General features: G+C 34.0%; 1 protein-coding gene across 1 annotated transcript; it reads right to left on the minus strand.

The window, feature by feature from the left end:
* Positions 1 to 34,080: 34,080 nt before the first annotated feature.
* LOC149910958 (uncharacterized) lies at positions 34,081 to 103,809 on the minus strand. The gene is made up of 10 exons (XM_090101447.1): positions 103,533 to 103,809; positions 73,626 to 73,798; positions 60,765 to 60,928; positions 58,908 to 59,095; positions 56,945 to 57,116; positions 51,561 to 51,792; positions 49,321 to 49,574; positions 42,160 to 42,370; positions 38,576 to 39,190; positions 34,081 to 36,871 (listed from the first exon to the last, which is right to left on the minus strand). The coding sequence occupies exons 1-10, from the start codon at positions 103,742 to 103,744 to the stop codon at positions 36,792 to 36,794; spliced, it is 2,301 nt and encodes a 766-aa protein (XP_089957573.1). The 5' UTR covers positions 103,745 to 103,809; the 3' UTR covers positions 34,081 to 36,791.
* Positions 103,810 to 144,179: the final 40,370 nt, after the last annotated feature.

The following is a 144,179-nucleotide window of genomic DNA, read 5'->3' on the forward strand; positions in this document are numbered from 1 at the left end:
AATAGTCAAGGGGGATATAAGAATACTTGATAGAGTAAAGAGGTAGTTGATCAGAATGATTGGATTAGTTAGTACTTTAATATAGTTATGTTAATTTTTATATGTTATCAGATTTGGTAGGTAATTTATTTATTTCGCTTCAAATGCATCTTTCTCTTCTTCAATATATAGATATATTGGTGTATTACATAGTCAGTGTTCTTAGAGATGTCAATATGTGTATTCTTAAACTTAGAGTCAATCTTGAAATTATTGTCGTCGCATTTCTTTCATTAGATAAGGTACATTCTTTATGTAGGTATGTTTCACTTATGTGGATGGGACAAGTATTTTCTAAGTAAATAATATTACCTATGTCGTATTCTCTATAATAAGCAATAATGCTAAATTTAAGTAAGTCATCTTCAGTTTTCATTAGTTGTATGTTGAATATAGGTATCATATCAATGTAACTTGGATAGGTCTTATCCCGGAAATCCCACGGGAACGGGAACTATGCATGCATTTCTTTAAAGACGCGGGCGAAGCCGCATGCGGAAAGCTAGTAGGTATATTAAAAAGTCATCGTTTTTAGGGATTGGTAGGTATTAAACAGTATTATTTATATTCAGTTACAATCTTTGATATTATGTTGTTCTTTTAATCTTATTTAAGTAGGTAGGTACATTCCTTATTTATCTCTCACTTATATCGAAGAAGAGCTAGGTAATAACTCTTCAGCGAATACATGTTTTATAAGAATTGTGGGGCGAGTAGAGCCATCACGATAGTGTAGAGTCATCGCCATGATGGCGGCGAACATCGACCATCATTTGTTGGGCCAACGCTGCCCATTGTGAAAAGGGCCCATAAAGTTTTGAATTTGAATATTTTCTACGATGCATTCTCTATAATAAGCAATAACATTAAAAATAAGTAAGTCTAATTCAAATAGATTTAGAAACTTTAAATAGTCATTATTAAAATATTAAACATTTAGTTAGTAGTAAATTCTTAAACACTTAGTTTCAATCTTTTCCAAAATTTGTTGATTTTTTTTCCAATTAAAGTACATTTTTTATTAATTTCTCACTTATATCATTTAAGGAACATAATTTTTTGGCGCATAAACAAAACGTTTCGAGTTTTGAGTTTGAATTTCAATATTCTCTATGACGTATTCTCTTTAATAAGCAATACATAATGTTAAATTTGTATAAGTAAGTCTAAGTCACACATCGTTTTTCATTAGGGATAGATGTTACACCAATGATATTATAAGTAAAAAGGTGTAGATAGGGTACCAACACAACATTCGATCTTCAAAATCGGCACACTAATATACACACGATATTTGGACGTCAGAGTAAGATGACATGATTCAATTATCGCAAGCGAAACAGAGACAACTGAAGCGAACTGTGGCTAATTAGCACATTGTGTACACACGTGCCACTCCCGGAGCGTTTAATCTACACATTTTTACTTAAAATATCATTGCCGAATATTGATAAACATATTTATCTCTCATTTATACATAGGAAGGGGGTCGTAACTCGAAAACATCAATAAAACGTATTGAGTTCGAGTTTGAATACTATGTTGTATTCTCTATAACAAGCAATATCGTTAGACATAAGTACGTCTCATTTAGTTTATACCATAGAATTACAGATATATTAGGTAAATAGTCAGTATTATTAGAGGTAGGTAGGTCTAACCGTACAGCCCCCCTAGTCAAGTGGCTTTCTGTTAGCGTAGCGTTCAATAGAATAGACTACGAATGTAACGTATCTACAGGTTACGTCGATCTCATACATTCGTAGTCTATTCTATTGAACGCTACGCTAACAGAAAGCCACTTGACTAGGGGGGCAGGTATGTCTGCGCAGGTCGCTTGACGTGTGTGGACGTTAAGGTACATACCGTATAGTGACACTTGAAAGAATTGCTCTCGATCTTGCTCTGCTCACCTGTACAGGTTCAAAAAACTGCACAGGTTTACTCCCACACACATTACGGTGTACCTGCGCAGGTATGGATTAGCGTATGTGGCAGACATAAATATCTAACGATAACGTAGGTAAATTCTTAAACCATCAGTTTCAATATTATTGAAACATTTAACATCATCAAATGTCCACTAACACCTTGGACGGAAGAGCATCCTCCTTTAATATTCTTCACCGAATATTAACTATGTTGTATTCTCTACGACAAGCAATAATAGATATATTTAAGTATAATAAAACAATATAACATAGTACTCTCGAACGAAATTCGACTACAATGGCCAATCTCGATTGAGACTACGAATAAAGCATGATTCACACTATACCGGATCGACCGGGCCGTGTCAAATGAAATCCATCGACATTTCACCGCCGTGCTCCGTCCGGGCCCCGTCCATGCATGGCCGAACCACGCTCAGGCTTGAATCACTACATTAAAAAAGTGTACAATAATATTTGAACGTGCCACGACCGGGAACTGACGGGGCACGGCCCGGTTGCGACACGGTGTAGCATAAATCAGCCTTTATTAAGCAGATGATATATTATAGTTAAGGATAAGGATATATTAAGGAGTATACGTAATTATTCATTAATAGAGTATTTATAGTCTCGCTCTCATACTTCGATGAAACGGCCACCGACCACTCTGGAGGTCTGAATCCTTTTCCTTACCCTTCCCAGTCCTTTCCTTTTATCCAGTCATCAATCCGTTCCTTATCCCTTATCTTTATATTCTTAACATAAGCGGGCATTTGAAGACGGGCAGTGGTGATCGCTTTCCACCAGGCAAATAATAAAATTGGATGCCCGCTCTAGCATTTAAATAAATAAAAATAGGTTTTAGAAGGTTAATAGCCATAATAAATAAGAATCTGTAAATGTTTGAAGCGTGTTGCGGATAATATCTAAATCGAGTAAAAAAATCGAATTAGTTATAAGACATTTATTATTTATATTCTATTTTTAGTATTCGTTGTTACAGCGGCAACAGAAACGTCATCTCTGAAAATTCCAAATATCTTACTATCACGGTTCAAAAGATACAGACAGACGGACGGACAGACAGACAGACAGACGGACAGCGAAGTCTTAGTAATAGGGTCCCGTTTTGTCCGTGACCCTAAAAACTAGAGGCTCTCATCTAAAAATGGCATTTTTAAAATCTACTAAAATCTCTACATAATATTATCTCTTCCGCCTAGTAGTATAAATGTTAGTCACAATCATAAATCAGTATTTTAATTGATATAAGTAATATAGTTTAATATGTATAGGGAATAATGTATACTAAACTTTGATTTGTTTATAAATTATACATCTTACATACTAGATAGATACATTACTTTAAGAGTCATATACTTATACAATATGCATTACCTATTTAGGAGACGATCTTCGTATATAGGTTTCATTAATTGATAAATATTTATTATGTTGTTACGTATTTCATTCAGTATAAAATAAGGTTTATTATTATTGCCAAAAAAAAAAAAACAAAAAAAAATAATCATTAAGTATCATTAATGTATTTTTATTAGATATAAGTAAGTACCTATATGCTTCGTTTGTTAATAAAATAATTTTATTTTGTGAAAAAAAGTATGTAAACGCGCGTGAGCAAAAAAAATATCATGATGTCATGTTATTTTAAGTTGCAAATGTATAAAATATATCTACAACATGTAATAAGATTCTTTGTCCCATCCATTCAATGGGCCCTCTTCACAATGGACAGCGTTGGGCGAGTAGAGCCAATCACGATATTGTAGAGGGCCTATGTCTATGATCGGCAGTCCGCGTCAATCTAGATGTTCATTCATAATCGCTGTAATGGCGGCAAATATCGACAATCATTTGTTGGGCCAACGCTGCCCATTGTGAGGAGGCCCATTAGTAGTACGTATTAATTCTAGTCATATAATAATATAGATAGGTAAGTTATTTAGCTAAGTACTTGAGTTTAAGGATTATTTTGTTATTAGCTGATAAGGCTTAATAAATTATCATGTCATTCCATTGATTTTGCTGTAAAACATATTGTGTAGTGTGTACTCTTCTTATGTATTAAAGATTAATGTTGTAAATTGTGTTTTATTTCCCTAATCATGTTCCCTCGTATCACATAGACGTATTTCTTATAAAATATTTTGTATAAATTAGCATATTTTTCTTAAAGAAGCTAGGTGTTTACCAAAAAAACTAGTTTTCAGATACATAATAGATAAAGGCGTGAGTTTAATCACATTTTTCATTAAAATAAGATTACATTTTACAGGCAAAAATTTAATATACTTATAAGTTATCTATCTATTGTATTTATCGAAAAAAAAAATAAGTTAACCATTAAAAGAAACATAAATCCCACCAAAAACATTTTCATGTAAAATGTTGCCAAAACGAGCCCATATGACTCGCACTGTCAAAAAGTTATCAGGGGCCCTAGTCTGTACAAATTAGTCGGTAATCACCGATAACTAATCTTTATCATAATATGTTGTAGTTCTCGTGCGGCTATAAAAACTCTACAATTTATGTTTCTTTCAATATAGATATGGATGAATCCAGTACTTCCTACTTTTACGTCGTCACTGGAATCGCTCAACATAGCGTCCGTCTACAAAAACGAGGCACAATAATGATGAATTTAGTCATTTTTCAGTCGCTTAATATGCGAGCATCGGGCAGCGAGCAAATATCTAACTAGTATTCTACTCGAGTATCGTATTCTAGAAGTATCGAAATGGGAGAAGGGCCTTACGGTTTGTGTGGGTTTGTAGATACAGTTCATAATATCGGAAACATCTGTGGGAAACATTATAGATTATTATCTTCTTCTTATATATAAAATTCTCGTGTCACAATGTTAGTCTGCATACTCCTCCGAAACGGGTGGACCGATTCTCATGAAATTTTCTGTGCAAATCGGGTAAGTCTGAGAATTGGCCAACATCTATTTTTCATATGTACCACGGGCGAAGCCGGGGCGGACCACTAGTCTTATATATAAAATTCTCGTGTCACAATGTTAGTCTGCATACTCCTCCGAAACGGGTGGACCGATTCTCATGAAATTTTCTGTGCATATCGGGTAAGTCTGAGAATCGGCCAACATCTATTTTTCATATGTACCACGGGCGAAGCCGGGGCGGACCGCTAGTCTTATATATAAAATTCTCGTGTCACAATGTTAGTCTGCATACTCCTCCGAAACGGGTGGACCGATTCTCATGAAATTTTCTGTGCATATCGGGTAAGTCTGAGAATCGGCCAACATCTATTTTTCAAATGTACCACGGGCGAAGCCGGGGCGGACCGCTAGTAATTTTATAATAGATAGAAGATATTTCAGACTTCCGATGCTATATGATTTAACGCAATATTGTTTTCTCTTATTTAATGTTATTGCAATTAAAATAAAATAAACAAATAATGTTTTATTTTTAAGATGGTTTCAATCCTCTTATATTAAATAAATATTAAAATAGTGTACTGCTGTCTGCATTTATTCAGCTAAATTATTGCATTCATATTCGATTAATTTCTTTCTGAACTTCTAGGATAATAAAATTATACAGATGAATACAAATAAAATAAAAACGATCCAATTACGAAAAAAAATTAAGAGAAAAATTTAATTTAACAGTTTATAATAGCGTAGTTGAAAATTTGGCTCAAAACCATCATCTCTCACCAACATAATTCTAGTGACTTGTTCATCTGTAAAATATAAAATTTATAGATAAATATTTATATTTGTTACATAAATAATTACCCGTGAACCGCTAAATCAATTGCATATATATTCATCCTTTGCTTATTAACTGTAATAAAATATACAATGATGCACATAATATAATATGATGCATATAATTCTTATATATAAAAATGAATCGCAAAATGTATTGGTAAGCGCATAACTCGAGAACGGCTGAACCGATTTCGATAATTCTTTTTTTATTATATTCCTTGAAGTACGAGGATGGTTCTTATGTAGAGAAAACGTAAATATGTACCACGGGCGAAGCCGGGGCGGACCGCTAGTATAATATAATAATATATACAAGCTAAAAATACAAGTGATAGATACAAATTATCCGTTCCGTCCTAAAACTTCCGTCCGTTTCTATGATGTCTTAAAGATTTCTCGAAAGGCTTCGAATTGAGCAGAATTATCTTGTAGATCTTTTAGAGTCTTTTGGTTAGATTTTTTTAGATTCACATTCACATTCACATTCACATTGTTCGTTGTTCGTTGTTCGTTGGTCGTTGTTCGATGTTCGTTGTTCGATGTTCGTTGTTCGTTGTTCGTTGTTCGTTGCTCGTTGTTCGTTGTTCGTTGTTCGCTGTTCGCTGTTCGCTGTTCGCTGTTCGTTGTTCGTTGTTCGCTGTTCGCTGTTCGCTGTTCGCTGTTCGCTGTTCGCTGTTCGCTGTTCGCTGTTCGCTGTTCGCTGTTCGCTCTTCGTTGTTCGTTGTTCGTTGTTCGTTGTTCATTGTTCGTTGTTCATTGTTCGTTGTTCGTTGTTCGTTGTTCGTTGTTCGTTGTTCGTTGTTCGTTGTTTGTTGTTCGTGTTTGTGTTTGTGTTTGTGTCTGAATTTAAATTCAAGTTCGCTGTTCGCTGTTCGTTGTTCGTTTTCGTGTTCGTGGTTATGTTTGTGTTTGTGTATGTTCACATTCACATTCACATTCACATTGTTCGTTGTTCGTTGTTCGTTGTTCGCTGTTCGCTGTTCGCTGTTCGCTATTCACTGTTCGCTGTTCGCTGTTCGCTGTTCGCTGTTCGCTGTTCGCTGTTCGCTCTTCGTTGTTTGCTGTTCGCTCTTCGTTGTTCGTTGTTCGTTGTTCGTTGTTCGTTGTTCGTTGTTCGTTGTTCGTTGTTCGCTGTTCACTGTTCGCTGTTCGCTGTTCGCTGTTCGCTGTTCGCTGTTCGCTGTTCGCTGTTCGCTCTTCGTTGTTTGCTGTTCGCTCTTCGTTGTTCGTTGTTCGTTGTTCGTTGTTCGTTGTTCGTTGTTCGTTGTTCGTTGTTCGTTGTTCGTTGTTCGCTGTTCGCTGTTCGCTGTCCGCTGTCCGCTGTTTGCTGTTCGCTGTTCGCTGTTCGCTGTTCGCTCTTCGTTGTTCGTTGTTCGTTGTTCGTTGTTCGTTGTTCGTTGTTCGTTGTTCGTTGTTCGTTGTTCGTTGTTCGTTGTTCGTTGTTCGTTGTTCGTTGTTCGCTGTTCGCTGTTCGCTGTCCGCTGTTCGCTGTTCGTTGTTCGTTGTTCGCTGTTCGTTGTTCGCTGTTCGCTGTTCGCTGTTCGCTGTTCGCTGTTCGCTCTTCGTTGTTCGTTGTTCGTTGTTCATTGTTTGTTGTTCGTTGTTCGTTGTTCGTTGTTCGTTGTTCGTTGTTCGTTGTTTGTTGTTCGTGTTTGTGTTTGTGTTTGTGTCTGAATTTCGTTGTTCGTTGGTCGTTGTTCGTTGTTCGTTGTTCGTTGTTCACATTCACATTCACATTCACATTGTTCGTTGTTCGCTGTTCGCTGTTCGCTGTTCGCTGTTCGCTGTTCGCTGTTCGCTGTTCGCTGTTCGCTGTTCGCTGTTCGTTGTTCGTTGTTCGTTGTTCGTTGTTCGTTGTTCGTTGTTCGTTGTTCGTTGTTCGTTGTTCGTTGTTCGTTGTTCGCTGTTCGCTGTTCGCTGTTCGCTGTTTGTTTTCGTGTTCGTGTTCGTGTTTGTGTTTGTGTATGTTCACATTCACATTCACATTCACATTCATATTCATATTCACATTCACATTCACATTCACATTCACATTCACATTCATATTCACGTTCACGTTCACGTTCACGTTCACGTTCACGTTCACGTTCACGTTCACGTTCACATTCACATTGTTCGTTGTTCGCTGTTCGCTGTTCGCTGTCCGCTGTTCGCTGTTCGCTGTTCGCTGTCCGCTGTTCGCTGTTCGCTATTCGCTGTTCGCTGTTCGCTGTTCGCTGTTCGCTGTTCGCTGTTCGCTGTTCGCTGTTCGCTGTTCGCTGTTCGCTGTTCGCTGTTTGTTTTCGTGTTCGTGTTCGTGTTTGTGTTTGTGTATGTTCACATTCACATTCACATTCACATTCATATTCATATTCACATTCACATTCACATTCACATTCACATTCACATTCACATTCACATTCACATTCACATTCACATTCACATTCACATTCACATTCACATTCACATTCACATTCACATTCACATTCACATTCACATTCACATTCATATTCACGTTAACGTTCACGTTCACGTTCACGTTCACGTTCACGTTCACGTTCACGTTCACGTTCACATTCACATTGTTCGTTGTTCGCTGTTCGCTGTTCGCTGTCCGCTGTTCGCTGTTCGCTGTTCGCTGTTCGCTGTCCGCTGTTCGCTGTTCGCTGTTCGCTGTTCGCTGTTCGCTGTTCGCTGTTCGCTGTTCGCTGTTCGCTGTTCGCTGTTCGTTGTTCGTAGTTCGTTGTTCGTTGTTCGTTGTTCGTTGTTCGTTGTTCGTTGTTCGCTGTTCGCTGTTCGCTGTTCGTTGTTCGTTGTTCGTTGTTCGTTGTTCGTTGTTTGTTGTTTGTTGTTCGTGTTTGTGTTTGTGTTTGTGTCTGAATTTAAATTCAAGTTCGCTGTTCGCTGTTCGTTGTTCGTTTTCGTGTTCGTGGTTATGTTTGTGTTTGTGTATGTTCACATTCACATTCACATTCACATTGTTCGTTGTTCGTTGTTCGTTGTTCGCTGTTCGCTGTTACCTGTTCGCTGTTCACTGTTCGCTGTTCGCTGTTCGCTGTTCGCTGTTCGCTCTTCGTTGTTCGCTGTTCGCTCTTCGTTGTTCGTTGTTCGTTGTTCGTTGTTCGTTGTTCGTTGTTCGTTGTTCGTTGTTCGCTGTTCGCTGTTCGCTGTCCGCTGTTCGCTGTTCGCTGTTCGCTGTTCGCTGTTCGCTGTTCGCTGTTCGCTCTTCGCTGTTCGTTGTTCGTTGTTCGTTGTTCGTTGTTCGTTGTTCGTTGTTCGTTGTTCGTTGTTCGTTGTTCGTTGTTCATTGTTCGTTGTTCGTTGTTCGTTGTTCGTTGTTCGTTGTTCGCTGTTCGCTGTTCGCTGTCCGCTGTTCGCTGTTCGTTGTTCGTTGTTCGCTGTTCGTTGTTCGCTGTTCGCTGTTCGCTGTTCGCTGTTCGCTGTTCGCTGTTCGCTCTTCGTTGTTCGTTGTTCGTTGTTCATTGTTTGTTGTTCGTTGTTCGTTGTTCGTTGTTCGTTGTTCGTTGTTCGTTGTTCGTTGTTTGTTGTTCGTGTTTGTGTTTGTGTTTGTGTCTGAATTTCGTTGTTCGTTGTTCGTTGTTCGTTGTTCGTTGTTCGTTGTTCGTTGTTCACATTCACATTCACATTCACATTGTTCGTTGTTCGCTGTTCGCTGTTCGCTGTTCGCTGTTCGCTGTTCGCTGTTCGCTGTTCGCTGTTCGCTGTTCGTTGTTCGTTGTTCGTTGTTCGTTGTTCGTTGTTCGTTGTTCGTTGTTCGTTGTTCGCTGTTCGCTGTTCGCTGTTCGCTGTTTGTTTTCGTGTTCGTGTTCGTGTTTGTGTTTGTGTATGTTCACATTCACATTCACATTCACATTCACATTCACATTCACATTCATATTCACGTTCACGTTCACGTTCACGTTCACGTTCACGTTCACGTTCACGTTCACGTTCACATTCACATTGTTCGTTGTTCGCTGTTCGCTGTTCGCTGTTCGCTGTTCGCTGTCCGCTGTCCGCTGTTCGCTGTTCGCTGTTCGCTGTCCGCTGTTCGCTGTTCGCTATTCGCTGTTCGCTGTTCGCTGTTTGCTGTTCGCTGTTCGCTGTTCGCTGTTCGCTGTTCGCTGTTCGCTGTTCGCTGTTCGCTGTTCGCTGTTCGTTGTTCGTAGTTCGTTGTTCGTTGTTCGTTGTTCGTTGTTCGTTGTTCGCTTTTCGCTGTTCGCTGTTCGCTGTTCGCTGTTCGCTGTTCGCTGTTCGCTGTTTGCTGTTCGCTGTTCGCTGTTCGCTGTTCGCTGTTCGTTGTTCGCTGTTCTCTGTTCGCTGTTTGTTTTCGTGTTCGTGTTCGTGTTTGTGTTTGTGTATGTTCACATTCACATTCACATTCACATTCACATTCATATTCACATTCACATTCACATTCACATTCACATTCACATTCACATTCACATTCACATTCACATTCACATTCACATTCACATTCACATTCACATTCACATTCACATTCACATTCACATTCATATTCACATTCACATTCACATTCATATTCACATTCACATTCACATTCACATTCACATTCACATTCACATTCACATTGTTCGTTGTTCGCTGTTCGCTGTTCGCTGTTCGCTGTTCGCTGTTCGCTGTTCGCTGTTCGCTGTTCGCTGTTCGCTGTTCGTTGTTCGTTGTTCGTTGTTCGTTGTTCGTTGTTCGCTGTTCGCTGTTCGCTGTTCGCTGTTTGTTTTCGTGTTCGTGTTCGTGTTTGTGTTTGTGTATGTTCACATTCACATTCACATTCACATTCATATTCATATTCACATTCACATTCACATTCACATTCACATTCACATTCACATTCATATTCACGTTCACGTTCACGTTCACGTTCACGTTCACGTTCACGTTCACGTTCACGTTCACGTTCACATTCACATTGTTCGTTGTTCGCTGTTCGCTGTTCGCTGTTCGCTGTCCGCTGTCCGCTGTTCGCTGTTCGCTGTTCGCTGTTCGCTGTTCGCTGTTCGCTGTTCGCTGTTCGCTGTTCGCTGTTCGCTGTTCGCTGTTCGCTGTTCGCTGTTCGCTGTTCGCTGTTCGCTGTTCGCTGTTCGCTGTTCGCTGTTCGCTGTTCGCTGTTCGTTGTTCGTTGTTCGTTGTTCGTTGTTCGTTGTTCGTTGTTCGTTGTTCGTTGTTCGTTGTTCGTTGTTCGCTGTTCTCTGTTCGCTGTTTGTTTTCGTGTTCGTGTTCGTGTTTGTGTTTGTGTATGTTCACATTCACATTCACATTCACATTCACATTCATATTCACATTCACATTCACATTCACATTCACATTCACATTCACATTCACATTCATATTCACATTCACATTCACATTCATATTCACATTCACATTCACATTCACATTCACATTCACATTCACATTCACATTCACGTTCATGTTCACGTTCACGTTCACGTTCACGTTCACGTTCACGTTCACGTTCACGTTCACGTTCACGTTCACGTTCACATTCACATTCACATTCACATTGTTCGCTGTTCGCTGTTTGCTGTTCGCTGTTCGCTGTTCGCTGTTCGCTGTTCGCTGTTCGCTGTTCGTAGTTCATTGTTCGTTGTTCGTTGTTCGTTGTTCGTTGTTCGTTGTTCGCTGTTCGCTGTTCGCTGTTTGTTTTCGTGTTCGTGTTCGTGTTTGTGTTTGTGTATGTTCACATTCACATTCACATTCACATTCATATTCACATTCACATTCACATTCACATTCACATTCACGTTCACGTTCACGTTCACGTTCACGTTCACGTTCACGTTCACGTTCACGTTCACGTTCACGTTCACGTTCACGTTCACGTTCACATTCACATTCACATTCACATTGTTCGCTGTTCGCTGTTTGCTGTTCGCTGTTCGCTGTTCGCTGTTCGCTGTTCGCTGTTCGCTGTTCGCTGTTCGCTGTTCGTTGTTCGTTGTTCGTTGTTCGTTGTTCGTTGTTCGTTGTTCGTTGTTCGCTGTTCGCTGTTCGCTGTTCACTGTTTGTTTTCGTGTTCGTGTTCGTGTTTGTGTTTGTGTATGTTCACATTCACATTCACATTCACATTCATATTCATATTCACATTCACATTCACATTCACATTCACATTCACATTCATATTCACGTTCACGTTCACGTTCACGTTCACGTTCACGTTCACGTTCACGTTCACGTTCACATTCACATTGTTCGTTGTTCGCTGTTCGCTGTTCGCTGTTCGCTGTTCGCTGTCCGCTGTCCGCTGTTCGCTGTTCGCTGTTCGCTGTCCGCTGTTCGCTGTTCGCTATTCGCTGTTCGCTGTTCGCTGTTCGCTGTTCGCTGTTCGCTGTTCGCTGTTCGCTGTTCGCTGTTCGCTGTTCGCTGTTCGCTGTTCGTTGTTCGTAGTTCGTTGTTCGTTGTTCGTTGTTCGTTGTTCGCTGTTCGCTGTTCGCTGTTCGCTGTTCGCTGTTCGCTGTTCGCTGTTCGCTGTTCGCTGTTCGTTGTTCGCTGTTCTCTGTTCGCTGTTTGTTTTCGTGTTCGTGTTCGTGTTTGTGTTTGTGTATGTTCACATTCACATTCACATTCACATTCACATTCATATTCACATTCACATTCACATTCACATTCACATTCACATTCACATTCACATTCACATTCACATTCACATTCACATTCACATTCATATTCACATTCACATTCACATTCACATTCACATTCACATTCACATTCACATTCACATTCACATTCACATTCACATTCACATTCATATTCACATTCACATTCACATTCATATTCACATTCACATTCACATTCACATTCACATTCACATTCACATTCACATTCACATTCACATTCACATTCACATTGTTCGTTGTTCGCTGTTCGCTGTTCGCTGTTCGCTGTTCGCTGTTCGCTGTTCGCTGTTCGCTGTTCGCTGTTCGCTGTTCGCTGTTCGTTGTTCGTTGTTCGTTGTTCGTTGTTCGTTGTTCGCTGTTCGCTGTTCGCTGTTCGCTGTTTGTTTTCGTGTTCGTGTTCGTGTTTGTGTTTGTGTATGTTCACATTCACATTCACATTCACATTCATATTCATATTCACATTCACATTCACATTCACATTCACATTCACATTCACATTCACATTCACATTCATATTCACGTTCACGTTCACGTTCACGTTCACGTTCACGTTCACGTTCACGTTCACATTCACATTGTTCGTTGTTCGCTGTTCGCTGTTCGCTGTTCGCTGTCCGCTGTCCGCTGTTCGCTGTTCGCTGTTCGCTGTTCGCTGTTCGCTGTTCGCTGTTCGCTGTTCGCTGTTCGCTGTTCGCTGTTCGCTGTTCGCTGTTCGCTGTTCGCTGTTCGCTGTTCGCTGTTCGCTGTTCGCTGTTCGCTGTTCGCTGTTCGCTGTTCGCTGTTCGCTGTTCGCTGTTCGCTGTTCGCTGTTCGTTGTTCGTTGTTCGTTGTTCGTTGTTCGTTGTTCGTTGTTCGTTGTTCGTTGTTCGTTGTTCGTTGTTCGTTGTTCGCTGTTCTCTGTTCGCTGTTTGTTTTCGTGTTCGTGTTCGTGTTTGTGTTTGTGTATGTTCACATTCACATTCACATTCACATTCACATTCATATTCACATTCACATTCACATTCACATTCACATTCACATTCACATTCACATTCATATTCACATTCACATTCACATTCACATTCATATTCACATTCACATTCACATTCACATTCACATTCACATTCACATTCACATTCACATTCACATTCACGTTCATGTTCACGTTCACGTTCACGTTCACGTTCACGTTCACGTTCACGTTCACGTTCACGTTCACGTTCACGTTCACGTTCACGTTCACATTCACATTCACATTCACATTGTTCGCTGTTCGCTGTTTTCTGTTCGCTGTTCGCTGTTCGCTGTTCGCTGTTCGCTGTTCGCTGTTCGCTGTTCGTAGTTCATTGTTTGTTGTTCGTTGTTCGTTGTTCGTTGTTCGCTGTTCGCTGTTCGCTGTTTGTTTTCGTGTTCGTGTTCGTGTTTGTGTTTGTGTATGTTCACATTCACATTCACATTCACATTCACATTCACATTCACATTCACATTCACATTCACATTCACATTCACATTCACATTCACATTCACATTCACATTCATATTCACATTCACATTCACATTCATATTCACATTCACATTCACATTCACGTTCACGTTCATGTTCACGTTCACGTTCACGTTCACGTTCACGTTCACGTTCACATTCACATTCACATTTTTCGCTGTTCGCTGTTTGCTGTTCGCTGTTCGCTGTTCGCTGTTCGCTGTTCGCTGTTCGCTGTTCGCTGTTCGTAGTTCATTGTTCGTTGTTCGTTGTTCGTTGTTCGTTGTTCGTTGTTCGCTGTTCGCTGTTCGCTGTTTGTTTTCGTGTTCGTGTTCGTGTTTGTGTTTGTGTATGTTCACATTCACATTCACATTCACATTCACATTCACATTCACATTCACATTCACATTCACATTCACATTCACATTCACATTCACATTCACATTCACATTCACATTCACATTCACATTCACATTCACATTCACATTCACATTCACATTCACATTCACATTCACATTCACATTCACATTCACATTCACATTCACATTCACATTCACATTCACATTCACATTCACATTCACATTCACATTCACATTCACATTCACGTTCACGTTCACGTTCACGTTCACGTTCACGTTCACGTTCACGTTCACGTTCACGTTCACGTTCACGTTCACATTCACATTCACATTCACATTGTTCGCTGTTCGCTGTTCGCTGTTCGCTGTTCGCTGTTCGCTGTTCGCTGTTCGTAGTTCGTTGTTCGCTGTTCGCTGTTCGCTGTTCGCTGTTCGCTGTTCGCTGTTCGCTGTTCGCTGTTCGCTGTTCGCTGTTCGCTGTTCGCTGTTCGCAGTTCGCTGTTCGCTGTTCGCTGTTCGCTGTTCGCTGTTCGCTGTTCGCTGTTCGCTGTTCGCTGTTCGCTGTTCGCTGTTCGCTGTTCGCTGTTCGCTGTTCGCTGTTCGCTGTTCGCTGTTCGCTGTTCGCTGTTCGCTGTCCGCTGTCCGCTGTTCGCTGTTCGCTGTTTGTTTTCGTGTTCGTGTTCGTGTTTGTGTTTGTGTATGTTCACATTCACATTCACATTCACATTCATATTCACATTCACATTCACATTCACATTCACATTCACATTCACATTCACATTCACATTCACATTCACATTCACATTCACATTCATATTCACATTCACATTCACATTCATATTCACATTCACATTCACATTCACGTTCACGTTCATGTTCACGTTCACGTTCACGTTCACGTTCACGTTCACGTTCACGTTCACGTTCACGTTCACGTTCACATTCACATTCACATTTTTCGCTGTTCGCTGTTTGCTGTTCGCTGTTCGCTGTTCGCTGTTCGCTGTTCGCTGTTCGCTGTTCGTAGTTCATTGTTCGTTGTTCGTTGTTCGTTGTTCGTTGTTCGTTGTTCGCTGTTCGCTGTTCGCTGTTTGTTTTCGTGTTCGTGTTCGTGTTTGTGTTTGTGTATGTTCACATTCACATTCACATTCACATTCATATTCACATTCACATTCACATTCACATTCACATTCACATTCACATTCACATTCACATTCACATTCACATTCACATTCACATTCACATTCACATTCACATTCACATTCATATTCACATTCACATTCACATTCACATTCACATTCACATTCACATTCACATTCACATTCACATTCACATTCACATTCACATTCACATTCACATTCATATTCACGTTCACGTTCACGTTCACGTTCACGTTCACGTTCACGTTCACGTTCACGTTCACGTTCACGTTCACATTCACATTCACATTCACATTGTTCGCTGTTCGCTGTTCGCTGTTCGCTGTTCGCTGTTCGCTGTTCGCTGTTCGCTGTCCGCTGTACGCTGTTCGCTGTTCGCTGTTTGTTTTCGTGTTCGTGTTCGTGTTTGTGTTTGTGTATGTTCACATTCACATTCACATTCACATTCATATTCACATTCACATTCACATTCACATTCACATTCACATTCACATTCACATTCACATTCACATTCACATTCACATTCATATTCTCATTCACATTCACATTCATATTCACATTCACATTCACATTCACATTCACGTTCATGTTCACGTTCACGTTCACGTTCACGTTCACGTTCACGTTCACATTCACATTCACATTCACATTGTTCGCTGTTCGCTGTTTGCTGTTCGCTGTTCGCTGTTCGCTGTTCGCTGTTCGCTGTTCGCTGTTCGTAGTTCATTGTTCGTTGTTCGTTGTTCGTTGTTCGTTGTTCGTTGTTCGCTGTTCGCTGTTCGCTGTTTGTTTTCGTGTTCGTGTTCGTGTTTGTGTTTGTGTATGTTCACATTCACATTCACATTCACATTCATATTCACATTCACATTCACATTCACATTCACATTCACATTCACATTCACATTCACATTCACATTCACATTCACATTCACATTCACATTCACATTCACATTCACATTCACATTCACATTCACATTCACATTCACATTCACATTCACATTCACATTCACATTCACATTCACATTCACATTCACATTCACATTCATATTCACATTCACATTCACATTCACATTCACATTCACATTCACATTCACATTCACATTCACATTCACATTCACATTCACATTCACATTCACATTCACATTCACATTCACATTCACATTCACATTCACATTCATATTCACGTTCACGTTCACGTTCACGTTCACGTTCACGTTCACGTTCACGTTCACGTTCACGTTCACATTCACATTCACATTCACATTGTTCGCTGTTCGCTGTTCGCTGTTCGCTGTTCGCTGTTCGCTGTTCGCTGTTCGTTGTTCGCTGTTCGCTGTTCGCTGTTCGCTGTTCGCTGTTCGCTGTTCGCTGTTCGCTGTTCGCTGTTCGCTGTTCGCTGTTCGCAGTTCGCTGTTCGCTGTTCGCTGTTCGCTGTTCGCTGTTCGCTGTTCGCTGTTCGCTGTTCGCTGTTCGCTGTTCGCTGTTCGCTGTTCGCTGTTCGCTGTTCGCTGTTCGCTGTTCGCTGTTCGCTGTTCGCTGTTCGCTGTTCGCTGTTCGCTGTTCGCTGTTCGCTGTTCGCTGTTCGCTGTTCGCTGTTCGCTGTTCGCTGTTCGCTGTTCGCTGTTCGCTGTTCGCTGTTCGCTGTTCGCTGTTCGCTGTTCGCTGTTCGCTGTTCGCTGTTCGCTGTTCGCTGTTCGCTGTTCGCTGTTCGCTGTTCGCTGTTCGCTGTTCGCTGTTCGCTGTTCGCTGTTCGCTATTTGTTTTCGTGTTCGTGTTCGTGTTCGTGTTTGTGTTTGTGTTTGTGTATGTTCACATTCACATTCACATTCACATTCATATTCACATTCACATTCACATTCACATTCACATTCACATTCACATTCACATTCACATTCACATTCACATTCACATTCACATTCACATTCACATTCACATTCACATTCACATTCACATTCACATTCACATTCATATTCACGTTCACGTTCACGTTCACGTTCACGTTCACGTTCACGTTCACGTTCACATTCACATTCACATTCACATTGTTCGCTGTTCGCTGTTCGCTGTTCGCTGTTCGCTGTTCGCTGTTCGCTGTTCGTAGTTCGTTGTTCGCTGTTCGCTGTTCGCTGTTCGCTGTTCGCTGTTCGCTGTTCGCTGTTCGCTGTTCGCTGTTCGCTGTTCGCTGTTCGCTGTTCGCAGTTCGCTGTTCGCTGTTCGCTGTTCGCTGTTCGCTGTTCGCTGTTCGCTGTTCGCTGTTCGCTGTTCGCTGTTCGCTGTTCGCTGTTCGCTGTTCGCTGTTCGCTGTTCGCTGTTCGCTGTTCGCTGTTCGCTGTCCGCTGTCCGCTGTTCGCTGTTCGCTGTTTGTTTTCGTGTTCGTGTTCGTGTTTGTGTTTGTGTATGTTCACATTCACATTCACATTCACATTCATATTCACATTCACATTCACATTCACATTCACATTCACATTCACATTCACATTCACATTCACATTCACATTCACATTCACATTCATATTCACATTCACATTCACATTCATATTCACATTCACATTCACATTCACGTTCACGTTCATGTTCACGTTCACGTTCACGTTCACGTTCACGTTCACGTTCACGTTCACGTTCACGTTCACGTTCACGTTCACATTCACATTCACATTTTTCGCTGTTCGCTGTTTGCTGTTCGCTGTTCGCTGTTCGCTGTTCGCTGTTCGCTGTTCGCTGTTCGTAGTTCATTGTTCGTTGTTCGTTGTTCGTTGTTCGTTGTTCGTTGTTCGCTGTTCGCTGTTCGCTGTTTGTTTTCGTGTTCGTGTTCGTGTTTGTGTTTGTGTATGTTCACATTCACATTCACATTCACATTCATATTCACATTCACATTCACATTCACATTCACATTCACATTCACATTCACATTCACATTCACATTCACATTCACATTCACATTCACATTCACATTCACATTCATATTCACATTCACATTCACATTCACATTCACATTCACATTCACATTCACATTCACATTCACATTCACATTCACATTCACATTCACATTCACATTCATATTCACGTTCACGTTCACGTTCACGTTCACGTTCACGTTCACGTTCACGTTCACGTTCACGTTCACGTTCACATTCACATTCACATTCACATTGTTCGCTGTTCGCTGTTCGCTGTTCGCTGTTCGCTGTTCGCTGTTCGCTGTTCGCTGTCCGCTGTACGCTGTTCGCTGTTCGCTGTTTGTTTTCGTGTTCGTGTTCGTGTTTGTGTTTGTGTATGTTCACATTCACATTCACATTCACATTCATATTCACATTCACATTCACATTCACATTCACATTCACATTCACATTCACATTCACATTCACATTCACATTCACATTCATATTCTCATTCACATTCACATTCATATTCACATTCACATTCACATTCACATTCACGTTCATGTTCACGTTCACGTTCACGTTCACGTTCACGTTCACGTTCACGTTCACGTTCACATTCACATTCACATTCACATTGTTCGCTGTTCGCTGTTTGCTGTTCGCTGTTCGCTGTTCGCTGTTCGCTGTTCGCTGTTCGCTGTTCGTAGTTCATTGTTCGTTGTTCGTTGTTCGTTGTTCGTTGTTCGTTGTTCGCTGTTCGCTGTTCGCTGTTTGTTTTCGTGTTCGTGTTCGTGTTTGTGTTTGTGTATGTTCACATTCACATTCACATTCACATTCATATTCACATTCACATTCACATTCACATTCACATTCACATTCACATTCACATTCACATTCACATTCACATTCACATTCACATTCACATTCACATTCACATTCACATTCACATTCACATTCACATTCACATTCACATTCACATTCACATTCACATTCACATTCATATTCACATTCACATTCACATTCATATTCACATTCACATTCACATTCACATTCACATTCACATTCACATTCACATTCACATTCACATTCACATTCACATTCACATTCACATTCACATTCACATTCACATTCACATTCACATTCACATTCACATTCACATTCATATTCACGTTCACGTTCACGTTCACGTTCACGTTCACGTTCACGTTCACGTTCACGTTCACGTTCACGTTCACGTTCACATTCACATTCACATTCACATTGTTCGCTGTTCGCTGTTCGCTGTTCGCTGTTCGCTGTTCGCTGTTCGCTGTTCGTTGTTCGCTGTTCGCTGTTCGCTGTTCGCTGTTCGCTGTTCGCTGTTCGCTGTTCGCTGTTCGCTGTTCGCTGTTCGCTGTTCGCTGTTCGCAGTTCGCTGTTCGCTGTTCGCTGTTCGCTGTTCGCTGTTCGCTGTTCGCTGTTCGCTGTTCGCTGTTCGCTGTTCGCTGTTCGCTGTTCGCTGTTCGCTGTTCGCTGTTCGCTGTTCGCTGTTCGCTGTTCGCTGTTCGCTGTTCGCTGTTCGCTGTTCGCTGTTCGCTGTTCGCTGTTCGCTGTTCGCTGTTCGCTGTTCGCTGTTCGCTGTTCGCTGTTCGCTGTTCGCTGTTCGCTGTTCGCTGTTCGCTGTTCGCTGTTCGCTGTTCGCTGTTCGCTGTTCGCTGTTCGCTGTTCGCTGTTCGCTGTTCGCTGTTCGCTGTTCGCTGTTTGCTGTTCGCTGTTCGTTGTTCGTTGTTCGTTGTTCGTTGTTCGTTGTTCGTTGTTCGTTGTTCGTTGTTCGTTGTTCGCTGTTCGCTATTTGTTTTCGTGTTCGTGTTCGTGTTCGTGTTTGTGTTTGTGTTTGTGTATGTTCACATTCACATTCACATTCACATTCATATTCACATTCACATTCACATTCACATTCACATTCACATTCACATTCACATTCACATTCACATTCATATTCACATTCACATTCACATTCACATTCACATTCACATTCACATTCACATTCACATTCACATTCACATTCACATTCACATTCACATTCACGTTCACGTTCACGTTCACGTTCACGTTCACGTTCACGTTCACGTTCACGTTCACATTCACATTCACATTGTTCGCTGTTCGCTGTTCGCTGTTCTATATATATATATGTTTATATATATATGTATATATATATGTATATATATATACAGGGTGTAATCGTTAAGTGTGCACAGGCGATTTTTCCGTAAGTATTACAGATAACAAAAAACTTTAAACTGATATCGAAAGTACTTAACCTAATGAGTAAAATGGCGGTAAAAAATTTTTAAAAATAAATCGAGAAATATCAAAAAAATTATCTTTAAACCCTCCCATACATTAAGTATGAAATATGAATATCCCATATACCTACATTTAATATGAAAGATTTTAGCTTTCTTTTTCTTTTTTTGGTTTTCTGCTTTAATTACTTCGCAAATTTGAAGTGAAATTTTCCACGTTTTTCCGGAAATTTTCACGCATTTTCCGGATATTTTCCGGGAATTTTCCAGGCATTTTCCGGACATTTCCCTGACATAGCCTGTAAATTTCTGGAAAATCCCCGGAAAATGCTCGGAAAATCCCCGGAAAATGTCTGGAAAATCTCCGGAAAATGCCAGGGAAATGTCCGGAAAATGTCTGGAAAACATCCGGAAAATCCCCGGGAAATGCTCGGAAAATCCCCGGAAAAAGCCTGGGAAATTCCCGGAAAATAACCGGAAAATGCCTGCAATATGCTCGGAAAATGCGTGGAAATTTCCGGAAAAACCGTGGAAAATCCCTGGAAAATATCCGGAAAATGTGTGAAAATGTCCGGAAAATATCCGGAAAGTTTCTGGAAAATCCCCGGAAAATGCCTGAGAAATGACCGGAAAATGTCTGTCTGTTCACATTCACATTCACATTCATATTCACATTCACATTCACATTCACATTCACGTTCATGTTCACGTTCACGTTCACGTTCACATTCACATTCACATTGTTCGCTGTTCGCTGTTTGCTGTTCGCTGTTCGCTGTTCGCTGTTCGCTGTTCGCTGTTCGCTGTTCGTAGTTCATTGTTCGTTGTTCGTTGTTCGTTGTTCGTTGTTCGTTGTTCGCTGTTCGCTGTTCGCTGTTTGTTTTCGTGTTCGTGTTCGTGTTTGTGTTTGTGTATGTTCACATTCACATTCACATTCACATTCATATTCACATTCACATTCACATTCACATTCACATTCACATTCACATTCACATTCACATTCACATTCACATTCACATTCACATTCACATTCACATTCACATTCACATTCACATTCACATTCACATTCACATTCACATTCACATTCACATTCACATTCACATTCACATTCACATTCACATTCACATTCACATTCACATTCACATTCACATTCACATTCACATTCACATTCACATTCACATTCACATTCACATTCACATTCACATTCACATTCACATTCACATTCACATTCACATTCACATTCACATTCACATTCACATTCACATTCACATTCATATTCACGTTCACGTTCACGTTCACGTTCACGTTCACGTTCACGTTCACGTTCACGTTCACATTCACATTCACATTCACATTGTTCGCTGTTCGCTGTTCGCTGTTCGCTGTTCGCTGTTCGCTGTTCGCTGTTCGTTGTTCGCTGTTCGCTGTTCGCTGTTCGCTGTTCGCTGTTCGCTGTTCGCTGTTCGCTGTTCGCTGTTCGCTGTTCGCTGTTCGCTGTTCGCTGTTCGCTGTTCGCAGTTCGCTGTTCGCTGTTCGCTGTTCGCTGTTCGCTGTTCGCTGTTCGCTGTTCGCTGTTCGCTGTTCGCTGTTCGCTGTTCGCTGTTCGCTGTTCGCTGTTCGCTGTTCGCTGTTCGCTGTTCGCTGTTCGCTGTTCGCTGTTCGCTGTTCGCTGTTCGCTGTTCGCTGTTCGCTGTTCGCTGTTCGCTGTTCGCTGTTCGCTGTTCGCTGTTCGCTGTTCGCTGTTCGCTGTTCGCTGTTCGCTGTTCGCTGTTCGCTGTTCGCTGTTCGCTGTTCGCTGTTCGCTGTTCGCTGTTCGCTGTTCGCTGTTCGCTGTTTGCTGTTCGCTGTTCGTTGTTCGTTGTTCGTTGTTCGTTGTTCGTTGTTCGTTGTTCGTTGTTCGTTGTTCGTTGTTCGCTGTTCGCTTTTTGTTTTCGTGTTCGTGTTCGTGTTCGTGTTTGTGTTTGTGTTTGTGTATGTTCACATTCACATTCACATTCACATTCATATTCACATTCACATTCACATTCACATTCACATTCACATTCACATTCACATTCACATTCACATTCATATTCACATTCACATTCACATTCACATTCACATTCACATTCACATTCACATTCACATTCACATTCACATTCACATTCACATTCACATTCACGTTCACGTTCACGTTCACGTTCACGTTCACGTTCACGTTCACGTTCACGTTCACATTCACATTCACATTGTTCGCTGTTCGCTGTTCGCTGTTCGCTGTTCGCTGTTCTATATATATATATGTTTATATATATATGTATATATATATGTATATATATATACAGGGTGTAATCGTTAAGTGTGCACAGGCGATTTTTCCGTAAGTATTACAGATAACAAAAAACTTTAAACTGATATCGAAAGTACTTAACCTAATGAGTAAAATGGCGGTAAAAAATTTTTAAAAATAAATCGAGAAATATCAAAAAAATTATCTTTAAACCCTCCCATACATTAAGTATGAAATATGAATATCCCATATACCTACATTTAATATGAAAGATTTTAGCTTTCTTTTTCTTTTTTTGGTTTTCTGCTTTAATTACTTCGCAAATTTGAAGTGAAATTTTCCACGTTTTTCCGGAAATTTTCACGCATTTTCCGGATATTTTCCGGGAATTTTCCAGGCATTTTCCGGACATTTCCCTGACATAGCCTGTAAATGTCTGGAAAATCCCCGGAAAATGCTCGGAAAATCCCCGGAAAATGTCTGGAAAATCTCCGGAAAATGCCAGGGAAATGTCCGGAAAATGTCTGGAAAACATCCGGAAAATCCCCGGGAAATGCTCGGAAAATCCCCGGAAAAAGCCTGGGAAATTCCCGGAAAATAACCGGAAAATGCCTGCGATATGCTCGGAAAATGCGTGGAAATTTCCGGAAAAACCGTGGAAAATCCCTGGAAAATATCCGGAAAATGTGTGAAAATGTCCGGAAAATATCCGGAAAATTTCTGGAAAATCCCCGGAAAATGCCTGAGAAATGACCGGAAAATGTCTGTCTGTTCACATTCACATTCACATTCATATTCACATTCACATTCACATTCACATTCACGTTCATGTTCACGTTCACGTTCACGTTCACGTTCACGTTCACGTTCACGTTCACGTTCACGTTCACATTCACATTCACATTTTTCGCTGTTCGCTGTTTGCTGTTCGCTGTTCGCTGTTCGCTGTTCGCTGTTCGCTGTTCGCTGTTCGTAGTTCATTGTTCGTTGTTCGTTGTTCGTTGTTCGTTGTTCGTTGTTCGCTGTTTGCTGTTCGCTGTTTGTTTTCGTGTTCGTGTTCGTGTTTGTGTTTGTGTATGTTCACATTCACATTCACATTCACATTCATATTCACATTCACATTCACATTCACATTCACATTCACATTCACATTCACATTCACATTCACATTCACATTCACATTCACATTCACATTCACATTCACATTCACATTCACATTCACATTCACATTCATATTCACATTCACATTCACATTCATATTCACATTCACATTCACATTCACATTCACATTCACATTCACATTCACATTCACATTCACATTCATATTCACGTTCACGTTCACGTTCACGTTCACGTTCACGTTCACGTTCACGTTCACGTTCACGTTCACGTTCACGTTCACGTTCACGTTCACGTTCACGTTCACGTTCACGTTCACATTCACATTCACATTCACATTGTTCGCTGTTCGCTGTTCGCTGTTCGCTGTTCGCTGTTCGCTGTTCGCTGTTCGCTGTCCGCTGTCCGCTGTTCGCTGTTCGCTGTTTGTTTTCGTGTTCGTGTTCGTGTTTGTGTTTGTGTATGTTCACATTCACATTCACATTCACATTCATATTCACATTCACATTCACATTCACATTCACATTCACATTCACATTCACATTCACATTCACATTCACATTCACATTCATATTCACATTCACATTCACATTCATATTCACATTCACATTCACATTCACATTCACGTTCATGTTCACGTTCACGTTCACGTTCACGTTCACGTTCACGTTCACGTTCACGTTCACATTCACATTCACATTCACATTGTTCGCTGTTCGCTGTTTGCTGTTCGCTGTTCGCTGTTCGCTGTTCGCTGTTCGCTGTTCGCTGTTCGCTGTTCGTAGTTCATTGTTCGTTGTTCGTTGTTCGTTGTTCGTTGTTCGTTGTTCGTTGTTCGCTGTTCGCTGTTCGCTGTTTGTTTTCGTGTTCGTGTTCGTGTTTGTGTTTGTGTATGTTCACATTCACATTCACATTCACATTCATATTCACATTCACATTCACATTCACATTCACATTCACATTCACATTCACATTCACATTCACATTCACATTCACATTCACATTCACATTCACATTCACATTCACATTCACATTCACATTCACATTCACATTCACATTCACATTCACATTCACATTCACATTCACATTCACATTCACATTCACATTCACATTCATATTCACATTCACATTCACATTCATATTCACATTCACATTCACATTCACATTCATATTCACATTCACATTCACATTCACATTCACATTCACATTCATATTCACGTTCACGTTCACGTTCACGTTCACGTTCACGTTCACGTTCACGTTCACGTTCACGTTCACGTTCACATTCACATTCACATTCACATTGTTCGCTGTTCGCTGTTCGCTGTTCGCTGTTCGCTGTTCGTAGTTCGTTGTTCGCTGTTCGCTGTTCGCTGTTCGCTGTTCGCTGTTCGCTGTTCGCTGTTCGCTGTTCGCTGTTCGCAGTTCGCTGTTCGCTGTTCGCTGTTCGCTGTTCGCTGTTCGCTGTTCGCTGTTCGCTGTTCGCTGTTCGCTGTTCGCTGTTCGCTGTTCGCTGTTCGCTGTTCGCTGTTCGCTGTTCGCTGTTCGCTGTTCGCTGTTCGCTGTTCGCTGTTCGCTGTTCGCTGTTCGCTGTTCGCTGTTCGCTGTTCGCTGTTCGCTGTTCGCTGTTCGCTGTTCGCTGTTCGCTGTTCGCTGTTCGCTGTTCGCTGTTCGCTGTTCGCTGTTCGCTGTTCGTTGTTCGTTGTTCGTTGTTCGTTGTTCGTTGTTCGTTGTTCGTTGTTCGTTGTTCGTTGTTCGCTGTTCGCTGTTTGTTTTCGTGTTCGTGTTCGTGTTCGTGTTTGTGTTTGTGTTTGTGTATGTTCACATTCACATTCACATTCACATTCATATTCACATTCACATTCACATTCACATTCACATTCACATTCACATTCACATTCATATTCACATTCACATTCACATTCATATTCACATTCACATTCACATTCACATTCACATTCACATTCACATTCACATTCACATTCACATTCACATTCACATTCACATTCACGTTCACGTTCACGTTCACGTTCACGTTCACGTTCACGTTCACGTTCACATTCACATTCACATTGTTCGCTGTTCGCTGTTCGCTGTTCGCTGTTCGCTGTTCTATATATATATATATGTTTATATATATATGTATATATATATGTATATATATATACAGGGTGTAATCGTTAAGTGTGCACAGGCGATTTTTCCGTAAGTATTACAGATAACAAAAAACTTTAAACTGATATCGAAAGTACTTAACCTAATGAGTAAAATGGCGGTAAAAAATTTTTAAAAATAAATCGAGAAATATCAAAAAAATTATCTTTAAACCCTCCCATACATTAAGTATGAAATATGAATATCCCATATACCTACATTTAATATGAAAGATTTTAGCTTTCTTTTTCTTTTTTTGGTTTTCTGCTTTAATTACTTCGCAAATTTGAAGTGAAATTTTCCACGTTTTTCCGGAAATTTTCACGCATTTTCCGGATATTTTCCGGGAATTTTCCAGGCATTTTCCGGACATTTCCCTGACATAGCCTGTAAATGTCTGGAAAATCCCCGGAAAATGCTCGGAAAATCCCCGGAAAATGTCTGGAAAATCTCCGGAAAATGCCAGGGAAATGTCCGGAAAATGTCTGGAAAACATCCGGAAAATCCCCGGGAAATGCTCGGAAAATCCCCGGAAAAAGCCTGGGAAATTCCCGGAAAATAACCGGAAAATGCCTGCGAAATGCTCGGAAAATGCGTGGAAATTTCCGGAAAAACCGTGGAAAATCCCTGGAAAATATCCGGAAAATGTGTGAAAATGTCCGGAAAATATCCGGAAAATTTCTGGAAAATCCCCGGAAAATGCCTGAGAAATGACCGGAAAATGTCTGGGAAAGGCGTGGAAAATCCCCGGAAAATGCCAGGGAAATATCCGGAAAATGTCTGGGAAACATCCGGAAAAACCCCGGGAAATGCTCGGAAAATGCCCGGAAAATTCCTGGAAAATCCCGGAAAATAACCGGAAATGCCCGGGAAATGCCCGGAAAATGTCTGGAAAATGTCTGGAAAATATCCGGAAAATGCGTGGCAATGTCCGGAAAAAGCGTGGAAAATGCCCAGAAAATGCTCGGAAAATCCCCGGAAAATATCCGGAAAATGCGTGAAAATGTCCGGAAAAAGCGTGGAAAATGCCACTTCAAAGGAGACGATTTTTTTTGTTTGGAGAATAGGCCCACCTCAATTTCTTAGCGTATATTAATGAAATGTGTGTTAATTTGTTCCTTGAAGTCCCCAGATTACAGTGGTGACATTACTTTTACAATATGTTTTAACCGGAATCTTTAGAAAAACGTGTGCAAACTTTCACCTCATTACTACATAAAAACTAACTGATAATTAGCGATTTGTCTTGTGTGACCCATCCGAATCATTGGGTACAATATATTTTAATAAATGAATAAATAAATATTAGAAAACATCATATACATTGTCACGATTTAAAGCTCGGAAATCAGACACAACGAAGGTAGCACAAACACAGAGACCTGATTTGGTTATAAATAGATATAAGTGGGTGTACCTCAAGTTTCTGGACCTTGATGCGATTTTAGCGATTGGGAAAACTGATTCAATAAGAAATTATTTCAATAAGAAAGTATTAAATTATTTCAATAAATTATTTCAATAAGAAAGTATTCAATAAGAAAGTATTTACGTAGATGATATTTTATGACTAGGAGTAGGTACATAATATTAGGATAGGTATCCATTTGCACAGCTATTTTATTATTCATGTTCAATTGTAATATTAAACGCTCTTATGTTGTAGCAATATCATTTTTAAATAGGTAAAAAAAACATTGTTTACATTCATTGCAAACATTGACGCAGGGGGCTACCGGCTACGACAGGAGGAATCTGACATATTCCGTCAAAGCAGCCAATAGATATAACATTTCGTTACACGGATTTTTTTAGCTGAGTAGAAACAAATTGTTTTATTTGATAAATGACAGGAAATCGCTATCAATCATATTCTTACATATAAATAACAATAAAAACAGTTTCTAAAGTGGTTTATTGAAGGCAATTTTTTTCGCTTTTTGGTTTTATTTTCATTCTATCGATAAAAACGTTTCGTTCCAGTTTTTTTTAATGTTGGCCATTGTTCTTGGTTTGTAGACAGCACACTACAGCAGGGATGATATCAAAATAAGGCTTTTTAATTCGATTTCATGATTCCGGTTTCGTTTGTAAAACAACGAAGTTACAAAATTCATAATATAATTTTATACTTTTACACGTTTTTTTTTATGACTATACGTTACCGAGTCTTGGTGGGCCCACAAAAAATAGTCTCCTTTACGAAGTAATTAAAGCAGAAAACCAAAAAAGAAAAAGAAAGCTAAAATCTTTCATATTAAATGTATATGGAATATTCATATTTCATACTAATGTATGGGAGGGTTTAAAGATAATTTTTTTGATATTTCTCTTCATGTGTAAATACATTTCAATTTACAAACAAATTTTTTCTTTATTTTATGAGATAACAGCAATTTGCAAAATGCAGGTGGGTCGATTTTTTTGATGACCACTGTAGTTGTGCATTTCCAATATGTATTACATCAATCCTTTACTAAAAATTAAAAACGAAGTTAAAATGCTTTTAGCGTTTTGGCGAACATCAATTTTATTTTGAGGTGTTTTGAATGATTAGTTCAATCCAATTTATTTCCACTTCAATCCAATAAACGAAAATAAATAAAAATGTTTGGTGCTTTAACATAGTGTGACAGTAATAAAAATGATCAGGAATGAAATAATACTACAACACACTTAAAATATAAGAAACTAGTGGTCCGCCCCGGCTTCGCCCGTGGTACATGTTTATGTTTTCTTTCCATAAGAACCATCCTCGTACTTCAAGGAATATTATAAAAAAAGAATTATCGAAATCGGTCCACCCGTTCACGCGTGATGCCGAGACCGAGGAAAACGGGTTTCATTTTTATATATATAGATAATGAAGAATTAATTAAAACTAAGAACGTTTATACTTTACTTACATAAACAATTAACAATTATTCCACTACGTCGCACACTGAACTTAAGTTCAGAGAAAGAGATATCTTCGTTAATTCTTCAAATAAATGACAAGGAGATATTATTCGTAGGTTATGTAATATAAAATACAAACAATCAGTAGGTCTATATGCAAATATAATAGTGTATGCTTCTTGCAATATGTATTTTGGTCCACAAAAGCTTCTCAGCTTCCACGTGGGCGCTCTAAAGTGTTATCTTGCTTTCAATAGAATAAAATCGCTCTGCTCGAACCAATTTCTAGGAACTTTCTTCGGTAGCCTACAGTATTGTGCTAACAACATAAAGCTTCCACGGAAAGCTATTATTTTAAGCTTACATCTAACTTCTAATAGTCTAAGATCCTACAGCAGGATTAGTGCGTTCACAGTTTTTTTGCTAAAACCAAACTTTTATGTATATTTATGTAATGGTGAATTATAGAAACAAAAAACCAAAGTTGTTGATCTGTAACAAGAGATTTATTTTTATTTTCACAAAACACAATTATTTTACAATTAATTACTAAATACAAGTTATACTTAATTACTAACCTGTAACAAGAGAAAAACATTAAAAGCTATTGCTTCAAATAATGTTAATTGCTCTTAAATATTTCTTTATAAAATAAAACCACGTTGCTCCCTTTACTAAACCAGAGAGTATAAATTTTAAGGAATGAACCATAACGAGCAGAGCTGTCACCACAGATTAAATACTTTAAAATTAATAAATGTAAAAGACAATGATATTCAAAATGCAATGAAGTAGGGAAAGAGCTTCATTTCATTTTACATTTATAAATAGGAGAATATATTATATCGACTAGGTTGCCAGTCAAAATTTGGCCGCAAGAATTTGGCTGCAAATTGTACTAAGCTTCTTTATCTTTGAAAAGTAGGATATAAGAGAAATAGAGTGTAAATAGTTGAGGTGTTATTTGCAGAGTACCATATCTTTTCTTTCTTCTACAGTGATATAAATTGCATACATCCTTTTCCTTGGGATGCGCTATTCTAGGCAGTCCTATAATTAAGATCTTAACTAGATAGTTTCTGATTCTTTATGTAAACTGGTATCTTTTCTTTATATTGCCTCACTAAGTCAACCTCAACAGAACAAGAATATGGCATTATTTTTAAATTCTTTGTAAATAAAAATACATTAGCATTGCACCGCATCGCAACTCGTAAGGCCTTGACAAACAATAATTGTAAAATAGGAATCTAAAGTGTTGGGAACAGTAAAAAATATTGCAGGATTGTAAGGTCAGGAAGAAGGAAGGTCAAAGGTCTTTTAGGGTGTAATAAAATGTAATATAATTGTTGAAGTATGTAAATATTATAATGTTTTACCTGTTATTAGTGAGAGGACGAGTCACATGTTCTGCTGCTCCATTCATCTTCAGTCTTTATTTGTTGCCAAACCGTCATAGCAGGCTTGTCTGGCACAAGCCAGTCTGTCTGGTTCAGACCACCACGCTATCCAAGTGTGGGGTCGCAGTTTAATAATTTCTGTTAGTGTGAAAAGTCATACAAATATGAAAATCGATACAATGCCGTATAGTTCGGATTTATTATTCAAGAATAAGATTACGGCTATTCTTGTGAAGGCCGATACATATCATATTTGCAAAGGGATAATTGTCAGAATTTGTCATATATTTAATATTCGGCTAGGCATTTTGTGTTAAAAATTTAATCAGTTGGTAGAGACGAATGCATGACACAAAAACCATTAGAATCCGTTCAGCCATTTTTGGGTTATGAGTGGTATACTAATAGGGCTATCTACTTTTTGTCTTATATTTTTTAAGGATGAAGAGTATTCTATATATAGTCTTCTGGTAAGCGACATCCCAACCAATTTTCAGTCAAATTGGTTCAACCGATCTTGAGTTATGATTGTAATAACTGACAAGACCTTTTACAATTATATATTCCTTTATAGATTCTAATAGATGTGAAAATAATGTATGCAAACCGGTCACCGTCCACAGCTTGTCATACACGCGGGGAGTTAAGTGAACTAGACACATGAGTTAAGTGAACTAGTAACCGTTCGTATCAAGACTTCCTTAGAAACTTAGGTTGTAGCTGAAATTAATTAAGTCACTGATAAATCAGTTTGCTGTAAGGATGTGTATTCTTAAGTGGGTTAAGGTGTTCTGAATGTTCCCAGAATACTAGCTTAATAGAGATGGTTCGTGGTAATGTGGAATGATTGGCATTTAAGGTCAAGGTTTAGTTTAATTGGGTTAAGTTCATAGTGTTATATTATCTGTGTCATGCTTAAGCTTTAGTACGGTTAGGATTAACTAAGTAGGATAAGTTTTTGTGACCGACGCGCAGAACCGCGTCCTGGGTTCGATTCCCGGTGGATACGAAAAATTGTCTCGGTCTGTCAGGAGTCAGGACACAGAAGTCCCTAAAGAACATCGATCAGTGAAACAGATGTATGAAAAATACATCTGCCCCTTACCTCACAAGGGGACACTGGACTTCACTTTTTAGATTGGTAGCTTCATTTACTCTATGTTTTTAGACTTACTAAAAACTTAACCGAAATCGTGTAATATAAGCTGTTGGTGATTACAATAATTATTAAAGCTTTAACTAAAACATATTTATTTTTATTGAGATGATTTAGTAAAACAGCAAGTCTGACGTAAGATGAAACAAAATAAATATACAAACTCAAACTCAAACTCATCTATTTGGCACCAATTTTTACAAAAATAATGCAATTAAATAAAAAAATGAACAAAAAGAAGAAACACAAAATAAAATTAAAATTAAAAAAATACCCCTAATAAAACACATTAATATATTACTAGCTTTTTCCGAGGCTCCGCCTTCGTTATTTTTCACATAACGAATTATATTACATCATAAAATATAGCTCCGCCCCGGCTTCGCCCTTCTACACATATTTCGCAATAAAAGGTAGCCTATGTCCTTTCTCGGGTATCAAAATATCTCCAAATCAAATTTCATTTCATGGTTCAGTAGTTTAGGCGTGATTGAGTAACAGACAGACAGACAGAGTTACTTTCGCTTTTATAATATTAGTATGGATTTTCATCAGGGATAATGTAGGATTCTACTGGTAAAATATTTTTTTTAAATCGGTCCAGTAATTTCGGAGCCTTTTATATTCATTATTCAGACATACATTCAAGTCTTTTATGATAAAAAATGATATATTATAGCCTTCCTCGATATATGGGCTATGTAACACCGAAATAATTTTTCAAATCGGACCAGTACATAGTTCCTCAGATTAGCGCGTTCAAACAAACAAACAAACTCTTTAGCTTTATAATATTAGTATAGATTAGAAGCCATAATTATTAATTCTCAGTTGTGTATTAATAGACATCAGTTCGCAAAATTAGGAACTTCGCATAAGCATACCAAGTATTACGATATAATTTCACATTCTATATCTTTTTAACTAAGATTAAAATATATTATGTAGTATCGAAAATGCCAACATTTCCACTATTTTATTTGTTCTATACTCCAATCAATGGGCAATTAATTTAATAGCAGGTTGTGGGAATAAAACAGCATTTTTTTTCTTTTTTATTCTACACATCAATTTTCACATATATTTTTATATGTATACAATTTGTAGCAGATAACAATAAGACGAAAGCCAGCGATAATTACAATAAAAATATCAAAATATAAACAATATTATAACAATAAAATTGGTTTGCATATTACACCATGGCATGATCTAATATTTAAATTAAATAAAAAGAAATATTCTTAATTCACAATAAAAAAAACTTACAATTATAGTAACAGTCTCAACGTATTACAATCAATGAGTAAAATTATATAAGATTCATGTGGCATAATTCAATCAAATTCTTTGTAATTTATACAAATTAAAGTACGAATAGAGGGATTCAGAAAAAAAAGAGGTGCGATCAAATCGCGGTCCTTATACCAATCAACCCCTTTACGAAATATACATTCTACACCTTTTCGTCTCTGTCTCTGTCTTGCTTTGAGCCAAACCAAATTTTTATTCACCATCAAATTACTATTCTTACCTAATCTATACCTTTCAATCATCAAAACATCGCGGACCACACCTTGTACAAGTTAGGTATCATGATCGATAACTAGATTTAGCGCTGTGTTTGCGGATCCAAATTCGCCAGTTAGTTGTTCTAACAGTGTTCAATTTGTTACAAATCGCTACCATCTGGCAAGGGTAGAGCCTAACACGGAAATACGTTCCTAGCAACATTTCCTTAGGTAAGAATCTATGAATGTATGTCATAGCGCCAGGTATAATAGACCGCGATCTGAGCACTATACATAAAGTTTCAAGTCAGAAAATAGTTCACAATATCTATTATTATTATCGATTAAATATGGTGGACGTAACACTATATTTTGTATGCACTACATTTTAAGATACATATAATTACGTCCATGTCTAATATAATTAACCTGAAAATTCCCCAATAAGACATAAATCCATTGTAATTTCTACAAATGAAACACTGAATAGATCTAAATCTTTATTATTAAGAATAATGAGTAAGAATTACAGTTAATCTAGACATTAACTGGCCAACTATATAAGTAGTCCTCATAGCCTTTTAAAATTCAAATCCTTTATGTGCATTACATCGTTACTTCCCCGCTTATGTAATTGACCACGAAACGTTTTTCCTATAGAGATACATATTATTATATAGTATCCAAAAGACAAATACATAATATTACCTCCATACATATATTATGTAGAGTTACTACCATTGATTGATTACATCAAAAGCTAAATTGAAAGTCGCTTTACGCGAAACACTACTTTCTTACGTACTACGTATACGGTTATATGATCGTAGGCCATATAAGTACGGCCGATAGACACTAATTATGATAAACAGTAGTATGTTTACCAATCTTTTGGGCGAATCGCAAAGATCCATAAGGAGGAGTATTCGTAAATGTCACATTATGTGTAATTTAATGAGCGTAAAAGATATCTCGAATGAGTTGAATGACTAATTATTTTAATTTATAACAAGAAAATCGCGGCTGGTTTTATCATAGTACGTAATATCTAGAATATTGTATGAGTATGTACTCAGAATATAGCCAACTGAGATTTTACAGTGAGCAGACAAATCCCGACAAAGGTAAGCTTAGAATAACTTCCTGCTCAAAGGATTGTCATACTTTGTATCGTTATTTCATACAACAATTTAGAGTTTAGATTAATAAACTCCGTGCACTACACTGGTAGCACAATTATTATTATTTTTTAATAAATACTAAAGTTACCACCGGTTTTGGTGTGTTCCACAGTGTGTTATTGTATTTATTAAAAAAAATAGTACAAGTAAAGTACTTTAACATCTAAGGATGTTTTTCTCGTAATTGTCAAATCCGTGATTTTTAAACTCTCTGAGAAAGTTTCATTTATTTAAGACTAAGATGTGCAAGCGCATGTGTATGCATCATCGAAGTTCTAAAATATGTCATGTCCGTGATCTACTTAACTTAAACATTAATTACATCAAAAACATCAAAAAATTATAATTTAAATTTACTTTTAATAATTAATTTAATGATATTCGATACCAAACGTATTACGATGTTTTGGTTGATTTTTGGTAACAGTTATATAAAATATAGAAACGTAAGCAAATATGTTTTTCAACAAAGTATAACGTTTCACGATCCAAGTAAGTACTTAAAAATGTAACGAATAACAACAAAAACTAAACTAATACAAAATAATTAACATACACTAAACCATAAAAGAATTTACTCAGTCTTAAAAATTTTCAGTATTTTTTTAAACAATTAATGTTTTGACTTTTCGCGCAACAGTTGACTAGCGTGTTTTTCAAAAGATTATATTTTAATCTTACGATGTTAATTATTCGAATTTTAAGCCTATGTATCATTTGAAAAGCTTCATTATTAATTTCTTTGGTGTATAAGTCTCCTTAAGGGACTCCCGAATAAAATTACGTGGGTTATTATTAGAGCCAATATTTCAAACTCTCGTCATATTTACGCTCCAGGATCATTTTCGAAGTATCCTTAAATTCTATTAAAAAGTATAAATTCATCAAACATATTATATTTTGACTATGTTTAATTTGCGACACTCATAATAATTAAGCACATGGATTTACTCTATACTGAAGTTATAACTGTCTATAATCAAATGTATTTATATCTACTTTTATATCTATGTGATTGATATCGATTATATGAATTCTCGGTACGATTCGCCTAATGCGATAAAAATATGAAATAAAAAACAAAATATAAATACGTTTACTGTAAGTAAATATAAGATAACAAAATAAATAATTTAAAAAAGATAACTTTTAATCAATTTTATTCTTATTTTGCAATTTAATTTAAAAACTACTCAACCCGTTTATTTCCCGTTCCGTTTTGGAACTTTTTGTAAGTTCCGTTGACTACTGAAAATCTAACAAACTTAAAATCAAAGAGATCAGCCAAACAAAACGGCACAGATATCCTTAACTTTAGATTTAAATAATATATTATGTATCTTATACATACAAGCATATTTACAGCAAATATAATTTTACGATTTTTTTTGATTTTGTTTTTTTTTTGCTACGTTTACATTTCCATTAACTTCATAGCATAAATATAATTATTATTATAAAGATAAAGTCTTAGATAGATAAATATTTGGACAACTTTCGAGGACAAAAGTTTGGAAAATTCGATCATGTAAGTTCGTTACTATGGATTGGTCAAATTTTTTCAAAGTACAAATTTACATTTCCTACGATATCAACGTTAAATTTCTTTTTTGAAGTAAAAATACCGAAAAATACACAAACTAATATCACCGGGATGAGTAACTATGATTACAGTTTAGCAACTATTGTTCCAGGATAATACGATACAAAAAATATTGTTTCTCTTTGCGTAAAATAATGTAGTTTCGTGTGCACTTAGCCGTTTTAACAGCCAATGTGTTTCAGAGGATGATAAAAGCGCATCAAAATTAAATAAACGTAGTCTGTATATCGTAAAATATTGTCAATTTTTTTCATAATTCAATTGTTACAAAAAGAGTAGTGTATAGAAATTCGAAAATTTAAGAGCCTGAAGTTCTGTCAAAGATTACATAGAAAATAGATAGATCAGTTAATAATTCCCCGAAAGCATCTAGATGCGTTCTTTATCTGTATAAAGAACATGCAATCACGTTGTAGCTTTTAAAGTTTTAACCACCATCATCACATCTAAGAGAACGCAAGGGAATTCGCGAACTTTGCAACATATTGATGATGATTAGATGAGAAAGAGTCAAAATCTGAAAACAATTGTATACGATTTCATGAGACGCGTAGTCCCGAACCAAGTGCGTACGAACCAATCCACGGTAGCGTTTTGGCTCAAGAAGAAAATCAACAGACACATTAACAAACACATAAATGTTAGCTTAATATTCATCTTGAAAGTGTGAATCAAGGACGAAATTCAGATGGTCTTAAATCTTCAAATGTTCAATTTTAAAGCCAACGCAATAGTGCAAAATAATCAAACTTATCTTTCGTATTTTATAAATATAGACAACAATTTTAATTTAGCAGATAATTTTACCGTAAAATAACAACAGCCAATGTTGTTGGCACAATTATTAAGTAGCTATATAACTTATCAATTAAATGGTTTTAACAACACACAATGATTACTTCAATATTCATATTTATGGGAAATATTTAAATACGATAAAATTCACTTTGAAACATTAAAATGTCCACACTCCACACTGCAATCAGTTTAGTCGATATTTTCAAAATAGGCGTCCTTATTCCGGTAAGCCTCTTCTAGAATTAATGTGTAGTCAATGCCATTTGCGTCTGAAAAGAAACGATGAGTGAATATGCCAAATTGATTTGAAACAACATTGAAAATACACAATTCGCAGTTAAATTGCTATGCGCTGCAGCTGTTTACATGAAATACAAAATATTTGCGATGGAAATGACAATAAAAAAAAAAACAGAAACAGCACAATCTAACTAAAATAATGATAGAAAAAATAGTTTGCTTCATTAACACGTTCACTGCGGCACCTAAAATGCCAAACTTACCGTTGTTGCGGCATGTCTTCAATACTTCACATCGGCAAGTTCACCACTGTGCGTCATGAGCCATTTTTATCACATCGCACCTACTGACTTTGAAGATTAATAATTTCATGAAATTTCAAGATATTTCAAAAATTTTTTTTTCGGATAATAGTATATATAGTCTTGTATATACCGCATAAATAGCTTTTAGTTTGACTCAATAGTTTAAAAGATATGAGGGAAAATGTAAACCCCTGATTTTGTGAAAAATTATTTGCCATCCCGCACTGCGTTGATACGGCATGTTTACAGTAATAGCGATGGGAAACACTGTAAAATAAAACATCGATATCGATATAAATCAATTTTGTATATTTCAGTCTGTTTGTTAACAGATAACGAGATCGTCGATACAAAAAAAAACACTTATAAAACAAGGTACTTGATGGAGTACTATCAGGAAATTGTTCAGTAACTTTTGTTTTAATTTGTTCAGTAACTTTTGTTTTAATGTTTTATATTATTTTCACAACTGTCATCACATTTTTGCATTTATGCTACGAAATAAAAGAAAGTAAAAAAACTAAAGCCTCTAAGGTATCATTGTCATTTAAAAATTTGATAACGACGCGTGCGGTCCTGGTACATCACTATGCGAGATTGACACGCGGCGCGCTCGCAGTACAGTGCGGCATGAGGTGCTTGTCCATGGCAAAATATTTGACATGCCGCACACAAAAGAAACGGTTTCTTTTCTATGCGTGTGTCCAATATTTTGCCATACGATTTTTAAACGAAATTGAGTCCTACTTCAAACTGTGATCACAAAAATATATTTGTCTCTTTTCTAGTCATTGATTAACATATAAAAAACCTCGCCGCACCACGGTGAAAACTGCGATTTTGGGCGCCGCACTGTGGTGTAGTCGCTGATGGCCCGATACTGGACATGCCGCAGTGAACGTGTTAAAACAATAATAAAACAACCTTTAAATATTTTAGTATCTTATTCAGACTTTTGCTGATTTATGAACGTGATTAAAGCAGATGGTCATAGTGATTGCTTTTGTTTCAGAACAAATAATTTTAAATTAAAAGACAAAGAAAAGCAAAGGCCGACAACCATATAGGTATGAATACAATCTGACCTGCCATTCTTTATTAGGCAGGTTGTATATAAAGTCAATAATTACTACAAAGTCCCTATCGCGGGCTAAAACAGAAAACAAAAAGTTAATTAGGATCTGTTCATTTTTAATTGATTTGTAAATGTGTGAATTTGTGTGAATTGACAGTAAAGATAATTAAGTCAATGTATAAGTGAACCTTCAAATTAAAGTTAAATTATGCTATCTCAAAAAAAAAAATTGCGATGCATATCAAATTTAAACTTTCGCGTTTTAGCACAACGTTGAATAAAGCAAGTTAAGATAAAATATGGAAACTTATAAAAAAATGTTAAATATCGATGTCGGACATAGGCCATCTTACCCAATTCAGCAATTTTCAACTGATCGTCTTGATTTAGGCGTAGTATTTCATTGATGTTAGTTTCTTCGGAATCGTCTTCTATTTTTACAATTTTCGGGGCTGGTTCCTCATCAGAGTCTTCGCGGTGTCGTCTGACCCCACAAATGCCACTTGGCCCTGGTTCTGGTTCAACCGGACTCTCTACAGAAATGGGAGACCCTACAGGGTCTGCTTGACCCACGGATTGGAAAACAGGGTCTGCTTGACCAACGGTTTGGAAAACAGGGTCTGCTTTACACAGAGATTTGAAAACTGAGTTTTCTTGGGTCACGGATTGGAAAACAGGGTCTGCTTGACCAACGGTTTGGAAAACAGGGTCTGCTTGACCAACGGTTTGGAAAACAGGGTCTGCTTGACCAACGGTTTGGAAAACAGGGTCTGCTTGACCAACGGTTTGGAAAACAGGGACTGCTTGACCAACGGTTTGGTAAACAGGTTCTTCTTGGACCACTGATTGTAAAACAGAGTCTGATTGGCCCACGGTTTGGAAAGGCCTTTCGCTCTTTAGGGCCTTTTCTGCCGATAACCTATTCTTCCTCGCTTTTACACCCTCATACGGTTGAGGTGATTTGTTGCCTGAAACATGTAAACCATTAAAACATTTCACTTGTAGAAGTCGAAAAGGACTTTGTATTTAATAAATGATTACTGATTCGAAACAATTTATTCATTAGGTGAGAGATTTTTTTTAATTATAAAGAGAATATAGAGTGATAGAATGTTACTTTAATTTGACCATCTCCTTGGTCCTGGGTTTGATTCCCGGTGGAGACGAAGAAAAAAATGCCCCGGTCTGTCAGGACACAGAAGGCTAATCAACTACTTGTCCCTAAATAATATCGATCAGTAAAACAGATGTATGCATAATGTTTACTGTTCATAGTTCTGAGTATCTTATTAATAAACTATTAACTATCTTTAAAATGAAGTTCATGGCTCATGCTGCCTTCTTTCCTTGAATTGATTTATGGAAAACATTTATATGAGTAGGTAATTTGGTGTAAACAGAACATTGTCATAATACTTCAAAAGCGTATACTTAAATGACAAAATCACTCGACGCAATAGGCACATAGGATCAACATACTTTATGACAATATTCCTCCACAGGCAACATTGATTGATGATAAAAAATAAAGAAAAGAAAATAAAAACACTAAACATTTAACATTTAACTACATAAACATCAAAATTGATACCGTTATTTATGTAAACTTAGACAAAATATTGTCGTATCGACCATAATCCGTATTTACTATCATTAAATATTCACGTTAATTCACGTTAGCTATTGTTAAAAATTGTAGCTGACTTTACTGTTTCCAATTTAAGAATGTAACCTGAAACAACTTTTGAAATAATTACATGAATATTAACAATAACTATAATCCTTGGCTAAATTATTTTGCGGATTGGTCGTGTTCGGTACATATTTTGGTGTGTTCACTTCACGTGTCGCTTTGATACATATTTTCATGCAGATTTTATGTTTCATAGCGAAACGTGCAGTGAAACGGGGGTGAGATACAATGGATGAAATGGTTGATATGAAAATAATCTTAAAAGTTGAATGATGATGTGAAAATGATAACACGTTGACAATGATTAAGCCAGACAAAGAGAAAAATGCGCAAGCGAAGACAAACGAAAGTGAAAGGTGGGACATATTGCGATTATTACATTCAATTCTAACATTTATCCAAGTAATACTCTAGTAACTCGTTACAAGCGAAGAAAGACATTGACAAATATTGCGTACGGCAGTTTCCATTGCAATAAACTGACTTACGTTAGTTTGATAGAATTAACATGCTTATAAATATTTCCAAATTTTAAATAACAGAAAAATTTCGATCATCATTTATTTATCACTGCCGTACTTTGATGCAGTTCAGGAATTTGTCAGGTGCTCAATTTTATTTCATATCATTTTTATTTTTATATGAATGACTTTTATAATGAGTATAATTAATTGAAGTTTACAAATTCAAATACAGCTACGCGATTTAAAACTGAATTCATCTCCAAAATATTCTGATAATTTACACAACTGATTAGTTGAGCAAATTATTTAAATTAAAATATTTACTAACTGGGATACGGCCGAAAATATTGACAATTATTGATAATTAATAATATTCAATAAAGCAATTGAAAAATGCAATAACAACATTTACTAATTTACAACGGATATGGCACGCAGAATGGAATTTTACCATAATTAGAAGAATCTTCTGTATATTCATATACACGTAAGGACTCTTGTTTTGCAGCAGGCCGTTCGGCAGAAGCTTTATTTCTGAATTTGCATTTTTTTACAATTGGGGAAACTGTAGGATCATGATTTCTCAAAGCAGTAAATATGAGATAGTTGTTAGCATTTTCAGAAATATCAGGATTGTCTATCGCTGTCATCGATGTCGACCACGCCACGCGACGGCAGTCGATTTCTTTCAAAATATATTCTGGAGCAAATCCAGTGGGTGCCAGGCTGATTGGATTTGCGGCGGGTCTATGAGTTGGATTTGAATGTGTCTCGTGTAACGAAGGAAAAATATATTCATTCAATGAGGTTAGCGAACTAGTAGCGAAGGATGTCGATTGCGTGTGATCTGTAGTAGTAAATGTTAATGGATGAGTGGTTGTGCGGGTTACGGTTGATGTCGTGTGCACTGTAGCAGTAGTTGTTTGATCCACACAGGGGAATGGCTGCCACATCCTGGCAAACGGCTGAATTATATCTTCTGTGGAATCTGAAGAATTATAATATTCTGTATCAATAGGGGTTATTGGAGATATAGAGCTCGATGAAGATTGAGCCATGAGCAGCGTTTCGGTCGTAGCAGTCGTGCGATTCACTTCTAAAATCGATTCTGAATCAATTATAGATGACCCAGAATCTGAACTTGTAACAAGGGGAGAGGTCGGCGGAATTATCGAGGTCGTTGGCCATTTTAGCCAAGAATTACTAGTAAGTGACGCAGTAGCGCTTTCGGTTTCAATTGATACGTTTGATCTAATTCCATCAAAGTTTGTTTCAGATGCGCTAGATGTTGTCTGATTTGTATTCGATACAGTTATAGTCGATTTAAGAAAGTTAGATTGATTTGCAGTTGACGCTGCATCGTCTACTATCAGTTGACTCACAGAAGACGTATCGATGTGTACAGACGAAGAAGACGTAGCAGTTGAAGTAGTCGTAGTTTTTATTTTTGCAGAACGTGCGACTGATGCTTTTACTCGAGTTCTTGTCGCTCTAGTTACAGTCGAAGTACTTTTAATTTCTGAATTACTAGATTGTGAAGATGTCTGAGCATTATCATGTACAGTGACAATAGCTGTTACATTTGTTTGCGGCGTGCTCCATGAATACTGTTCGCTTGTTGAAGGCAAATGAGCGGATAAAGTTTCGTTTAAGTTATTGATTGATTGCGCGTAATATCTGGTAATAGGTCTATTAACAATTAATTGATTGTTGTCTTCGGGCACTGGTCTGTTTGCATCTCTACGTCTTCTGTGAGCCATGTTCTAAAATGACAAATTACCTATAACAAAAGTACTCTTCAAAATAGCATTGACAATTCTATCTTTCTTTGGGGGAATAATAGAGAGTCGGGGAGAAGCGAATTCGCTACTCGAGGGGGAGGTTATATCGCTATCTAGGTCATCTTGGGATGGTAGGTTGGTAACCAAATGCAAAATGACTTCTTGAAGTTGTGCTGGATCTTCAACCGATTTATTTTTTTCGCTTATCCCCTGCAAACAAAAGAAAAAAATTGGTCAAAAAAGAAAGAAAAATTAGATTTTGACTATGTACTATGTACCTAGTTATGTTAAAAAAATTGTAGATTTATAATAATTTTTGGATTTATACCGTAGGCAATACATGCATCACAGCTTACTAGCTTAATCATTTAACCCCTTGACCATTGAGCGGCCCGATCGGGCCAAGACAAAATAGATTTTTTTATTTTTATTTTTTGATCAAATGAAACGATCATTAGTCGACACTTAAAATTTCCCTTTATCCAGTACCAGTATCTAAATCATGTACTAATTCAGCGTTAAAATACTGGATATAAAAGGCAATTTTATGTGTCAATTAATGATAATTTAATTTGCTAAAACGCGATTACTTTCGAACAAAAAAAAATGTGAAATCATTAAAAAAATATCTATTATAAAACATAGGCCATGCACGAAAATTTGTAGGGTGATGTCTATTATTTAGTAGAATAGTTATGTAAATTCAAAATTCCTTTTACAAGTTTACTTTTTTTAACATTATTTTAAGAATTTCGGCGCCCGGATATAGGCAAACTTTAGAATTAAATATATAAAAAAGACGTGTGGCACTCGTGGACTGCCACGGTAAAGCTATTGCATAGCATGCCTTCAAGCCACACCTCCGAGCCCGTCGGAGTGGGGAGCGTGAGGTATTTTCGTTACGGAACTTCTCGATTCGGTCCCCGCGCTCAAGGCCCGCGATAGAAGCTATGCAATAGCTTAAAAAACTGGAAATTGTATCAACGTAGGACTTTCACTCTGGTGTTTGTGATGATAACAATCATAAGATTTTTGAAAAGAAGTATAGTGACACAAAATCAGAGTTTCAAACACAATGCGTCTACACATCCAAAATATCTTAATATGTTCAGCTTTAAGCGCGTCACACACGGTGAAGATACTATAATATTTTATCTTAAGATACTGTTATATTTTATATTACAGTATCTTAACGCATCCGGTATCAGCGTTCGGACCATCATTTTTCTTTTTGTCATTACGTACTAAGACCCCTGTAGAACCGCCATCCTGTTACAAATGACGCGAAATTTTGTGGGTCATTAGTAACAGGATGGCGGTTCTACAGGAGTCTTAGTACGCAATGACAAAAAGAAAAATGATGGTCCGAACGCTGATACCGGATGCGTTAAGATATTGTAATATAAAATATAACAGTACCTTAAGATAAAATATTATAGTATCTTCGCCGTGTGTGACGCGCTTTAGTCTCTATAATTTTGTCGCAAAAAACTTTCTTGAGAATCTAGGTTGGAACATATTTAAATTTCGAAATCCTAAAGCGAGTAAGTATTTTTTTTTAATGAATAAAAAAAAAGAAAAACAAAAATGAGTATCATTGTCAAACCGCATTCGTGCCGGTGCCGTTTCATTTTAGTTAGATGCTGTCATTGAATGAATGACTTTTTTGATTTATGAGAGCATTTTCGACTATATTGTTAACGCTGCTGTAAACGCTACGTATAAACGCCGCGTGTAAGCGCCACTTGTAAACGTTGCTTGTAAACGCCGTGTGTAGACGCTGCTTGTAATCGCAGTGTGTAAACGTCACTTGTACAGGTAGCACGTAAAGGCCGAGTGTAAACGCCGCGTGTAAATGCCACTTGTAAACGTTGCTTATAAACGCCGTGTGTAGACGCTGATTGTAAATGCCGGGTGTTAAAGACGCGTGTCAAAGTAGCGTGTGAACGCTGCGTGTGAATACCACGTGCGAACGCCGCAAGCGAACTTCCCGTGCAATCGGCGCTTTTTCAATGAAAAGTGATGGGGTTACTCTTTTGAATTGTCTAGGCAGACAGTTTAATATTGTAGAATCAAATAGGTCATTAATTAAACGGCGTCAAACTGGTTCGGCTCTTGATTGATCGGCTGATTTAGCTAGTTCGCTGTGACAAATGCAAAAATACTTATGTTATATCAAAGTTAACTTATACTTCATCACAATTATATCTGGTCATCAGATGGATACTCTGCCAGGCAATTTGAAGGTTTATATTTATATCTGTAGGCCTAACATCTGTAACACCAGTGAACGAAAGATAGCCTCGTGTTAAGCAAGCGAATATTTTATTCACATAAATTTAACTAATCACAAGATATGCAAGCTATAGCACAAGGTGTATACTATGAATAATTCAACACGCCTTCTAACATTTTAACTAAAAGAAGAATTTAAAATTAAACGTGCAACGTCAATTATTAGAAAATAATACCTATCATTATCACAAACAATACTTTATACCGAAATTGTCCGTTATACGAGCGAAACACGGTCGCGTCCGCGTCGCTATCGCGCACTAAACTTGTCTTAAATGTTTCAATAACAGTCGGCCTGAAGGCGGGAAACTCGCACGTCTTTATACAGAGAAAGCAAGCACGTGTTTGGATAGTTCACGTGTCCGAGATTTGGAGAAAAAAAGAGTTTCAAAACTTTTATAAAACTTCGCTTACAATCTTAATATCACATTTTCTATACATTGTTACTCATTCAACATAATTTAAAAATATCGCATTTATACAATAAAATACATATTTTAAGTTAAATCGCCTTGCAAAAAAGTTACATCACTTTCGCTAAATCGCTGACAAGTTTAAGGGCGAAATTAAAAAGCTCACACTTTCCCTCTTATTTAACTTTAGTTGAATACCTCTTGTTTAACTTTAGTTTTCTAAAAAATATTGCAAAACCCTAACTGAAATAATTTCCGCAAATAGAAACAGTTATTTTATTTTACGATTAAATTTCTATAAAAATTATGTTTAAATACTTACACAGTTTCACCCAAAAGTTCAACTGACGGCCGCACGATTAGGAAACCGAATTTAATTGTTTGCAATAGTTATTAGGCACAGTACCACCGGTTCTACACAGAGCATTCACTCAACGAACGACAGATAACTAAGTCCCAGGCTGAAGAGCCGGACTGTCAGCGCGCGTATATTAGAGGACGCAGTAGTGAAAAGTAACCTGATGCACTGAAAAGTTTAGTCAGAATGTACGTTATATTTTAAGTCTAGAAGTAGAGCTACGCTTGCGCGCGGTGGAGTCTGGGCGGAGATGCACTCCGGTGGGATGGGCTCATAGGGTGGCTGGGCGGTTTAAAATAAATTCAATCATTCCATCGATAACAAAATTGCCCTCATATGCATATTTTAAGATTACAGGTCAGATGTAATTTTCCGTGAAAGGAATGCGGAGGATGGTCTTCCAAGAAGCAGTATTATTGGATGAAAATATCCACTTCTGGCTACTTCATTCATTCCGAATAAAAATTTTTGTATTTATGAACATGAAGAGAATTTATTAAATTTATGTTTATTTTGGTTAATCAAAATAATTGTTAATAGTGTTATACATATTATCTTCACTTATATTGAACTTTTGGGAAATTCTTATATATAAAAATGAATCGCAAAATGTGTTGGTAAGCGCATAACTCGAGAACGGCTGAACCGATTTCGATAATTCTTTTTTTATTATATTCCTTGAAGTACGAGGATGGTTTTTATGTAGAGAAAACGTAAATATGTACCACGGGCGAAGCCGGGGCGGACCGCTAGTCTTATATATAAAAATGAATCGCAAAATGTGTTGGTAAGCGCATAACTCGAGAACGGCTGAACCGATTTCGATAATTCTTTTTTTATTATATTCCTTGAAGTACGAGGATGGTTCTTATGTAGAGAAAACGTAAACATGTACCACGGGCGAAGCCGGGGCGGACCGCTGGTCTATAATATAAAAATGAATCCCAAAATGTGTTGGTAAGCGCATAACTTGAGAACGGCTGAACCGATTTCGTTAATTCTTTTTTTATTATATTCCTTGAAGTACGAGGATGGTTTTTACGTAGAGAAAACGTAAATATGTACCACGCGCGAAGCCGGGGCGTACTGCTAGTATTTAATAAATTTATAATGTGTTTCATTGCTTATTAACTGCTTGTTCGGACATCGCAAGGATCTACCCAGGATTAAAGAAAATGTTACTCTGTAAAGAGGTAACTTTCAAATAATAAATAAACAATCTAATTTAAGTTGTAACGAACAATAATCAAATCTATCTCCGTTTGATTTTCCTTCTAATTATTCTCTATTTATTTTTATATATTTACTTTAAATAGCAACATAAAAATGTTATATATAAATATTTTCCCAATTAATTAAACTATACATAAATAAACAAGATTAATAAAGCAAAAAATCTTAGACGGCACATTCCTTTCGATAAGTATCTTTTACAAGATAATTAGGTGACCATGTCGATATTGTTTACGGTTAGGTAACTTTTTATCGATTTCGATGTAAGGTCACGTGTCAACGTCGGTTTTGTTGTCGACCATCGGACGTCCTATCACGTGAAGGGCTTTGAATGGAACTTCTACTGAATTTCACATTTTGAACTGTCAGCGATGTAGTGAACTTCCGTGAATAGACCGTATTCGTAACTCATCTGCATGATCATTAGTTGCATTTATGACGTGAATTTGCTTGTTTAGTTTGCCCGTATTGAATATATTTTGATTAATTGGCAATAGCTTTTTTTTCTACAATCACGTTACTTCTGTATTTTTCTAGAATCATTAGGTTCGATAATAATCATGCCATCTTCGTGAAAGCGTCGATCGCCTATAGCACAGGTCTAGTACCTAGTTTAGGCGATCGTCGTGTCTCATGTATGTAAACTTTTTTATAATGTGGGTCCAAATAAATATTTTTCATTTCATTTCATTTCATCTTCGAAAGCGCTGTCAGCCGAAAACGTCAGTCCATGCTGTTAATTAAAAGGCTTTCTATACACGGAAATTAGTGTCCACTGTCTAGTGCTCACAATGTAATTGTTTGTGTTCAAAATGTTGTGTTAATTGGAAATTTAATTTAAAAACACACTCGTGAAGGCTTTAGGCCCCCGTACGTGCTCTCCAATCTAATCTAAGCTACTCGTAGTTTGCGCACTCAAACTTTTGCATCTCGCCTAAACATACGGATAAAATACTAAGCGAAAACACATGGTCTTAAAATATTTTTTTCATTATAGCACATCTGATAAATGCCTTGATAATTTAAAAATTAGGAATATCGGGATTTACGACCCAAATTATAATTTTATTTGCCCAGATACTGTTAGTTAATTATTTATCGACATTATGAGGAATGATTTGATTGTGTTTATTTCAAATGAGTAGGCTCCCGAAACTACTGAACTGATTATCAAAATTATTATACCAATAGGAAACTGCATTACTTTTGAGTTGAAAATGCTAATTTAGTTGTTTCTATTCCGGGTCAACATGTGCGGAGTCAGGACGAACGGCTAGTAAGTTTTATGTGTTATTAGGTTAATATTCAACAAGTGATTCCTACTTCTGAAGCTGAACAACGAGCTTTATAGTTTATGGAACAAATGCAATTATCACTTTTTGGGAACTGCATTGAAATTTAAATTGGATCCGCTCAATTTTGACGGTGAAGTTCTGAACATAATAGACTTACTACCGGCTAATACTTGTTTCACAGGCGATCACTCAAATTACGTATAATTTTTAACCTGTTCGATATTTTTTGTCGTAACTTTAAAGAAAAGACGTATATAACTAAAATAGAAACATCAAACAGTGCTGTATCGATTGGTGACTAGTTATGTTTAAATATTGTATTATGTATTGGCTTTTCTTTAGAAGTTACTATGAAAACCTAGTTGAGTCATACAAGAAAGTCGTAATGACATCTTATAAAATATTGGTAATCCTGAAATGTGCAGTAATTACCTACTAAAAAAATTATACGCGAGTTTTACAACCTAATATTTTTCATTGTTATCCTAGTATTAGGACCAGGGGATTTAATTGAAAATGTTAACTTAGAATATTTTTCAAATTACGGATTCGTAATCGCGGGCCTTGAGCACGGGGACCAAATCGAGAAATTCCGTAACGAAAAACCCTCACGCTCCCCACTCCGACGGGCGCGGAGGTGTGGCTTGAAGGCATAGCATGCAATAGCTTTACCGCGGCAGTCCCCGAGTGCCACACGTCTTTTTTATTTTCTTTTTAACGAGTTAGTTTCCTTGTATAAAGGACATGACTAGCTCATTTTCAGCAAAACCCAATTTCTAAGAATTTAAAAGTCTAAACCCACATTTTCCCGATACTAGCTGAGAAGCTTTCACAAGATTAACACCGTAATTAAGTCTTCGTGTGAAACTAAAAGCAGATATCCACTTAAGCTTTGCGATGTGTACGGACTTTACTGTACCGTCAATCAAATCTAGTGGATAGTTGCTGGATCGAATCGTGCCATCTAATGGAGTTCATTCAATTAATAGTTACAATGCATACAATGCTTCTAATCCTGGATTTGCCTTAATAATAACTAGACTGGTGTTCTAAGGCACCCTAGACCAAATGAAAAGAAGAAAAAATCGTGAAACGAGCACACGTGCCAGAAGTGAAACTTCTTTGGCAAGATTCAGAATACCAAAATCGTCGTCTTACTCAATGACGTGACGGTATTGCTATAACGCGATCTTTGAATTTTACTCTCAACGCGCCTAAAGAAGTTTCACTTCAAATAGATTTTTGAGGTTTCACGACTGACCTATAGGTTAGGGGTTGTCATGGTACTGGGAACAACGTCAGTTCAAATACCTCCTAGTGATCTATTTTTTCCATTATTTAAAACTAGCTGCTCCGCGCGGTTTCACCCCCGTGGCTCCACTCCTGTTGGTCGTAGCGTGATGATATATACCCTATAGCCTTCCTCGATAAATGAGTTATCTAACACCGAAAGAATTTTTCCAATCGGACCAGCAGTTCCCGAGATTAGCGCGTTCAAACAAACAAACTCTTCAGCTTTATAATATTAGTATAGATTTGATAGTTGATAAATACTAGTAAACATACCTGGGAAGGTTCATCTTCATCAGTGTCTCTATCTTCTCCGTTGTTTACGAGCAGTTTGAATCTCTTTTTCATTAGGCGTATAAGCTGTTTACCCTCTTCTTCGTTAACAAGAGTGTTCGTGCAAACAAAACTTGTGACTGCGTTTGTGCTTTTATCCACATCTAATCTTCCTCTAGTCCTCATGTATATAAAACGACCATTCTTCGTCATCAGACGGTAACAAGATTCACCGAAGAGACGGTTTTGATCGTACACTGCGGATTTAAATGGCACCTTTGAGATACTTTCGTGGAATGTATGAAAGCTTGGTTGATTCTAAAGTTTGCACACATATATGTGTGAGTGATTCTATGAATCCAGGTAAACTGGGTTCATTTAGATATATTATTCGCTCTTAAAACTATGAATGTTTACAGAAAGGAAGCAGAAAGGTTGTATTAAGAGTTAAGACCGATTAGTACATTACAATAATGCTTCTGTAAGGATTTTCGTTTTATAAAGAACCTAATTGAAGGATTGTTCACAACTTCCTAGTAATACCTGAGAGAAGATATTCTAGTTATTAAATATTCCTATTTTAGGAGCCTTTGATACTTTATATTCTACGTCCAGCGTTCTATGTTGAACAACATTATTAATTTCAAAACGCATAATTTTAATTATCTTTCACAAGTAAAATCTATTTGCAAGGAACTTTGTCTTCAATCTCAGTTTATGAGAAAATATTAATTTATAAAATGCAATAATATAAATATTTTTCATAACAAGAATTTAATCGGATTTAATAATTCTATTGAAACGGATAATTATTATAACACCTCTGCATTTTATTGAAAAAGGCTAGTTCTTATTAATTTGTTTCAAGAAAATACCAAATAAAGTCGAGATAAACATGCCCACGTGTAAAAATACCAATTAACAGCGATCTGAAGCAAAAAAGGCAACTAATTAATTAATAAGAACTATATTGCCAATTATCAATCCATTATATTTTCTTGTAATAAAAACAAAGGGATGTTTGTTACAAACAAACTTGTTTTTACAAAAGCCGCGTGGGCTGTATGAAATCCAACTTAAATATATCAAAATCACTGCGATATTGTAAAAATTTGTGTATCGAAATTTTTACAATTATAATTGTAAATTGAAAGATTCCTTGAATAGAGTCATGACTTTATTGACGAATTGCAGCAAATCAATTACGCTGGACACAATCTATTACGCCCGAAATAGTTAATTAAAGCTTTGATACGTTGGAAAATCGAAATCCGATAGTGTTTTGTCTGTTGTGTTGATGGTGTTAGTCACTTTAGTTACTGAGTTTCAGTGTAAATACACAATAACATAGATTATAAACTGTAAGCTAAATTGTAAAACAATACGTAAGTGGTGGTTATGTTATCGATCTTATTAATGTCACATTAATCACATCGTGGAAATAAACACATAACTGACACGCTAAAAAACAATTAGCCCAAGAATTAGAAAAATATGACTAGACACGACATTATAAAAGGTTGATAAATAAATATTTCAGGACATCTTTCACACACTTGTGTTATGGAAACATACATATTATATAATTCATAAAACATCAATATTCATCACAAATATTTGACCTGTGTGGGAATCGAACCCAACGATTTCTGGCTACACACCAAGGTTGGTCAACACTTGGTTGGTCAAGTCACCAACCAAGTCAAACAGTCAAATACGTTTATGTCATCAAAACCCGTGCAATGTCAAGGGGGTGTGGATTATCGAATGTCAAAGATAACAATTTATCGCCTTATGTATTTGAACATCTGTCTAGGTGATAATTGTCTCACGAGAGCGGCAAACAAGCGAATCGGCAAATAGTGAGTAATATCATGTAGACTGATGTATAGGTGTAAAATTATGTATTTAAGGCTGGATATACACGAAACAACTTAATTTATATTTTTACTAGTGTTACTGTTGCTGTTTTACTATGATTTTTCGTATCTGGAAATAGTCAGGGGTAACACGGGTTACTTTTTACCTGTACATCTTATAATCATTAGTATTTTCTCGACTAAAAAAAAGTCACGTAAAAAACAGATTAAATAAGATAAATTATAATATTTTGTACATTAATCGATCCTCAAAGTGTAGAAAGTTTGAATTAAATGTGTTCTGTCTGTTTAAAGTAGTTCAAAATAGAGTCTAAAACAATCTGTTACATTCAAACATAACGAAAGATGAAGAATAGTACTCACTCTCACGCAAAGCGATGATCACCCATCTGACGTCATCGCGGTGCATAAAGTTCATTGCGTTCACGCCGCTCACTTCGTGCGTCATGTACCCTGTTACGAGCGCAATGCGTTGCTCGCATTGTATAATTTCCCCGTCGATAGAGTGTCGCGTGCGGTATTCCAGCTTGTACGACTCGAGCACGCCTTCGGTCATGAACGTCTCGGTTGTTGGTCGAGCCATACCGATGAATACCTGTGTGTATGAGATATTAGAGAAATTTAATGTGGAATATTATGATTGTACAAGTTCGTTATTTATCAATCAGACACTTATCATTAATTCTAAAGAACGTATCTCATAATTATCTTTAACAAAAATCTATCAAAAATCGATCTCATAATAAACGGGAACCGGAAGACCATATCTTTCAAAAAAAAAGATCATCATCATATATGTTCACCCAGCCGAAAGAAATGAAATAATAAACAAAAAAAAATACGCTTGAATTGAGAACAGTAGGGAGCAGCGATTGCTAAATAAGATCGTACGAGAACAGCCTAACATACACCATATACATGTGTACATGTATTGTTTGAAAATGACCTAATCATATCTAAATTTGCATATAGTATAATAAATAATTCCAGTTTGTATCACAAATAAACACCAACATTTAATTACTATTTTATCCCTTTATCATTTCGTATTATATAATAATTCAATTTCAGTATTATTCAATTAATTTATTATAGCTATTTAAATCACCATAATGTATTTTGCAATCAGGAAATCTAAATGGAATTTTTGGTCATTGTATATTTTAATAACAATGCTTGCAAAATTGGGTCTATATGCAAAATGAGTAGTGTTTATAATCAACCCGATTTAATGAAAAAAATTATGAATAATATGATTTAAATTCATCATTCATTCATGCGTTTTTTTATTAAAATATAATCATTCATCATTATATTTTAATAAAAAAACGCATGTTAACGACGAAACTAATTCCACAAAAGAAACTACATGTGAAGTTAAAAATGCAGCGCCTTTTCAAAGAAGGGCGCTGAATAAAAAATAAAATAAACGTCGCATTGACACACGTAATTGATTTCCGATACATGGCTGTTAAATTAAACAGCACATTCAGGAAACGTGGAAAAGGCACAGACATAGGTCCGGTATTTACAGGAATCGGTAACAATAAGCCGATAGAAGAGCTTTGACTAAAATAATGTACATAATTCCATGACTTATTAGGCATAACTATTGAGCAAATTTGTTGCAGGCTTTGCTAATGACCTTGGTAAATGCAACTAGTTTTGGGAAGTAATCATTATAACTTTTTGGATATGAAATTTTTGTTCTCTTGAAGGTCCAGCGTGGCCGGACCATTAATCGCATAGAAAACGAATAGATGACAAGCGTTTTACCATTTGTCTATAAATTGGTTCTTAATAAGATGTTATTAAGAAACCCATTAGAAAAACAACGTTGAGGGTGTTAGATGAAAAGCTTTTGTATCTAAGTAAGAACTAAAATATTACCAAGTTAAAGGTAAACGAAAAATCAATTTCAATAAGATTAGAAGAATGTTATTCTCGGTCATAACATCTCTTTCCAATCAGCCCACATTGAGGCGTAATTTGATTGAGGTTACATCGATTCATCCCATTTCATAATTCTAGATGATTCAATTTTATTATGTAAGTTTCAAGGAAAATAAATTTGCAATTGGGTTCATCGAAGGAACATTATTATTTAGAATTTCTATTTTAAACAAGATTTCTTGGATCTCTTATGAATATAGTTCATTCCTCTTTGATATTGTGAAGTACCCACTTTTCAAGGAAAACCTATCGATATACCTATCAACTGGAAGCAGCAGAATCTCATGGGCTATTATCGTAATACTGCATTGACATTTATTAACTACGTATCTACATTCTAGCATTGCAAGTACGCTCGACGTTAGAGAGGAAAATTATTGGAATTCGTTTTTGAATCTCAAGATTGGACGCGGCTTTATTTTATATGAAATAAAATACTGTAACTGCAGTTTAGGTTTTTGATTTTGTAATATAAATGAATATATATTTAATTAGTATCCATTAAAACATCCTAACATCATCATAATGTGGGAGATATATGCCTACTTTGCAGCATAAAGCTAATGCATACTAAGCTTGGCCTTGGCCGATTCAATGCACTTTAGTGTGACATTGTGAACTTAAATCAAAATGTTAATGCAGACTGGCGTTCGTTACTCATTATAGGATATACGCAATATAAAATTGTTATCTTAATAATATTATATGTATATGCGAAAGATTTTTTTTGATGTATGTATGTTGGGTACTCTTTCACGAAAAAAACTACTGGATTGATTTGGATGCAACCATTATTTTGGGTTATTCATAAGAATAACATATTATGAGCTACAGAAATGAAAGACTTTGCCTGCGGGTGAAACCGCGCAACACAGCCAGCACCTACTTACATTGTTACACAAAAAATAACAACTCACAAAAATACTCCTCAAAAACAAACGCCTTAAATAAAAAAAACTTCGTATCAAATTTAGTTAACGAACAAATGAAGGCTTTTATTATGCTTAACACAAAAGCTTCCAGGCTTCACGTGCACCTGACGTTACATAACATCCTCATGCAACTTGCCGGCCCCATCTCACCCCATTCTCGTTGTTTTCGATAACAAGGGACGTGCTATACCTACTATTTGTGTATGAAATTCAAATCAGTTCAGGTGTGCGTAACAGACAGGTGGTTTTGCTTGTATAGGTGTGAATTTGAAGGGGAACTCTGTTTTAATAGTTTTCTTCCGAACAACTCCAAACTATCTCAAATGAGAAGCCATTACGTTGAGATACAAATAAAATTGCCACCACTAAAAGAAACTTGTTGCGCAAAAACATATAACGAAAATACAGTGCTTAACGATATTTTCATGTCCCCTTAAAAACTGACGTCATTCCTAAAACCAGGTTGATCGTAACACGTCAATAATTACTGAAAAAGCTCCAAGTTCTATTTTAGTTCACCTACGGAATAGGATTAAAAAATATTGGATCACGGAACATGATTGAAAGCCGAGTTTCCCTCCAGCGACGCAAACGGCTAGAACAATTAGATCAGCCACGATCCTGGGTGACATATCGAATTTCACCTGTCCTTTACATTTCAAGCGTTATGGACTGCCCGGTGACACTAACATTTTCAAGCATTGTTTTAAATGTTAGGAGCTCAGCGTGTTATAATTTGTATAAGTAACGTTAATACTGCTAGTATGGTAATGACGTAATTAGGAACAACAATTATTAAGTAGGCTTTCACTACTTTGATAATGTCTCTGAGAGTATAAATTATATTGGGAATCGTAGATCATGTATATAAACATTAATCCATTCATTTGAATAAGGTAGTATATATAAATGAAAAAAGTATTTTCTCTGGAAAACAAGTACCATAGAAATGATATTTCAAGTAAAATGAGTAATTTGCCGATTGATTTCATAGGCATCCCTCACAAAATAAGTAATTAAGTGAAGTCAAAGCTCTTTATTGGCTAATAATAATTATTAAAGTAATAGAAAAATTAAATAAAGGAGAAAAATATTGCTGCTTCCATGAACTGACATTAATGTTAACGGGAATTATAGAAAATCGATACACCCAATTAGACATAACTACTACGTGGAAAAGCTGGGTATTGACATTATAGAGATTTAAAAGTACATATCTATACTAATATTATAAAGCTAGAGAGTTTGTTTGTTTGTTTGAACGCGCTAATGTCAGGAACTACAGGTTCGATTTGAAAAATTGTGTCGGTGTTAGATAGCCTATTTATCGAGGAAGGCTATATAACATCATGCTAAAACCAACAGGATCGGAGCCACGCGGGTCAAACCGCGGGGCGCAGCTAACATTCTATAAAATTCTGTAGTCAAACAGAATTCTGGAAAGCATAAATCCTATTTACATACATGGATGTACAAAGAGAGATAACATATATTCCGAACGTTGAAACGTGATCTCTTCTCGATAGTAACGGAGAAATGTTCTCGGTCTATTTTCCATGAAATAACCCGTGAAATTGATTATATTCCATATACATTCTGAGCGATTTCACTAGAAGTAGTCTGAAATGACCTTTTAGCCCATTTTTCAATTTAACATGGATTACGATTTCCGCGTATCCGTGCAGGTAAAAGGTTTTATGTGTATTATTCATTTTGTTTAGGTATTTAGGTAGTTCTAGAAGGATTGATAGAAAAATGTTCACTAGAATTAGCCATGTTTTTATCCATTTTTTCAATTTAATATCTTATTGTTTCCGTGTTATGCCATGTACCTATTTATTTACCTATTATTTTTACCTATGTACCTATTTATTATTAGGTGTGTCACTTAGGTATAGGTAAACCAGAATCTGATGGCAATTAGGGAAATAAAAATTTTGAGTGTGCAACCCTAGGGAAAATGGACTGAACGATCTTGATACTGCGTATTTTTTATTTTGTCCTCAATATCATTAGTTATGTTACACAAGTGGATAATACTGTATTTAATAATGAGATATCCACGTAATAATATTATGTAGGTACTTATTACATGTATAATATACATATTACTTTTCTAAAGGTTATACATAATATTATGTATTACATACCTATTAATTTGAATATAATATATCATTATGGCATGTGAAAATATGGATGTAATGATAATGCAGATCAAAACTTATTTACTATATTTAACGATTGTTTATAATTTTTTATAAAATAAAACAATAATAAAATAAAATCATGTTTATTTTCGTAAGATTTAACACATTATAAAATTGACTTGTACAGTGTACACCTTGGACTTGAGAAATAGCCGAATTGGAAACTCCTGTTATAAGTTTTAATAAAATTATATTTTAATCAACAAACAATATACATTTTTAATTTAAAGTATCAAAACGGGTAAGTCCAACTTAGCAATAAAATCTTTCACGCGCTATAAAATTGAAAATTGTGATGAGTTTGACCCTTCTTCATCGAATATTTTTCTATACACATTGTAAACAACACCTCTTGCTTGTGATCGCAGCGGTTTTACCGACATTTAGAAGATTTTGAAGACAAAATCCTAAAAATTTATCATCAAAACAAATAATTTGACAACCAATTTGATAGTTGTCAAATTAAGTTGCCACATGAAAATCTTTAATTTTTTAAATATAAATATGCCATCAGATTCTGGTAGACCTATAATATTTAATTTAGATGGTCAAAAAAAACCCTGCCGGATTTATAAAAAAAAATCTTATTGACTTATGTATTCAATTATCATAAAATTTAAATCCATCATAAAAATAAAAAAAAATCCATACTCACAACATCATTGCCGCTCGAAATGGGGTTTTCCCCCCTGAACCTGGCGCGTCTGACAATCTGGCAGAACCGGTTATACTTCGGGCTGGCTTTGTCCGCCTTCCGGAGCGTTCCTTCCACATGACATGTCACGTAGTGCACTGGCCCAGAACGCTGGCCGTTTAGTTTCTTAAACCTTGAATTAAAATATTAATATACCAGGTGAAAGGTAAGACGTCAGACGAATTTAGACAGGAGCTTCTACTCATGAAACTGAACAACTTTTGTTCTACAACTTTGCTGAATTCGTAAAAAAAAATTGGACTTTGTAAGGAAACTTCGCTAATCAGCTGACCGATTTCCATACAAAGTCCAATATTTTTTTCTACGAATTCAGCAAAGTTGTAGAACAAAAGTTGTTCAGTTTCATGAGAAGAAGCTCCTGTCAAAATGCGTCTGACGTCTTACCAGTCACCCTGTATAAATACGATATAATATTAGTATGCTAAAAAATATCAAACACCCAGGAAAATTAAAGATAAATTATTTATTGAGGATTGGTAAATGCAATAAAACTGTATGTTGAATTATTATGGGTATACGCTTTTGCAATTGAATTACTTCTAATAATTATTAGAGCTTAGTAGCCCTAAATTTGTAAATACGATAAAATGTTAGTATGCTAAAAAATATCAAACACCCGGGAAAATAAAAGATAAATTATTTATTGAGGATTGGTAAATGCAATAAAACTGTATGTTGAATAATAATTCAGTATACGCTAATGGGTATACGCTTTTGCAATTGAATTACTCCTAATAATTATTTGAGTTTAGTAGCCCTAAATTTTAACCCTATTTAAACATGTATTAGTTTAGTGTAGAGATCCTATTATACTTAGCATTCATAATATATGTAAAATGAAAATCCCTGGAAATGTAGTCACTTTTGAACCACAAGATTATTACTATGCTATACATATTATGAAAAAGGAAAATATAACATCGTCATTCGTCATAGTTATAAAAAGAGCAACTAGAGTTTGGCCACTCTATTCTGTAGACTGATAAATGATAAAAATAGGTATGTTACGATTCAATAGTGCTTCTAGAAGATATCTCAATAAATAAATAAGTTTATATAAAAATACATAAATTACAAAGTAATGTATTAGCACCTTATTCAATAGAAGATATAGTAGATTTAATTATGTGACGTGAATGTGTAATATGTTTACGATATGTAGTCGACTAGCGGAGTACTAATGAGGCTTAATTAATTATTGTTTTGTTTTCATACTTATGTTTTAGTGAAATTTGATGTGCTGAAATTTGATAAGTATTATGTATATGTATGGAATTATTATACACATACTTTTCCATATTTTGTATTTTGTAGAATGTGTTAACGTTATTTACTATGTATAGGTATTGAGATTTATAATATTTCTCTTTATAAAAGATATGGCAAATGGCAAAAGCCAGCTTTGCGTATTTTTAGATTCCACGTATTACTCACGTGGGATGACACATATTGCATTTAGTAATGTACTTTCATTGAAAGGCCTTATATTTTTAAAGAAAAGCTGTATTGTAGGAATTGGCTTCTAATCAAAATACGCTGTATTAATATCGAAACATGAATACAATATGTAATGTCATTCGTTGAAATATAAATATAAGCTCAATTAATGAATCCGTGCAAAAAATTTAACTTTATATTTTCAACATGCACACATTTTTACACAGGCTCAATATACGGTACAAATTGCAATTTCGGTGAAATTTGCAAAATACCGATATCATACCTTTGGCCTTTTGTAAAATTGTCAGATGTAAGATCAAAGGAGCTTTTGACATTTCATTTGCAAAAGCGTATTGCACCAATTTGGAGTTTCAATTATCCGTAGTTTGTTTTGACATCGCAATTATTGAGGATTGGTAAAGGGAAATTAATGAAGCAAGGAAATAAATTCGTATCGGTTTACCGAATGATAAAGCTTCGTCTCTCATTTCGTAGTTCGTCTGCTATTCTTTTCTTGCCTTCCGGGTCTTCTGGTATAAGTAATTCTCCGTTAGTTCCCAACATAGAGTTGGGAGGCATCAGTTGATCTCTTAGTAAGGCATGGTCGTGTTCGTGTACGTAGCTATACACGCTTTGCCCGAGTAACTCCAACTATGCGGAAGGAACCATTTTTGTTAATAGGTTAGCCAACAAAATATATAGACTTTGTAAACTGATATTTTTTAAATATATACTTAATAGTACGTATGTCGGTTTATCAAAGCCGTGAAGCTGCATTAAAATAGAACTTCGCATAGCAACATATTACATAGAATACATAGATACATAATAATATATAAATACATTGCTAATAATAATAATATATAATACATTGCTTTAAGCCGCTGCAATAAGATCGGTGTCCATATTATTTACTGCATTTGTCAAGATACCTACTGCATAGAGTTATAAAATTGCATTAAAAAGTCCATTAAAACAGTCATACAAAAACGTATTCCAATCACTAGTTTTCTAATTACGGATTGCATCGAGAAACTTAAGCCAAAATCGATGACAGAGCAACAAGTATTGCATTTCAACTCCATATTCTCGTCTAAACATTATGAAAGCGAATAATGCTCTCAAAGTCCAATACATAGAAATGATAATAATTGATTTATTAGTACTGTTGCCATAATACGAAAATTTTTAATAGAAAATCTCGATACATTTTCTGGCTTCCAAGTAATGGATGCTAAATAAATGAACGTGCAGAATATTGGATTTGACAGTTAACTGAATTTCGATACCCAACATCATGCATGTTTCCAAGAATTTTAATACAACGTTATGCAAATATAAAAACTATGCGTATATTTATTTTGCAGGAGCGCAGTGATTCATAGAATTTTGGAACCAAATGTATTTGATATTTTGCCAGGAAATGAATTAATTGAAACTTTCATTTTGTGTAATTATTATATGAATTTGATGTACATTCGTAGTGGCTAGATGAATTTTCATTTTACTGAAATTTCATAATAATTCCTCAAAATATAGGTATGCATGCGTAACCAGATGAGACGCAATTAATTACAGGTCTACCGAAAAAGGGAAAGATAAACTCAAACTCAAAACTCAAAGTATAAGTAGTAATTTGCTCGATTTCAAGTAAATATACTGAAGTAAATTCTGATAGCTACTTCAGAACTAGAGGTGACTGTTTTTATAATGTATCTTCAAAGAAGAAACGTTCATTATAAGGCCTGATCATTGTTCAGAGTTTTACAATATTTCTAACGTGAATATTACCAATGGAAAAGCTACTCGATTTAAAATTACCGTCCTATAACGTCATGTACGTATACATGTGTAACACATAATTTTGTAAGGTTTAATCATTGTTCAGAATTTCACAATATTCCTATTGACGTATTAACACTGAAATACTAGATGCGATCGAAACTCGATTTCAAATTACCGTCCTATCGAGGTTATCATAGTCACACAATAGAGTGTTACAGCGACATGAAGCCTTTTAAAGACTTCTAGTTTCATTTAAAAACTGTAACATTTCTTATTCTCTACTTAAAAACTACAAGCGCGAACTTTACTAAGTTTCCTTTGCTGAAAGCGGTGTTCCCGTAAATTCTTTACACCTGCGTACTAGAAGTTAATAAGTAGGGCTTTTCAATAACACTGTATACAGTTGCAGAACAGTTAATAATATGGACATGGAAATTGAGAACATATTACTTATATAAATATAAGAAAATAATAATATAATTATATTTCGCAAAGCAAGTAATTATATAAAGTCTTCCCTTTGACAGACTGTTACCTCCGTGTAGCCCAGGTATTCCTGTATGTTTGGAGATACGACCACAACGAGCCCTTTATATGTTAGAGCAATGAGGAAACCCTTTAAGGTCCTCAAAAGTGTCTTCGTGAACTCTGAACTGAATTTGTTGCATTTCGTCTTTGTGTCGATAGTGTCCCCGAAAACTGTAACAAAAAAAAAACGTATTATAATTCCGGATCGACAAGATTCTAAGTCAAATCAATTTATTTGTATGAAGTTTGAAGTTGCACAGGAAAATATCAAATTAAATTCATTCAAAATATTGTGAAATTAGAGTATCGGAAAACGCTCGCAACAGTTTAGCGAAAAAAGATAAAAAGCAAGTACCTGAGGGAAATTGCAGGAGATTCTTCAAAATTAGTTCGATTGCTCGAACGGAATAAACCGTGGGATGTTTAGTTTGAAACGAGATGATTGTGAAGGCGGAGAATATTATTATTTCCAAGAAATATCTTTAAGAAAATCAATTGATTAAATATTACTATTCACAAACCAAATTAAATGAAATCATATTTTCTACTCGCATAAAGCATCAAAGGTAAAAATATATCAAAGTACTAATAGATTCGTTGATCGATTAGACCCCAAAATATTGAACAATATATAGGCGTGAAACAAACTTTATTATCAAATACAGCATCAAAGCAAATGCGATGAAATCTCATTAAATCCTGCCATTGTAAAACGCCGTCAATGTACCAAAATGTCCAATATTATGGATAGCCCACGACTAATCATAGCTCATAATGTAAATCTTATATATAAAAATGAATCGCAAAATGTGTTGGTAAGCGCATAACTCGAGAACGGCTGAACCGATTTCGATAATTCTTTTTTTATTATATTCCTTGAAGTACGAGGATGGTTTTTATGTAGAGAAAACGTAAATATGTACCACGGGCGAAGCCGGGGCGGACCGCTAGTGTAAAATGAAAATATACGCAAAGCGCGCATCCATAATAATTAATAATGATGTCTGTGTATCGTAACTATTGTGAAAGGGTGCTGAAATCCAGGTACCGGACATACCTGTTTTAATTCTAAAACCTGTTTTAATTATACGATCGATGAGGCAAATGTATTAAATACTCTAGCTCAATATCGTAATAAAAGCATCATTCTTCAGTTTATAGTAAAGACCCTTGGATCTTAGTGGTGATATTGTTTATATCTATTAATCCGACCCAAAAAATATATGTATTTGATATACAGATGCAAGCTCAAGAAAATACATATTGTTATTATATTTGTTTATTTCAAGTATTTGTACTACATTTAAATTAATTACGACGCGACGTTTCATAATAACCTCGGGAAAAATGAACTCTATTTGCAATTAATATGAGTTCACACAGAAAACAAACATTGCCTTGCTGTAATTATTAGGAGATGAAAGTAAATTATTATTGGTGCTACATTGAAAATTGCAGTGTTAAAATTAATTAAATATACACGTTCTTATATATATTATTCATGTGTGATTTTTCGTTTGATGTTTGAAGTACGCCATGAGTAATCAGCAAACAAAATATTAAAATAATAGTTGCATACACTTTTAATTAATATAATCATTCTCAATATTAAACTCATCATAATATATATATCGATACGGCAAAAATTGTGTACCTAATTCTGTTTCCGTAGGTTCTAAATAATTCTAATGCTATTAAATAAAGACATATTCTATTTATTTATTCCTTCTTATAATGACCGAGAGAAAACATCGCATGATTCAAAACAACAGTTTAAATTTACGGCATAATATTTCAGTCTTATTTTAAAAGTGACCAATTCTTCGGCACTCCACTTTCGATCTTAACACGTTTATTTTCGTAGTGACGTTTTTATGAGTTTCAACTACGCATCAATGTTCGAATGATTATAACGTGCGCTTATTAAAACTAGATAAATAAAAGTACAGCGAGAAAATTAATCGGTGCAAATATAGAAGTGCAGGAAGCGCCAATGTTGACAGCTTTAATTCCCATTGGCGCTAACACTTGTTGATTATTACGACAAGATGAAAGACATTGTGAACGAAATAGGCTCAGCATTTTCAGCCGACAGCCTGAGAGGCGTGACGTGAACGTTCAACGCGTACTTGTTGCTTTACGTGACACATACGTCGTATAAAGTACAAAAAAATAGTTTACACCGTGCTTAAGCTTTGTACAATTTTCTGCGACCGGTTTCCGGTATTTAAAGGACCCGCGCAGCTGCTACGTAAGAACGGCTCAGCGAAAAGGCCGGTGAAATTTTAAATAGAGCCACTGTTTTTAGAAAGTTGAAAAAGTGTAGTGACATGCAAGTCCCCAGCGACCGCTCAGCGAGTGCTACAAAGTAGATGGAGATTGACAACATTGTTATGTCGTGTTCCTCACCAAATAACTTGGCACCGGCTTTCGTCTCGATGTGAAGCATGGTCAGACACGTGGTACAAGTAGTACAAATTCAATTGATATCAGCGCGTGACTTTTGCTATCACTGCTCAAATTAATTTTAGCTATCTACGTTTATTAATTATATGTTCCAATGTTTATTTTGTGTCGAACTTATGTAATCATAAATTAAGTGCATTATTTAATTCATCTTAATCATCGTGTATTGTGAAGAATGTTACCAACTTTGTGGAATCAAAAAAATAATCTATACTAATATTATAAAGCTGAAGAGTTTGTTTGTTTGTTTGTTTGTTTCAACGCGCTAATCTCGGGAACTACTGGTCCAATTTGAAAAATTCCGGTGTTAGATAGCCCATTTATCGAGGAAGGTTATAGGCTATATATCATCACGCTACGACCAACAGGGGTGGAGCCACGGGGGTGAAAATAAAGTTTATTGAGTTCAATGTCTCGTTACTCTATAAATTTTGATGTATTTAAAATATTTTATAAGAGGTATTTTGCAACCCATACTAATACTATTTTAATTGAAAGATACTAATTCTTTTCAAGCGCTCTTTTCTTCAATTAAGCTGATTTTCTTTCATTTATGGCTTTGAAGCGTATTTTCTAAAAAGATAGTTCATAATAGGTTCTCGATAATAAGTATCTTTAATACTTTCTTGATGTCAATATTATTTTAATGGCAGAGATTTTTATGCATAATGAATAATAAATAATAAAATTCACATTTTTTAATCTCTAAAGCAGGCAAACGAGCAGACGGGTCTGCAGCATCTTGTCGATTCATTGCTTAAAACATTGCTTCAATCTAGATTTTCAATCCAAATGCATAACATACATCTGTATGACCACAGTGTATGACATTTAATACATATGATTAAATTGATATTGATGTAAACTGTTAAAATTAAAATCAAAGCTTTCAAACATTTTAAATCATGTTCACATTTCTAGGCAAATGTAAGGCTTCATGTTGGACATTTTCTTGGAAATTGGAAATGGTATTTCATAGCGTACCTTTTCAATACATTTGGTCTGTTCGAATACATTTATGGTGATAACATAAACATGTTGTTACCATAAATGATAACATAACATACACAAATTAAAATTGATGAATTATTTATGAAAATGATAAACAAAAGCTCGTCAAAAGTATTGAAAATTGGGAATGAAGAATAATAATTAAATTTAACAAAAGTATATCTGATACTATTGTTACGATTTACTCTTAATATTATTAATTTCAAGACTTTATAATGATGAAATATATTAATGGTAGCTCGGATTTGATTTTTGAAATATTATTTTAAAAAACTATATTGTAATAAGTCAAAAGATACTTCAATCATGCCAGCCCAATTTAAAATGAATATAACTACGGTAGAAAGTAGTTTTTAATATATTGTATGCAATTTTTAATAGTGGACTACCGACTAAACTAGTGTTTCGTCGTGTGATGGGGATTAGATAGATTGTAAGAACAAAACCACGAATACCGTGGCATGACCTACTTTTCCCTAAAAATAATCGATCAGTGAAATAGATGTATGCATAAAGCATTTCCCATACCCCACTAGGGGACACGGGGCTTCCATGACGATGGCAGCCTGTTACCGAGCCAAGCGCGACCTAGATCCGCAGGTGGTTGCCAGCTTCGCGGGTACCTACCGAATTTCCGCGATTCGAACTTAGCAGTGCGATAGAACACAGTAGAGTTTAGTTATTCAGTCATAGTTTCTCGGCAGTCCTCGAGTGTTTTGGGTGTGCGTAAGTGCATTTTACTCTATGACAAAAAGGGTGCGTCCTCGGCCCTTCTTGGGGAGGCGATCTATCTTACGATGGTTGCTACTAATAAGATAGAGGTGCCTCCACTACTCTAATCACTTAATTGGGGATAGGATATTTAGGCATTAGGGTAGTAAATATTTATATTATTATTTATATTTCTCTTCTCCATAATACTCGGGTACCACCAGAAGGACGGTACCCGGATCTTTGGAAGGCTTACGTGGGGACACGGATCCAACACGCAGAGGCCCTTTCGAGACTTTTAATGTGTTGTGGGACACCAGCCGCAGCCTGCCCATGACTGCACTATAGAGATACAGCCCTAGGCAGTCCGCGGCCGATGTAGGACTATTGCAGGGTATGGAAATTTAATAATTGGGCTATGGATTGGGATGCTAAATGGACTGGTACTGGGGACTATGGGAAACTATGGCACCTGCCTTTCTACTAAAAGAAAGTAAAAATATGTTGGCAGGTGGTGACTCGCCCTCTCACTGTATGGGCCCCCGAAATATTATTTATATTATTATTATAGCCCTTTCTCGATCACAATACTCGATATTATGAATACCTTTAATTAAGGTATGTAAAAGGTATTACACCTTAACAGCATAGATATAAAGAATATATATATAATTGTAGTTTATACAAAAATTATTGAAATGGTCCTCCGAGCCGGCGCTAAACAAAATTGTTTACGCTAAACTCAAAGATCCGTAATAAATTACTAGCATAGTTCATGTCCGCAATACATCACGCTACAATATAGTAAAATGAGTAAACAATGGCTCTATTACCGGAGAATTATTGAGTTTTACTATCCAAAGTACTACACCTACCTAAATCATAAATATGCATAGCCTGACTCATGTGCCTGCTGCGTTGTATGCATTAATATGCCATAACAATGAAATCATAATTTTTATATTTTTGTTTGTTTACTTTTATTGTATAGATTACCTTGTTAAAATTCTACTCCTTCGATACTTAATTTAATAAGTAATTTTTCATCTTTTGCATTTTTAAACATTTTGTCCCTGACCATTGAAATTTGTTCCAATAAAAATAAAACAGAAAAATGAAGTAAATACTTTCATAGAGTGAAAAAATAATAAAAATCATACTCTACATTTCATAAAAAGAAACTATTATGCATTAAATTAGCCCCCGTATTACAATACAATTTCAAAACCACGTAATAGACAGAAGACACATTACATACGATCATAGATATGGTATAAAAATCAATTTGCCGAACACAAATCATGTGGTTTTATCTTAATCTTAATATATGTATTATATATTAAGATTAAGATAGTAGTGTAGTCCTCAATTGGACTCCTAAACCACTTAACCGATTATAATAAAATTCGCACACCATGTGCAGTTCGATCCAACTTGAGAGATAGGATAGATTAAACATGTAGGTACCACGGGCGAAGCCGGGGCGGACCGCTAGTTGTCTATATATTGTAATACTGGTACATTCCGAGACATAACAATTATATCGTGGAATGCAGTGAAACTAGTAAATTATTTTATCCAAAGCGTAGTTGATCGAGATCATTGATGCTAGACTGTACTGCGTCATTTTTAGATTATTAGAACGATTTAAGCTTAGAACAGGTTTGGTCTGATTTACTGGCACTGGTAGTAAATTATATTGTAATACGAGAACAATACAAGTAATGAAACATTAAAATGTTTGTCTATTTTTGTTTTATCTATAGCACCTGTAAGAAATGCCATCGGGGATAATAAATTGTCGTCAGGCTCTTTTTCAAGGTTGTTTGGATGACTTTATAGTCTTTCTACGTATTTATAGTCTCTACATACTTCATTTCATATTAGCATTAAACATACATTTTCAACCATAGAACAAAATACTTAATAATTCGCATTCAGAAATGCCTCACATAGTCACATACCTACAGCGAATACTAGTTTCTACGCATACATTGATATCGATACATATCGATTAGGAGAAATAACTTATAATTACAAGCTCCTGTATTCACTGCGTTGTTTGCTTGTTCATTTTATCATTGTGTATTGTAACAAATATTTGATTAAATGTTGTTCGTTCATTAAAATTTAATGGCTTTTCAACTCATCACTCATATGTATGCGCTGATAAATATATCATTTTAAATATAAAACTACGCAGCAGATTTTTATGCGTTTTTTTTAATAGATTGAGTAATTCAAAAGGAAGGTTTCTATCTATAAGGTGCATAAGTGCATAATTGCATTGGCCAGTACAAGACAACGAAACAGCTCTAGTATTCGGAAGTATAAAAAAATAGTTTGGAAAATCCAAAAATGCACGCCTCATAATTTTTTTTTAATTATTATTTATTAATTATTATTTTTGTTTATTTAAGTAATAACAATTAAACCACATCGAATCAGACCCTGAAAAATGAAAAATAAAAGTATTTCGGTCGCTATCGTGTTAACAAGAAAATCCTCCGCACATACAGACACACGGACGTCCAAGACAGAACTTTTTTAAACTGTTTTTTAACTAGTTTAAATAACAAAAATGACATCAAAAATATCATGAATGTTAAAAATAGTGTTTTTTCTTAATATGTGTGTGTATGTATTATCTTACAAGTGCAATGTATGATACATAATACTCCATTGAAATGTTACATTTTTTAGGCCTAACCTTGCATTTTTTAGAGGACGCAATTTTATGTTTTTGATGTGTAGGGGGGGTCAGTGAGTAGCTAAAACCAAGTTTGTGGGGTTGCCACCCTTGTCCCACGGCCGCCATCTTGAAAATAGCGGTTGAAATGGTTTTTACGATGTATCTCTTAAACTATTTATCTGATAAAAAAAATTGTTAGCATTATTTGTTGCAAATTAAATTTTCTACAACTTTTGTCCAGTAACTTTTTGTCGTAGAACTATAAATAAAAAAGTTATAAGCGAAAACGTTCAGAAATTAGAGCTTTTTATATTTTTCAATAAAACTTTTTTTTATCATTTTACGAAGAAATGATACAGACCATTTTTGTAGATTGTTTTTCGAGGAACAACTTTTATATACAACATTTTTTCATTACGTCAATAGCTAAGGTTTTACAGCGCTCTGAAGTGAGTACTATTTTTCAGTACTCCTAACTATACATATAATGGCTATTGGCTCTTTTCCCAGACTCCAGAACAATGGAAGCACACTGCAGAACATTTCAGCCCTGCTTTTCGACGTAAAAAAAACGCGCTTCCAGACTTTAAGTCAGTTCAGTCAATAATTAATTATTAATAATATTGCAAAATTAATTATTAATTATTAAAAATATTAAAAACAATTACTGATGACAAATTATTATTAGTACACACATAATATATGTATACTGTATAGTTAAGAGTACTGAAAAATAGTACTCACTTCGGAGCGCTGTAAAATCTTAGCTATTTACTTAATGAAAAAATGTTGTATATAAAAGTTGTTCCTCAAAAAACAATCTACAATAATGGTCTGATATCATTTCTTCGTAAAATGATAAAAAAAAGTTTTATTGAAAAATATAAATATCTCTAATTTCTGAACATTTTCGCTTATAACTTTTTTATTTATAGTTCTACGACAAAAAGTTACTGGACCAAAGTTGTAGAGAATTTAATTTGCAACAAACAATGTTAACAATTTTTTTTATCAAATAAATAGTTAAAGAGATATATCGTAAAAACCATATCAACCGCTATTTTCAAGATGGCGGCCGTGGGACAAGGGTGGCGACCCCACAAACTTGGTGATAGCTTCACACTGAACCCCCCTACACATCAAAAAAATAAAATTGCGTCCTCTAAAAAATGCAACCCCAAATGTAACTTTTCAATGGAATATAAAGACATTTTAAGTTTGAAAAATCAGATGTTTTGCGCGAAGTGACAGTAGTACCCACCTCAACGCTTCGCTTATGAGGCGTGCAATAAAGAGTTTTACTGTCCTTTGTAAAAATAATACATACTCAATATTTAATCATTAAATTCCGATCCGTTAATTAAAGCATATTACTCTTAATATGTAATAATTAATAAATCTGTGAACAAAATAATCAAATGAAATTAAATAACGCTAGTTTATTCAAAGAGATATAAGTACATCAAATGTGCGCGACAATTTCTAAGAAAAATATCTGTTGAGAGTCCCGTAAGCTATTTAGTATTTAACGGGAAATTCTAATTCCCAGCAGATATTATTTTATTCAAAGATATTGCAAATGTTTTTGCATTTTAGAAGTAGGTATTCGGATAAGTTAGGATTCTTGCAATTGTAATTTTAATAATAGTAAAGGATATTTACTGTTATAACGACATGTTTCAAAAGGAAGAGTTAAACATGCATTATTTCCAGAATCTCATGGAAATGTTTACTTGATTTTCGTATAGAATTCACAAAGATCCGAAATATTTCATGTATTCAACATATTTTTTTTAACTATAAAAATGATTGCTATTTTGATACTTACTCACTTATTTGAAATTCTGATAAACTGTATTAACCAAATTACGTGGATTTTAATACCGTACAAAATAAATCATATTTTCAACATCAAATACATGAAATTTCTGGAAATATATGGATTAACACAATAAAATTATGATTAAAATTTGCGATACCTAATTAAAATTTAAAAGGAAAACACGCATTTAAGTACAAATTATTAATTAAACTGGAATTCAGCCATTATCACACACACTGTAAAGTGAATATTGTTTTATATTTAATAAAAAAATGGAAACTTATAAAATGTAGAGACATCAAATATCGTGCGCCCTATAATCTATTAACAATATAGTATAGTATCTGTGATTATTTCTTAAGTTTGATTCTATCCTAGTATCAGTAGGAATAATAAAAGTGTAGTGTCACGTATAGTATGCAAGCTTTACGTTACGCGAATCCGAATTATGGTCCTTTTTTCGTAGCGAATTTTAACTCAATAAACTAGTTCTCCATGTAATGTAAAGGGTGATTTTTTAAGAGGTATAGGATTTTATTTTCAAAAAAAACACATAAAATTTGAAAAATTTGATGTATACTTTATCGGAATCGATAGAACGATCAATATAATTTACTGTTTGAAGATGATTTCATGCAAATGCTGGCCACGGCTCCGTTTTAGATGGCCCATTCGCAAGGCCCAATTTTGGCACACTCTCTCCAACATATCGGCCGGTATATCTCGAATAAATGCCTCAATATTGGCTCCCAGTGCGTCAATCGTTGCTGGTTTATCTCTGTAGACATGAGCCTTAACATGGCCCCACAAAAAATAGTCCAAAGGCGTTAGATCACACGATCTTGACGGACGTGATCTGTCAAAAACAGTGTTGCCAAAAAGGTACCAGCAAAAAAATGACCCCTTATATCCATATAATATGTCAAATTGGATTATGATTTACCGTTTCAGGTTAATAAGTTGTGAAAGAAGTATTTTTATAATAATAATTAGTTTGCTGAAAATTATTTACCATTACTGAGATAAAATAAACTTTAACTTATGTATTTAAATACATTTAACAATGAATACGTAATACCTAGGGCAAAGCGACGGAAAATAAGAATAACAATTATATATTAATATTAATAACTATAACCAAATGTAATAATTATGAAAAAAGGAGGCTTTTAAAACTTCTCTTTTGCTTGTAGATTCTCGATCTAAACGAATCAATTTAAATACATTAATTTACTTAAAATAATAATGAAATCATACCTATATATACTCAAGTGTTTATCATTGTAAATTACTGTGACATTTATATTTATTTACATATATCATAGTTGATTCGTATCACGAAGTCGACGCGACGAGGCTTATACAATTGGCGCGTAATATATAGGTTAAACAATGTATGAAACAGGCTTTGGTCTGTTACATTTATTTGTTTCTTATGTTTTTGCCTCTATGTATGTCCTGCGTGTATGTCAAGTATCGATTAGTAAAATATGTGAAATGCATATCGAGTGTGCAAGTACTCGCTTTAAGGACCTTTAAGGCACGAAGTGTTTAATAAATTATATTAATTTATTACAATATTCATTGTTAGATCGTTATATTTGAGTTTCATTTAACACTTTTATATATAATAGAGCTATCTAGAGTCTAGAATATTGTCGGTTGCCAATAAAAAAGCAAAATTTTCAACGAATAATGAAACAGGCAATAAGACCATATACTTTTTCTTAGTACTTGCAGGAAATGTTATTAATGCTCCATATTTGTATATATTATAGATAAGTAGTTTTGAAAATAGCCCGACAACTTTTTATACTGATGATGATGTTTTAGTATTTGTTGATAAGCAATACAAATAGCTTAATATAATATAGTAATAAAAAATATCATCACATTCGACACGCTGAAATTTTAAATTAACGAGCGCTCAAGGTGCGCTCTATTATAGTAGCGTATTCGCTACTATAATAGAGCGCATCTTGATTAATATTTGAAAGGATTTTATTAAATGCGTGGTAGTAAAATATGAAACAGGCAATAAGAAAGGATATTTTACAAGAAAATCATTAGACCGTGGCAATTAGAGATTTGATAAACATCCTGCGTTATAGTATTTATTGTAAACAATAACATATCTAGTCTCGTTGTAAACACCCCACCCTCACCCAGACGCTAGAAAAAATACCATGGACATCGCAAAATATGTTTTCAATCGTGGAGATTGAACGGTCGGTACCTACACCCTTTGTACAAGGTAGAACCACCCCGCGCCTCATAAAAACATCACTAATTACGCTCAAAGAGGATTAAAGATAAACAAGCAATATGAGAATAATATACCATTTTGCTATTGAATATCCCTTTGAAGGATCGATTGAAGCATAGCACTTCCAATTAATACAGCGCTTACAATTATTTGTGGTAGCGCAAAGCTAATCGCTAACATATCGGATGATGTTATTATAATAATCCTCGTACGTAATACACAGAAGCACCTAGCGTACTGCAACATATAATAACTCTCCACAGTGATTATACTGTAGTATTGTATAACGAAATTCATATAAATTAATAATCTATCGAATTACAGCATTCGATTGTTTACGAGCTAAAAGCTTAAGCTTTAGTAGTTTTCTCTTTAGTATTCACACAATCAATTTCTTTTTAAATAGTTTTTACTATTTTTAAATACAAGATTAAAATACTGAAAAACGTATTTCCATTCGAAAACATTTTATCGAATAGCTATATGGAAATTTTTTGTAAAAACTAGTTTGTACTATAACGTAATGGAATATCTCGGAAACAAGCCTCTCTTTCATATTCCAGTATTCTATTTACATTGCAAGCAGATTATTAAGTTCTCATATATTCCAGCGAAACGCATGTATAAAAGTTATATTCATACACGTGTAACTTCAGCGAAGCTTCCTCGCTAACATCGATAATGATGTGAATTACAAATGCATTCGAGTCTAACTCTAAGCCGCTGCTCGTAAGTGGATAATCCATAGTACATCACTGTCTGTGTTGAACTAATGAAGGTCAATGTCGTTGCACCGCGTTTAGCACATTGCATTTGGCAGCCTAAATTTCAATATGGGGGTTTGGTTTATCATAGTGGCGAATGCGGAAAGCATCCATCGAGTACCATTCATTGGCAGTTTCCTCTGCGGAGTGTATACCATTACCCTTAGGGCTATATTTCCTTTAAAGCTTAGATTTGCGCCGTGAAAGCAAAGTTCCATAAATCGCTGTGTAAATGTTAGAAACTTGTGAGGAAATTGATTTCAATAGCTTGTTGACACCTTTAATTTTCTTCTGTAAACCTGGCTTAGTACGTAATAATTTGAGATACGTAGATCTAAATGTTTTATCACGTTTTATAACAACATTCCACTTTAAATATGTAATAATTCTATTGAAAGGAATGTTTTTCTCAAACAATGTTTTTTTTTTCATTTGACGCTGTAAGTTCAATACGAAAAGAAAGGCTAGTAAAGTAGAAACTAAGTAACCTAGAGCTTGTTTACAAATGAAATGAAACTAGAAAGGCATGTTTTTCTTTAAAAAACATTACGTAAACTAACAATGTAATTAGTATTGTAGAATGTAGAAGCTTCTAAATAATTAATCTCTACTATTTTATGAATAAAATTCTTCTGCTACAATGATTTTCACAGTGACTGCTAATAAACATAATTGTTTATTTAATTTTAGTGAAAATATTGTTGTTTAGTGACAGTGATTTTTAATGTGTGACATTAAATAAAATCACCTCCAAACTCACTCAGTTACCCTTGATAGCTCCCGTTTTGGCAAAACTTCTAGTGATTTTTATTAACTTTACTATAATTTTTCAATACCAGACTGATGATGACCAGAGATATGTTGCGTTGGGGACCACTGCTCCCTGCTGCTTTGCTCGCTCTGTGGATAGAAAGGTTACTTACCGTATTGGTGTGAGCGCAGTTAGTGTGCCGTGAGTTCCAACTTGCTGATCTAGTCCATTTTCCTGGCCGGTATGTCCACTGGCGGGACTATGGTCGCCAGGTGAGCAATGGACTCGTTCACTTTGTGTCTTCTTCACCAGAGATATTATAGCGTTGGAGATCCCTTAACATCCTCCCTGCTGCTTTGCTTGCTGTCAAAAACAGGTTACTAACCGTATTGGTGTGAGCGCAAGTAGTGTGCCGTGAGTCTCAGCTTGCTGATCTTGTCTATCTTCCTGGCCGGTATGGCCACTGGCGGTACGATAGTGGCCAGGTGGGCTATGGACTCGTTCATTTTGTCCCGCCGCTGCTTCTCTGCTTTGTTCCGCATCTCGCGGGGACTGTCCCTGGAAAGATAGGTTGGTGTGAAATAGGATATTCGTTTTGCTACTGTTTTGAATTGGGGGATATTTTTTTAATATGTATGACCCCGAAATGCAATCCCAGATCCATTTTATAATATTTTAAACTTTTTTGACAATTCCAAAGAACTGATCAATATTAATTAAAACAAGTTAATATTAATATCAATATACACTAAAAACCTCTCCTATTTTAAATTTAAAGAAACATTTATATGGTAAAATACGAAATTTTGGTTTGCGTAAACAATAGGATTTAACTATGTAGTAGGTATGGTAAATTAATAAGGCTGTACGAGAGATATAATTTAAAACGTATTTTCTTTTAATTAACACGTGAGATTTATATATAAATCAGCTATGCAACCAGACACTCGTTTATGTAAATTCAACAATTATTCCAAATGGAAATACATTATAAACAATATCTATAATTAAATGGTATAATGACGTATAAAACAAACTGGAGAAGTTGCAACTAAAACACCGAATATCCGATTTATTTTCGGTTAGCATAACAATTAGGAGTTTGTAGCAAAAAGCCTCTTGTTACAGCTAATTGCATGTTATACGTGATCTCTTGCTAAACATCATGTAATACGAACTAGTATATTCAACTAAATTTAGCGAAATATTAGTAATTCGAACGCTTGTATGCAATTTCAGGCCAACTATTGATCGCCTTGCGTAATATAATTCCCGACACAGATGTGAGAAAAAAGCCGAAGCTTTTTGACACAAAATGCATTATCGCTTTCAGGTCAATGAAAATCCTATTCTTTTTCACACAGCAACATTAGAAATAGAACAATACAAGATATAAGATTAAAAACATATTCGGTATATTAATATGTATTAATTTACACTGTAGTGTAAAAAATATATTAAAATATATCAAGTACATGCATTTCATGAGTTACAACTTTCACGAATGAAATAATCTCGGACAGAACCTACAAAGTTCCGAGAACAGTTTAAATTACAACCGAGCTTTTTCCTGGAATGTTGGAAATATTAAAGTTTTCTCGTTTACATGGTTATATACTGGACACACACGTTATGAAGGAAACGAAAAAGGATTTGCGATGACATTCCTTTTGAGAGAATGTTCAACAAGTTGATTTATCTAGCTTGTACTAATTTATAAATCTTTACAGAGACCGGGCATTCTTGCTAAAGTTGCTTAAATTTTTTCTCAATTCTTAGTTTCAATAATTATAATACATACCTATTTCACTTAATCTGGGCGTATGGATATGTGCCTGCCATGACGAGCAAAACGACGCGTGACGGGCACTACCTATAACTTTTCCTCGGACCGTTTCGCCGGATTTTTTACCACTTATTATAGAATATTTTCCGAAACTTTTTCCTAAAGTTACATTTGACAATTTTCAACTGATATCATTATTATATAACCTATACTATATGGTGACAATATTTTAATGAATTTGCAAGTCACAAACAAATGTTGAGTTCTCTTATGACGCGAATTTAAAAACATCCTTAAAATATTTCACGATGCACTTCACGAAGAAAGGACTTTATTGTAAAAATATTTAAAACTGTAGCAATTAGTCAAATGGAAAAATTTTACTTGTTCCAAAGGTTCAACTGCGAAGACAAGAAATATATTGTGACGCTCTTTGTTCATTTGAAAAATATTTTGTATTGTCATTTCGTTCTTAAGTTTTTACTATTAAATGATTCTTGTTCAATGAAAATTGTTTCTTTATTATATGGGAATTGGGATGGATTAATATATTGAAGAAAGTTTTTAAGGTTTGTAAAGTAATAGTGCAGTAGATATCACAGGGAAATAGGTCATAAAAGTATATTTCGTTCGATCCTTCTATAATATATTAGATATAATTTTATTTATTTGATATAACAATAATTTAGTAACCCTGAGTTTTTTGCGTACTAATAGCACCTAGGATATTTTTCCGAGTATACAGTACATGGAACATGCTTCCTGAGTATGTGTTCCCCGACGAGTGAACAAGTATGGGGGTCTTCAAGCGAAGAGTGAACGGGTACCTTCTAGGGAAGCGCGCTCCATCATAGGCCACATCTCAGCTTACCATCAGGCGAGATCGTGGTCAAGCGCTTCCCTATCACACAATAAAATAAAAAAAATACAGTATATCCCAAGAATATAATATATATTACATGTATATTAGAGTCCCACTTAACTTTTAATAAAAATCGCTACCGACAACGTGTGGTTCAACGCTTCACGGTAATATTCTCATATTAACTAGTAATAAGCAATAAGCAATATTAATGAAGAGCCAGAATATGTTTTTTCCTTTTCTAAAATTATATTTTGTGCTTTTTTATTAATAAATTACATTATTGTACGAAAATGTATGCTATTTCCACATTTGTTTGAGCGTATCCACGCTCAATAATTCCGAAATTACCACACAAATTTCAAACGATTCGAGCATGAAATGTCTCGAACAAACGTAATATCATGGACTGGGTAATTCCATGTTACATCAGCTTAAATATTGGACACAGGATCAACAAACTAATAGGGTTGATAGAGAATGAAACTCAATGAAAATTGGAGGCTTTGACGATTACGTATCGATATTATATTGCTAATATTCCTAATATTGATGAAATTCCTGTGTTTGCTTTTGCGGGACTAGTTTTTAATTAAAGGTGGATGAGTATTATCTTAGAAGCCACATTCGTAGATATGCAAACGGAATGAATGCCTATTGCATGAAGTTATTATACGATACATAGTTATAAGATAAAAAAAAGTTTTTAAATAGTATGAGTATCTATAGGCTTTTAAAGTGAAACTTTTATTACATCGTCTCAAACTTTTTGGTCTTTGTAGCGCATGTCGCGTGTATCGCGGCTGCCAAGTAGGTATACCTACTCGGCAGCCGACCGTCACGCGACATGCGCTACACAAAGCAGTGTTCGGAACCGTTCGAACAGTTTCACTTTTACCGTGGTTTTATAAAACCACACAACATTTTTTTTTTGTTTGAATACTCGAACTAAAACTGTTTTACGACATAGAAAATAAAAATTTCATAATACTTGTAGAAATATTTTGTTGTTATAATTTGCTAAAAATGTCTCTTGAAGAATTAATATTTTCCGTTATTAACGTCAGCACCTATATTTTTAGATGGACTCAAAAGGTACGCTTATTAAATTTTTTCTCTGAATTTAATTGTTTGCTTCAACGTCCTTTATAAAGATTTTCAACGCGTTATGAAAATTATATTAATTACGATTTTGTCGTATATCCATCGTAATAAAAATGCAGCCTTGTGCTAGTAGCAGAAAGTTTAAATAGATATTAAAATGTAGGTACACGAACAATTAATTTTGAAGTGAGAGTAGATTGGTAGTAGTTTTGTTGCAGCGTTAAAAAATAGCAAATAAACACAAAATTGACGGAATTCATGGCTGAAAATCATATCGATTTCATGGTTGGTAACATATCGTAACTTCACATTTAATAACTGAATATGATAATATGGCAATTGTCCGAAATGACGGATCTCTGCTGACACTTCCCGCGAAGTAAACTTTAATAGGTAATGCAACAATTAATAATTTTTATAAAATGTGTATTTATTTCATATTATTTAATTTTTAATAAAAGTATTCCATTGTTATTATTTTACAGTTAACAACTTTACAATTAATTAAAGGAAACGAGAAAAACAATATGTGCAAGATTTAATGATTCCAAGAAGTGAAGAATATCGCTAACGTCTCGACGAAGGGCTAATGGTTGTAAGATAATGTGTTTGTAATTTAAGACGAAGAAGCTGGAAAGGTTTTATAAACAAAGAGTAACCTTTAGATCACAAAGAATCTACTTAAACAATGTATTCTTTGTTATAGAAACTTTCTTGAGGTAAGATGACACTAGGGCCTACTTGCGCGTTGATATCTACTTAGAGAGCACTAGCGCACGCCCCGTCTCTGTCCGGGAAGCTTTTTGAATTTTTTTACAGTTTTCGCGGTCATCTAATAGAAGAGATATTTGAAATTTCAGGTATTTTCTAGATAGTAGTGTTACCCGACTTTCTTTTATATTTATAGGTCAGCTCGATAAATCAAAATAAATCGATTTAATTAAAGTGTGTATGGGCAGTTTTTAAGTTTCAAGTTCTCAGAATTTAAACAAGAAATATGAGATATGAAAGCTTTAAAATCCATGATATCAATATAATAGAATAATCTTGAATGCCTATATGCTATTACAATCTTGAACTACTTAAATTGTATATTTCTAGTGTATTTCTAATCTATCTTTCTTTCTTGTACTATCCGTGATTTATCCTCTAACTGGTTATCCAAACTGTCGAGCAAACGGGGTGTCACATTAAACTCTACTCCAATCTACAGTCTGCACTACAGACACTTGTTGAATCTGAGATTGCGCTACGAGTGTGAGACGTGATCGAATAAATTCGATGATATGAGATTTTCCGCAGTTTACATTCGGATGGTAGTTGAGTGTATCGTTTTGAGGATAATATTTAGGATGATCTTTTAGGTTGTGGTTTCGCATTTATACGTGGCCTTACGTCTTTGTATTATATTTCTAATTTAGACCTATTTGTTATAATATGCATTTGCTCGTTATGCGTGGGATGTATTAAAGAACGCTTAAATAAAATATATTGTTGTTCCACTACCTTGTTATGAAACAAATGAAGGAATTATGTACACTAATAGAACCTAATAGCATACAATTGCAAATGAAAAGAATACTAAGAATTTTTCTTCGAGCTATTTTTAAAACATTGTTATAGTCTGTTACACATGTATTATACGGAACATTGCAGACATTTACAATTAATCCTACGCAACTCGTTAGTACGGCACTGAGAGTATGAACAATCAAAATGCGAAATCTATTGTTAAATCCCCTGTAATTCAGAAGCGCGCCCTACACGCCGAACGAATGTTATACAGATAATGTGAGGATATTGCAATTAATACCCTTTTGAACGTAGTATGGGCTTGTACAATGTACGTACATGGTTGTATCGCCAGACAATTTAAGCCGATTTTCAATAGAAAGAGTGACAATTGTTCACGTATGTAAGGGTAGAAATACCGAATACGCTACAAATATAACACCAAAATTGTTTTTGGGGAGCGCAATTAAACAGTTCGCTTACACACGTAGGAATATCAGTACTCAATCAACTGTAAGGAAAACATTATAGGATTTGAACGGGGTATTAGTGTTCTATTTCGTCATGCCGGGGCTGGGGGTTTCCTATAATCAAAGTTTTAGGTATTTTTAGAAAGTATTTACAACTTCACACTTTTAATACTTTAAATTCCTTCTTATTGATAGTTAAGACATCGTTTACGACCAAAAAATGTGATTAAATTAAGTAAACTGCGAAGACAAAGTTTATAATGTAGCTTATGTATTTAACGTTATTTGCGGATGCATAGTATTGCAATTTATTAATAGACACTGCGTGATGATGAAGAGGCATTCTACACTGTATGTGCTATTTTAAGGCCCATTTATCGCTCCTATTATTTTAACGGTGAGGCCTTACAATACAATTTCAACGAAATAATATGAGGTTGCACCTTTCCAAATATTCATCTTAAATGCATTTTCTCTAAAGTGCAGTGGACATAGATACTCTATCTACTTAATCTTGCACCACAATACATTCAAAGTCAAAAAATGGGTATTTCATCTTTGTTTCTATACAGTACACTTGTCCATTCTCAGTTCTATAAATTATCACGTAACAAGCGTAACAATCTGTAGATATCAGGTGCCCACATTGTGACGAGACTCACATAACCTTTGCTTGTGTGCGTGCCATTGTGCTAGTGTTTGTATAAATATATTATTCAGGCGTGTTGCTAACGCGAATATCTATTGTGTAAGGTCAGCTGTTATAACAATATGTTGTGAGTGTCTATGAACTATCGTATTCAACTACCATCAGTGTAGATACTAGGGAAATCCCGTGTCCTCTAGTGGGGTATGAAGTAGATGCATTATTCATATACAATATGTTTTATTGATCGGTTTTCTTTTAGGGACAAGTAGGTGATCAGCCTTCTATTTCCTGCCAGACGAAGACTTTTCTCGAACCCAGGACCCCTCAGTCAGTTCTGCGTTCACGCGTTATCCACTGTAACATGGAGGCGGTCGAGTGCGTACTAGGGACTACTAAAAATTTCAATTTTACTAATTGAGTGAACGGGATCAATTTAGAGCTTTTAGCTTTGTCTGATTTTGAGTGCATGTGATCCGATTTTGTGAAATTTTGTTTATTTTGAACCGTTCAATCAAAACTAATTTATGACCATGAGCCGAATCGATAGAAAGGGAATTCGATTCAGCTATTTAATGTAGTATGTAGAATATTATGCTATAACTAGACATTGTTGTTTACAAAGTTGGAGAACTATGTTGAAATCATATCCAATATGTGTAGGTATATTATAGTAACAAGATACTTTTATTACAAGGTATTTAAAAACGGTCAAATCATTACTTTAATCCGTCCACCTGTTTATTAAATTACAAAACAACGTTAATTTTAAAGGAAATATCTGTCTTCCAGTTCGTTTAAAACGTATCTCAATACAATACAATACCCGAAATTTTGTGGGTCATTACAACAGGATGGCGGTTCTACAGGGGTCTTAGTACGCAATGACAAAAAGAAAAATGATGATCAGAACGCTGATACCGGATACCTTAAGATACTGTAATATAAAATATTACAGTATCTTAAGATAAAATTTTATAGTATCTTCACCGTGTGTGACGCGCTTTAGGCTCTTAGCATTTATTATATCTACATTTTTTGGCAATCTTCTTTATAAAGCTTAAACTCAAACATATATTCAACTAGACTACTTCTAGAAGCACTTTTGAATAGTCACATTTCATAGAAATTATTTACAATCGGATTAAAACGCAGTCTATACAAAGTAGAGCAATACAAGAAACTCTATAATAGCTCTTTTATCATAATATTAGTTATATACATTATTTTATTAGGTATATGTACAAAGCTAAGATTATTATTGCACATTTCTATACTGAATTGATGTTTGTTTAGCGCCATCTAGCGGAATAATTAGCAGGAGCTTGATTGGGGCGAACCACTAATTGCAACGGTTCAACGACGATTCTAATAAACTGTATTCAATATGAGCTATACGTTAACTTTAAACAACATATTGTCTCCACTTTAAATACATAGTACTTATATTGTACATTGTAATAATTTCTAAAATAAAGATTAGATAAAATATAATTATTATGTTACTAGCGGTCCGCCCAGGCTTCGCCCGTGGTACATATTTACGTTTTCTCTACATAAAAACCATCCTCGTTCTTCAAGGAATATAATAAAAAAAGAATTATCGAAATCGGTTCAGACTTCAGCCGTTCTCGAGTTATGCGCTTACCAACACATTTTGCGATTCATTTTTATATATAAGAAGACTAGCGGTCCGCCCCGGCTTCGCCCGTGGTACATATGAAAAATAGATGTTGGCCGATTCTCAGACTTACCCGATATGCACAGAAAATTTCATGAGAATCGGTCCACCCGTTTCGGAGGAGTATACAGACTAACATTGTGACACGAGAATTTTATATACAATACTAGCGGTCCGCCCCGGCTTCGCCCGTGGTACATATGAAAAATAGATGTTGGCCGATTCAAACTCAAACTCAAACTCAAACTCAAACATTTATTTATTCAATTAGACTTCTTCTAGAAGCACTTTTGAAACGTCATTAAGTACATATTTTTAACATTTACCACCGATTCGGAAAGCAGTATCTACGGAGAAGAATCGGCAAGAAACTCCATAGTTGCTCTTTTTAATCATGTCAGATTTACAATTTTACAAATTACATATGTAATATCATAATATATTATCATAATATGCCAAAGAACTGTCCTGTGGTTTTTACGCGACAACCCTCCATGGGTTTTTATCTTCCATATATTCCTTAATACTGTAATAGGCTCTCTGGACAAGTACATTTTTTATATAAGTTTTAAATTTATAACTACTAAACTCTTTAATATTATGAGGAATTCTGTTGTAGAAGCGTATACCTTGGCCCATAAATGAATTTTTAACTTTAGCTAGCCGGAAAAATGGCATTTCAATTTTATTTCTGTTTCTTGTGCCATAACAATGTCTATCTCCTACTTTTGTGTGTAAGTAAGCGTTATTATGTACATATAAAATATTATTAAATATATACTGCGACGGTACAGTAAGGATACCAGTATTCTTAAAGAGATCTCTTAGTGAGTCTCGAGCACGCAAATTATATATAGAGCGTATGGCTCTTTTCTGTAATATAAATATAGTTTCTATATCTGCAGCCCTGCCCCATAGCAGAATTCCATAGGACATTATGCTATGAAAGTAGCTAAAGTAAACCAATCTAGCCGTTTCTTCATCGGTGAGATGCCTTATTCTTCTAACTGCATATGCAGCTGAGCTGAGCTTAGCAGCGGTGGTGGTAACATGAGCCCCCCATTGAAGCTTCTCATCTAATGTCAAACCAAGAAAAACAGTCGATTCCACAGGGTATAATACCTCCCCGTTTAAAATAATATTCCTTTTCACCTTTTTTACATTTGGGAGGATAAATTCTACACAATTTGTTTTTTTTGTATTTAATAGTAAATTATTAGCACTAAACCAATTGGATATGCGTAAAAGAGCAGAGTTTACTTCGTCAACATTTGTGTCATGTCTATCCACATTAAATATTAATGAGGTGTCATCTGCAAACAGTACTATTTCACACATATCCTGCAAATAATAAGGTAGGTCATTAATATACACTAAGAACAAAAACGGTCCTAAGATAGATCCCTGCGGAACACCTATGTTAATCGGCGCACCGCGAGATTTCTCTCCATTAACGACAACGGTTTGTACCCTGTTCTGAAGATATGAAGCTATGAGATCCTGAGCTAAACCTTTGATACCATAAAAATTTAGTTTCCGTAATAGAGTGGAATGTTCTACACAGTCGAAAGCCTTAGAAAGGTCGCAGAATATCCCCAAAGCATTCTTTGAATTTTCCCATGCTTTGTATATATGTGATAAAAGAGCTACTCCGGCATCAGTGGTAGAGCGCCCCTTTGTGAAACCATACTGTTTGGCGTGCAGTAAACCATTTGATGCAAAATGACTATTTAATTGGTTTAAAATTAGTTTCTCGAAGACTTTGCTCAAAGTTGGTAATATGGAAATTGGCCTATAGTTATTACTGTCTTCTTGGTCACCACTTTTAAATAAAGGAATAACTTTGCTAAACTTTAGTAAATCAGGGAATATACCACAGTCGCAACACCGATTAAATATAAACGCTAGTTGATTGGCAATGTTTTCTATGATATTATTTACTAAATTTACAGACATACCCCAGAGATCACATGTTTTTTTTAAATTTAACGTTTTAAAAGTTTTAACAATTTTATCAGCAGTCACGTGTCGCAATTCAAATAATTTGTTACACTCAGCAACGTGATCCCTCAATAAAGACTCTGCAAGCGCTGAAGACGAATTTAAATTCTTAGTTAAACTAGCAGGGACACTACTAAAGAAATCTTCAAAAGCAAGCGCAACATCAGCACTTTTGTCAATGACCCTACCAGAATTGACAAGTTTTTATGGTACTATCGTTTGATCGGATTTTGCCCAATTCACCATTAATAATTGTCCAAACCGTTTTAACTTTATTGTCTGAGTTGCGTATTTTGTCTCTGATATACAAACTCTTGGCAGTGAAACAAACTTTTTTAAATGTTTTTGAATAATTTCTAACATAACTAAGAAATGACAAGTCTTTGTTATATTGTTTCATACCATATAACTCGTAAAGAACGTTCCTGCATCTGTGTATACTAGGAGTTGCCCATTGGCTGAATGGTAAATCCTTGGTAATAGTTAAAGATTTAATTTTAAATATTTTTTCATATTCACTATGAATGAACTTAAAAAGATTTGTAAACATTTCACAAGGATTTTTATGAAAGGATTGATTATTCAGGTCAGGTAGTTTATTATCAATATTATTTCTAAATGTATGAATGCCTTTTCTAGTTATTGGCCTAACATTAATTCTTTTAAATGTAGGTATGCAATCCCATTCAAAAACTACTTTCTATTCTCGGATTCTCAGACTTACCCGATATGCACAGAAAATTTCATGAGAATCGGTCCACCCGTTTCGGAGGAGTATGCAGACTAACATTGTGACACGAGAATTTTATATATATAAAAGCTTTATAAAAGATGTTATAGTGTATTCTAGTAAATTCCTACTGAATAGAAATTTGGCATTAAAATTCGTGTAATATTCAATTTGACACGCTCCCACGTTTGTTTAGCTTGCAATGGTTTTAGAAATAAACGGTCATGTTGTTAGATGGTTCGTTGATAGCCGATTGTTGTTGTGTACACATTACAATGGAATTTAACAATTTATTAGGATTAAAAGCAATAAGATTGTGTTAATTTTTCAACAGACTTATACAAAGGGAGGTATGAAATCGACTCTATTTTTTTTGGTTTATTAGCACAGATATTTCGATTGGGTGAAACGATTATGATGGTTCTTTTTTTTTAAGTGAAAACTTCTTTAGAGGCGTTGGGTATAAAATCTTAAACTCGCGTCAGGACACGTGACCCTGATCGAAAAAGCGTAAGACGGATGGATATCAAACATGCTCAACGTTAATAATCAAGTTTTCACTTCTGCCGGCACTCCCGGAGTGCAACCCGTCTTTTTTTCTTTGAAAGACTTCCGGTTGGTGCTATTTAAATTTTGCCCAGTTTGAAAATATGAATGCGGTTTAGTTTTCTATTACCTACCTATTTGATCATACGTCGTTTTAGGCCTTACGTTAGGTTTAAATCCATAGTATTAAATGTATAATTTTATCACGTTTTTAGTAATTAATGTGACGATTTTATCCTTAACATTTTCACTGACTATGCAGCATATGCATTTGACGAATCAATATCTGCTACGAGATGGTTCTTAGATTACGAGAACAATCACCCTCCGGTATCCTACGCTTGATTTATATACGTATGAAGTTTGATGTGATGTGATTCATAATAATGCTATAGAGACAGGATATTAATTGCCAACCAGAGGGAGCTGCAACTGGATATTCGATATCTTACAATCTCAAAAGGCAATATATGATACAAAGCTTTGATATGCTGGGTATTCTGGGGCTAGTTAGTGGATAGTTACAGAAGAACTTACTATAAAAATTGAGGTTGACTATAATAATTCTCAGTTATATGGATAATTTTAAAGTGAAACTTTTATTACATCGTCTCAAACTTTTTGGTCTGTGTAGCGCATGTCGCGTGTATCGCGGCTGCCGAGTAGATATCTACTCGGCAGCCGACCGTCACGCGACATGCGCTACACAAAGCAGTGTTTGGAACCGTTCGAACAGTTTCACTTTTACCGTGGTTTCATAAAACCACACAACATTTTTTTAATAGTATGATACAATTCATTATTTTGAACATTAACGTTTATAGAGTGGGTTAGTAAAAAATACTTTAAATACTTGGACGGATATTGAAAATAGCCGATTGTAAAGCACTGAACAAAATTTCATGAAATTTAGTATGGAGATATTTTGATACCCGAGAAAGGACATAGACTACTTTTTATCCCGGGAAAATGACGCAATCCCGGAAATCCCACGGGAACGGAAACTATGCGGGTTTTTCTTTGACTGCGCGGGCGAAAACCTAGTTAGATATTATACAGGGTGTCCCAAAAAGTAGTGATGAACGGAAGCTGGGAGGTAGAGGACCTAGAGAGCTATCCGAATCACCCCCATGTATGTTATGCGATTTTTCGTATTTTCGGAGTTATGACATTTTTTTCAATTTTTCATCTATCGCTGAGTACGATGAGATTTTTATTTATGGTGACGTGACTTATTGCGCTAGATGCTTGATTTTTTTTTGTGTGGTAAGCTGAAAGATAGGCCAATTCAGTATGGTAACATTTACTATCGTTAGATCTTCGAATGGAATAAAAAAAGAATTAAATGCCAAGAAAGATAAAATTACCCAGTATGTTCACAACTTCAAGGGCCCATAAAAAAATAAAATCACATAAAAAAAGTTTTCCATTTGGCTTTTAAAAACTCGCTCTATCTATCAGGTAGCTACCCTAAAAATTTCATTTTATTATTCAGAAGGCTTCAATCGAAAAATTGAAATCTAAATGTGGTAAGTGCAAAAATTTTATTAACATGATGATCATTAAAACCAAATTAAAACCCATAAATAGGTGTTTAATTACCAGAAATTTTTAAAATAACCCCGCTGTTGCTCAATGCAAGTGCGACATCACCGTAAAAAGTTGTCTTTTAAATGTCTGAATGCCCTTTTATCATTTTTAATGGTTTCTTCTGCTACTATGAATTTCCGGGTTATTTCGTCCAAATTGTAGCATTCTCTCAAGTAGCCGAGGTCTTTTTAGTATCCCCATTGAAACAAATCAATGGGGCTTAGGTCGAGGGACCGTGCAGGCCAGGCTTTAAGGCAGGCGTCACCAGCGCATGCGCAGGCTGCAACGACCAATCCATCTTTCAGGGTATCTTTGCCCTTTAGCCTGGCCTCGACGGTCCCCGGACATAAACCCTATTGATTTTTTTCCGTGGGGATACTACAAAGACGAGAGACTGCCACAATTTGAACGAAATAACCTGGAAATTCATAGTAGCAGAAGAAACCATTAAAAATGATAAAAGGGCATTCAGACATTTAAAAGACAACTTTTTACGGTGATGTCGCACTTGCACTGAGCAATAGCGGGGTCATTTTAAAAATTTCTGGTAATTAAACACCTTGTTATTGGTTTTAATTTGTTTTTATTAATCATCATGTTAATTCAATTTTTGCACTTACCTCATTTAGATTTCAATTTTTCGATTGAAGCCTTCTGAATAATAAAATGAAATTTTCAGGGTAGCTACCTGATAGATAGAGCAAGTTTTTAAAAGCCAAATGGAAAACTTTTTTTATGTGATTTTATTTTTTTACAGGCCCTTGAAGTGGAGAACATACTGGGTAATTTTATCTTTCTTGGCATTTTAATTCTTTTTTTTATTCCATTCAAAGATCTAACGATAGTAAATGTTACCATACTGAATTGGCCTATCTTTCAGCTTAGCACACAAAAAAAATCAAGCACCTTCCGCAATAATTGACGTCACCATGAGTGAAAATATCACCGTACTCGGCGATAGGTGAAAAATTGAAAAAAACGTCATAACTCCGAAAATACGAAAAATCGCATAACATACATGGGGGTGATTCGGATAGCCCTTTAGGTCCTCTACCTCCCAGCTTCCGTTCATCACTACTTTTTGGGACACCCTGTATATTAGAAAATTTAACTTGAATTTTTCTTATGTCACTGTTGTGACAACACTGTCCTTTGTCTGTGGTTCTATTTCTTCTTGTAGGTACGCGGTGTGTAGTGTGTAAAGGCATTAGGCAATGTGCTTCTAGAAACAATATAAATAAGTTTAAGTAATCGCTGTTTTCATTTAAACCCATAACTTAATTCGCGCATCCGTATCGCTAAGTACCGACCAAACGTACATCATTTGTTTATAGCAATAAAATATTATTATTAAAGAAGGGCACGTGAAGCGAAAAGTGAAAAGCCATTTACAGTGAAATAATTGCCATTCATTATAAGGTGACTATAAGTGCTAAATATTATCTATAATATGTTACATGCAAATTTTCCGCGATAAATGCTTAGCGCTTGTAAATCAGAGTACCTACCTACATAATAAACATTACGTAATTTCTTTTTTAATTGGATAATAGGTATAGAAATAAACTATTTTATTTTGAAGCCTACCATTTTGAAAACTTGTTAAGAGTTGGCAGAGATGTGTGGCCTAGGTTTAAAAACATTTTTAGTGTAGTGAATAAAAAATATGCTTAGCTATATCAAATTCAATGAATGAATAACATTTATATTTTCAATACTATTGCAAATAATCATCAAAGTAGATATTATTACTATGCATCATATGCATTAAGTTTCCATCTACAACCTTAACAGTATAAAAGTGACATAAAATGAAAATTATATACGTTATGTGACATCCGATCTTTTTTATTATTATTTTTTGTATTTATTGTCCTATCACGCTTTCATATTCTGAATGGACCTTAGCCTGCAGAAATATGATGACATGATATTTACATAGAGATAGCGAACACCTCTAAAGGGTAATTGGTAATAAATGCAACCCAGTTATAATTAATCAAAAAATAATTACCTAACTTCACTAAAGGCAATTAAATTAAATGAATAATTATAATTAATCTGTCCACAATGTCAAGTATTAATTACATATATGATGGAAACGAAAACATTCCTACTTGATTCCAATGTTGTTTTGAAATAAACACAGTGATAATCACAAGACTATAAAACATGCGATAATTAATGTTTAGAAGACCTTTATCGATTTGTGGAGACATCATGACGCCTTAGTCTATTTTAGAAATTATCTCTTCCATACAATGTTACGGGGCCGGAGGTACGAGCCATATAAAATTTAATAAATGGTCGATCGAATTGAAAACACAAATATAACGACGTAAAATATACACGTGTGAAATATCTTTCGATGTCCGTGGATCGTTTCATAAAATTCTTTCTAGAACAATCGGGAATGCAAAATTTGGTTAATTATGATAAGCTTTAGTTTATGTTAAACCCATAGACTTATCAAATGTCATATATACAATAGAGCATAGAATACTCTGAAAGAGTTCACGACTATATGCACTGAAACTGAATATCTACCCGTGCAAAACCACGCTCTTTCATGCGAACATCAAATCTACAGTTACTCAGCCATAGTCCAATTTCATATTGGATTCCTACAACGTAAAACGTAACGTAAAAAAGAACTATCTTCAATACATTTTACATATTGCGATTTGTATTTATTATACTAATAAAGATATAATTTATAACATGCAAATAAACTAAAACTAAGAACAACTGGCGGTGATCGCTTCAAAGTAATTTCTTCAAACAAACTTGGCACAAGAAAGGAATTAAAGGGATGGATGAATTAAATTTATATGCCACTCATTATACAAATTTGAGTCGATCATTACAATGATACAAATTAAATTAAATTTTATTCTCTCTTGCTAAAGTAAAAGAGAGCAACATTTCATTTTCAGTATTACTAAGGGAAACTTCATTATTGAATGTAACCAGATATCTCGGGCTACAGTATCAGAATAAATAATATGTATATTGTAGTATGGAAAATTAATTTCGTTGATCTGGATTTTATTAAAGCTTTTATTATACTCGATCGACATAACGACAATAATGTTGCGCTTAAATAATTTAAAACAATAATTGGGATTGATTATGTTGAGTCTTTCATAAAATAAAATTAATACGCAACTTATTCAACGCATTCTAATAGAAGCAAATTAAATGATCAAAGCGTCACACGGTCGATATTGAAAAAGGCACAAAAGTTTTTATAACATAAAGCAAATACTCATACACTCAAATGTATAAAATAGAAGCAAGCAACGCTTTTAAATGATTTGCTCCATGTGTACTCTGCATGCTAGCCAAAGCTTTGATGGTATTTTTGTTTACCTTTCTTTATGATACAAATGTATCGGATATTTATTTACTCCATACAGAACTGTGATTGATTGGTTATTCCGAATATCCGATTTAGTATTTAGTTGTCATTTTATTTATTTGGATTGTAAAATGTACAGTTATCGATTTTTGTGCTTTTCCTTTCTAGTCTGTTTTAATAGATTTTTTTATGGTTTATCTTTATGCTATTGAAAAGAACTGTTTTTTCTTTAATTTCGTACTCTATCTCAACTCAACATAGAAATCATTGTTTGACAGACAGATGTCGTCTTGTTCACTACAATTAACAAAGTTAATTATTCATAACCCTATAGTCATAAATCATTACCCCTAAAACCAAGAAGCTTATATCTAATACACTGGAGATTTCAGTATGAACCAAGTATGAACATTAACTTGTAACGTGACGTTGAATGACGCCTGTATGGTTTTTTATCCCTTTCACACCTAGGTAGTTGGTTAGTATAACTAAACTTCATGAATAATGTAGAATTAAAAAATCTACTGATATATTAGGGAAAATATATTCAGTGTTTTTGGAAAGTTTCGCTATTACATCATAATAATTAATTCTGTTTATTTTTAAAGCGAGTGTTAAATATTTTTTCCAGGCGTTACATCTGAAAATCTTTCCCATGCTTGCATTACACAAAACCCTTCAAACCAATCCATCCAAATACCCAAACCTTAAACCTCTTCACAACCCCTTTGTTGAAATGTATGATGTTGAGCAATACGCGACGTGGCACCTACACAATATATGCACATTCCGCATGCTCGATTTACTGTCAAATAATAATTGAGTCTCCGCCCACCCGTTACTAAGCTGCAACGAAGCAAATTTGTGAAAGCAAGAGACTATTGACAAATACAGATAACCTCGCGAATATGTAAGCTCTGCGTCGCCTTTGCCCCGATAAACAAAAACATAATAATACCATACACCGGTCAAAAGGTCAAAGATACACGTGCTCTTGTAATTAAGATACACTAAGCTCGTTTATATTTTTTTTCGCACAACATAATTAGGAATAGTACTTAGTATAATGCACCAACGTAAAGAGCGCCGGTGTGATGCCAAAACTAAATATAGCGTGCCATTCGCCATTAAAATCTATTACAGCGACTGATCGCCAAGTTGCATTATAGAATGAGGTGTAAAAACTTTCGCTGAAGAGAAATGTGTATGATAATATTATTTAATGTTACGGAATTGGAACATTCTAGAATAGCAAACATCTTTGGAATCATCTAGATGTTATGATACTCACAGAATATAGGTGGTGAATCACAAGAGTGCGTTGGCCTGCTGATAAAAATAACTAAATGTCTAACTAATTTTACCTTAGTTAACTCTCAGTAATTGCTGGAATCAACAAGAACGGTTGTTTTTCAAGTAAATTTCCAAAAAACCCTTTTGTCATGAACATAATAGGTTTTGTTGGAATATCGAGAAGGTCGTGGGTGGGATTCAATGGATTTTTGGTAAACGTTTGTTTTCATATGCGATAATTATTTCACTCATTAAAATTTTCCAATTGAAGTATAAACACATAATATACCTGCATATAATATCTTTGCTTTATTAAAAGTAAATAATGAATATATAACAATTATCTCCTAAGCAAAATCTAGTTCTTATATGATATCTAATATTCTATCTGGACACATGAACAATGAACAGATTTCTATAGGTATTTGCAATTTCATAGACTCTGATCAAACATCTGGATTGACGTGTGACGTAGTATGTTAGTATTGAATAACACACCTCAATAACAGCCCCTTAGGTCCTGAACAAAGGATAGGCCTAGACAAGCCTTGCGGCAAATGTGAACCAATTTCTAGGGAGTTCAACATGTATACATGTTATCATAAATATGTTTATCTTAAGGAACAATGAAGACTTTAAATATTGTGGCAAGTTAAAACCAAAACGAACACACACGGACTCGAATAATGTCGTTAATTTACGGTGTGAATTCATGGCACTAATGTGGAGCCACCATAACATACCTACCATGTGAATATTCATCTATAGCGTGAACCACAACATTATTCATTGAAAAAGAAAAATGACGCCACAGTGCCACCAATTTCCAAAAAAAATAAATCTCGTCTTCCAATTAAAGGTTGTACTTAAAATTATGCTCGTGTAATTTATAAGCCTAATCGAGTGACCATTGTTTTTGAAAAATGTTCTTATGTTCAAAATGGAATACTACTGGGTTATAATCCCAATAGACGTCAGTTCGAACTGCCAACACCTGGTAACCCTGCCATTTTTTATTTTATATTCTTGAATGAAATGTCCTTAACACCATCGAAAAAGGTTTTTTTTATATATTTATAAACCATTCACATTCTAAATGTTATTTTAATGCGTCAACATGTTTTATAATAATGTTTATTCAATACATATTTAATCGTTCATAATCTTTGTTAAATGAAACAAAAACCACTTATTGGTGGTGAAACATTGAAATATTTAATAATTGAAAGACACACCAATTAACCTTTTAATGTAAATTGTTATACGCTTAAAGCATCTCTGCCAATTAAAATAAACGTTAATTATAAATGATATGTTCAATATACGTATATGCTCTAAGTTTTATGGGAGTTGGGTTTTATTAATAAGCGACTTATCCTTTTAAATCCAGAGTTAGGAATTTGTTTAAAAATTTATAAAATAAAGATGATTTTTTTTAAATCTGGGGTTGACTTCGGTTTTCTATATTATACCTTATCACCAATATTTAATTAAAAAAAAAATAATGACAGCATCACCATAATAAAGTCATAATTTTTTTGTTTTGATTAATTAAATATTGGTGATAACCACCATAAAATTATGTATTACAGTCAGTCGACGATCATCAAATAAAAGAGCAAAGGTATGTATTCATGCAATTAAACACCGTAACCAAACATTCACAAGCATATAATTAACCATTAAAACTTTTTTTTTCGCACAAAACGTTTTAATGAAAGAACTTCTCTTGCAAAGCCATTATAATCAATTCATAATATTTTTACTTGCGTAAAATCAATACAGCGTTTGCAACGGCATAATTGTAACATGTAATACATATTTATTTCACAACATAAGGATCAAGCGAAATGAAGTAGAAATTATTTTTTTTAATTTCTAGTAAATTATTTTCTTATTTTCCAACACGGTTCTTTACCTCTAGATGCGCTCTTATAGCGTAGAGCCTACCCTAAAAGAGCGCATCTGTCTACCCGGTAGGCTACACATTTTTATAGAATGACAGGTTAACATGATGTCTTATGGCTTATGGCGCTAGATAACCTATATAGGGCAGGTTTCCACACCGGAATAATACTGTTATAAGAAATCCTGGTATGGTGGCAGAAATTAGACACAATATGTTTATTTGCAAAACCTCAAACCAGTAAAACATACCACTGCCACATTAAATGTTAGCTTTTGTATGCATTTTATCAAAGAACCACATCATATTCGCATGTATTATTTGCAACAAAAAAACAACTAACTGGATGGATTTAATTCGAGTTTATTGATATTATAATTTCATTAATATTTCAATAATTCTGCAATCTGAGAATATCGATAAATTCGAAGTAAAAATAAGTTTTATCGTTTTCTCAAACAAATTAAAAGTCACGCTTAATTATTGTTGGTGCTGATTTTATAGTTGAAAAAGAAATAATATTTCTATAGAATTGAATGTAAATTTTACTTTATTATATAAATATTTTTCGTTATCTTATAATATTATAGAATTATTAAGTTAATACCTCACTCACTGCCTATAGACTCCTTAGTAACCATTTACAAAATAGTTTAGAGTAAATTTAAATACTAAGCAATCTATATTCTTACAAGTCAAACCGTGGTATGCAATATGCAAAGGTCATATCATAAAGTGCTTCGAATATAGAACTGTCTTCATGTCTTATACTTTGTCTTAATCCAGCTTAAAATGGAGCGACCAAGTTCAAGAATATAAATATTACCAGCCACAGATTTTAGATTTGAACATTCATAGTTTATTTCGAGTGAGATAATGGACTCGTCTAGTTTGACACATATTATGTTCATATCAGCTGTCTTAGGACTTAACGAAAATATCTAGACGACCAGACAGCTAAAAATATGTGAACTTGTGTACCAAGCGACCTGAATTTGATGTGATAAAAATCTGAACTGTATACTAGTTTGAACCTTTGACATCGTTCACAAAAGGATGCGTCAACGTCTGGATTATGTCTGGCGTGTGCGAAGATTTTATCTCCTGTATCGAGGTGAATTTTTAACTGCATAGGTAGGTTGTAACGGCTTTTCTATGAGTCTTTCGCTGGTAGAAAGTAGCTTGTATATAATTTTGTTTGAGACATTCTTTTGTAGAGTAGATAAAGTATTATGTGCTTATAGGTACCTACTCTTCTTATATGTATTGAAGAACAATTTCTGCGTTTATTTACACTTACTACATTAAGGTTATCCTGAATGAACACTCTGCTTACAAAAATCAACGTTTCTATTAGGACTATATACCTATTCATGTTTCATATGTTACATACAAACAATACATTCGTAATTTGTGAGATTTCCGCGAAAGTTCATAATATTATTGTGATTCTCCAAGGAGACCTTGCCATAATATGATTACCTAGTACATTTACTTGCCATCAATTAATTATAGAGACGCAGACCTAGGCCCACGCAGTATTCAGGCTTACGATGAAAATTACAAGTAACAGGATTGGAAGCCAATGAAATATCCCGTTACTTTGAAATCAAAATGTTTTCAATGGACTAAATGATAGATTTTTAGAATTAATTAACGATCACGTTATCTTGTTATGTCTATACAAAATCACAAGAATTTGTTGATGGAAATAAAAAAAATATATTAAAGTTATTTATTCAGCTGTAAGTCTGTTTAAATTTGAATAATATTATTAAGAACTATGCACTAGTAGAAACATGTCAATAAATCGGAAATAAAAACAGGGTTTACAGGGTTTACGAATGCACGCGAAAATACAGCTATAGCTAGCTACAGATAGGACATATTATCCAAATGCTAACATTATAACAGAGGTCGTGGATTCGATTCCCACCCGGGGCACATATTTGTGTGATAAACATAGATGTTTGCCCTGTGTCTGGGTGTTAATTATCTATATAAGTATTTATTTAAATTTATATATGTATGTTTATCAGCCGTCTGGTTTCCATAACACAAGCGTAAAGCTTAGTATGGGATCAGATCGTACCGTGTGTGAAAATTGTCCTAAAATATAAAAAAAAATATTTAAAAATTTAATTATTGTTTGTTTACTACGATTAGAATAAAAAAAACTAATCAACCGGTTTTTTTACTCTCAACATTTAAAAGCTTAATCCGACTTAAATAGGCCATATTTTTCATCTCGTGTTGAATTAAATAATTAAAGATTTTATTGATGTAGTTTCAAAATGACGTGCGAAAATAACATAAGTACATATGTTTATCTATGCATAACTATTATATTCAAATATGATTGGTTGAAACGAAAGATACTAAGCTATAAATGATGCCTTTGAGTGCTGAGTGCAAAGTGGTGGTTAAGTTAAGAAGCTCATTAATGTATAAGATAAATTTACACTTGAAGTAAATTTGTAGTTCCATTTTAACTTTTTAATCATAATTCTATAAGTAAATATGCATAGGTGTAAAGATAACAGATATAGTCTTTGTTTATTGAAAAGATTTACCATACATTTTGATAGAGACAGACAAAATATGTAAAATATATTCGGTTTCCTCGAGGCACGGCTATATATTGATTAAATTGTAAAATTATGAAATTTAAGCATTTTGTTATTTAATATAAAAGCCTAACTTCAGATTTATGATACTATACTACTAGAGTAATCAGTCATTGGCCTAATGTCTAAATTGTGAATAGGTACGCATTAAGCAAATATATGTTACAGACATAGAGCTATGTAAACGGACATTTAGATAGCTATTTCATATTAATTAAACTGAGGGATAATAAAGCATAGTGTATCATCAATTATCGATAGGTACATTAATATGCTTTCACGGAACGAGCTGTAGCGAAAACACACATAGGGATGTCATTTAGACTAAGTCAATATATTATGTAGACGAGGGCACTTAATAATTTTACCCATAAGGTTGTTATTACTAATTCGTATTATTAGAATTGAAACTATTTTAACTATACTATTTTATGTTCTAGAGAGAACATGCAACTAAGTTTAAAATTATTAATTAAATTCTAAAATTAATATAATGACGTTCGAATAATATGATGACGTTCCATACAGAAACTCCTAGTTTTGGATAAACTACGATATATGTAAGGTTTTTATCCTCCAATGAATTTCAAAGACCCAAAACTTTCCTCAAACCCGGTTTGTGGCAAACCTATTGCATACTTATTTCAAAACTTCTGCAAGACCAATAGTGAAGTCGCAATACGTTATTTTAAACCTGGCAATTGCAGCCGTGAACTTGATACTAACTCCATAAACTAAGTTGTCTCAAAGCTTAACATTTACTTAAAGAGACAGACATATATTGAGATCATCAATATTAGATAACTTCTCATAAATAGATACAGCGTTATTTACCTTGTTGTTATCGGTAACAATTCTAGAAATTTCCTTGGTCTTTGGACCCATGTTACATTGAATTCACTCAGAGAAATTACTTTCTACAATATAGTTCATATATTATATAAAAAAATAAATAATAAAATCTTTATTTACCAAAAAAATTTAAATATTTCATCATTACAGGAGACCCAAACTAGGCTGTTGCCTGTATCTTGGGTATCAAAACGGTGTACAGGTTTCTAGATATGTCGAGTTATACCTTAACTATAATAAAATTTAAAATATAAAAGATAAGTAAATTTGGCGATATGTCTCTAAGTGGATTACTATGTGTGTGTGTGTATTTGTGTGTGTGTGTAAATGTATTATGTATGCGAGTGAGTAAGTTTGGGTGTGAGAGTATTTGTGATTCTGTGCGGATACGTGAGTGAGTGATGTGATTCTGTGCGGATACGTGAGTGTTATGTAAGCGGGTGAGTAAGTTTGTGTGAGAAAGTATTTGTGATTCTGGGCGGATACGTGAGTGAGATCAATAAGTTAATTGTACATTTTAGACCAGATCTTCGGTGTCGCTGTACGTCAATTCATGGAGCCAGGTTTTAATTATTTTCTTACATTTATGCGTGGTGTAATTCTTCAGTGATTTTGCCTTACAGACATTGTTGTAGGTGTGAATGAGTGAATATGATGGGCTTCGTCTGGCTATTTTTGAATTGTATGCTGGGAGTGGGATTCGGAAAGTTCTTTTTCTTGTTAGTTCTTTGTAATCGGGGCGCGAAGCTACAGATTTATGGGTTAGGCAGACTGCTGATAATATGTATAATTGACGAACACGTAGTACATTAAACTCCCGATATAGTTCGTTAGTAGGGAATCTATAAGGTTTTTTTAGCGTCACTTTGATCAGTGCACGTTGCGCTCTCTCCAACTGCAGAATGTGAGATTTGGCGGCACATCCCCAAACCGAGATGCTGTAGTTTAATACCGATTGACACAGAGATGTGTATACTTGTCTTAAAATATTAAGAGGGGTACAGTTACGAAGTTTCTTCATTATGAAGATGAGTTTTCTAGTTTTTAATGATACCTCTGCTATATGTTGTTTATAGTTTAAATTACTGTCTAAAGTCACTCCTAAATACTTGATAGAGGTAGTGGCCTCAATATGATTACAATTGCATGTTGGATAGATGATTTTGTCGCTAGTGCAAGAATGAATTTTGATAGACTGATTTGGCGAAAGTTTGGTGTGTGCAGATTTTTTAAAGGACAAGTATTTAGTTTTTTGGAGATTTAAAGTGAGTAGGTTTTTATTGAGAGCTTCTACAATAGTTAATAATCCAGATTCTGCAATCTTGTGTGTGTTTTCCCAATTTGTACCATGAAAGATAATGGCAGTGTCGTCAGCGTAAGCTATTAAGTGGGAGTTTTTTATTGACAATTTTAGTATGTCATTGATGTAAATAATAAAAAGGGTTGGACCGAGAACGCTTCCCTGAGGAACGCCGAATTCTATTTTTAGTTCGGAGCTAAGCTTTTTGTCAATTTTAATACATTGCCTGCGGTCAGTTAAATAGCTCCTGAACCAATTTAATGAGGTGTCTCTAATACCAATTGACTCTAGTTTCTTTACAAGTAATCCGAGAGATATTGTGTCGAATGCTTTAGCTAGGTCTAAGAAGACGCCAATGCAACAGTTTCCGTTTTCTAAGTGTGAAGATATGGTGTTGGAAAGCAAAGAAATTGCATGTTCAGTAGATTTATTTTTTCTGAATCCAAATTGGTTGTCTGAAATGAGTTGAAATTTATCTAGGTATGAAGTCAGTCTGTAGTTCACGATTTTTTCCAGACCTTTTCCGAGAATACTTAATAAGGCTATAGGTCTGTAGTTTTCCGGGTGATTTTTTATTCCACTTTTATAAATTGGTATTACAACTGCTGTTTTCCAGCAGTTTGGAAACACTCCCGATTCTAAGCTTAAATTGTATATGTATGTAAGAGGATTGATGATTTCAAGAAGAATGGCTTTTATCGTTTGGACTGTGAGATTATCTATACCAGGAGAGCTATCATTATTCATACTGATTATAACTTTACGTACTTCTGTTTCGTCGTTTGGGGGGAGGAAGAAGGATTGCGAAGCAGAGTTACTTATTTCATAGGATTTTATTAAAGCTTCTTGAGATGTGTTTAGTTTATTGAGGATTTTGTCAGATAGAGTTTTCCCGTCTGAAGTAAAATATTTATTACAATTGTGAAGGGAGCTGTTAACGTCACTATTAATTTTGAGGAGTTCGATCGGAGAGTTCGACTGATTTGTAGTTTGGCTTATATTTTTGATGGTTTTCCATAGCATTTTTGTGTTAGATTTATTTTGTTCTATAAGATTACTATTGTACTGTATTTTGACATTTCGGAGGACTTTATTGCAGAAGTTTCTGTATCTTTTAAATATGTGTTGACGGAGTAGATCGTTAGGAAAAAGCTTGGAATCTTTGTGTAGTTTATCTCGATGTCTTATGCAACGAATTAAGCCAGGTGTGATCCAAGGCTTAAGATTTGTGAATTTGCGACTTATTACCACTTTTACCGAGTACTTTTCTATGCTTTTAGATAATATTTCATAAAAAGACGAGGATGCCTCATTAACTTGAGCGGAATAGACAGTTTCTTTCCAGTTAATAGATTTAAGTGTGTTTATAAGAGCGTCAATTTCAATTTTCATTCGCCATCGAGGTTCTTTTTGAAGTTGCTTTGTCTTCACAACTTGAGCTATAACAATATCGTGATCAGTAATACTGGATTGACATATTGAGCCATAAATTTTTCCAGACGCCTTGATAAAAATGTGATCGAGACACGTTTCGCCGCGTGTAGGTTTAGTAATAGTAGGAAGTAAACAGTGAGATGACATGATACATAAGTAATCTATGGATTGCTGAGTTGTTGGGTTGCAAATGTCGATATTAAGATCTCCAGCCACCACAGCTATGGGTTTATTGCTAAAGGTTTGGAGTAGAGTATCTAACGAAGAAAGGAAAGAATTGTTAACTGGAGGGAGGGGGGCGGTAAATTCCAACTAGTGAAATATTTTGATTTATATTTAGTTTTAAACTATCTGCATTTGCAAGTGAGGAATGTTCGATAACTGAATTGTGGCAATCTTTAACGAAAATAACTACGCCACCGGATTTATTTATCTGGTTTGAAGATCGGAATGAATTGTACCCAGGTAAACTATCAATTATGATATTTTCACATAACCAGCATTCAGTTAAAATAATAGCATCGAAATTATTATGAAACCTACTTAAGTTTGAAGCAAAGTCATCAAAATTTCGTTGTAAGCTTCTAATATTTAATGATAATACCGTATATGTAATTTTGAGGAGTTCGATCGGAGAGTTCGACTGATTTGTAGTTTGGCTTATATTTTTGATGGTTTTCCATAGCATTTTTGTGTTAGATTTATTTTGTTCTATAAGATTACTATTGTACTGTATTTTGACATTTCGGAGGACTTTATTGCAGAAGTTTCTGTATCTTTTAAATATGTGTTGACGGAGTAGATCGTTAGGAAAAAGCTTGGAATCTTTGTGTAGTTTATCTCGATGTCTTATGCAACGAATTAAGCCAGGTGTGATCCAAGGCTTAAGATTTGTGAATTTGCGACTTATTACCACTTTTACCGAGTACTTTTCTATGCTTTTAGATAATATTTCATAAAAAGACGAGGATGCCTCATTAACTTGAGCGGAATAGACAGTTTCCTTCCAGTTAATAGATTTAAGTGTGTTTATAAGAGCGTCAATTTCAATTTTCATTCGCCATCGAGGTTCTTTTTGAAGTTGCTTTGTCTTCACAACTTGAGCTATAACAATATCGTGATCAGTAATACTGGATTGACATATTGAGCCATAAATTTTTCCAGACGCCTTGATAAAAATGTGATCGAGACACGTTTCGCCGCGTGTAGGTTTAGTAATAGTAGGAAGTAAACAGTGAGATGACATGATACATAAGTAATCTATGGATTGCTGAGTTGTTGGGTTGCAAATGTCGATATTAAGATCTCCAGCCACCACAGCTATGGGTTTATTGCTAAAGGTTTGGAGTAGAGTATCTAACGAAGAAAGGAAAGAATTGTTAACTGGAGGGAGGGGGGCGGTAAATTCCAACTAGTGAAATATTTTGATTTATATTTAGTTTTAAACTATCTGCATTTGCAAGTGAGGAATGTTCGATAACTGAATTGTGGCAATCTTTAACGAAAATAACTACGCCACCGGATTTATTTATCTGGTTTGAAGATCGGAATGAATTGTACCCAGGTAAACTATCAATTATGATATTTTCACATAACCAGCATTCAGTTAAAATAATAGCATCGAAATTATTATGAAACCTACTTAAGTTTGAAGCAAAGTCATCAAAATTTCGTTGTAAGCTTCTAATATTTAATGATAATACCGTATATGTAGATATAATGTAGATTGGAAATTAACAGTTTATCTTATTGAACATAATTTTTTGATCTATATACAGGCAAAGTCGAAGTTTAAAACTTGATATTTAGTACAAAAGATTTTTTTATTATGAACAAATATTAACATCAGGCTATTCTCAATTCAATTTGCATCGCGTCAATTTTCCAATCCTCGAAAATTTAAAATTGAAAAGGGCTTAAAGCTTGCCATGCATTTGCTTGATAAATCGATAAGTTTTAGATTTCCGCTAATTGCAATGGACAGCCTTCTTTTTCGGGTGGCTATTTGGATTAACATTGCTACGAATAAAGCGCATGGTAAAACGTATTAAAAGGAAATGTATTACAGAGGTGAGAGGTATTTGTAAGCACCACTAATGATACTCTGATGGGTATTAATGTTTATATTGGAGTGTAAGCAAAGATAGAAGTGTTTTATAAAACGAATTATCGACTTTTTACAATGATAAATGCCTGTCTTAAAAAATTGTATTCCATCAACGTTATACATTGTAAATAATTAAATAAAAATTAGTCTTACAACTGGATGATGAAATAGCCTGATGTCATAATTAGAAGCCTCTCGCATGCTGTTTACAAGTACAGTTTGTTCCTATGTCATTCTGCTTGCTTTACTTCATTTACAAGTGTTTACGTGCAAGTTTACATCTAGTTGTGCATTCCGATGAGATAATAATTATGCTCGTGTAAAATTGATTACATTCATGTCTTTTGGGACTTGTTTGGATTGCTATGTCATTTCCGTATTATCATATTATCGAATAACTACATTACAACGAACACGAACACGAACACGAACACGAACACGATAAATGTACGTATATTATTTCGTTTATGGTACAGTGGTACAGTTATTGCCAGAATGTGTATGTATTTTTACGAGCCATTAAGCGTAGATTTTTTGAATTACATCACAGAAATTGATGAAGTTTCAAGCTTACGCATAAACACCTACGTCACTTAATTAAATAGGCATTTTTTGCTTTTACGTCACATTATTTTAACATGATATTTCTATATCGTCAGCTCTACAGTTTTCATAAGAGAATAAATGAGATGCCGTTGCCTAGCAAAAATTTAATATTTTATACCTAGATTAAGTAATGAAATAATTCCTCCCGCGCTATCTCAACTCTCAAGAAGTGCAAGATATTTAATATATAAACTGAAATATGTATTTAATGAACAAGAACAAAATTTACTGTTGATTTGACGATCCTAAATTTATCCAGAGTGACTTATTGTATTTAATAGAAATCTCTTATAAACTATTTATGAGCCGGCGTTTATAATAAATTTTACAAAATTTCGTTTTCAACATCTCCATCGAGCTTACTAGAACGATACCCCGTTACGCGTTTCTAACAAGCTCTCAATACCTTTTACGTGAAATTCTATTTTCACAAAAAATAGCTCGCATCGGCCGAACACCCTGTAAATCCCCACCCACTCCCCCTAGAAATGCAGATCAAATTCACATCCAATAATTGTTAACAGGCTTGTTTGGATTAGCAACTAGTAAATCGGATGCAGGATACAAATTGCCAGTCTTAATATTGGAAATTGCTCGTTCAATATCCGTGGTTGTTTAGACGATACCGAAAAACGAACTATCTTAATCCGGCGTGGAACATTCAAGTATTTTGATATAAATTGTATACAGGGTGTTTTAATAATAATTGACTTAATATTTAGGAATAAAATTCTAGTTTTTTTACCAACCAAATAAATCGCGGATTAATTGGGTAGTGCCAGTCTTTTGGAAAAAAAGAACATTTAAAATTAAAATACATAAACCAAAACCCTATTTTTTTCCTTTTTTATGGTTCTAGTTTTCTCTGTAGTTAGGGTAAACAGAATAGAAAGGTATCTACCATTTTTGTATTATTTTTTTTTTATGCAAAACGGATGCCTCTAGTTCTAAGAATTCTAGTTCGAACTAGGTACCTACTAATGTTGAATGTAAATAAACTTTATAAGTAATTAGCTTTATTTTTATTAGACTTAATTGGCAAAAAATAATAATGCTTGCAACGTAAGCGCGATAATTATTATCAATGCAAATTATAGTCATAAACCACATTGTTATTCAGCATGCGAACCAAATACACAATCAAATAAAAACAACACAATTCTATTTCGCTTTTTATATTATGCATGAACAATCATTACCAAATTATTAATTAAACAGTACACAATTGCAGATAACACCACTATAAACAATAATTATGTAATAGAAATCCAAAATCTCATTGAAATTCCTCTGTCGCGCTGTATCAATACACAATCATTTGCATTTGCATATAATATGACTCCACTCTCAATTAAGTGCAGTACCAATTACAAAAATGCACCACCAATTTGCAAACACTCAAATGATAGCGACAATTGTACGCAACGCTAGTACGTATGCAGTATACATTACCAACGGTAGATTGATAAAATTGACAGGCGTATCGAAATGTTAAAATGCAAAACTATCAAAACAGTCCGCGCATTACCATTTAAACATTAAAACCTATTTCCTGAACAGCAACAGGTGTATCGACTATCAGAAGATTGATAGGAAAAGGTGTAGTGGCCGAAGCGTGTAGGTACTTGGGCATAAAGCCTAGCCTATCGACTTGAAACAATGTAATCGAAGTAGGTAATCAGTGCAATCGAATGCAACCAATAGTTTTAGACGACCTAAGCATCATCATATTACGTATAGCGATAACTGGCGCGCAAAGTTGACACCTCACATTTATCTCCAGGGTCAATTTGTTTGATAGCGCAAGTTATCAATATTTCTAATATAAAATTTCGCCTAAAGACTAAACAATGTTGCATTATGCTAGCGTGGACATACCCTTTGGGCACCATTTGTTCGTATTGGCATGGTGGTTTCGCGATCGGCGGCGACAGAAGCAGGGTGAGAGTCGGCGGCGGCGCGTAGGGGTCCTGCGTCGGAGACGGCGCGCACTCCGCCGGCACCTTCTGTATCTTGTCCTCGTAGTACGGGTACGGGTACGAGTCGTATCGATCAGCGTACTCGCGATCAAATACCGACCAATCCGACATCGTCAGCACAATATCAGTGACCGTAGTTTATTGCGCAGCGTTGCACACGTGCACCGCCGGTCGCATCGCGCGCGCACTGACTCGGTTCCAATCCGCCCGCTCCTCTAAACATTACTTTATAAACAACGGCAAATCCTTTATCTATTTACTTGCAATTTTGCTGCTTCATAACTACTCATCTCGATTAGATGCCATGGCTCGAATTTTCCAAAGCTAAGCTAATATCTAACGTTCCTGGAAGAATGCCTGCAGTTTCAAATGGTCATCTATTGGCCGGCGACCATCATTCGCAATCTCGATTTAGTATTACGGAATTTATATTGGAAATAGTTGAAACATTGTCATTGTCTAATTACTTCATAGAAGATCACATTGGGCATCGCTCTATAAAATAAGATGTGTTATGTTCTAACCGACTCGATCCCACTCTATAATACGTGTAGTAAGGATAAATATTTGTTGTAGAGCAAGGATACGCGACACCTTCAATTAATCATGAGGTCAACAAACTGCAGCGCAGTTTTAAAACACTTAACGTTACATAGTTGCACAAAACACTCGGACTGGTTAGAATAAACTTCAAGATTTTCCGCAATCAACAAATTAACTCAGAGAAACAAATACATCATTGTAATGACAAGTTAATTGTGATTTTTCATAAAAATGCATGATTGATGTGTAATTAACGAGAAACAAAGATGAATTAAACTAATATGTATCTTTATTAGTATGTTATCTGGCTACAAAGATAACCTACTAATAAACAAATACAGAATAAGAAAAAATGCATAGAAACTTTTCCAGCAGTATGTAACACGTGAATAATTAATTTATAACATTATGAATTCAAACTTAAAAGGATCCTAGTTTCATTTAAAGTACTGTTTCTTACATAATATAAACTTCCATAATGTAATGTAAACAAACTCATATAAGTTAATTTAAAAACTTCCTTACAACATCTTGTGTGTGTATTTACATTGTACTTGTTGGATCCCGTGCCCACTGCATCGTACGGATAGTAAATTGTTTCGTCAAATAAGAAACATAATAACGTTTAAGAATTGACAAAAGATAAATATTTAACTTGACATTAGAATTGTTAATATTACCAAGCATAATCTGTGACTGGCTGTCTCCAAATGTATTTTATCCTTTACCAATAAGTTCCAACAACTATAACAGGTACAATGACAATTAAAACATACACATAAGAAAAAGGCCAATATTAAATCTTGATCACGGAAGATCACTCATTGAAAAGTATATAAAATTTTGCCATAGAGGGCGCCACGAGACGAAATTTAAAATTAACAAAGTCCTTGTCAATACTTCTAGAGCGAAAGCTTTAAAACGAGCAGACAATACGCTGACAATTTCATTGAATGGAGCCTTCTTTATCAAACTTTATCAATATCAGAATCGGGCTGCTTTCGGACAAGTAAATTTGCCAAGCTAGGTCCTGAGGTTATGCTTTTAGTTTTTTTATAAAATGTCTTAAACTTATGATAAATGGCTAAAGTATATGTTGATTCGCTCTTAAGATGACCATAATTTTAAAACCTAAACCGAACATAACGGTCCTTGTGTGTCCATATTTATTACTATTATAGATACTTAGGCTACCTTTGATGGCTAAGACAATAATCCCCCACAAGGCAAGGCCTTTGAATTATAATAAAACTAAAGCAAAAAATTAATACCAATACACAGAACGGATGTAGTTAAAATTTACCTGCTCAACAAAATTAAAACTTTAATGGCGTTCTAACAAAAACATAATTAAACTCTTGCGAGGCGAAATATTGTTTAGTTTGATATTTTCATTTTAAGCACTAAAAGAGAAATCCAATACTATTTTAAAATTTTACCAGGGACATAGCAAATATATAGAGCTTTTGGAGCATGAACACTATGTAGTAATTTAACTGCCGGCAAATATAAACATTGTAAATGTTATTATCAGTACACAACTATACAGTGCATGAACATATTTTTGGAGAAGGCTTTTCAATTTTTGTAATTTTTCATAAAATTCAAAAAAAAAATATCGCACAGTACCATAAAATGTCTTTGGTGTCTGACACTTTTTTAGTATGAGTGAATAAGAATATAGTGTTTTCAGAAAATGATGATGTCACAATAAAACATTTATAGCTATTTTTAATTTATATTTATTTATTGTTATGAAGCACTTTGTTATCAGTAAACCTTTAAATACATTTTAATGATTTGTGAATTGTGAAAGGTCTACACTGTTCAAATAGTCAGTTTATGCAAATAAAAATAAAACTGCAACGACTGGTATGCATATTTGAATAACGCAGTTGACATTGCTGTAAACAATTTAAAAATTGATAACGTTAGCCGACGCAAATACTGCCCTCATATTAATATTTGAGCATATTTAATATTTGTTCATGAATTATATTGAATTGTAGAGAAAAGACGACATGTTCTAAAATAGAATAGATATTAAAATAGGAAAGTTGACTCAAGACAAAAAAAAAGAATTTGAGATACATGTATGATACGCCTGTGAGAATAGAATAGAAAATAATAGAATCGTGAAAAGTAAACGTCATGGCAAATCTAAAACTAAATTAAAATGTGATATATAAGAGCGAGCGCGCACGAGCAACTTTGTCTCCGCAACTATTTTGTCTCCGCAACTATTTTGTCTCTCCACCCATGGGCTAGTATGAAAGTGCGCGCACGTAGCGACGCAACTCCCCATACAATTGATGGGAGAGACAAAATAGTTGCGGAGACAAAGTTGCTCGTGCGCGCTGGCTCTAACACATATGTGACATATAACAACCATGAACGAATAGTCAATAGACACGATTCTAGAAATGTAGTTTTAAGAGCTATTATAGATGAAGAGTTCTGAAAATCAGTTTAGAATAGTCTGAGTAAATAATAAATGCTTAAAGGCTTAAGCTTACTACAGACCACACTATCATTTGATATTGATTGCTCTTTTCTCTTTCTGGTTGGTATTTTTTTAAATAGCTAATATGATGAGGACCATTTTGCACAGAAACACCTTTATGAATTGCTCGATAATCCTGGATAGTATGATGATTTCTTAGAAACTCTACGTGCAGCTTAGTGAATTATTATCTATTACTATTTCAGTATCTGAAATCACGTTTATATTACGATTGTGCATGTCAAAATATTGGGAATGGAGCCACAGTAGGTAACGGTAACGGCTTGATACTATGACCTGATTATTTATGAAAATGACAATTAATAAGAACTGATTTTTGAATTTATTTAAGGGTACTTTCCTTTTTTGTATTCGTAAAATAGAGAGGTCTGGTAAGTGTAAGTATATACGTGCTTATTATATGTTTGATGTTTTAAGGTTCTACATAGTGTAAATTAGCTTCGAGTTCACTCGTAGTCTACTTAGAGGAAACTTACTGTGTATTCACTATTCATATATTTGAATAGCATCTTAAATGCGTTGCTAATTATGATTCCAAGAAACGGGATCAGCTAGTTTGAAACTATTATATGAAACAACATTCGGTATATCAATATGAATAAGATTATGTTTATTTGCGTTGAAGTAACTTTAGAAATGAATAGGGTCCCCAGTTTCTACTAACCCACGTCTTTGGAAAAGCAATTTAATTTTCTCGTAATCATTTATGTTTGAAGAAATAGTTAAAATCCTGCAATCGGGTAATTTGATTCGAATTTTCATCTAGACTTTCGAGACTTGATATTACATGCTATATCTATACATATAATAAAATCGTAGGAAAGTCAAAACTGTACATTGAATATTTTTTTAAAAGAATACATAATCCATGATCTATAATCGATATAGAAGCCAAAAATATAGTTTTTAGAATTTTTGTCTGTTTGTCTGTTTGTCTGTTTGTCTGTTTGTCTGTATGTTTGTCCGAGCTAATCTCGAAAAGTACTGCATAGATTGACTTCAAATTTTGCATGAATATTACTAACAGGTCGTGTGAGGTTTTTTTAAACATATTATCATGCTATCACCTCCGGGGGAGGAGCTGTGAACCTTTACTTTTCTTACGTATTCCGTGTACTACGACAGCGTACAATCTAAAGACTCATGTTTAAATGTTGTTTTTAAGTAAGCCATGCTATTATCTAGCTTTACACTATAAAAACTACGTCATTTACGTAATTTGGGCAGAGAAACTGTTTAATGAATCTTAGTACTATAAATACAAATTTGATTCAGCGCCATCTATGAGATTTCGTAAAAATCAAATCAATTTACATGTTAACACTACTGAACACAATGTTAAAAATTAATAATTTAAATATAATTATGTTATTTATTTATTTAACTCTTTAACCCATAATAAATCTTCCCTTCCCTATAAGGTGCGCTTATATAATTCGTGTGAATATACTACATTTTTAAAAGTGAGGGTAGATGTATATTATTTTAAGTCAAACTAGACACCATTACAGTTAATCTAATATTGATTGTGTTCATTGGTTACATTTTTAAAAATCTTCGTGTTTTAATAATTCGATCACGAGGCGGGACTCTAATACAAAAAGGTTAGTTCGTTGATAATTATTATTCCTTCATCATTTACATGTTGTTAGTAAAAATATACTTTGACTGTTAATACTTTTGTTCAGTATTTATCTGTATGATTATTGCTTGGTAATTAATATATTTTCATGTCGTATACCTAATTATAAACATAAGTGTGATGTGAAACTAGCTGGATTTATTTTTACACACTCACAGTCTTATATTTTGTGTTAATGTTAAAATAGTATTAATAGTGTAAATCATAATATTTTTTCAAAGTTAAAAATATTTCCTTTTTTCTGATGGTGTTGCCATCGAATTAAACCGCGCTGTCGTTTCGTTCACAAAAAGTCATGTTATTAGGACCGAATATGTAGCCGCCTCAACTTACGGAAACGAGAGTAACCTGCGTTGTCTGTTAGTTATTGTATAGTCGAATTTAACGTTACATGGAAATTGGAATCTAAATATATGTATACCTACTTATATTAAATCTGTAGAGGTCAATTCTGCACATGAAATATATTTCCTAAATAACTATCACGAGGTGATTAGAGATCGACATCGACGTCAAAAATGTTTGTCCGTCTGTCTGTCTGTATAACCGTTATAGAAACAAAAACTACTCGACGGATTTAAACGAAACTTGGTACAATTATTTTTCATATTCGTGAGCAGAGCAGCAACTCCATTTTTAAGCTTTCGTCGCGTGTGCGTTCTTAATGCGTGTATCTTAATGGTTAAAGCTACACAGAAATCAAGTATGAAAGAAATGTTCTCCATATTATATAAAAAATATCTCCCGACATCATAAATGTCTATCTTTTATGGTTGAGCTTAGGAGTTCAAAGCTTTCTGATTATATTTGTCTACTAGCTGTCCCCGCGACTTCGTTCGCGTGGAATAGTGACTATGGGACCTATGACCATGGGCTCAGGGTGGGGCAACAATAAAAAATCATTTTTATTTTCATGCTCCCACTCCCGCGCCCACTCGCACTCCCACGCCATATGCCACGTTCAGTCCCAATCCCACGCCCACGCCCACTCCCCTTCACAATTAGTACCTACCAGATCAAAGCCAGGGTAAGCGCCCCACCCAGCCCCACCGTGGCTACGCCCATGCTGAATTACTACTTAACATACAATTATTGAGTAAATACGTACAACCATACTGTACTGTTGTACTACCATAAATAATTAAAAGAATTGTTATTAAAATTTCTTACTAAACTGAGCTAAAAAACTTACGTACCAAATTATTAAAGAAAATCAAGAAATGAAATGCCTAACCTATACCAAATAGTTACTACATATTGTAATTAAAAATTATGATTAGTATATATAATATCGAAAATCAAAAAAGAAATGCCTAACTAATTCTACGTAAAATTTCTTTTAAATTATGTCATATTATTTTTTAGGAACCAGGGGGGGGGAGAGGAGCAAATTCTATTTCCTTCCTTTCTTAAACGGATGTTTTTAATAATCTATGGTGTAGCCAGTAGCCACTGATCAGCTTAATCGATACTCAGTTTTTATCAAATCCAGAAACAAATCCAAATTAGATCTTTCCTGTCTCACGCACGTAACTAAAGGCTGAAGAGAGAGAGAGCACGTAACTAAACCGTTTAGACGAAGAAAAGTGTATAGAAAAAGGAATAAATAATTTCATAAACTTCCCGACGATCTTTAAAAATAAATTATAACTTTCATTTTTTTCATTCCCACTTTTACCCCTATGTAGGTATAATAAGTGGATGAACCAATTTTGATACACTTTATCTAAGAACCAGCGTCGGAAAATATTCTGCCTAACAAAAAAAACCGCATCTAATTCGGTTTACCTGTTAGCCAGCTACGGTGCCATAGACAGACACACACACACACAGAAATACATAGCGGTCAAACACATAGGTAACACCAGTCTTTTTGCGTCGGGGGTTAAAAATATAATACGACATAATTTAAAGGACATTTTATGTGGAAAATTTACCTATACACCAGGGTAGATAATTTTTGAAACAAAAAAAAATCGCAGTAGGATGAAACCCATTAGAAAAGGATATGATAAAAATGTAAAGAAAAATAAATTACGGTCAATCGGAGTTCGGGAAGTGGGAGGGGGGGAGCTTTTAAGAGAAAAAAATGGTTTCTCTCGATTTCTCGATAATAATAACACCTGCTAATTTTTTTCTACATATTTTAATTGTACAGACATCACTTTTCCACAATTTTATTATATGTATTGATGATGATGATTGAGATTATAACACTGTTAGTCCGTTTTAACTTAATTTTTATTCACCCGCATCAGTGCCACCTAAAAAATCTTTATATATCGAAATTCGAGCAAAGTCAAGAAAATGAGAAATAAGAGTTCTCAAGGATCGTTAGAGATAAGAGGCTTACTATTGACCGAAAACAACATGTGTTATGCCGAACCTGAAACCGCTTCACAACGAGAATTGCGGCTCACAGCTGACCGCGAACGGCATGTACTATCCTGTGAGACCGAAACCATCACTGAGAGGGTATATATCTGTGCCTCCAGTGAATAAGGGAATAACTCAAAAACAGCACTTTTCAGGAGAGACAAAAAACTATATATCAATACTAAATCTTTATTAATTCAAAATTTTAAGCTTGTATGGGTAAGATATGATGTTAGACTATATTTTTACATATGAACACATATTGTAACAACCCCATAAATATACTTTTTTCGTGTTTTTTTGTAGTTGTGGCCTTATGAACGAGTACTTCATGGAATAACTCAATGTATTCACATAACTTTTTTTTTACTCTTTGCAATATAACGACTTATGCCCTTATGCACTATGTTCATAATCGCACAACACGACTTATATTATTGCCAGTTTTGGTTTTATAGAAATGGTGTGACTTATTATGCTTGAAATTTGTGTACTTTATGACTCAATTGAGGCATTTTAGTGGAAAAACTATGCACGTAGCTTGAAAAACGAATGAAATCAACGGGTTTTTTTATCGTTATTAGATAATAAAAACAAAACAACATTTAGGTATTTATGCATTTAACCCTAGAAGTCCAATCTACGTAAATTTGACGTATGAACTCTTCTATATTTACCATCGAATCGCTGCAAAATCCAGAACCAACTTATTAGCCGTCGAGACCTAGCAGTACATAGTTGGCTCATCCAGGTAAATTCCGCCATTTGGTTGTAAAGAGGATGTTGTGCGTCATTTTGACGTATAATTGGGCTTTTCGTAACTCTTAAAATTGTTTCAAATTTTTATTTTGTGATTTATTTGAATAATTTTTTTCCAAGTCACGTTTCACATGATATCTATAGTATTATACTATAGATTGAGTATAAAATGTGATCCAGACAACTTTTATACTAGGACGAAAAACCTTCAATTTTAGTAAATGACGATTATTGTCCTCCGCTGGATTTGGACTTCAAGCAAAGGGATTGGGTGGCCGAAGATGTTGTCCGGAGTAAAACCGAATATGTTATGGGGTTTTGTTACCCATGTATAATGAAAGTCGTAGATTGTAAAATAAACCTTTAAAGCTTCACGCGTCCTACGTACATTATTTGCTCGTAACTAAATCAGTATGTTATAGTAGGACGCGTGAGAGATTAATCGATCTTTCAATAATACAGTACTATGTTGTTAATGCTATACAATGTTTCACCAGTCACCACAATGAGTCTAGTCTGTACAGGTTAGCAGGAGACAATCATTGAGTATTGGTATTAAATACGTATCAACTGCGTATTGCGTTTTGCGTATTAACTATTGTCCTAGTGAAAATTAATCGTCGAATCAATTTAAAATTCGATCAAGTGCGTTCCGTTTCGGAACGCCACAGATAATAAAATATAGATAATAAAAGTGGCAACGCCACAATGTCATGGTGGTACACATTGAGGATACAAGCACTATAAAGAGAGAAGATAAGCCCGAAAACTATATTCCTGTATGTTCAGTTAATACAGGAAAAGTTATAGGTGGTCAGTGGCGATATTTTACGGCATGATATAGAATTTTAACAATTTCTATATCATATAATATCAAAATAATGTAGATAAATAAAGAAAATACAATGAGCCGCAAAGATTTTATGAAAAAATTAAGCACAGATTTGAAGGTGCATTGGATGCAAATACGACTTGTGGCACGCACTTTGAAGAGACTCTACGTGACAAAAGCCCAATTTTTTCAAAATATGTGGTACCAGAGTATCCATAAAATGTTTACGAAAATGCAGGACCAAAGAAGTATCGATATTGCGGATTTTTTTCCTATAAAAAAGGCAAATTACCAAAGCACAGTGGCTAAAACGCTATATATGCGGAGAAAACAATATTCATAATTGTCAAGACTGGTTATATAAATACTTTTTTTTTTTTTCATGCGACTATTATAGACTATAGTATTATTGTCTTGATTATTGTAGTTAGATTATTTAAAAAAAAAAGATTAAAAACGAGTTATTTTTTAAAAACTTACCCAATTATAAGAAGAAAATATAAGTTTAACATTTTTGTTGGCTTTTTTTAGATGATTCAATTATCGTTCTGTATTTATATAAACAAAGAGTATAATATCATTAAATGCACTTAATGTGTTAACTGTATTTTTAATATCTATTGCAAAAAATAGTTAATTTCCATAGAAATATATTAGTATCCCAAGTTAACTGATAAATACCTTTTTTAAAAAATATAAAGATTTGTTGTTGCAGATTTATTGAAAAAACGATTTAAAAATAATAAGGAATAGTGTGTGTTGTTTCCGTGCAGTATTCAATTAATAGACCAATAGCAACACGGCATTAATGCCAAACTGTCTCATGTCGTCACTTGAACCAATGACACTAAAAGAGTTGTTCCTTTATGCTCATGTTAGAAAAATGACACAAATGCGTTTATACTAAAATAGTGTTAGGACTGATGGAACAAAATGAATTAAGTCTTTATTCAAAAAGTATAACTACACATACGTCTTTGTGTTCGTGGGTTCTTTTGACTCGAGACGAATAGTTCCTTTGCGATTGCCTAAAATGATGGATAAGGTAACTTATACCGTTAATCACACCCTACTTATACCGTTTGGGTCATTCGAAAAAATGGGTTAGGACGCAGCTAGAGATATGACCTTTTGATATGTTGTGTATTTTGACGAGCTGAATCCAATGGTGCAATAAAAACCAAAGGGAATAACTCGTCTTACTCCCTTATTCACTGGAGGCACAGATATAACGTCTCACAGCTGATCGCAAATGGCATATTGTACTATCCCGTGAGACCGAAACCCTGACTGAGAGGGAATTACGTCTCACAGCTGATCACGATCGTCATATTTTATCTCGAGAATTCTGAAACTTTTACTCAATATGAAGACCGTTTGACAAATAATAGGGTACACCATAATATTATTCGATCTCTCGAAGATGAACATGAGCATAAACTAGAGTAGGGACGCGAATATTACCATTATTTGAGACAAGAACGATTAATAAGTTTGTTTAATGAAAGATTAAGAATTGAATCTATTGGTCTCTTTAAACGGACGAATAGCAAGAGGCCCGTCTTACTGCAGACAGATTTCGACATAGTCTTAATGACTTAGAGGTAAACATAGAAGATCAATCTACAAATTCGGTGGTGTGGTCCGACAAAATAATATAAAAGTGGGTTTGCTTATAACCTCACAATTGATTACAGATCATCTTCTGTATAGGCGATATTAACGTAGTATGTTCTTTTTGTAATGCTTTAAAGTGGAGTAAGGAGTCGGCTTTCGTTTGAAGATACGCCGGAACCTTTGAAGTCACTACTTTTAAGTTTTAGAGGAACATGTGCAATCTAAACAGTTCTTAGACAATATTAGCTCTTATAGTATTGCGTTTTAAATGATCCTTTGGTGCTCAACAATTATCAGATGCTCCTATCATTCTTACTTTTAAGATACAAGGTCAAGTTTATCATTTGATAGGATCCCTTTTGCCTGAAGGCCAACCTAAGTTTCTTTAAATATATTTTGTATTCGACTACGACGAATAATCGAATACAAGAAATCAATATTTCTCGAATTTAAAACTGAACTCATTTCACAATTTTAGAACATGTTAATTCATCAGGTTAATCCGTATATATGCGTTTTAAATCGACATTAGAAGCTTTTCCTCAAGATGGTGATATTAATATAAAATTGGTATAAATGCCGATAGACGGAAGTCTATCAGCACTCAGGAATTCCCTGAGCGTGTTATAACGCCCAGGCCACAGTATTACAATTTTTCCTACAGTAGGGCGACGAATGTATTTTCGCATAGCAACGAAGGGGAACTCGTGGGGGGTAAAGTGACGCGGGCCACGTACCACAAACATGTTTAGTTTGTGGTACCGAGCGCGAAAGAAAGTCATCGTGTTTTTAGTAAAGTTACTATGTAAACTAACGTAATTTATTACTTAGGTACATATTCTATAATGGTGCGCTCAAACTGTTAATCTACATTTAATTTAGATTATTATTTTAATTACTAAGAAATGTAGAATTTAAATCACATTCATTCATGTTTTCCTCAGATATTCGATGTCTATGATTTTCGATGATTTTAAGATTTTCTTATCAGAGTATTCAATTTTAATGTAGTTAAATTTTATAAGAGACAATTAAGAACATTCAAAAATAAAGTGACACGTATTTTTTTTAAACGACGAATGACGAAAAACGACCGAATCGCGGACGAAGTCGCGGGCAACAGCTAGTTGTAAATAAAAATCCTAATCTTTGCTATATAGAGTAACGATTAGAATGCCTCCTAACCTTGCCTTACCTTTTTTAGCGTTAAGACCGCCTTTTATGCTCTTTTGTTGTCAGATTGTTTTTTTTTTTCGTGAAACTTTTGAGGCACGTTGAACGTAAAACTTCAAAGTCGCGTCATGGTAATACCATCACGTCATGAAGTAAGGCGACGATTTTGGTATCTTTCAATCTTGCCAAATAAGTTTCACTTCTGCTCGGCACACATGCTCTTTTTTTGTAATTTTTCTGTGGTACATCGTAAAGAATTTTCGTTTTGATACCTTGTGCTTGATGACGTTGAAACGTCGTCGTCTCCAGATACTATAGACGACGGGGACGGTGAAGGTGTGGTTGGTGACGGGACAGGTGACCCCAAGGATTGTGCGTAGTCGGTGCCGTTTCGTATTGCGGAATCCTCGTCCGTGCCGCCCATGTTTACATGTTTCACTGAAATTGATATAGAAAGAAGTTACCTACAGTAATGTAGTGTACCCCGATTTTTATAGTGGACTCGTTAGCAGGTTTTGAGCCACCGAGTAATAGATCTCTCGACTGTTCTGGTGTTGATGTCCCTATACTAAAAGTGCTCCCTATGCGTGATATAATAAACTGACATTAATATGATATGTACTAATGTGTTTGGCGGAGACGGAGGATTAAAAGATCGTAAAGAATCTTTTAATCCTTTTGATGATTTCTTATATATATAAGATAGTAATATTCTGAATAGTTCCGCTTTATCCACTTTATCTAAAAAAAAATTGTCCCACATTGTTTTTCAAAATTTTGTTGTTCATGTTTGTAGAGCTCTATGGCTCTCTCGTCTCTCCCTCTTAATAATTACTAGCGGTCCGCCCCGGCTTCGCCCGTGGTACATAATATTTACGTTTTCTCTACATAAGAAACATCCTCGTACTTCAAGGAATATAATAAAAAAAGAATTATCGAAATCGGTTCAGCAGTTCTCGAGTTATGCGCTTACCAACACATTTTGCGATTCATTTTTATATATAAGAAGATTACATAATATAAGCTATCTATATATATAATAAAACTAAGTCGATAAAATGTGCGTGCCGATAAAACTTAAAAAGGAGTCCCGACACGATAAAGGGACTTATGTGGTGTGATAGCCCTTTATCCCCCCTCGAACAAGAAAGTTCCCGTTTTAATCTAAAGGGAATGTTTTTAAAGATATAAGGGACTTTCCGACCCTTCAACTTGGAAATTAAGTGCAGTGCCGCCATCTGTTATCGAATATTTGAACTTCAGAGACTATACACTCCAATAGTCATAGTGTATAGTCTCCATGGTTGTGAGCCATTGTAGCATGTGTAGTAGTAGCGCGAAATTTAAAATTCCAATTTCAATAAAATCTTAAGTTTAAATTTTGTGTATTTATATGTCATTATTTAACGTATATTTTGGAGTTAAAGCGACATAAATTTAGTTATCCAAATTAGTTCTCAAAATATTTAAAAATTTAGGTTTTTAAATTTCGCACCTTTACTACTTACATACTTACGCTACCGCTACAGAAGCTAGAAAGTTCCCGTTTTAATTTAAAGGGCGTGTTTCTAAACTTTCCAACCCTACATAGTGGCGCCATCTGTTATCGAATATTTGAACTTCATTCAGGACAACGATTGTTTGGGTTGCATTTCCAAAAGCATTGCGAGCAATTGTAGCATGTTGACGTAGTGACACGAAATTTAAAATTCCAATTTCAATAAAGTCTTAAATTTAATTTGTTGCTATAATAAAGTTATAAAATTTTGTGTATTTATACGTCATTAGCTAACTTATATTTTGGAGTTAAAAGTACAAATACTGCAATTAACAAAAAAACATGAGAGTTGAATTATCAAGAGATGAAACAACAGCACAATTTGCTAAAATACTTTTACAAATCGGCGAAGGTACATATCCTACTGACCAAACGACCGGCCTCATTGAACTTAATAGTGATTTATGTAATATATAGCCGCTACTGAAGACGAACTAATCGACAAAATTTATCCAAATATTATTCAGAACTATAGGTACTAATGCAGAGTGGTTATTTCAAAGAGCAATTTTGGCCACTAAAAATAATATTGTTGACGATATCAATTTTAATATTCTAAAGAAAATACCTGGTGAAGAGAAAATATATAAATCGATCGACACGATGGTATCTATTGAAGAAAGTGTCAACTTCCCCACTGAATTTCTAAACTCTTTACAAGTACCAGGAATGCCATATTACACTGCCTTCGTCTGAAAATTGGAACTCCAATCATACTACTCAGAAATCTCAACGCCCAAAATTATGTAATGTAACTAGAATGATCGTAAAACAGCTATCGAATAATATCATTGAAGCTGAACTTATTTCTGGAAAGACCAAAGGACAGACAGTATTTATACCTAGAATACCTCTGATCTCTTCGAAATTGCCATTTCAATTTAAAAGTCTGCAGTTTCCAATAAAATTAGCCTTTAGTTTTACAAAGCGCAAGGACAAACTTTAAAATATTGTGGCATTAACCTCAAAGAATCCTGCTTCTCTCACGGTCAGCTATATTATGTAGCTTGCTCAAGAGTAGGAAATCCGAAAAATTTATGTATACATATATACTCCGGACAATAAAATGAAAAATGTTGTTTATAAACAAGTATTGTAAATAATGAGAAAACGTTTTCAATAAACTTTTTTGAAGTGAAAACTTCTTTAGCGGCGTTGAGCACTTTTTCTGTAATGGGTATAAAATCTTAAACTGGCGTCAGGACACGTGACCAGTACCCCTACCATGAGTTGACATAGTTAAATCGTCTGACGTAACTACAATAGTAAACGTGAATAGTTCACGAGATTATTTTCCGTGAATGACGTATCTATCATCGAATAGTTATAAACTATGACATATGTCAAAATTAGAACTCATGGTGCAAAAATTGTATGGTTACTACAGCGAGTGTAGTATAGTTTACTATACGTTATCTACTGTAGTATACTATAATGCACCTCATGGTAGGCTTTTTAGTTCTAATACGGCACACTAGGGGGCGCTGTACCAAATTTCATACAAACCGCTTACTACAATCGCTAGCGAGTATCGTGTGCGTAAACTCATGGTAGACCTACTGATCGAAAAAGCGTAAGACGGATACCATTCAAAAATACATGCTCAACGTTAATAATGAAGTTTTCACTTCTGCCGGCACTCCCGGAGTGCACCCCGTCTTTTTTTCGACTCTACCACGTCATCTCATATCAACTCCCGGGCGAAGCCGGGTTTTTTAGCTAGTTATTATCATAAAAAAACAGTTCTATTAAAAAATATATAAACCTGACCTTATTATATTGTGCAATTTATGTGTATTTCATTTTATGTTATGTCTTAAATTTGGTGTTCTTGAACGTCGTATGTATACCTAATGTATACGGTGTACGATACTTGGAAAATACTATCTAACTTTTATGTGCCCGCAGTAAAAAGCTTTCTTTTTCGTAAAATAACAACCCGTACTAACTTCAATTGAATAATATTTAGGATTATCGATTAGGAAATAGACCCATAATCTACAGATTACTAAATAGTTAGTACATCCTAATCCAATAGGTTCGGCGGGATATCGACTTGCCAAATTGTCCCTTCTGTGGTGAAACGACTATTAATATAAATGTTATAATATATAGAAAGCACAGTAAATTGCATATTGCGAACCGGATATTAAACGTCCATGTTAGATTATTACGTTAATAGATATCAATGGATATATACAGTACAAAGAAGTATTGGTAATAGATCAACATAGCACGCAGCGCCATCTAGTCTTCAACAATCTTGTTAACCCTTAACACGGCAAGCCCTGAAATAATGTACCCAGATATGACCTGAATTGGTTTTAGTGATAGTTATTGATTAAAAAATACTATAGTAGAGAAAAAATAAAAAAAAATTTCCTGTAAGTAGGTTTTTCAGGATGTCCGTTAAAACGGCCTTTGCCAAGAACCCCGTCTTCATTGTTGTCTCAAAAAACGGACAACGCTGCCATACCTACAGCTTATAAAATAAGTATGAAAAAAAATAAAATTCACTTAATATAACACAATTGAAAACAATTTCAAGTAGCATTTTATTGTTTTATTGTATCACAGTATTTTCACTATCTATTATAACAAAAAATTCTTCAATTTTAACTAAATACTTAACAAATGATAATTGAGCCCTCTCGAGCTCAATCACACTATTTAGTTGTGTGGAATGTTATATAACATTTATTATTTCGTGTCAAGTAACCGTTAGTTTCATTTAATACAAATAATAATGGTTTTTCTAAAATGTTAAGTGATATTTGGCCGATGATTAGGACATTTAGACGAAATGCATGTGGAGGTCGAGGAACTCCCGGTTCTACTGTAGACCCAACAGATTTAACTGGTCTTAGATTATATTCGTCATTTTGAACTTAATTAAAAATAATTCTACACATAATTAAAGACTCTAAAGCAAGAAAATCCAATAAAAGTGATATTTTATTAAAGTACGAATCATGGCAACGTCCGTTTCTTGGGACATGCCAATGGGTTCTTAGTTACCTGTATCTACGGCACTGTCCTAAAAAACGGACCAGCTATATTTCGAATATTTTGTCATAGAATTATTTGAATATTTAATAATCTTTATAGCAAAAACAACAGTTTATCTCACCTGAAAGTTAAATCAATAGCAATCAAACATGGAAACTATTTCATTAAAGCTATTATTGACCAGAAACACAAACCATCACTAATTCCGGGATTCCCTAAATTCAACAGTCACCTAGCACACGAATTAAATGTTTTCTATAATTGGCATGTAGGAGAAAAATAAAGGATTGTTATCGTACTTTCTCCAACGTAGTCAATTTTCTAGATTTTTTGGAACGTTCAAGATTTACACGGCAATAAGTACATGTACTAAAAAAGTGACAGAAAAGCTTTAAGGGTTAATAACTTAATACATATACCTAGTACATTTCAATAGGGATTTTTGTAATATGCTATCACTACATAGTATAAAATAAAGTCGCTTTTTCTGTCCCTATGTCCCTTTGTATGCTTAAAACTTATAATTACGCAACGGATTTTGATGCGGTTTTTTTAATAGATAGAATGATTCAATAGAAAGGTTAAGTTATATAATTTACGGGCGGTAAGCTAGTGAATGTAATAATAAGAACAAAAACCAAACATAGTAGAAGCACAGACTAATAATAATATACTACGGTAAAACACAATATATTCTTTTACAAAAGGCCGTTATTTTAAACACGTGCCGTATAGTTCGCAAATTTTTATCTTTAGATTAATTAAGTTTGTCTGTTTGTCCCACCCATTAAATATAAGCTTGTATAGGCATCTTTGTTTGGCCAAAAGCCCGCAAAAATGTTCGAGTCCTCGACTATGAGAGAACTTATAATATACTACGGTAAAAGCAAATAACACCATAAGGAGACATTTTCATGTATCTTTAGTTAATAAGATCTGTTTTGTTTTATATATCTCTGTCTTTGTCTCTGTATGTTTTCCAATAAAGAAAAATAAAATAAAATAAATAATAAGTAGGTAGATACCTATGTATTTTAAAATTATTAGCATATGTTATTATAAAGTTACCAATTACATAGTTTCTTTTCTTCCATTTTTTTGGTTGGTCGTTGGATACCTGTTGCCGAGTAGGTACGGCCAATTTGTGATAACTGATAGGCTCTATTAGTTATTAGATATCTTCTATAATATAAAAATGAATCGCAAAATGTGTTGGTAAGCGCATAATTCGAGAACGGGTGGACCGATTTCGATAATTCTTTTTTTATTATATTCCTAGAAGTACCTAGTAAGGTGGTTCTTATGTAGAGAAAACATAAATATGTACGACGGGCGAAGCCGGGGCGGACCGCTAGTTATTAATAAAAGGATTTAAGCGCATTTTAATTTGTAACTAATGTAAAGACACCATAATGTTCAATGATCGTATTTTTGCTCGTATTTTTATGAAGAAGAAGATTTATGTCGTAAGTTCTTCTTTACCAATATCTAAATGAATGAATATTATGACAGGTTTTTTAGTGTTTGTAGGTAATATTTAATTTGATTTTAGTGTTATTTTATCATTACCCACATTTGTTTTTTAAACCTTTTACCTTACAAAAAAGGATAGGTACAATTACGGATTATCTATTTACTTAGGTTACTTTTTTGGAGAGTTAAATAAGAATATAATTTATTTTAGCACCTATTGTGAAAAAATAAAATTAAATTAAAATGGAATGAATTTGTTTATAGCATCGCAACAGTGCACATTGTACCTACTTATTTTCATAGCTCTTAATAAACAATATACGAAATTTTAAAACTGCCTATGCTCTTCGTCTTAGTGTATTTTTTTTATAATAAAGGTCTTATATCAACTCTCTAAGCACTATCTCAGAAACTAGAATCAAATCCTCAAACTTTAGGTATAAGTACATATTTGAAATACGATTCCGAGTGCGACTTTGCGCTGGGCTCGCAGCGCAAAGTCGCACGTTACCATGGTAACGCTTGCATAGGTACTTATGTCGGTCTCCCCATAACCAAACTTTACAAAGGTCACTCACCCCGACCTGCACTTTGAAATTAAAGTATCTAGGATATTTACAAAACGAAGCTTTTACAAATCAATGTCCATATTACTTATAAGAATATTATTTTATGCAATGTTAACTTACCTTAACATGTTGTGTGTATCCCATTATCCTTAAATCCAAACTCTCAATAATTTATCTCGGAAGCTTTCCAGTTTTCACCAAATTTCTTCAATATTCATTAAAATGATAAGATACCTATAATAGAAATTAGAAACGTTTTTATTTCAAATGGACACACAATTGAAGGTAAATTTATACATACTTACATAGTAAGCATGATTTATTATTCGGAAAATATTTATAACCGCGAGTAATCTCCCAAAAATCTGTACATAACGTTTTGTAAACAAAACAATGACACTAGTGACATCTATAAGCACAAAATGAAATCAACACAGACTCTCCAATCTCATATTTTATTAGATAACTTCACAGATGGCGTTATTTGTCCTTGTTATAGTGCCATCTATGTTTTTAGTTAAGAACTATTTTAAAACAACTGTTAGTTACAGCGTTTTGTAATAGAGGGCGCTAAACTATACAAATTGCGTTTGATGCCAACAATAATATTTAAAACGAAAACTTATTTGAATTTTTAATAATATTATTACATAATACATCTAAATTATACACTTACACTGAGTTATGTTACAAATGAATGTTTTTCAATTGTATTTGGTTAAAAGTTTTTACTATTTTAAAACAAAAGCAGGTTTACTCGGTATTTAAATTTTAATTCTAATTTCCTTCGGATTAACAGAATTAGTGAATTTACCTTCTCAGTGTTAATCTTAATCCTTCATCTAAATAATTATTGTGGGCGAAAACGTCTTCAGAGCTTGTTACTTATTTTAACACTGTTTAATAATTATTAATATTATACTTTATTTGTCACTTTGAGACTTATTAATCAAATTGTAACTTATAAATCTAATCAAATGTAGCAAATTGTAATCGGGTGGTTCAATTTATTTGCCGCCATTTTAGGGGTGGTCTTTTTTTTCTTGGTGGAAGTTGCCATTATAAAAAAGGTATTTATTAATAATACATAATTATGTATTTATGTATAAGTTGGATTATGTTGAGTTGCCAGTGCCAATTTATTGCTAAATAAAATATCTATTGTTTTTTTTTTACCTAACAGCTAGGTATATTTTTTGCTAGCGTGCAGTGTAATTAATTTCGATAAAACTAGATTTAATTAAATTAACTTACATAATTATTTAATGGCCATATTAAAAATTGAGCTTTAATTAATTAATTAAAGTTTAATTAAAAAAGTAAGTACTTTTACTTTTTTTTTTGTTTTTTCTCTAACATTTACATTATGATTTGTGATCTTAAAATGGTTTTTATGAATAAATGTTGTTGCTAGGGCGTTAGGACCGAGGATTAGACATTCATGGGAAATTTAAATACTCACCTACTAAATTGTATAATTTGCGTTTTAAATTAGTTTATAGCTGTTTATAGTTTATACTATGTATGTACCTACTTTGTACAATATTATGTACAGTTTAGAAAACATAATGTGTAATATTATTAGATATATATATATAGTAGAACCGCCATCCTGTTACAAATGACCAGAAATTTTGTGTCAGCATCTCCCGGCCTATAGGTATTATACTATTATAAAATTGCATAATGATTACAATCTACATTTTTCATAAAACTAATTTATAATTTTGTTACCTACGATTATGTATTATAATACCTATGCATCTACATTTACGATTTACAAGCAAAGTCCATTAAAAACTATGTTTACTTCAAAAATTTGATAAATAATATAATTGTAAATGCTAATAACTAAACATCTTAACAAATAATAAATGGACTGCGCAAAACCTTACATACTTTGTTTTTAATTTCCATTTTAGATTTAATTAATTATACTGAATATTTTTTGGTGATTGGTGTGCCGATTGGATGAGGTGTTAGCATACTTTTCCGAATCTGCTGGACCGATTCTCATGCAATTTTGTGTGCATATTGGGTAGGTCTGAGAATCGGCCAACACCATCCACATCCAAGTAAGACAGAAAACCGTTCGTCGGGGCCGCTATAATAAATATATTATGTAGAAAATAATACAGCTAGCCTTTCCTCCCGGTTTATCTTACAAGCTCTTGCTAAATATTGTGAGGATACCTATTTAAAAATAGATAACCTCAAGTTTATGTATATTATTGTTTATATTATGTATTAATAACTAGCGGTCCGCCCCGGCTTCGCCCGTGGTACATATTTACGTTTTCTCTACATAAAAACCATCCTCGTACTTCAAGGAATATAATAAAAAAAGAATTATCGAAATCGGTTCAGCCGTTCTCGAGTTATGCGCTTACCAACACATTTTGCGATTCATTTTTATATATAAGATTAATAATAATTAACGAGTGAAACTACATTACGAGCTATTATAATTATACTAAGGGCCGATTTTTCAATGCTTGGATAAAACTTATTCGTCAAATAATGTATAAAACTACCATTTTAAAAACGTATTCTAATTGCCCGTATTTGACAGTTTACGTGACATTTTAATATTATCGTGTAATACTTTATTAGACGGATAAGTTTTATCCAAGCATTGAAAAATCGGCCCTAAAGTATATATTTTTTAATTTTTTGTTTACTTAAATAAAATAAAGGAAATTAAACTTTGAATTAAGAACAGTCCTTCTTGGGAACTTATATTGAAGAGAAACGAATCAATTTGTATCTAATTTGAACAATAGTTATATTATGCAATTGTGTAGGTGTAATATTTTCAGGCTCTCGAATTAATAGCCCAGTGCCTTCAATATACGTGATGAATGTGCGAGCCGATCTGAAAATCCACTTAGTGATCCCGACAATATTTCAATGAATTAACTACTTGTAATATCGATATTTCAATTTAATTTTATTTGACGTCATATCTCCGAAAAAAAGAATAAAATAAAAAGAAGCGGTATGCTCATTCTTTTTTTCGTATACATATTTATTTTGTGATAATAAAAAGTTACTGATTAGATAGAGCCAGATTTATGTGTAAAATTTTTAAAGTGAAACTTTTATTACATCGCGCATCGTCTCAAACTTTTTGGTCTGTGTAGCGCATGTCGCGTGACGGTCGGCTGCCGAGTAGGTATAAAGCAGTGTTCGGAACCGTACGATAAGTTTCACTTTTACCGTGGTTTCATAAAACCACACAACATTTTTTTTTATTACCTTTATCTCCATCTCAAGTATGAATGTAAGATTGAAATTTCCAAGAAATTGAGTCCAACAGATATATTTGAACACAGGAAAAGCTTTTAAGTTTTAACGGAACAAAAGTGTCATAAAACAAAGAAGCTGGTGACAGGATTGTTGCAGGGAATGGCTATAAGCTGGACATAATAAACGAAGTAGCAAAAGGAAACTAGAAAACAAACAATAAAAAGCTAGGTATTTCATAGAGGTAATGTATATATTATATTTTAGAAATACAATTTAACCATGGTACGACACATAAATCTAATATGTACCTTCTTATACACATAAAATATCTATGAATAACTTTCCTAGTAAGTACTTTTTTTGTAGGTACATTGTGGCCATCATTATATGTAATTAATGATTCATCCGAATGTTGTATTAAAACGACGTCATAACTTGTAATACTTAGTATTTTTACAATATTATTACGAGGAAGTTCATCTCATGCAATGTTATAATTAGTAAATAATAAGGGTCAGGACTCAGGAAGTAATTGATAAAATGCGATTATGTACCTAATCATTGACATCACTTGAAAAGCCTTTATATAAATTATTATAGTAAAACTTAAATATATCATATTTCTCATTGATTTTAAAACAGTTTGCTAATAAATGATGTTAAAGTATATTATACAGTGTGTTTAGGTAATCACGGCCTACAAAGTAATTTGTAAAATTACGGTGTCCACGTCAATATACTTAATATGAAATATTAAGAAAATTATATTGTGTAACTGTTGCTTACAACAACAAGAAAGAATAATAAATTCACATTATGTTCTGAATTGGACTTAAATTACCTACGATACTATGATGTTGTCCATATTCCTGCGATTATTGTCTTGATGGCTTATGCACTTTTCTTTCCTCAGCGACCTGCGTAACATTTCAATTTTATTTAAGTGTAGGCTCGTGTTGGTATCATCATTGGTCATCACATAAATGTTTATAGGAGGTATGATAATAGTATTTGTGGTAATAGCATCTATTATTCAGGTGACTCAGGTCACATTAAGGCTTTTGTTGCTAATGTAAGGGTTCACGATTCGCGTCGCATTTGTCTACTTGACAAACTAGTTCTAATTTAAAATGATTATTGATGAATGATTGAAATCTATATCACCTAAATTGATTCTTCTCATAGGCACCTAAGCGAGTGTTCTCTGAGATCATAGAAACGATTAAAGTTTCTAGGAACTGTATAAATCTGTTCCTTAACAATTTGTCATACACCATCAGTAAGGTAAGTTGCGAAGGTCGCAGGCAGTTCCTTATCTATCGAAATTATATTATTTATTGCGCCAGATGCTTACTGCACCAATAGTTCTGGTGACCTTCGGTTTGTTCCTGAAGCAGGTCACGTACACCATTTTGAAGAAAAAGTTAACTAGAACAATACTTTGTTCAAGCGTTGATTAGCGTGATATTTATTTTAAGGGCGCGGTAATCAATGATTTATGGTCCGGGAGCCAGCAGCAGATTTTATGACCAAGTTCCTCTCAAGCGGTAATTAGTAAAATGCATCAAAGTATAGTATTATGAAGCCTCGTGAACGTCAGCTGGAGCTCGGTTGGGGGGAAAAGCGGTTGTAGCCTCCCGTATCAGCTGACGGTTTTTCCACCAAGATACAGCCAGCTGACATATATATTTATCCACAGTTACATATAAGCTATCATCAGGTAAATTTTTGTTTGAGAGGAAATAACGGAAAATAATTTTTTCTTTAAATTTAACTTTCATGTTCGAGACACCAGCTGACGTATAATACACCATGTTGTAACCGGCTGACTATTTTTTTTCGTTGAGATATTGGGTTAGCTACAATTTGACAAATTTTTAGCTGAGAGGAAATGAATGAATGAATGTATTTTTTTTCCTATGTGCGTGGGAGGCTACAACCGCTCACCCCCCCAACCGAGCGCCAGCTGACGTTCACGAGTCTTTATAATACTATACTCTCATGCGTCTGACGAATTATCTCTTGAGAGGAAATAGTTAACCAAATTTGCACCTGGCTCCCTAACCATTACGGTAGTGTATATTTAGATAGGTGTTATAATCTTTATCTATATTTAATATAATTAAGTTGAAGAGTTTTTTTTTATTTGATAATCTCAAGAAATACTGGTCGGATTTGAAAAATTCTTCTTTCGGTGTTAAATAGCCCATTTATTGAGGAAGGCTATAAGGCTATGAATATCATCACGCTAAGACCAACAGGAGTGGAGCACTGCGTGTAAAACCGCGAGGCACAGCTAGTTTATAATAACCGAATTTTAAACATACACAATACACATGTTATTTCGCCAAAGTTTTGGGCATTAGTTTTGGCACTATAAAGTACTTAGATATTATTTAATAATGAGTAAATAACAATATGCTGTTATAATATACTAGCTTCCGCCCACGACTTTGTACGTACATCCCCGTTTTTCCCCGTTCCCGCAAGAATTGCGGGAAATCCTTTCTTAGCGGATGCCTACGTCTTAACATCTACCTGCATGCCAAATTTCAGCCCGATACGTCCAGTGGTTTGGGCTGTGCGTTGATAGATCACTATATCAGTCACCTTTGAGCTTTATATAATACTAGCAGTCCGCTCTGGCTTCGCCCGTGGTACATATTTACGTTTTCTCTACGTAAGAACCATCCTCGTACTTCAAGGAATATAATAAAAAAAGAATTAACGAAATCGGTTCAGCCGTTCTCAAGTTATGCGCTTACCAACACATTTTGGGATTCATTTTTATATTATAAGAAGATATAGATTGGATAAGAGATTATGCTGATAGTTATTAAACAAAGCTGCGACCTGAGAAAAGTTTTTAGGACTGTTTCATAATAATTAATTTTCCTACATTCAAATTATTAACTTTATTGCTTTAATGATGATTTCCCCACCACGTCATTGTGATAAAAAAACGGGACGAATATTCTTATTATATAATCTATGGTTTGGTGTGAACGTACTTATTAACTAGTACCTATGTTCTACCAATTATACTTAGGTACCTTACTCTTTTGTTTCATACTAGACAAAGTATTATTAACAATATTCAGCTAACGAAGAGATCAAGTGGTTTTTGTAGCTGTATCATTATAAGGATTGGGAGTTGAGTCTAGAGCTTTTGGTAAAACTACAGCCATAAAAACTAGCTGCCCCGGAAGACGCTGTTCGGCCCTATTGCCCTTTTCCATGTTATTAAAACGTTAAAAAAATAATAAATTAAGTAGAACATTCTTCAGTTTTAAGCTTTTTAAGCTTAGCAACACTTTTGGCGATTCATTTTTATTACATAAATAACATTGTTCTTATAATAATACATTGCTGTTACATACAATAATTACTAATGTTATATAGAGGTCGAAAAATCATTGATACGTTTTTCATTCATTGCCTTTTTTAGAAGGCATACTTCAAGGACGTAAACCATAGAAATCTAAATAACAAGACACTAGAAGTCGTAAGCGTGCGTGACCTTGTCGCCACTCAGGTGATTTGCACAACACCAGTGCATTCGTCACTGTTCAGTTGCTCTGGAGACGTATGAGTGTATACATGGTGTGTTTCAGCAATTCCCATTGCGGAAATTCTTCCACAAGTTGTAATTATACTTATAAAGGAATAATATTTCATCGGAAAATATTTTTTTTTAGAAATAATGCCGTTTTTCCTTAAAATTATAGAATATTTACAAGTATTACGAGCGTCACCATAGTAATCGAAATAACAATGAATGACACAGTCGACCATTCTTATTATCACGTTTGTTCGTATTGGAGCAAAAAGTCTCATATACTTAGGGATGTTATTCTAAAATAAACCGTAAATTCGTGCGTTAGGATACATATTCAAAAGCTTAATTTAATAGATAAGTTAGTTTTCACTAAAATCAAGCTGTCCAATAAAAGGCATAGTTTACTTGGTGTACTGTTTAGCTTTCGGTTTGAATGTGTTGATTTTGGCGACAGCGGTTTTCATACGAATTATGACATTTTAGCACTTCTATGTGTCTTGTTATTTAGATTTCTATGACGTAAACTATAAGTATATTGACAGGTTTCACCACGTGGTTTTGATCGCATGGTACCTACCTACAATGAAAAAAGTAAAATGTCTTTATTAATAATAAAATCTGTATGGTACATAAATTATTAATAGAAACAAAATCCATTGATGATTGATCCTCACAAAACTTCCACTAGTTCATAGTTACATATTATGTACCTACTCTAGGATTTGTAATTTTTACTGAAGCAAACTTATAAACTTATACTTAGTATAACTTATTAGCTATGTACCTAATATGTTTACCTATATTGATAATTGTTAATTCTATTAAACAGTTAAGCTTTTATTTAGCCCCACACTTCCGTATTCCTTACCAGTGCAACTTTTACAAATGCTATTAATATATAATAATTAATTCAATGCCGGAAAGTTTCTAGATTAAAGTACTAAGACACTAATTATTATTATATGTCAATGGTGCCCTGCATGAGAATTTATTAGATGAAATAAATATTAATGTTCCAAGTCGGTCCAAAAGGTCCTATAAATTATTTGCCTTGCCAACTACAAAAAACATGGTCTCTCAGAACAGCCCTTTGATCCGAATGTGTAGGCTTTATAATGAGATTTGTGACAATAATGATATTTTCCTATATAATTTGTATCAATTTAGAAATAAAATAGATATTAATTTAAATGATGAATAAAATTCAAGTTAACACTTATAATTAATTTAAATTATTTTTGTTATTTTAATTAATGAGTACTGATATATTGATAAAACATTTGACTTGATAATAATTAATGATGGTATGTAGTTACTGTATTCACTTTTTTATGTTATTGTAATGATTTAAATGTTGTGTGCAGTTTTAATTGGGTCGTAATCTTAATATTGTTTAATTTAGTAAGTTGATGTAAATGTTCTTGGATTATATCCTGTAACTGTGCCTTGTATAAATAAATAAATAAATAAATAAATAAATAAATATTATATACTTTGTTCACATAATATAAAATCCAACCCTAATATTATAAAAGCGAAAGTCACTCAGTCTGTCTCTTCTTCACGCCTTAACTATAGAACAAATTTGCGTTGCATGCAAAAATGCGCTTTTTCAATTCATATTAAGATTTGATTAAAGTATGTAGAATAAATAGTATGAAATTTGAATAAATAACTAATCGCTGCCGCGGCATTCTTTCCACGAGTGTAACTACCTTGAATACGTATTTAGGAATGCTTCTGTGAACGTCTTTAGCGGTTAAACATTAATATTTAATTAAATATATAAATTAATAATTAAATATTTAATGTCAAACCATATTAATATAAAAATATAATGTATTCTTCATTAATAAAGACGCACGCCATCACACAGACCTATATTTTAACCAGTTCAAAATCTATTTATAGTTTAAACCAACGACACAAATATGAAATGAATAAAAAATAAGTGTCTTTAAACTAGTTAGAACCAGTTAACCACTGGAATTACCATTAAAGTATGTCCAAACAAAAAAGAACAATATAAGAAAAAGGCAATCTGTCCGAATGTGACTCTAAAAGCTTATCTACAACAAAGCTTAAGCGTTGTACATTGCGCGTTTATTACTGTTTATTTTTTGAGTACGCAATATCATTGGTACTTACGAGGAGATGTACGTCGTATTCCACTTCGAAGCTTAACTTTAAAAAAGTTATATAATGTGTAGAGGTTATTTAAAACAGACTTCCTGATTGCGTAATTTCAGGACACTTCGAAATTGAGTCGGTTCGAGTTTAGTTCCGCGTACTGTCCCGATCGATCATTTTGTATTCAATATACATACTTATATATAGAATGTTATACATTAGTTTTACGGATCTCCTGTTTGTTATGTCAATGCAGGACATATACGTGATTATGTTTTATTCATATATCGTTCAATACACATAATATGAGGCGTTATGTAAGCTTCAACTTGCTTTTAAATTATTATTAATCATAATGTTATTTCTGGGAACGAGAAAGAAACAACCAATTGTACTTAAATTTTAATGATAATGATTAACCGATAAGTGCTAAAATGCAGTCAAGTAGAAAAACCAACATTATAACAGATTAGACGGAAGGTGATATCATTTACATACTATTTGCGGACAAGTGAGATAAATAACTTAATAAATCGATAAAAGGCAATAATTAGCATAGTGATCAAGTAAAGACAGCTTTATAATTATCTTTTTTTTTACTATAAGTAAATGTTATTTCTGACACACTGTAGAAAATTAACAATAATAAAGAGACTAGAAAATGAAAAGTTTTGGTAGATTCCTATTTCCTGAAGCTTAAAATTTGAAGCTGTGGAAAAAACTGTATTAAGTAATATAGCTATTAGCTATTATATTGATTGTCTATACTAATACTATAAAGCTAAGAGTTTGTTTGTTTGTTTGAACGCGCTAATCTCAGGCAATACGGTCCGATTTGAAAAAATATTTCAGTGTTAGTTAACCCATTCATCGAGGAAGGCTATAAGTTATATATGATCACTCTAAGACCAACAGGAGCGGAACCACGCGGGTGAAACCGCGGAGCGCAGCTAGTTGTATATAAAACTACGAGTAAACCTAAAGACAATGTGTATAACAATGAATATTTGATATATCTTTAAAAAATACCCAAATTTAAAATACTAACGTCTTAGGTTCTTACTTCTATAAAACATATTATGTAAAAATAAAACAACACAACAGCTGAACATGAGAAAATCCCAATACCTAGAAAATGCATTGATCATAATATGACAACAATCGTAGATAATTAATTGTCTGTCCATTTATCAAGATATTACTGAACTGAATGATATAAAGACTACACTGACTCATAACTACATACATACATTACAAATTTGATAAGAAAAATACTAAGACTAAGTTCCTAGAAGACTAGAAGTTGTATACGTAGTATATTATTATTAGTCTGTGCTAGAAGTTATTTTAAACTATTCGTTGACGCACGGTTTATGGTTGTGGTAAATTTATATGAACCGCAAAACTTCCTATCTCTTATATATATCTTTCTTAGAATTACACGGTAGATTATTGTACTGTTAATGTAAAAAATACTGTTTACTGTTTCGTAAGTTTTCATACTGTGACTCATGCACATTTTAACTGTAAAATAATAAGGGGTAATTATTATTTGCAATAAAAAGGAAATAAAATTATATTCTGTAACACAGTTTAATCGTTTTAAGTCTTCTGAATCATTCTATTTCAATACGTCTTTTATATAACATTCGGGGATAAAACGGCCTTCACCTATTACGATAAACATAGAAAAACAAAAACAAAAAATGCACCTTTTTCATATGAAAATTGGTCTCAAAATTGTATATTCAATAGCTCTTGTCGTATTTCTTGCAATTATAACGGTAAAGCATTAGGAATAGGGTATGGAATTTTTCCTTTTCGCTACAGGATTTTTTCCACTATTTACCTCAAATACAGTCTTTTTTTATTTTTTTAATACAACTTTACCTTGAACTTTTAATTAATTTAAACTACGACGAAATATTTTACTTAATGAAAACAGTAAAAACCAAGTGTTTGTTTACGTTGCAGTTACTATATGTCCTTGTGATTGGGACATCAAGCGACGCCGCAGGAAAAGTATTAGCTATGTACGGAGGGGAACTCCGAGTTAATGTCACCTGCTGATTATTTACTTGAGGAATATTCTAGTTCCGAGAATACAGAGGAAAAAATTAATTGCAAATAGGTCGTTCGCTCGCTCGGAAGTTTTTACATATAACCGCAAATATAATGACGTCTATAGAATATCTGTAAAAGTTTAAGACCATTCTAGAATTTGGTAACAATACTTTTAAGTGGTCACTTCAAAAGTTTCAATTAAAATTAACTTAATTAACCCATAATATATTTAAATTTAATACATAATAATATTTTTTATGCAAATGTATATTTGTTATTTTTTGTGCACATAGTTTTAATTATGTAAACATTTCCAGTTTTTGTAAAAAATAAATGCGTTGATACTTGATACACATCGTCTAGCTGAACTGTTTAGTTAAATTAGTGTTAAGTCAAAACTGATGGATCGCCTGTCGAAATATAATATATTATTGTGACAAGGTTTATACATTTTACTTTAAGCAGTTAATCAACCACTATTTCTTATCTTGACCGATTTTCAGCCATGGAGGCTTGCGCAGGATATTATATTACTAATAATACTAAAAAAGACTTATAGTAAGGATATGATATATCTCCCGAACAGATGGCTAGTTTAAATTGATTTTTAGTATGAATTGTGGCCAATGCCACAGTGGCTAAAATATGGTCAGGAGGACTATAGTATAATTAACATTATTCAAGTACCTATTGGCAAAAACACAAGTGGAATTCCTATATCCGATGTCCTATCAATGCCACAATACGATGGGGCATCAGATTATTATACCTACTATGTTTCAATCTAAGGAAAATAATAAGTACCTATCCTAATCATTTCACATAGAATTTAGCTTAATATGATGTTTTAACAAGATCTAGTAGAATATATTGTTCAAGTCGCAAGCATTAATTGCATGTTATTCTAATTGAATCGTGATTCAATTACCTACGGTTAAATTACAATTGTTTAATAACTTATATTTATTGTAAAACCTAAGTGCGATTCTTAAAAAATTGTATGTCGTATATTATTTTGGTAGGCATATGTATTCTTAACGAGTTTTCAGCCTGTAGTTGCACGTCTAAATATCGCGCAGAAGCCTTACCAGAAAAAGTACTTATATAAAATATAGACATATTAATATATTATTATTAGTAGTTCTTCCGTTAACACTTATCTGTAAATATTATAGTAACCTACTATACATTGAAATATAAATGTATCTCTGTTCTAAGATTTATATAGTTATTAGTAACATCATTCAAAAATACTCCACTTCTCCGTTATAGCGTACATAACTTCAGGTATTTTTATAACCACGATAGCCTAGGATGTTATGGCCACAGGTCCTAAGTCCATCCTAATTAAGACATTCTTCATCATTAATAATTATTATAAGAATCACACGATCCTTGTGCACTGTTGCATGATCCCTTGTTTAAAATATAAAGATGTTAATCACCTCAAAATTTTATTTGCATAATGTATTATGAATAACAACATTTTGCTCACTTTAAAAACTGGTCAAATGTCAAATTAGTGTTAATCTGAATAGTTTTTTTTTACTGTATTAATGAGTCTGTCACTGTATAAAACAACACGGGTTTAATGTTAAAGTCTGTTTATTCTGACCCTTAAATATTAGATTGTTCAATAGCTCTTTAAATTTATTAGTGCTATAAAAACTCCAGTCATGTACACTCGTCTTAATGCACAACGGGGCTAAGGTCTGCATTGTATTCACTGCAACTAATTTAACACACACAATAAAACAATTTATTGCTCAAATTGAATAATTGGTAATTAATTAAATAAGTGTTATATTTCAGTGAACGGTGTTAAAGATCAAATTGGTTTAGTAGTAAGGTTGCGTGGTATATACCTAAATAATATTAATGACTATATTATCAAAACGAATCCTATTTCCGTAGGTAATTTTTGTCGGACCAATAATGATTTTTTTCATAGTTATTAATTATATACATGGTGTCCCACTATTGGTATACTAAGCGCGAATGAACTTGTAGTTTTGCATACACTGATCACGAAAAAAAATACTTAAGCAACAAAATTACGTCAATAATTTTTTGCTCAATTTTACCTGAAAATCCATGTTTTCTTCTCTAGCTTCACGCAGAATATACCGCTTCGCTAATGAGAGCATTTTGTCTATGAAAACATATATAATCTTAAACGATAACTCACGTGCTGGTGGCAAAGTTAGACGGGTTGCTTGATATGGGTGTAAACATAGAGTTTTAAGAATTCGTCTATATGAAAAAATAGTATTTTTTACAAACTCAGCGTATGCATAACTATAACCTCATTTGAGCTTAGTATACACCCTGTATATATATTCAACAAGATCATAGGACACTCTTTTATTTAATTTCGTTAAATCGTACTTGATTGAATGAATTTTCAGTTTTTTACTGCACGCCAAACATTTCATCCTGCTCTTTAATTGTTTATTATTTTCCCAGTGTTAAACAAAGAAAATATTTATTATTTTCTTTCGATCAATTTAAAATGCAAAACAACATTACCATCGGTATTTTCCCATCGCGCAAACCATTTCTCTGTTTATTATTCAAAATAACTAGTAAAAAACGAGATCTAATAAAGTGAACAATGGATCATCTCCAACAATTGCTCTCAATATACATAAATGACTTTTTTACCTCGCCCTAGTAATGAAACGTCCTCCCTATCTGTCACGCGAACTGCAAAGTAAGGCGCACTTGACAATGATTTTATTTAGATGATGTTAGGGCTGTCACTCTCTTAAAAAATCATTAATTTTATTTTTATAGAAACTGAAGTCATAATATTATTATGTTCATATTAAGTTTTATTTTATTTAGACAGTTATGTAAACAATTTAAATGATGCAACAATATATTATAAAGAAAATTCTGAAAAGCCGTGAAGCTATAAAAATAAGATACAGAATCTAGATGCACTTTACTAGTTGTAATTAAGTATAAGAATAATGTAAAGTTACTTGAATGTAAAATAACACTTTATTTCAATTATTTATGCAAAGCAAATTTATTAAAGAATTATACGTATAGCAGCCCTAATTGATTAAGATGTCGTAAGTCGCGGTGACCTTAGTGATGTGATGTTAAATAACTTATTTTTTACCTTTACTGTTGTGGTTAATTCAATGTTGATGTTATAATTTATTTTGAGGTGATGTCTATTTCTTATGATATGTTTTTGTACGATCTATTTTTATGTTCCGAAGATTTTACTGATGAGGTATTTATAAAGACGCGCATACAACAATATAGTTTTAAAAAACTGTCTTACTATAATGGATGAATTAGAAAAAAATATAAAAAAGTACTGATTTTCTATTTTAATCATTAAAAAAGAAAAAGCTTAAAAAATATTTTAGTTGGACTTTATAACGGTACACATACATACACTAGACATTTTATCTCTTGCATGACAGAAGCGAAGGGAAGGAAATCCAGTCAGATATGGATATTATCATATTATTTTAATAAATTTGGTCTTGAGATTCTGGGAACATTCAAACCATTGCCTATAGTCCTATACAATAACAATTTTTGCACTGAAGCACACGTGGTATGTTGAGTAAATCCAATGTCGTTATTCACACAAGCTTAATCTTCTTGGCTTGCTTTTATGATTCCTGGTTTTTATCCTCCTTTAGAAGGAACACTCCTCCATTTCGTATTACATGATGAATACACAAAAAAGTTTTTCACTTTGACTTTAACTGATTCATTTGTAGGATAGCATATTTTTACAATTGATGTATTAATACATCATCTAGTATGTAAGAACGTTAATATTGTTCTCAATATGTTGAACAATCCCACAACACAGTACCACTTTTCTACCAATATCGATCCAACCATTTCACAGTCATAACGCTGAACGGTCACGTAGGAGCCTCCAGGAAGGTTCGAGGCGTATGGTCAGTTCTAAGATAATTCTATTGTTTTTATTTTTTAATAATTTCCAAGTATCGTGACTGAGGGTGCCGTGCGTCGCCTTGATCTGTCGCCCTGACTCCAAACAACAAGGTAAAACTTTTCAGTTTATGCAACGATAGTAATCTGAATAATTCGCGGCCGTGAAGTGGGATTGCAATTTCGCGATACCTTTTGGTGTTACTGTGAAATTGAAATCTATGATGAGTTCCTTCATAGGAATGAGATGGAGGTCAGAGTCTCTGCACCTATCTCGGGACCTGTCGATTAAGAAAAAAAAATAAGACATAAAAATGAGCGAATTAATGCAATGATGTTTAACTATTATATAAATGTAAATTAAGAAAATGTGGTTAACTCATAATAATCCTTTTTATCCAAGTCGGTACCTGATGGGTAAAGAGTATAGTATAGCGATTTCACATGATTAGCAATAATTTTGATTAGTCCTTTTTCGATTGCAATGAATGTATTTTCCGATATGCCTCAATATTTTAAATCTATGTGTACCTGAATCTATTTTTATCAACGCTCTCAGGGAGTTATCCTATGAGCCTATTTTTAAATAAATGGTTTTTGTGAAAGTCCCATGGCTATTATTTATTTTAAATATTTGTAGTGTATGCAAGTTTCCTATAATTTACACTAGATGGCGTTGTTCATTTAAGTAATAATCCACTTACTCTTATTCTCATTTATTGTATAATTATTATAGTACAATGTGTGTTATTGTTGAAGTTATTAATTACTTCACGTAATAAGCCTATACAAGTGAAGTACAAAAGATTTTATTATTAATGACCAACCAATTCCTTTTGGGGAGGTAATAAAAGGGACGGGTGTGAATGGTGTGATAAATCCTACCCACGCAATTTCGTTCTAAGTATTTCTTGCATCTAAGTAGAAAATTACAAGGAAGGACAAATTCCACATGATACATATACCTAGTAATCTCGAACTGATTTTTATTTAACGCATATCAAGCTTTTACGTATTGAATCATAATATGAATCGTAACAAAAAATAAAAAAAATAAAATATAGGATTTTCAGTATCATTATAATCGTTATGGATTTAGAGTACAGAATACCTTGGTCTATATATTATAGGAGTTATGCGTCGACTTTGCGAGTGGCAATATAAAATAATAGCAGCATATGGCGCTTTAAGCTTTCTTTAAACCCTTTGGGTAGCTCGTGTTAAGGAAAGTGAATATTTTCTAACTACTGAATGTCTATTTTGAATATATAATCATACAGGGTGTAATCGTTAAGCACAGGCGATTATTCCGTAACTATTAGAGATATAAAAAAACTTTAAACTGATACCTAATGAGTAAAAAGACCATAATATCATTTTTTTAATATGTCGATAATTAATATCTGTTGTAGTTACGGAAAAATCGCATGTGCACACTTAACGATTACACCCGGTAGGTATAATTCCATAAGCCAAGAGACTTCCCGGTTTTACCGAAACGCAATTCATAAATATACCGAATTCCCTTTAATCCTGGATAATTACTTTCTTTTCCCATAATCTCCAATAATGAAACGACAACATTGTTGCATTGATTTGCATTGAGAAAATGAAATGAATGAATTAAAGGTAGCGTGAGTAACCGTCTGAGGAAAATTATAGACGTCTCGAAGGAAAATTGAAATGAATTAATAAGTAAAATGGACTTAACCTTTAGTATTCGAATACCGTTTCCCATTGATGCTTTTCCTAGTAATAATTATTACAATAATCTGTGTTAAACATGAAAACTATTGAGATTAGAAATTATAATTCATTAATTGATCGCAATGGTTTAATTATGTTATTGTCAGCCTATTTCTGTTATTTATTCAGACTTTTTTATTTCTAATAGATACTGGGTCAAGTATTAGGAGGAAATTTTCTATATTTATTTATTTATCAATGTTTACGTCTAACTAAATATATATAAAGGTTAACTTATGACTGATTGACATTTAAAAAACTTGAAATTATTCTATAAATTAATATGTTCACGTATTTTAGCATGAATTTGTGTTATGTTTTTATGTTTTTAAATTTAAGTGATCAAGTTACCCCCAAAATCTTTGAAATATCCATGCAGGATTTCATCATGTGATAAAAAATCTTAGAAGAACATCGCAAATGACGTACCTACGTTGATACTTAGTGTGGTCCGAGAATATTAATTAAGTTTAAATTTACACAGCACTCTAAATTACATCACTGATACATTTTAATAACATAATATTATTAAATTATGTTTTAATATATTGCCCGTATTCTGTTACCAAATAACTAATTTCAAAGGAACTTAAAATTAATTATTATTCGTTCCACCTAGTTTTATATTTTATTTAAAATCATTTTATATTTACGATAGGAAACGTTTCAATAATGGCATTATCGGCACAATCTTAAAATTCAAATAAATGGACATAAAATAATAAATAAATACAGAATCTCAGAATCGTTTGAAGTAGCCGTAGTTTGTCACTACTTATGTTATTAAAATTTCTAAAGTCGTATGTATGTATAGGGGAATCTCCAAAAGTACTGATCCTATCATCATGAACAATGAACATTCTTTAACTAATAGAAAACTACTTAGAAGTGACATTTACCCCAGGTCAACCATAACATGCGGCTCTAGTTAAAATAGTAATTGCATAGATTCCGATCCACCTGCAATAAATAAATCGATTTCTGTATTGGGACGTCATAAAAAATATTACACAGGGTCTATTTATAGTAACTTTTTATTTAATCTGACCTACATAACATGTATCTCTCTTGGCGCCAACTGCAGATAATCGCAGGAATAGCTTTTTTTCAGTCGAACTTTCTGAATTCTTTTTTTCCTAACAAAAAAGAAGAAAATCAAAGACCTGGCCTGAGAATCAGAGTATTTTATAATTTTACCGTAAAAATACAAGAAAAAATATGTAACATAAATTATATCTATACCTACTAATGTTATACCTACTCTATACTTATATTATAAAGCTGAAGAGTTTGTTTGTTTGAACGCGCTAATCTCAGGAACAACTTTGTTTTGTCCGTTTTGAAAAATTCTTTCAGTGTTAGATAGCCCATTCATCGAGGAAGGCTATAGGCTATAATATCATCATGATAAGACCAACAGGAGCGGACACACGAGGGTGAAACCGCGGAGCGCAGCTAGTAAACAAATAAAATGATCGATCGTACCTATAGGTCCTACTGGTTATATATTGAAAGCTTGAATGGTTATACGGGTTCGGCAAATCCCGCAATTTCTAAAAGGATGGCCAGTAGATTGTAAAGAAAGTCAGTAAAACGAACCAGTTCCTATAATTATAGAGTCTGCAGAGCTGCATTATAATGGGTAATCCCATGGAAAGACCCAAGCGTTGATCCCATATCTCCATACTAGGTTTACGACGCGGACGCCTCCCTTATTGAAGCATCATTACGGAGGACGTGATAAATCCAATAATAGGAAATTGACACTTAAAAAAACATTATTTCTATTATAAACGGTTTAGTACATAATATGTTATATTCGCGATACTTACGACGATCTTCTGAAGTGGTATTAATTCCCCCATGGTATGTAGGTACATACAATTTTTTCATAAATAATAATTTATTGTGTAGGTAGGTACATCATATTATGGCTCCAACGAATTTCAGTTCGAATGGTCGAATAGTGGGCTGTGACACAGATTAGATGTTGTTGATCAGTCAGTCAGGTATACTGAAAGCTGTTAAATTAACTATTCTACTAGCCAAAGTGTATAATATAAATTATAATATATGACAAAAGTAGGTATTATATTAACAATGATACCTCTATGTTGAAAACAATAACGACTGAGCAAATTTTTTCTGCTTATCCCAGAGAATATCTTGTTATTTCTATTTATATACTCATGTGCTTTATAATGCACTAGAATCTATTGCTTGCCATTGTGCAATATATATAAAATTTACTATAAAATTATTTACCTAATACAAATATTTTTTAACTCGCTTAGTTTATAAACTTCATGCATAAAATTAGTCTTCTACCAGTTTTTTCATACACACTTTTGAAAAATAAAATAGATTTAATAAAATTAATATCTTTTAGATGATTTCCTAAATGATTTAATTTCCAATAACATGACGGAGTTTTGAACCTTCTGTAAATGTAAATTTTGATTTCTCTGCAAATTGTGTTTGTAAATTTTATTGAGACCGAATTATTTTGGTCACAAGGTTAAAAACGTTCAAATTGACAAATTATCTTTTCGACGAAAAACGTTAAAGCTATAGAGAATATCGCAATCATTTAAGAAAAAAAAAATACTAAGAATTTCGGTTAAATTAACAACATGCATGAAAACTTATGCGTGCAACGAACTTAAGATCCTTTCCTCTAGGGTTATTGATATTTTTAGTAATATTAATAATATAATTAATAAAGTACACTGTAATAACAATAGAATTAATTTCTAGTTTGTATTTCTATTTACACCATCTGCATCATTGACCTGTAGAACATCGGAGAGCAAAGAGACTAGCAATGCATTTCTAAATCATTATGTAATTTGAAGTGTAAATAATTAATAAGCGAAACGGAATATACTACTGTTGTGAACGAAAATGAGAAACCTACCAATTTCCTTGAAGTTTGTTGAAAAGAAGGGATGATAGATCACGCAACAACCGTGACATGAAAACAAAATAGCATGTCACCTCGACTTTGAATCTAAGGCACCACAACAAATTCACCGTTAAATTTGACCTTTAACAAGTGTGTTTAACGTCTCTATAATTCTAATAATAATAATTTCATGGAAGCATAACTCGTCCTTGACTTCAACGCATTATATACCGATTGTTGTCACAACATCGTGAGTAAATTATATTCATAAATACAAAAAACATTGATTACACATTACTACACATATACGCTTGAATTGCATTTTTAAAATATTGTGGTGTAATTTTTATACTGTTTGTTTATGCCTATCAACAAACCGGTCCGGCGAGATACAGAAGTTCGTAATAAAATTAATTTGTATACAAATAAGAGTATAACAGTGAATTAAAATGCAACAGACTGTAAAAGGAAATGATCGCAAAATGCCCGAGTCACGTTTTTTGTTTTTAACACACAGATTGATTGTTATGTTTTATTATGCGTGAAAACAAAAGCGAACTATTTTTAATTTTTGTGTTACCTATATTTTTAACGTTCATTTGAAAAATTTACATTTTTATTGGCCGGAAATGAAAATCAGACGTGTTAGTTGTCACGTACACACTGATATTATGTATTATGCAACACAATTTAATTTCAGTTTTTATTATGATTGTCTTGCATCGAAGCGTAGCATTCGAATGTCCATGTATCTGGGTTTCACGTAAACAATTCAATCGTTCACCAATGCCTCACATTAGCATACGTAGATACTTTCCGCAAGCCGAAAGAGAAACTCAAACAAAGGAATCGGAATGTTTTTCCGTTTTTGAAAAGATAATCTAACGCGCAAGGTTTTCGGTAGTGTAACTATTGAGAAGTCTGCACAAACATGCAATTAAAGGCCAAGTCAATGGCATGTGCGAAGGTTGTCCAAATTTGCAGGCTTCGAGGGTTAAAGTCAAGGCTCTTGGCAAGCGGCGGTGAAAGTCAAGGCTGGTCGGGTTCTGTGCCCACATTGTTATATAATACATGCACATATTACATAGATATAAATAGATTTTCAAGTTGTTTTTAACTTCGCTTTTTTTGTTCTGAAGTTATAATGTACAAGCTTTTCGCTCCATGTTTCAGAGGGATCATAAACTTAAAATACCTACATTCAAAAATATCAACTTTAATAGAATATCATTAACTTAATCATAATAATACAGTGCGACGGTTAAATAATAATGTGACTGAGATAATAACCAAACTTGTTTTGAAGTGGATAATTTAGTTTGTAAATTATTCTAAATATAATTAACTTAAAAATGTTTAATATTATATTGACGATGAATCTTAAAATTTAGCATGAAGTCTGTCGCTTTAAATTACTCACAAACATTCAAATAATATTATAATATGAGGATAATAATTACATAAATATTAATATTTCTTAAGTAGGTAACAAAATAAAAATCTTTTTAAAAGCATTGACAATAAGAATAATGCATAAAAAGGGAATTTCCGTATTTTAAGACCATTTTTATTGTTTTTAATGAAAATTTTCCATTTAATTCCTATATTATCATAAAAATTTCTGTTATGAAGATAAAATATACCTACAAATATAAAACCTTTACCCTCGTTTAAATCGTTTACAAAGAAATGGCCGCATAAGATAATTGATAATCATATTGCATACTAGATGTGCCCGCGACTTCGTCCGCGTGGAATAGTGACTGTATAGTAGTTACTACTTAACTTTTATTGAGTAAACACGTACTACCATAGATAATTAAAAGAACTGTTAGTAAAATTTATTACTAAACTGAGCTAAAAAAGAAAAAAGAAATGCGTAATGAATTTTTTACGTAAAATTTCTTTTAAATTATGTCATAATATTTTTTAGGCACCAGGATCGAGGGGAGCAAATTTATTTTCCTTCCTTTCTTGTATGTGTGTTTTTAACATTGTATCGTCCAGTAACACATCAGCTTAATCGATACTCAATTTTTATCAAATCCAGCACCAAATTTATTTACAAACCGATTGACATTAAATAAACATTGAATGTTAAATGAAGATTACCACAATATATTAGTGAAAACCGCATCTAAATCGGATAAGCCGTTTCTGAGATTAGCGTGCACAAACATACAGACAAACAGACAAACAGACAAACATTTTTTAACTACAGTTTTGGATCGATATATTATAACAATAACACCTGCTAATTTTTTTTTACATATTTTCAATGTACAGACACCACTTTTCTAGAATTTTATTATATGTATTGATTGATGATGATGATAAAAATACATAACTTTTGTATAAATTGCAAAGTTCAAAAAGTTGATAGTTAACAATATTATTATTACAAGAGTAAGGTTGTAATATTGTAAGTTTTACTGAACACAATAAAACAAAACCAATCAAAAATTGAGAGAAACTTCAATTTAAATACAAATACTTAAGTTTCACTACCATATAAATATATAGTATATCACTAATTCAGGACTGCTAAAAAAAAACTTCAGTTATATTTTTATCATCTATTCGAATTGACTTAAATATTAGTTTATACATAAATAGTTATTAAAAAGAGAAAAAAAATCAACAACATTAACAATGTGAGATGAATGACCTTTGATGAATAAATGATTTTTCAAGAAAATAATAATAATTTATCTTATTAATGTAAAGTTTCTGTCTCTTAAGTTACTTACACTTATAAAAAGCTAGGTAACTACACTGTAATAATTAATAGTCTGACTTATAATGTAACCTATGCTTCAAATTAAATTTTGATTTGATCTATTCATATGTTTAACCTAGTTATTTGATTGCGATATAGTTCTGAATCA

This window comes from Colias eurytheme, chromosome 1 (genome assembly GCF_061535395.1).
Source record: "Colias eurytheme isolate Ceu_HAF_F1 chromosome 1, ilColEury1 Martin Lab GWU primary, whole genome shotgun sequence".
Lineage (NCBI taxonomy): Eukaryota > Metazoa > Arthropoda > Insecta > Lepidoptera > Pieridae > Colias > Colias eurytheme.

Excerpts from the sequence above, each read along its gene's own strand:
- LOC149910958 (XM_090101447.1), bottom strand. The coding sequence starts at position 103,744 with ATGTCGGATTGGTCGGTATTTGATCGCGAGTACGCTGATCGATACGAC. Across the intron at positions 60,929-73,625 it reads CTTGCGCTCACACCAATACG|TTTTCGGGGACACTATCGAC; the intron begins GTTAGTAACCTG and ends TTTTTGTTACAG. Across the intron at positions 57,117-58,907 it reads AGACGAAGCTTTATCATTCG|GTTTAAGAAACTAAACGGCC; the intron begins GTAAACCGATAC and ends TTTTAATTCAAG.